General features: G+C 56.7%; 12 protein-coding genes across 16 annotated transcripts; 8 read left to right on the top strand and 4 right to left on the bottom strand.

Annotated features, from left to right (window-relative positions):
• Window positions 1-22,154: 22,154 nt before the first annotated feature.
• On the top strand, window positions 22,155-30,834 carry FLYWCH2 (FLYWCH family member 2). 2 transcript variants are annotated; one of them, XM_045784510.2, is made up of 4 exons: window positions 22,166-22,289; window positions 26,709-26,807; window positions 27,603-28,040; window positions 29,662-30,834. In XM_045784510.2, exons 3-4 carry the CDS (start codon window positions 27,710-27,712, stop codon window positions 29,763-29,765), a joined length of 435 nt encoding a protein of 144 aa, XP_045640466.1. In that variant the 5' UTR covers window positions 22,166-22,289; window positions 26,709-26,807; window positions 27,603-27,709; the 3' UTR covers window positions 29,766-30,834. The 2 variants fall into 2 exon arrangements, with proteins under 2 accessions (XP_045640467.1, XP_045640466.1); XM_045784511.2 differs by lacking the exon at window positions 26,709-26,807 and having other exon boundaries at window positions 22,155-22,289.
• A 5,748-nt stretch (window positions 30,835-36,582) lies between these two features.
• On the top strand, window positions 36,583-58,579 carry FLYWCH1 (FLYWCH-type zinc finger 1). The gene is made up of 11 exons (XM_087865781.1): window positions 36,583-36,797; window positions 38,873-38,986; window positions 47,988-48,086; window positions 48,882-49,322; window positions 49,592-50,050; window positions 51,074-51,523; window positions 51,660-51,923; window positions 52,270-52,533; window positions 53,393-53,665; window positions 55,073-55,137; window positions 57,451-58,579. The coding sequence occupies exons 4-11, from the start codon at window positions 48,989-48,991 to the stop codon at window positions 57,484-57,486; spliced, it is 2,145 nt and encodes a 714-aa protein (XP_087721907.1). The 5' UTR covers window positions 36,583-36,797; window positions 38,873-38,986; window positions 47,988-48,086; window positions 48,882-48,988; the 3' UTR covers window positions 57,487-58,579.
• Window positions 58,580-64,240: 5,661 nt separating this feature from the next.
• Window positions 64,241-68,051, top strand: KREMEN2 (kringle containing transmembrane protein 2). The gene is made up of 9 exons (XM_045784010.2): window positions 64,241-64,382; window positions 64,626-64,800; window positions 65,586-65,677; window positions 65,778-65,902; window positions 66,106-66,259; window positions 66,557-66,889; window positions 66,956-67,078; window positions 67,161-67,239; window positions 67,475-68,051. The coding sequence occupies exons 1-9, from the start codon at window positions 64,241-64,243 to the stop codon at window positions 67,683-67,685; spliced, it is 1,434 nt and encodes a 477-aa protein (XP_045639966.1). The 3' UTR covers window positions 67,686-68,051.
• A 966-nt stretch (window positions 68,052-69,017) lies between these two features.
• PAQR4 (progestin and adipoQ receptor family member 4) lies at window positions 69,018-72,539 on the top strand. The gene is made up of 3 exons (XM_045784410.2): window positions 69,018-69,531; window positions 70,879-71,100; window positions 71,253-72,539. Exons 1-3 carry the CDS (start codon window positions 69,366-69,368, stop codon window positions 71,684-71,686), a joined length of 822 nt encoding a protein of 273 aa, XP_045640366.1. The 5' UTR covers window positions 69,018-69,365; the 3' UTR covers window positions 71,687-72,539.
• A 123-nt stretch (window positions 72,540-72,662) lies between these two features.
• On the bottom strand, window positions 72,663-76,798 carry PKMYT1 (protein kinase, membrane associated tyrosine/threonine 1). 2 transcript variants are annotated; one of them, XM_045784408.2, is made up of 7 exons: window positions 76,448-76,798; window positions 75,130-75,623; window positions 74,338-74,444; window positions 74,027-74,199; window positions 73,784-73,941; window positions 72,884-72,982; window positions 72,663-72,798 (listed from the first exon to the last, which is right to left on the bottom strand). In XM_045784408.2, exons 1-7 carry the CDS (start codon window positions 76,796-76,798, stop codon window positions 72,687-72,689), a joined length of 1,494 nt encoding a protein of 497 aa, XP_045640364.1. In that variant the 3' UTR covers window positions 72,663-72,686. The 2 variants fall into 2 exon arrangements, with proteins under 2 accessions (XP_045640364.1, XP_045640365.1); XM_045784409.2 differs by having other exon boundaries at window positions 72,669-72,798; window positions 72,896-72,982.
• Window positions 76,799-87,260: 10,462 nt separating this feature from the next.
• GREP1 (glycine rich extracellular protein 1) lies at window positions 87,261-101,761 on the top strand. Its single transcript, XM_087865775.1, has 33 exons — window positions 87,261-87,342; window positions 87,522-87,554; window positions 88,563-88,592; window positions 89,149-89,196; window positions 89,525-89,557; window positions 89,656-89,715; window positions 89,992-90,024; window positions 90,125-90,178; window positions 90,449-90,604; window positions 90,684-90,725; window positions 91,560-91,592; window positions 91,687-91,746; window positions 92,499-92,528; window positions 92,603-92,635; window positions 92,966-92,995; window positions 93,078-93,110; window positions 93,632-93,667; window positions 94,027-94,056; window positions 95,263-95,316; window positions 95,587-95,622; window positions 95,713-95,745; window positions 95,850-95,885; window positions 96,588-96,632; window positions 96,917-96,958; window positions 97,073-97,105; window positions 97,542-97,603; window positions 97,684-97,711; window positions 98,021-98,080; window positions 98,232-98,345; window positions 98,597-98,641; window positions 98,738-98,791; window positions 99,092-99,095; window positions 100,981-101,761. The coding sequence occupies exons 1-33, from the start codon at window positions 87,276-87,278 to the stop codon at window positions 101,759-101,761; spliced, it is 2,268 nt and encodes a 755-aa protein (XP_087721901.1). The 5' UTR covers window positions 87,261-87,275.
• A 5,655-nt stretch (window positions 101,762-107,416) lies between these two features.
• CLDN9 (claudin 9) lies at window positions 107,417-108,905 on the top strand. Its single transcript, XM_045784513.2, has one exon. It carries the CDS (start codon window positions 107,767-107,769, stop codon window positions 108,418-108,420), a length of 654 nt encoding a protein of 217 aa, XP_045640469.1. The 5' UTR covers window positions 107,417-107,766; the 3' UTR covers window positions 108,421-108,905.
• Window positions 108,906-109,687: 782 nt separating this feature from the next.
• Window positions 109,688-111,440, bottom strand: CLDN6 (claudin 6). The gene is made up of 2 exons (XM_045784648.2): window positions 111,417-111,440; window positions 109,688-110,392 (listed from the first exon to the last, which is right to left on the bottom strand). Exons 1-2 carry the CDS (start codon window positions 111,417-111,419, stop codon window positions 109,688-109,690), a joined length of 708 nt encoding a protein of 235 aa, XP_045640604.2. The 5' UTR covers window positions 111,420-111,440.
• Window positions 111,441-113,097: 1,657 nt separating this feature from the next.
• TNFRSF12A (TNF receptor superfamily member 12A) lies at window positions 113,098-115,185 on the top strand. The gene is made up of 4 exons (XM_045784323.2): window positions 113,098-113,254; window positions 113,982-114,086; window positions 114,328-114,462; window positions 114,548-115,185. Exons 1-4 carry the CDS (start codon window positions 113,161-113,163, stop codon window positions 114,601-114,603), a joined length of 390 nt encoding a protein of 129 aa, XP_045640279.1. The 5' UTR covers window positions 113,098-113,160; the 3' UTR covers window positions 114,604-115,185.
• Window positions 115,186-115,420: 235 nt separating this feature from the next.
• Window positions 115,421-116,725, bottom strand: HCFC1R1 (host cell factor C1 regulator 1). 2 transcript variants are annotated; one of them, XM_045784320.2, is made up of 4 exons: window positions 116,623-116,725; window positions 116,271-116,327; window positions 116,032-116,160; window positions 115,421-115,801 (listed from the first exon to the last, which is right to left on the bottom strand). In XM_045784320.2, the coding sequence occupies exons 1-4, from the start codon at window positions 116,715-116,717 to the stop codon at window positions 115,666-115,668; spliced, it is 417 nt and encodes a 138-aa protein (XP_045640276.1). In that variant the 5' UTR covers window positions 116,718-116,725; the 3' UTR covers window positions 115,421-115,665. The 2 variants fall into 2 exon arrangements, with proteins under 2 accessions (XP_045640276.1, XP_045640277.1); XM_045784321.2 differs by lacking the exon at window positions 116,271-116,327.
• A 296-nt stretch (window positions 116,726-117,021) lies between these two features.
• Window positions 117,022-119,743, top strand: THOC6 (THO complex subunit 6). 2 transcript variants are annotated; one of them, XM_045784317.2, is made up of 13 exons: window positions 117,022-117,160; window positions 117,660-117,775; window positions 117,882-117,946; window positions 118,036-118,139; window positions 118,224-118,261; window positions 118,345-118,393; window positions 118,517-118,588; window positions 118,683-118,785; window positions 118,871-118,920; window positions 119,011-119,073; window positions 119,172-119,282; window positions 119,369-119,503; window positions 119,580-119,743. In XM_045784317.2, exons 1-13 carry the CDS (start codon window positions 117,122-117,124, stop codon window positions 119,658-119,660), a joined length of 1,026 nt encoding a protein of 341 aa, XP_045640273.1. In that variant the 5' UTR covers window positions 117,022-117,121; the 3' UTR covers window positions 119,661-119,743. The 2 variants fall into 2 exon arrangements, with proteins under 2 accessions (XP_045640273.1, XP_045640272.1); XM_045784316.2 differs by having other exon boundaries at window positions 117,036-117,160; window positions 117,633-117,775.
• Window positions 119,744-119,781: 38 nt separating this feature from the next.
• BICDL2 (BICD family like cargo adaptor 2) lies at window positions 119,782-128,638 on the bottom strand. The gene is made up of 11 exons (XM_045784315.2): window positions 128,578-128,638; window positions 127,177-128,202; window positions 125,600-125,895; window positions 123,066-123,281; window positions 122,819-122,935; window positions 122,597-122,743; window positions 121,516-121,707; window positions 121,267-121,413; window positions 120,697-120,827; window positions 120,354-120,474; window positions 119,782-120,268 (listed from the first exon to the last, which is right to left on the bottom strand). Exons 2-11 carry the CDS (start codon window positions 127,376-127,378, stop codon window positions 120,107-120,109), a joined length of 1,731 nt encoding a protein of 576 aa, XP_045640271.2. The 5' UTR covers window positions 127,379-128,202; window positions 128,578-128,638; the 3' UTR covers window positions 119,782-120,106.
• Between the last annotated feature and the right edge of the window lie 248 nt (window positions 128,639-128,886).

The raw sequence follows: 128,886 nt of genomic DNA, 5'->3' as shown, positions 1-128,886 counted from the left end.
GGTTCAGGCCCAGGGCCTGAGGCGAAGGCCACACCAGCTGGCCGAGGTGCTGGCAGCTTCCACGCTACAGGCGGTGCTGAACCGTGTTGGCTGCCCTTGGGGATGATTTGCGTACTAGTACCTCCGGGTAAGGCGGCCGGGCAGCGATGCCATGTTCTCCTGCAGAACCCGGGACGGGCTCTACGTGGCAGGGCAGAAACGTCACAAACACCCTTAATTTCTCACCCCATGCAGAATGTCTCCTGTGACCATTTTAAAGACCGTTTTTTTTTTTTTTTTTTTTTTAGATTGAGAACTAGCTGTGTTTTCTCAAAACAGAGCTGAAAGCAGCCGTGCTCACACCCCGCCGCCTGCCAGGCAACCTTGGGCTCGCCTTTGGAGGTGCCGGTCATCTCGGGGGTCTGGCTCCCTCACCGGGACCCAGTGGGCGGCAGTCCCCGAATCCAGCTTCCGTCCAGGGCTCACCAAATTTCCTTTTTACCCTGCCCACTCTCGGGAGCTGGAACAGGAAGGCCCGCCGGGTCGCGCCCGGGCTGTTGTTGGATTCCTGCCTGCTGGAAACCTGGGCACCTGCGGATCCCGCTTCTGTGAGCGGAACCCCTCCGAGTGACCCAGGGGACCCTGGCGAAGCCTAGTCGTTCGGCACCGGAGCCGGTGGTTTCTTAAAACCCACCTTGTCCCGAGAGATCCTCTTCCCAATGATGATCTTCCTCTGTATTTAGCCAGTGTTTTGTGCTATGTGAATCAGCACATTTGCTTTGGTAAATGCTCGTGACAACCCCATGGATAAGTGTTCACTCCTTTTTGTGGGGGAGAACAGTGAATTCCCTTACATATCCACAGTCCAGTTTTCAGTATCAGGAAAATAAGACTGAAGCAATACTTAATCTGCAGACCTTATTGAAGTGTCGTCAGTTGTTCCAATAAATCCCTTATAGTAAGAATTCAAAATCGTGCGACCGTTGCATTCAGTTGTCATGTCTTTTTTAGACTTCTTTAATCTGAAACAATTCATAATTCTTTGTAATTCACAACTGCCATTTTTGAAGAATATGAGCCATTTATTTTGTAGAATGTCCCTCAAGTTGGGTCTGTCTGATGTTTCATCCTGTTTAGACTCAGGTTCCGCACTCTGGGCAGGAGAGACCACGGAAGTGACGCTGTGTTCTCTGCATAACATGAAGAGGTACATACTTTCCAGGGTTCACGTGTTTACAAAGGGTGGTCAATGTGGTTTCTCTGCTGTACAATTAGAATTACTGTGGCATCATTACTTCTTGGAGAACAGAGCTGGGAAACGGATGGGATGTGTACATCCATGAGTTTACACTGTCTCTAATTCCAACCCAGACCTGCAGGGTTCATTCTTTCTTCTCCCATTCAGTATTTGTAACTCTGTTTTCCAACCCCAAGGGACCGCTTTCCTTTATGTGCTCAATTTGCTAGAATTTCAAAAAGTAGCTTCAGAATTTTTCATCTATATTTCATCTATATTTGGGGAAAGCCTACCAAATCCAATTAGAACCAAATATTTGTTTAGAGTTCTTTTTGTCTTTAGCCTGGGGGCATATGCTCTAAGTACTATATTCAAAAGTTACTTGAGTTACTGGTTGTATTTTTTCTCACCCTTGAGTGTGTTTATGTTATTCATTTGAAAGAATGCTTTTGTTCATTTGTTTCTGTTTGTATTAAATTTGGGGATTTTTTTCTCGCATCCTTGAAGATTTTATTTTATTTTTTTCAAATATGTAAAACGATAACATAGTTCCAAAAGTCAGGTCTGCACAAAAAGTTCTATTCAGAGAAATGGCTTCTCCCTCATTCCCTCTCTCGGTTCATTTCCTGCCAACTACCTCCTGAAATCAATCTCAGTCCTCTCTGGCTTTTCTTGCCTGGGTTTCTCTATACTCAAGTGAGGAGGCAAATGTTTATTTTCTTAATTCCCCTTCTTTTGTACAGAAAGGTAGCTTGTTATAGATACTCCTTTACACTTCCCTTTTTTCACTTAGCAACCAGAGCCTAAAAATCATTCCACATCAGTTCACAGAGATGTGTGGATGGACTTTTCATTCAACCACTCTTCTATGTGTGAACATCTAAATTGTTTCCAATATTTTATAATCACCAAGCAAGCTGACATGAGTAACCAGGTCAGAGGTATTTTCATACTGAGGGTGTACCTTCAAGGTAAATTCCTAGAATTAGCATTGCTAAGGCAAATGGTAAAGACACGTGGGGTGCCTGGGTGGCTCAGTGGGTTGGGTATGTGGCTCTTGATTTTTGGCTCAGTTCCGGATCTCAGGTTCCTGCCCCAGGGTAGGCTCCACCCGGAACCAGCAGGGAGTCCACCTCTCTTCCTGTCCCTCTGCCCCCTCCCGCCCACACACGCAGTGTCCCTCTCTCTCTCTCTCTCTCTCTCTCTCTGCCAGTGCCAGGAATGGCAGGTGAGTGGACCTGAGTGGTAAAATAAATAAGTATATCTTAGGGGAAAAAAAGAAAGTAAAGACACGTAGTTTTGTTGGTAATGACACATTCCTTCCGGAAGCAAAATATGAGAAGGCCTGCTCTCCCACAGCCTCTCCAAAAAATTGGGTTGCTGTACTTTCAATTTCTGCTAACCTGATGTGAGAAACGGTATTTCAGTGTAGTGGTAAAATGTACATAACATAAAATATACCATTTTAACCTTTTGTGTCCAGTTCAGTAGCTTTAAGTCTATTCACACTGTTTTGCAGCCATCACCACCACCTGTTTCCAAAACTTTTTCATCATTCGAACTGAAACACTGTCCCCGTTAACAATAACACCTTTCTTGGGGCGCCTGGGTGGTGCAGTCGTTAAGCGTCTGCCTTCGGCTCAGGGCGTGATCCCAGCGTTGTGGGATTGAGCCCCACATCAGGCTCCTCTGCTGGGAGCCTGCTTCTTCCTCTCCCACTCCCCCTGCTTGTGTTCCCTCTCTCGCTGGCTGTTTCTATCTCTGTCAAATAAATTAATTTAAAAACAAAAACACAATAACACCTTTCTTCTTCCTTCCCCTAGTCCCAGTGACCTCTATTCTATTTTCTGTCCCTATAAATGTGCCTGTTCTAGGTACCCCACGCATGGAGTCACACAGTATTTCTCCTTTTGTGTCTGGCTCATTGCCCTGAGCATCATGTTTTCAAGGTTTATCCACCTTGTAGCAGGTGTCAGAATCATTCTTTTTCATGGCCAAATGTATTCCATTGCGTGGGTAGACCACATTGTGTTTATCCATTCATTCACTGATGGACATTTGGGTTTCCACACTTTGGCTATTGTGAATATGCTGCTATGAGTGTTGGTATACAACTTTTTGTGTGGACATGGCTTTATTTCTCAGGTGTGCGCCTAGGATTACATTACCCAGCAATACGGAACTCTACATTTAAGCTTTTTGAGGAACTACCACACTGTTTTCCACTGGGGCTGCCCCATTTCACGTCCCCGTCAGCGGTGGACAAGGGTTCCAGTGCTGCACGTCCTCGCCAACACTTGTTTTTGATTCCACCCATGCTAGTGGGTGTGAAGTGCTATGTCATTGTAGCTTTGATTTGCATTTCTCTGAAGACTCAGAGCCTCATTTCATGTGCTTTTTATTCATTTCAATATCTTCCTTGGAAAAATGTCTATTCAGGTCCTACCTATTTTTTTAAATTGGCTTTTTGTTTTTTGTTTGCTATTGAGTTATGAGAGTTCTTTATATATTATGGGTATTAATTCCTTATCAGATTTCTGATTTGTGACTATTTCCTCCCGTTCTATGGGTCGTTTCTCCTGTTTTGATAGTATCCTTTCATGCACAAAGGTTTTATATTGTAATGGAGCCCGACAAGGGAAGGCCTGCCACAGGCCCCAGGGACAGTCCCAGTCTGCAGCATTTGAGGCACGGCCTCCTTTGCCACCGAGGCAGCCTTTGTGCGGCACACCCTGGCCTGGGTCAGTTACGGCCCCCCTGCCTCTCCTTCCTTCTTGGAATAGACGCTAAGATTTGGGAGTTCCTACAGCTTTAAAAGCAGTAACTTGGGGCACCTGGGCGGCTCAGTAGATTGAGCGTCTGGCTCTTGGTTTCCGTTCAGGTCATGATCTCGGGGTCCTGGGGTTGAGCCCTGCATGGGTGTCCATGCTGAGCTGGGAGTCTGCTGGAGGATTCTCTCTCTTCCTCTCCCTCTGCCCCGCCCCCTGCTCAAGAGTGCACATGCCCTCGCTCTCTCGCTCTCTCTCAGATCTTTTAAAAAATTAAAAATAAAATCAAAGCAATAACTTTAGGGCTCAGTTGGAAGAGCATGCACCTCTTGATTTCCACGTGGTGAGTTTGAGTCCCATGTTGGGTAGAGAGATTACTAAAAAAATAAACTTAAAAAATAAAATGAAATAAAAGCAGTAACTTTATTTTCTTAGGATTGTTTTATGAAAATTCAGGTGAATTATGACTACTAGGCTTGGCACTTTTTAAAAATACTGGGGAAAAAAAAAAACAAAAAACGCTGAAAGGTAAAAGATCAGCCAAATCCCATCACTTAAAAATTAGAAAATTAGAAAATACAAAGTGGCCTCCCCCCACCTGGCAACACCTTAGCCCCGCACTGCAGAGCCCCCAGAACCAGCTGCTTGCTGGAGGGGCCGCAGAGTCGGCAGTGGGCTGAAGGTCCAGCTGAGATAGGCTTGCAGGTATATGTATAGTGTCGGCACAATTTCTAATACAAGAAGATGGGGAAAACCTAAATGCTTCTGTAGTGTCAGCCCTGACAGCTCGGTTCAGCTGGGTTGGGTAATGCAGCTGCCTGACTTAAGCTGTGATTGCCAAAGCATCCATTTCAGAGTGGCATTCCTTTGGAGGGCAAAAAAAAAGCTGGTCATCTCAAACACATTTCCAGTTGCACTAATGAGCCAGGCCACCTCCCCCAACTGAGGCTCCTTTATCCTAGAGAGTTTGATTGATCTCAATAACTTACCACTTGGGCCACTTGTCCATCCTCCCTGCTCCCCAGTTTAAATTCCTGCTCTTAAGTTTTAAATTCAGCAATAGTGAGCTCAAAAAACCCTAGGCCCGCACCTTGGACCCAACAAAAGCAAACCCCCGCCTGTGAGCTACTTTTTCAAGCTCGGGCTCTCCCTCCCTCCCAGAGACCTCGCTGCATGGCCCCAGGTGTGTTATATAACTTCCTGCTCCTGAAGTAATAAGCCTTTCCCCCCCCAGTTTCCTGATGGTTATTGCTGAAGGGCATCTTGCAATCATAATAAGAACCACGAGGGCTGATCCAGCCACAACACTGGTTATTGATAAACTCTGACCCGCGCACAAAACGACCAGCGACCAGCGAAGCCGGCAGGATTGCATGATTATCCTTGCGATTAACCGATTAACCATTGTCCTTGCGATTAACCGAGGGGAATGTCTCTACCTGCGGCTTTCTTCCTAACCGCCTAGCTCACTCAGGTCGGTAGCACCATCTGGAAAACTAGCACCACTTGCAGGCCGTTGTTCATGCTGTTTTGTGCTTTTGCAAATTGTCTCCGTATTGGGTTGCCTGCCGTACCCAACCCCAAAAGGTCACGCTGCTGTAATTATCCAATGATCTCCCTAGAGCAGCGTGAACGAGGCCATGTGGGCTACCGAGATGATTAGACCTCTAATTATAAAGGCTTAAATTGACTATTGTGTGTGAGGCTGTTCCACAGCTTGAGGCCGAGGAGAGCTAAGGAGGGTGGGTTGGATTGCAAGGCTAGTGGCCCTGCCCAAGGGGAGGCTAGGGCTGAAGGAGCGAGGAAAAGATTCCGATTGCGAGCAGGACACGGACATGCCAGCGACCACAGAGTCAGTGGGCCGTGCCCCGAATGCATGTTGTCACGCGGTAAGAGTTACGTAGCCTTGCAACGGGAAACCAACGGTGGAACCGGAGGGAAGATACGACAAAGGCCATGGTCTCTGGGCCACCACCTCACTCACTGCTGTCGTTCTTCATTCCCTGATATGGGTCCTATTCCTGGTGTGGTACTGCTGAAAAACCGACGGACAAATGCAAATGTCCTGAACACCTGGTGCCCGCACTGCCTAAGTAACCTGAGGACGTACCAGCTCCCTGATAAATGCAGACCCCGTAGATGCTTCTGGACATTGCTCAGGGCCATGCATACCAACACGCTGAGACTCATACACCCTTCCAAAGGCCCTGCAAATAGCGTGCCAGTGGAGGCATACCCTAATTCCAGGGAGGTCTCTTGGAACACCCTGGAAAGGAAAGCGGCCACCTATAAAGAGCGCTCACAGGGACATCATCAAAAATTTCTGGTGTCCCTGCCACCACGGGGAAAGCTGACGGGGTTGTCAAGGTCTCTAGTGAGAGGGCGGAGGGAAAAGGGAAAGCAAAGGCCCTCAGAGCCACAAATACTCATACCCTCTCTTCACTTGGATATTTATTGCCTGGCGCCGTGCCCATACCGTGAGCACTGCCAAGGCTCACAGGGAACAGCAAACATTAAGAGGAGGCCCATCTCCTGTGCAAATTTGGCATGGTCCAGCGGGCTGACCTTGTCTGTGATCGTAGTGACCCAAATGATCCTCTATTTCCAACCCTCAAGAGGCCCCATTTTACCCTGAGGCCAGAGAACTATTCTTCACAGAGCATTCCCCTTAACTACAGGGTGACACTGCTCCATTTGAATTGGGGAAAACTGCACTATGAGGAAACGTTATGTTTCTAGGAGTTAAGAGATGTGTTCATAAGTGTGACAATGTGTAAGGTACTGTGTAGCCGTTCACAAGCACATACTTCTCAGTTTGCACTAGAAATTAAATTTCCTAAGGATTAAGAATTTAATGAATATATGTCATTTAAACTACTAGAAATAATAAGGAAAAAGAAAGTAATTTCGTCCTATTTTTAAGCAATCTCTACAACCAACGTGGGGCCGGAACTCACAGCCCCGAAATCCAGAGTCGAAGGCTCCACTACCCAAGCCCGCCAGGTGGCCCAAAAGTAGTTTTGTCCTAAAGTAAAGCCGATTATTTCAGAATGAGAAAGGGGAAAATAAAGAACAAACTATGCACAAAGAAAGTTGAGAAGAGAATGAGAAATTGGGGGGGGCAGGGGATCTTGCATGGTCAAGTTGGTTAAAAATGGAATGGCTATTATAACGGTTTTAAAAATAGGCTTGGGGCACCTGGCTGGCTCAGTCCCCGGAGACTACCACTCTTGCTCTCCAGGTTGGGTGTAGAGATTACTTCAAAAAAAAAAAAAATTAAGATTTTATGTATTTATTTGAGAGAGAGGATGAGCAGAGAGAGGGAGAAGCAGGCTCCCTGCTGAGCAGAGAGCCCAATGCGGGGCTCGATCCCAGGACCCTGAGAGCATGACCTGAGCCGAAGGCAGACGCTCAACCAACTGAATGACCCAGGCGCCCCCCCCCAATTTTTTTAATCTTTAAAAATAGGCTTTAGTACTGATAGTATACTAACCTAAAACTAAAACTTAGGGGCACCTGGGTGGCTCAGTTGATTAACCATCTGCCTTGGGCTCAGATCCTGACCCCAGGGTCTTGAGATCAAGCCCCATAGGAGGCTCCCTGCTCCGTGGGGAGTCTGCTTCTGCCCCTCCCCTTCCCCCCTTCCCTCCTGCTCATGATCTCTTGCTTGCACTCTCTCTCGAATAAATAAGTAAATAAAATTGTACAATAAGAAAATTAAACTAAAACTTAATTCTTTCATCTGCTCAAAGGACAAAATTCTTGTGTACTACTGATCTGCTCCTGAGCAGAGATTACCAGGGTTTCCTTTACCTTTTAAGTAATCTGCCTAGAAAACCAGACCCTGTATCTTATCAAAATAATTTCCTTTGCTTCCTGGTATCTGTATCATCAAGTCTTTGATTACTTGAGTAAACTGAGTCTTCTCCGTATTAAGAGAGCTAAGTTTTGCGCAGATCTATGTCACCTCCTATATTTGCCTTTGAAATCTTTTTGTCACTTTGGTTAAAGGGTAAGGATTGTTCATAATTATTTGTGATGCTCTTTAGTCAAGTGCCCAAAATCTTTTGATATTTTTGACAAACTTCCCAAAATCAAATTCTTTTTTTTTAAAGATTTTATTTAGAGAAAGAGAGCGCACACGAGTGGGAGGGGCAGAGGGAGACAGAGAGAGAGAATCTTTTTTTTTTTTAAGATTTTATTTATTTATGTGACAGAGAGACAGCCAGCGAGAGAGGGAACACAGCAGGCGAGTGAGAGAGGAAGAAGCAGGCTCTCAGCGGAGGAGCCCGATGTGGGACTCGATCCCGGAATGCCGGGATCACGCCCTGAGCCGAAGGCAGACGCTTTCACTACTGCGCCACCCAGGCGCCCCCAGAGAGAGAGAATCTTAAGCAGACCCCACACTGAGTGTGGAACTCAATGCAGGGGTCCATCTCAGGTCTCTGAGACCAAGATCAGAGCTGAAACCAAGAGTCAGATGCTTAACCAACTGCACCCAGGCACCCCCGGAAATAAAAATCTAAATGAAGTCTTTTGACCTGGAAATAATTCTGGGATTTTCCAGAATGCTTATGGAACATCTCGAAAGATTTGTTCTCTGTCCTTGTAAAAAGAGAGACATTAAACTAATTAGTCTTATTTGAAATGTGACATTACACGGAAGCATTTTCAAATAAGAAATAATGCTATAAGTTCTTTATTAATATCCTTATATGGATATGTTATTGATATAAGTGTTTCAGAAATTATATGAAACTCCTAAAAATCTGATATATAATATTATCAGTCATTATTACAGTTATCATCTTAAAATGTTGTGTGTCACAAAAACAACCAAATTTCCTTCTCAGTTGCCTTGTAACGAATTCTCATCAGAGCTTTAACCATGGCCATTTTTAAGTCTTTTGTCATGTACGGGCAGTTATTGTTGTACTCTGATGCTTTTGCAAAACTGTTTCATCTTCAGAAAAATTTCTGGAAAGGACTGACAGGCACTGTAGAATACAGGTTTCTGATAATTCAGATCATATCACTCAACTGCGAAAGAATTTACACAACTCAAAAGAAACCCTGGATTCATAAAACCGTCAACAAAAGATCGAGACCAACAAGAGTTAATTTCAGGGACTGACAGAACTGATGGGGAGGATTATAAATTATTATGACTTTTGTTTGAAACATTGCTGGTTCTTTAATCTTCTGTTTTCCAGATTTAAGGAAACCTTCTCTTAAACTAGCATGACCTACAGCAATTTGTAAAGTCTACCTTTGGAAACAAAGATGAAACTATTGCTTTTTCTCCCTACCCGACCCCTCCAGAATTTGGAAACTCCAAGTATTCTTATACTTTCATTGCAACATATTTATTCGTATAAGTCCAATAAGAACCTGTTCCCCTTATAACAGGACACTACTGGGAACACTGGTCGTGTTACCGAGGCTTTGACCGGAATGTCGTATTTGAGAAAGACGTGCATAGACTCAGATATGACCAGACAGCTTTAAGGAACTAAGGTTGACTTTATGGAGCCAATAAAGCCCCTTGGAAAAATCAGCCTGATAACCTTGCTGATGGGGTTCCCAGCGGCCTTATCATGTGACTAAGGAAGGTCGCCTCCTAACAGGCGCGGGAACCTCAAGAAGAGAGGAATTCACCCAAATCTATAGGTATTCCAGATGAAGTCTGACAGGAAGTTCTTGGCTTCTTAGCCTGGAAAGGCTTTTCCAAGTTTAATCTGAGATTCTGTATGAAAGGTTCTAGCAAAGACGACTTAAAAGAGCCTCTGGTCAGTCACTCTTCTTGCTGCGTGTAGGTAAGTCATCAAGCCAAGTTTACTGAAACTAGACTGAATTTGAAAACAAAACAGTCTTGCTGTGGTTATCTTTGATAAAAATCGGGGTGATTGCAGAGGGAACAATTATGTTTCAGTAATACATCTTTACGGATATATTCTAATGCTGGTGATTATCTTCGGGGTTTTGTCTTCTCCTATACTAGATCCTCAATTCTTCTAGTTTCCTCTGATATTTGGCTACCCTCCAAACTTTTAGCATTTCCAGTTTTTCTCCCACCCTCTGACTTGGAATCCTTGAGAACTAAACCTGCCTTTTTCCCCCAGCCACGCCAGCTAACGTGGGACGGCTTGATCCAAACTTCGGAGAACCCACCACAACAGCTCACGTAGGGACAGTCTTCATGCCTGTTGCCTGTGGGCCCCTCAGAAGGATCACCAGAGGCTTTCAAACTCCAAACCAGGCAAACCTGCCAGATTGCCACTGCCTGCCCTCCCTCCTTATGAAGACATTTCGAGCCCTAGTTGTGAAGACCTAGAAATCTCCTCCACCGGCTGCCCTTGGAGCTCAGGCTCCGGCTTTAGCGGCTTAGAGTCCGCTCCCGTCATTCATCTTTATTGTACCGCGTCACATCATTGCAAGAAGTAGGCCAAGTATAGTACAATGAGGTATTCTAAGAGAGAGGCCACATTTGCATAACTTTTTTTTGAATATTTTGTTTATTCATTTGAGAGAGAGTACACAAGCACGAGCGCGGGAGGGGCAGAGGCTGCGGGAGAAGCAGGCTCCCGCTGAGCAGGGAGGCGGTTGTGGGGCTCCATTCCAGGACCCCGGGATCCCGACCTGAGCCAAAGGCAGACACTTCACCGCTGAGCCACCCAGGTACCCCTCCCATAAATTTTATTATGGTTTATTATTACTACATTACATATAATTTATATATTATATTGTAATACAGTATATTATTACTATTGCTATAATTGTTCTATTTTACTATTAGTTCTTGTTAATCTCTTTGCCTGATTTATAGATTAAATCTTTTTTTTTTAAGATTTTATTTATTTATTTGACAGAGAGAGAGAAACAGCCAGAGAGGGAACACAAGCGGGGGAGTGGGAGAGGGAGAAGCAGGCTTCTCACTGAGCTGGTAGCCTGATGCGGGGCTCAATCCCAGGAGCCTGGCATCATGACCTGAGCTGAAGGCAGATGCTTAGGGACTGAGCCACCCAGGGGCCCCTATAGGTTAAATCTTATCCGAGGTATGTACGTATAGGAAAAGCACAGTATCTGTAGGGCTCAGTATTATCTCCACTTTCAGACATCCACTAGGGGTCTTGGAGTGTGTCCCCTGTGGATAAGTGGGAGTGGGGGGGACTACTGTAGGCCTAGCTTTGGGTGTCCACCTACATTACCACCTCCTGAAATGAGACACAATCTTTTACTGAACTGACCTATTCTCAGGACTCAGACTGGTTCGATGAGATATGCAGCAATCTACCAGCTCAGGATGGGTTCAAACCTGCTCACGCCATGTAGAGGCTGTGTGGAGGCTGCTTTCAGGCCACCAGCTTGAGCAATGGAGACCTGAATAAGGTAGAAGGGCCCACAGTGACCCCTACTCCCCTGGCTGACTGCAAACAGGCTCATTAGGCAGAAACTTCAAAATGCCCATAAGCCCTAGCTGACCAATGGGCTGCTTACTCCCAGACACAGTTACCCCAAAAGGAAAATTGCATACGTTCCCATACCCCCTCACCTTCCCCTTTATCTACAGCCCCCACCGCCCCCTCCTCGAAGACAGCCTCTCCCCTGCTGTCCTGTCTGCTGCTCCCTGCCATGTATTCTATCAACTTCTATCTCCTTGTTCAGCCTCCAGTGAATCCTTTCACCGCCCACAGGGCTGCTCCCGCCTGGGTCACCCCACACATTAAATGGCCCAAGGTGTTAAAATATTGGGTAGTATTACCCAAATCCCTGAACGGATCCCCTGAGCTGCACCCCCCCCCCCCCCCCCCCGCCGCAGGACCGACCTCTTTTCATAGCTGGGCCCTTCAAGTTTGGGACGATGGCTACGGACTACATTCCAGACTGCTGCCCGTGTAATCTGTATAGGATTTGCTACCCCGATCCTATGTGGAAATGCACTGTCTGGGTTACAACGCGCCCGACCCTGCTTGCAGCATGTTAGCTACCCCGGGAGCGGCCTGGCAGAGTCCGGCGATGGGAACGTGGGTCCGAGTGTGAGCCTTGACTGGCTTTTTCCTCTGTTGTGATGCAAGTGCCCAACTTAAACCTCGATTGCTGAGGCTTCCCTTTCAAAGAGGCACCGACTTCAAGGGCCATTTCAAATACACGTGTTGCCGGCCACCCTAGAACCTGCCTGGCCGGGCCCTGCACTCTGGCTTCTGTTTCAGAGAGTTTGGCTTCAGTAGCCCACCATGTGGGCCGCCTGTCTTTAAATTCCTGCTCTTACGTTTTAAATTCAGCGATAGGGTGAGCCTGCAAAATCCTCTGCCCCGCACTCCTGAGCCCAATAAAAGAGAACCCCAGGCCTATGAGTGCTGGCACTCTCCCCCACCCTGTATGCCTCTCTCACTCTCCCCAGCTACCTCACTGGTGGCCCCAGCTGTGCTGTGGAAACTCCAGGTCCAGTAAGTAAGAAACCTTTTTCTCCCATAAAATTTCCTGATGACCATTGCTAAAGGTCATTTCAGTCACTGCCCTCCCAGGCCCAGAGTCACCTCCTCCAGGAAGTTTCCCAGGACTGAAGGCTCCTGGCTGCAATCTCCCAGGGGAAGGGTCTTTAGCCTAAAACATTGGCTCCAGGGATTATAACGAGTCCTGGGCCGGGGCTGCAGACTGTGGGACAGGGATTGGACCCAGGGGCCAGACCCGAAGCTGGGTTTACGTACATGCTCAGAGAACTCTTCAAATGGCCAGTATTACACCATCTCCAGCACTGGCCCTGCTGTCCCGGGCTTCACCAGGCTCCTCTTCCAGCCATGCTGCTTAGCCTGCCTAGGAGCTAGCTCTCTGGCTTTCTCCCTCGCTCGCACATGGAGTTCTTCATTGTCTTGCATAGTAGGAACATTCCAGCTGCTTCTACTTCAGAGCACGTGGAAGAGAAATGAAATCAAATGAAACCAGGACCGTCTGGACCTCAGAAAACAGTCCCGTGTGTTCAGCAAAACCCCTGCTTCTCTAAGAAGCTGCGGGAGGGAGGAGCCAGGAAATTCCAGTCTCAAGTCCATTTCCGGGTCTGGCCCAGCCAGAGTCCGAGGGAGCCTGTGGGGAGAGAGCTTGGCCCTCTTCTCAATGTGAGGGCAGGAGGCCTGGCAGGGGACCGAGGAGGAGAGCTGCTCCAGCAAGATGCGGGGTCCCACGGAGTCTGTTGTCAGGCTGGGACAGACAGCTGCGCACAGGGAGTGAACAGGGTCTCTGCAGGGAGGGAGGTGGGGTCTCCAGAGGGGTGCTCAGCCAAGGGAGGCCTAGGTGCAATAGGGATCAGACTTTCCTTCTGAAGGGGCAAGGGGACACCAGGGTGAGGATCGGGTCAGCTGGGACATCCCGGCCTTGGATTGAGTGCCTTTGAATTGGCTGGTGGGCAGGGGGAGCTGGGCAGGGAATGTTAGCAGGTTGAGGGCCCGAGCTGCTCCTTTCTGCACCAGCCCCCCACGCCACCACACACTGTCACCTGCTAGCAGACTGATGTCGTTTTGGAATATAGGTGAGGTTGGTGGGATGAGATCCGGAGCCGACAGCCAAGAAAGAATTCTTGAGACATCTTTGGTGCAAAAAGGTGGTTTTATTAAAGCACCAGGGACAGGACACGTGGGCAAAAAGAGCTGCTGTCCCGCGGTGGTGAGGGGTGACTGATTTTATACTTGGGAGTTGGGGGAAGTAAGGAAAAGGGAGGTCTTCAAAAGAACTTTTGTGCGCCAGAGAGAACCTACAAGATCCTGGAGGCCTGGCCTTTGTCGGGTTAAGGTGGTGTTCCCTCTAGTAGGGCGTATTAACATTAGGACAGTTGGGCATTTCCTTCTGGAAGTCAGGTTATTGATAAGAATGCTTTCTTCTTGACAATAAGACGTGTAAACCGAGGGACACTCCTGTCTTGGCTGGACTGTGATCTCTGTAGGTTAACCATTGCTTTTTCCTTCCCTTAGCTTTAGGGCAGCCGGGAGGGCCTGAGGAATGTCACACATCTCGCATCTGGGAGTCTGGGGCGGAGTTTGCAGGGTATCGGCTTCCACGTAGTCCTCAGCTTGTCCTCTCCCTCAAGACCACCCCCTCAGGCTGCCTCCCCTGAGTCCTGGGGGGAGCGGTAAAATGGGAGAGGGGTGTCAGGATTATGAGCAGCTAGATGAAACTGCCCTAGTGCACAGGGGAGAGGGGGCAGGGGCCACTGGTGGGTGTCCCCAGATGACCCAGGGAGCGGAGGAGAGGGGCCGTGGGCCAAGCCTCGGGCTGCAAGCTGTGGGGGGCAGTGGGAGGGGGCTGGGAGGATGGGCAGGAGGAGGGGGCGGAAGGGAGGGGGCCAGGCTGGCAGCCACTGGAGTTTCTCAAAGGACAGTTTCCCCGGATTGGTCAGGGGACAGGAAGCTGACTCCAGGAGAAGTGATCACCATCCCTAGGCAGCACAGGCTGACCTCCCTTCTCCTCTTGGCTCCTGCCTCTGCCACCACCGTCCCCCCACACCCCCTGGCCTGCACCAGGGGCCCCAGAACAGGATGTCGGTGGGTAGAGAGCAGCCTGTGGTGGTTCCTCGTGTGGGGGCAGTGAGGGGGCCCCCCGTGGCTGGGAAGCCTAGGAGGCAGTAGGTCCCCCAGCAAATTGTCCTGAGGGGGATGTGAACACGAACACCCCCAGGCCTGCAGAGGTGACTCCTAAGCCAGAGACCAAGCAGGTCATGGGACCTCCACAGACCCCCAGAGAGAATGGTCCTGGGGCAGCCGCTCGGGCTCCAGGACCGTCCGCACCCCGGGCTCTTGTCCAGGTGAGCCCTTCAGACTGTAAGGCTGACACCTGGCCCTGGCCTTTGGGGAACACCCCAGGGTCTGGAAGATTTGGAGTATGTAGGAAGGAAGACAGTGTGGGGTGTCCTCCCCACAGGGCTGAGCTCTGACACCTTGGGATGATGGTAGGAGTGTCCAAGGTGGCTGTCACCATGGTGAGAGCCAAGAGTTCCCTCTCACACTCAGCCAGGCCTGGCTGCCAGCTGGACACGGACACGGGTCCCTTTGGGCAGGGTGGGGGCAGGGGGAGGGACAGGAGCGGGAGGCAGAGGCTGGACTGAGGGCAAGAGCAGACCCAGGCCCTTGAGGTCAAGGCTGGGTGTACCGAGGAGACAGCTGTGGGCCATCTGGCTATCTCTGTAGTGTGGGTGTCCTTGAACTTGTCTTTCCGGGATTGTTCGGTGGAGATGCTTCTTCACAGCCCGAATCCCTCTGGGGACCCAAGGAGGCTGAGGGGCCTGTGCTGACTTTGGGCCTGGGTAACATCACTCCGGCGTGCCCAGGTCCGCTACCTCTCACCACCCACCCTAGGCACTGCCCTGCCATCCCACCCCCCGTGGCCCTCTGCACTCCCCAGAGGTGCACCCACACTGAATGATCAGCTATGGTGACTCCGAGGCTGCCGGGCACCCCAAGGGCCATAGAGGAGTCTACACAAGCAGCCATGGGACCAAAGGGCATGCTCAGGCCTCCACGGGAGCCTGGCGGCGGCACCGGGCTGTCCACTGCCCCATCTAGGTGGAAACAAGCAGGCAGGTGCCTGACAGCTCTAGGGAAGCATTACAGCACTGGTTCACATCCCAGTTCTGTGCCTCACTGTGTAACCTTGGGCAAGTTACTTAACCTCTCTGGGCCTATCCACGCAATGGGAATCACAACACGGCTCCCTCAAGGACTGGTGGTACTAGCAAGAAATCAGCAGAAAGTATGCGGTGCCTTGCGCCTTCCCCGTCTCCTCTGACGACTTGATCCCCCACCCCATCACCGGGGAACTACAGCGCCACCATCTTCTTCCAGCCCAGAACCTGTGCTCTGGGAGGACAGAGATCTGCTACTGTCTGGTTCCCTTTCCTTTCCTCCCGTGCCTGGCCCAAGGCAGGTGCTCCATGAACAGAATGAATGAATGAATGAATGAGTGAATGAGTGAATGAGGTTAGATTAATTACCTATTGCTGCCGTTAGCAAACTGCCACAGAATTAGCAGCTTAACACACAAATGTACTATCTTGCAGTTCTATGGCTGGGGGAGGGGGCTGGGGAACAGTTTGCAAATAGATCCACGGCGCTGGTTGAACCACCTTGTGGCTGTATTAGCGCCCCTGAATTGTACACTCGAATACGGTTAAAACGGCAAAAGGACTGTGCTTTGTGTGTGTCGGTCTTAGCAGTTTAACAAACAGATGAAGTCATCATCTAGTACACATTTCACGTAGAAGAGATAGTTACAAAGTGAGCTGTTAGGTAAAGCCAGTTTCCCATCCCATCGGCCCCAATTATAGACCTCATGTGGGGCGATCGCACCTTGTTCCTCCACTGTTCGAGGTGCAGACAAATGGAAGTAGGTGTATTAGTCCCCTGGGGCTGCCACAAATTACCACAAAGTGTGTGGCTTAAACGACATTTTTTTTTTAAGATTCTATTTATTTATTTGACAGAAACAGCCAGCGAGAGAGGGAACACAAGCAAGGGGAGTGGGAGAGGAAGAAGCAGGCTCCCAGCAGAGGAGCCTGATGTGGGGCTCGATCCCATAACGCCAGGATCACGCCCTGAGCCGAAGGCAGACGCTTAACGACTGCGCCACCCAGGCGCCCCTTAAACGACATTTTATTCTCACTCAGTTCTAGGGTTCAGAGTCTGAAATCTAGGCATCCCTCTGAAGGCTCTGGGGGAGGCTCCATCCCCGCCCCTTCCAGATGCTGGCGGCTCCGGCGTCCCTGGCGTCCCTCGGCTTGCAGGCGCACCACACCATCTCCCCTGCATCACCAAGCGGCCCCCATCTTCCTTCCTTTCCTCTCTAAAGACATCGTTCGTTGGGTTTATGGCCGCCATAAATCTGTGATGAGTTCATCCTGAAGTCCTTAACTATTTACATATGCAAGGACTCTATTTCCAAATACCGTCACGTTCACAGCTCCTCGGGCGGGGTGGGGGTGGGGGCTGAGACTTGAATGTATCTTTTTGGGGGATATAATTGTACACTTTTTTACACACAAGGGAGATCAAACTATAAATGTATATATTTCTATGATAAAGTATAGAAAATAAATATCTTCTTAACCATGAAGTACACATTTTCAAACTTTTTATTTTGAAATAATTTTAGACTTATCGAAAAGTTGCAAAAAAGATTTCCCATATATCCTTCATCCAGTTTTCCCTAATATTATGGTCTGACATAGCCAATATAATAAACCATAGGAATGAACATTGATATAATCCCTTTAACTAAACTTTTTAAAAAAGATTTTATTTATTTGAGAGAGAGCTTGCGCAAGCGAGCAGGGGAGGAGCAGAGGGGGAGGGAGAAGCAGACTCCCCCCTCAGTGGGGAGCCCAACATGGGGCTTGACCCCAGGACCCCAAGATCATGGCCCAAGCCCAAGTCAGACGCTAAATCGACTGAGCCACCCAGACACTTTAAATTTCTAAACTCTCAAACTTACTGAAATTTCGCCAGGTTTTCCACTAATGTCCTTCTCTGGTCTGGGATCTAACCTATGTTCACAAGGCATTTATTTGACCTGTCTCCTTAGCCTCCACTAATCAATGACAACAACTAGAATATGTTTACAAACATTAGTAATTTAAATCATATGTGTATTAAATCACATGACCCAAATTTTCATCAGTCCTACTTTATTTGAAAAACATGAACCAGGGAATTGAATGATGTGTGGCCTCATCTGCTAGCTTGCACATCAACAATAGCTTGGCTTAAATTTCAAGCTATTAAAAGAAAAAAAAAAAAAGATTCGAGCTATATTTATCCCCAGATTGAAACTGAACACTTGAGGAATGAGAACCGTCTCGTGTGGATATGTGTGCCTGAATTAAGGCACATCGGTAATTTGATTCTGTCAGCGCACCGGCTGGAGTACATGGCCCTTCTCTGCCTATGTAAAGAGCATGACTTTTTCAACACATGCAACATCGGATTGAAAACTGTACACACAGTGGAGCCAGTACCCCCGAGTCCAGAGTCCGGTGAGGTCAGGATCAATACAAAATAAATCAGCGAGCTTTGTTAAGTATTCTTTAAACAAATAGCGATTTTAGTGTGAAATGGATAATGAAAATATGCAGAAAATGCATGTGTAAAATCAAGGAACAAAAGGTATTTTAGTTTCACTGTTTAATAGTTAAAATGTAGGGGCGCCTGGGTGGCGCAGTCGTTAAGCATCTGCCTTCAGCTCAGGGCATGATCCCAGTGTTCTGGGATCAAGCCCCACATCAGGCTCCTCCGCTATGAGCCTGCTTCTTCCTCTCCCACTCCCCCTGCTTGTGTTCCCTCTCTCGCTGGCTGTCTCTGTCAAATAAATAAATAAAATCTTAAAAAAAATAGTTAAAATGTAATTATGTAAAATAATTGAGGGGCGCTGGCTGGCTCAGTCTGTGGAGAGATCAAGAGCAACTCTTGATCTCCAGGTTGTGGGTTCGAGCCCCACATTGGGCACACAGATAACTTAAAGATAAAATCTAAAAAAAAAAAAATCTTAAAAAAATAATATATAAATGAAATTGTGGATGTGCAAAACATTTTTTTAGCCAGATAAACCTAGGTGTGTTTCCCTAGGTTTATTTCCTGACTCTGCCTATCATTAGCTCTCTTACCATGATCAGCTTAATTCAAATTCTCTTAGACTCCATCTGCTCACACACAAAATGGGCCAATAATAACAACCTCATAGAATACTCACGGGATGAGAACGAGATGTATTTACATAAGGCATATTCAATGTTAACATGTATTATGCACTGTTTTGTGCCAGACACGTGCTAAACAATTTATATGCATCTTATTGAACCCTCACGACATCCCCTCTGAAGTAAAAAGAATTCCAATTTCTTTTAAAGAAATTAAGGCTCATAAAGTTTAGCTGTTTGCCCGAGGCCCTACGACTACTAAGCAGTGTGCTTGGCATCCCAAATCTACCTTATTTACCCTACATCCTGTGTTCTTTTTCTTTAATCGAAATATAATTAACACACAATGCTGTATCAGTTGAGGTGTCCGCCATATTGGTTCAATGATCCCTTCCATTAGTCTTCACCGAGAAACCTGTGTCACCAAACAACGTTCTTACGACACAATCGACTGTATTCCTCGTGCTGTACTTCTCATCCTCAACACTTACAACCACAAGTTTGTACGTCTGAACCTCCTTCATTTCTTTCGCCCATTCTCCCATCCACCTCCCCAGTATAAACCATTTTTGAGGGAGCAATTTTAACGAAGCTGCCACTTTGATTGTTCATTTCTTCTGTTTAAATTGAGATTTAACCTCAAAAAGTTGAAAATGGACCCAGCAATTACACTATTACGTATTTACCCCAAAGATATGAAAGTAGTGATCCAAAGGGCACCTGACCTGTACCCCAATGTTTACAGCAGCAATGTCCACAATAACCAAACTATGAATAGAGCCCTGGTGTCCATCGACAGATGAATGATAAAAAAGACGTGCTGTGTATCTACAATGGACTATTACTCAACCATCAAAAAAGAAAAATCTTGCCATTTGCAATGATGTGGATGGATCTAGAGGGCATCATGCTAAGTGAAATAAGTCAGTCAGAGAAAGACAAATACCATATGATTTCACTCGTATGTGGAATTTAAGAAACGAAACAGGATTATAGGGGAAGGGAGGGAAAAATAAACAAGTCGAAATCAGAGAGGTAGAAAAACTGTTAAAGACTCTTAACTCTAGGAAACAAACAGGGTTGCTGGAGGCGAGGGGAGAGGGCGGATGGGGTAAATGGGTGTTGGAATGAGCTCTGGGTGTTATACGCAACTGATGAATTACTAAACTCTTCTTCTGAAACTAATAATCTACTATATGTTAATTAATTGAATTTAAATAAAAAAATAAATTGAGATTTAAATCACATGCCATAAAAGTCACCATTTTAGAGTGTGCAATTCAGTGGGGTTTTCTTCTACTATTAAAGATTTTATTTATTTATATATATATATATATATTATTTATTTATTTATTTGACAGAGAGAGAAGGAGCAGGGGGAGCAGTGGGCAGAGGGAGGGGGAGAAGCAGGCTCCCTGCTGAGCAGGGAGCCCTATGTGGGGCTCCATCCCAGGACCCCAAGAGATCATGACCTGAGCTGAAGGCAGACGCTTACCCGACTGAGCCACCCAGGTGACCCAAGGTTTTTTGGTGTATTTTTTTTAAGTTTATTCAAGTAATCTTACTACCCCAACAGTGCAGCTCTAACTCAGGACCCTGACATCCAGTGGCAGGTTACTCCACTTAGCCAGATGCCCCCAGTCAGTGGTTTTCAGTGTATCCTCAAGGCTGTGCAACCATCACCATGATTTAATTCCAGAACGTTTTCCTCACACCAGAATGCAAGTCCACACCCACTACTAGTCCGCCTTTCCCTTCGAACCTCCCCTAGCCCGGGGCAACCACTAATACACTTTCTGTCTAGATGGATTTTTCGACTGTGGACATTTCATGTCAATGGACTCAGGCAATATTTTTGCTCCGGCTGAATGACACCGCATTGTGGGCACAGACATCTGTTTCTCCATTCATCACTTGATGAACGCTTGAGTCACTTCACATTTGTTTCACTGTTATTTATAAATATTTCGAAAAAGCCTTGTGGCTAAATCCGTGTCACTCCGGGGTAGGCCAAGGAGCCACACTGCGATGAAACAAAGTCGGACGCCTAAACAGGAGGTCTTCTAATAATTCAGAAACGGGGTGCGGGTGACAGCCAGACAAACAGAACAGCCCCGCTCCCTTGTGCACGCTGCCTCTGACAACCCGGGCCGAGGCGGCCGGCGGCAGGCAGGGGGCGCGCGCGGCTCGCCGGCAGCCGTCCCGGCGCCACCCCAGCAGGAGGACCGCGCAGCGGCTCCAGCCTGCCTGCAGCAGGAGTGGGCGTAGGCGATGGGCCGCCAGGGTTCCTCCGTAACCACCTGCAGCGCCCGCCGCCCGTCGCATTTCCCCATCGCACGCACCACCTGTAACAGCCCACGCAACTCAATGTTTGTACCCACTGCTTCTCGCCCGGTCCCCGCTACAGAAGCTGTAGCACCCCGGGGCAGGGGGCTTTGTGGATTTGGGTCCGAGACGTCCCTGTGGATCTGGGGCTGGTGGAGAACAGAGAGGGGGGCGGCCGAGAGGTGCGGGGAGTCGGAGGACCGGCTGGCCCCACGGCACCTGCAGCTGCCCGGAACCGGGGGTGGGGGGGCACCTCCAGCAGCAGCTTTAGGGCAACAGGAGGGAGGCGCAGGGGCGGGGGTGTCAGGGCAGCGGCGTCAGTCTTCACTCTGCAAAGGCTGAGGACGCGCAGCCGGATGACGGGGGGTTCCGGCCGGGCGAAGGGGAGGAGGCGGATCGAGGGGTCTTCGCGGGCCTGGGGAGGGTTGCGGTGAGCCGAGGTCCGGGGCGCCTTGCGGAGTGGAGGCGGGGGCGTCCCCGCACCTGGGGCCGGTGAGGGGCCCCCGGGCGGCAGCTTGGCTAATGCTGGGGCCTCCGAGGCCGCCGCCCGCCAAGTGTGCGGGAAAGCAGCGCCAAGCCCGCAGCTCCAAGGCCCGCAGCTCCCCGCTGTGGTCCGGGTCCCCACCGCACTAGCTGGTCGGAGAACGACAGGCGTCCAGCGGCTGTGGCTTTGGGTGGGGCTGGACCAAAGGGCGAGGGAGGGACTGGTGGGCAAGGGAGGAAGGACGGATGGGCGACGGAGGGACCGGTGGTGAGGATGCTGCGTCTTCAAGGATGTTGGGTTGAGCGGAGCCAGTGGTTTCAGTGAGCATAACAGCCTCCGCTCGCTCAGGCAAGTGACAGGCGCGATCGAGGCCTTTAAACGAAAGCTCTAGTTTCTTTCGCCGCTAGCAGGCGTCAAACCCGGGGGGACGTCCGGGGGTCTCAGTTAAACCCACCCTCTGATACAGGGAGAGCCCCGCCCAGAGCTGGATTCCAGGCCTCGGGATCGCTGGCGCTCCGCCCCCGGGCGCTGCCGTCCAATCCCGGGCTGGTCCCGCCCCCTTCGCGAGCCGTGACCCCGCCCCTGCACGCGGATTGGTCAGGCCGCCAGTTCGGCTCCGCGCGGCGAAGACCCGGAGCAGCGAAATTCGCCCAAGGAATGCCCCCTCCCGGCCCTGCTGCGCATGCTCGCTCCGTGACCTCGGCTTAAGGTGACGGCTCGAAACGAGGCGGGGCCCCAGGCAGGAGGCTGCAGGACCTGCCGCGGTTCTGTCGCCGGAGAGGGAGAGGTCCGCTGCCGCTGCCGCCGCCCGGCCGGTGCCCGGTGAGCACGGGCCCCAGCGGGCCGGGGAGGGTCCCGGGTCCCACGGAGTGGCCCGGCCCTCCCGGGGGTCCCGAGGGCTGCTGATGCTGGGAGGGGGGGTCACCCTGCTCTGCGTCTGGGCGCTCAGGCCGCCTCCTTCCTCCTGGCTCCTCCTTCCCCCCATCCCACCCCACTCGGGACTGAGCACCGACACTCCCGGTCAAGGATCCCCACATTGGTCTGCCTTTCCTTGACCACACCCAGTACTGCCCCCCTCCCTGCGGCCATCCTCAGCCTCGTCCCACTCTGGCAGTTGGAGCTGTGAGATGTTGAGGCGGGGGGCGGACACCCTGGAGGCTTGCTGGCGAGGTGGTTGTACTAACCGGAGGGGAGAGGAGCTGGGAGGAGGGGCCATTTGGGTGCAGCGCAGACGGGTCTGATGACAAATTACCGTGTGTGAAGAGGAGTACAGGTACCTAAGAGCCAGGGCGCTGAAGGGAAGGAGGTGTCATTACCTGAAATTCCCACTGTGGGCAGGCTCTCCCCTGCGTACTACCGAGCAGCAGTCCTTGACCTTTTTTGGATCACTGCCGCCTTGAAACTCTCCCTGTAAGGATGTGTACCTGTACACCTGAGTGGGCCCATCGTCCCACCGGCGGCCCATTCACAGTCCTCCGTGAGCCGCGTGGGACAGTGATGATCTGGGGCGCAGCTGCCGGTACCCCCAGGACTTTTGGAAACAGTGCACTCTTGCCTACCTGCTATTAAGAACCTCTGCCAGATTCGCCACTATTGCCATCATAAGGTGGAGCCTGCCCGAGAGGGTAAGGGGTTTGTCCTCGTGGCTGAGGACACAGGTGCTGGTGGATGTTGGTGGCATTTTTCTCCTGTACGTGTGGACGTAATTTTCTTGAGCCCTCGTCAGTGGCCAGGCGTGGTTCATGTCTTCAGAGCCTCAGGAACAAGGGATCGGACCTTGGATTAGTTACCTGTTGCTGCCGTAACAGATTACCACAAGTTTCGTGGCTTTAAACAGCACAGCTTCCTAACAGTCTTGTAGTTCTGGAGGCCAGAAGTCCAACGTGGGTCTCATGGAATTAAAGCCAGGTGCAGGCAGAACTGTGTCCCTTCCTGGAGGTTCCCGGAGAGACAGTCTGTTTCTTTGTCTTCTCCAGCTCCTGGAGCCGCAGGCATTGCTTGGCTCCCTGCCACTCCCTCCTTCTTCAAAGCCAGCACCATCCAGTCTCTCTGACCCTGCTTCTGTCCTGCTTTCTCCTTCTCTCTTCCACCTCCCTCTTGTACTTTTTAGGACCCTTGTGATTGGACCCACCCGGTCATCCAAGCTGCTCTCCTACTTCAGGAACTTTCATGCCATCTGCAGACTTTCCCTGTAGGTTCCAGGGATTAGGGCCATTAGGCCATGATTCTGCTTCCCAGAGTGTCCGAGGGGCTCCTGCCAGTTCCTAATGTTGTATGAATTGGGTTTTACACTGAGACATCTTCACACTTCTGAGTTGGCTTTCTGCAGACCCATGTCCTGACCGCGGGCTAGGATGAGTGGGTGACTGGAGGTCAATGGCGATATCAAACCACCAGATTTCAGAGTTAGAGGGAGGGTGCCAAGTGAGGGAAGTAAACTATTAAGCCCTTTGCTCTTTTTAATGCATTTCTGCTTCGCTTTTAAAAATTCTGTTCATTCGTCGGTCAACTCTTGATCTTAGTTCACTTCTTGATCTCAGGGTCATGAGCCCTGTGTTTTATTTTATTTTATTTTTTTGTTATTAAAAATAAAATAATTCTGTTCATTCAATGAACTTTCACTGAGTGAAATTTAACTTTCAAAAAAATATATATTAGGCTTAAAATAGCTGCCTCTCAGGTCTTCCCTCCACACCCAGAAAATTGCTGGAAGGATGACTCCAGAAAAGAGGCTGATCCAGCCCGAAGGACATGACCATTCCTGTTCATGGAGAGATTGACAAACAGTTCAACCCATGAACTAGCAATTACACACTTCCTGCGTGAAAGGCCCCTGGTATCATCCATGTCAAGGTATCAGAATCAGATGTGGTACTAGTAAAAAATGTAGGTTCTCGGGCCCCTCTCCAGACCCCTTGAGTGGGGTTGGGGATGGCGTAGTCCAGGACTGTGCGTTTGTCGCAAGAACTCTGGTGATTCTTAGGAATGCTGAAGTTGGGGGACCACTGGTTGTAGACTTCATTTCCCTTTCTCCTAATAGCCAACAGTTTTATGGAGCTGATTCCTGTACTGTGCAGCTCACTCTCTCACAAGGTACAATTGAATGGCTTCCGATGTATTCATGAAGTTGCACAGCCGTTGCCATGGTCAGTTTTAGAAGCCGCCATCCCCACTGGCAGCCACTCCTCATCCTCCCGCCCTCCCCCCACCCCTAGCCCACCGCACATCTGTCTCCAAGGATGGACATTTCTACCCTCAGCTGTCTGGTCTCTAGGTCATTTTGTGTAAATTGAATCATATGATACGTGGTCTTTTATGACTGGCTTCTTTCACTCCGCGTAATCTTTTAAAGGTTCATCCATGTTGTAGCATAATTTTTTTAAATTGCCAAACAATATTCGATTGTATGGATATGCCATCTTTTATTCACTCATTTGTTGATGGGTGTTTGACTTGTTCCCACTTTTTGGTGACAGTGAATAATACTGCCGTGAGCATTCATGTACAGAATTTTTTTCAAGATTTTATTGATTTCAGAGAGAGTGCAAGGGGGGAGGGGCAGAAGGAGAGGGAGAGAGAATCCCAAGCAGACTCTGCACTGAGCGCAGAGCCCGATGTAGGCGTTGATCTCAGGATCCTGAGACCATGACCCCAGCCAAAACCAAGAATCAGGCGCTTGACGGACTGTGCCATCCAGACGCTCCTCGTGTTCAAGGGTTTATGTGGACACTTGTCTCCAGTTCTCTTGCGCATGTGCTTGGAGCGGAATTGATGGGTCCCATGGTAACTCTGTGCTTAACGTTCTGAGGAGCTGCCAGACATGGCTGTGCTGTTGACAAGTCCGTCAGCAGTGTAAGAGGCTTCCAGGTCCTCCTCATCCAAACCAACACTTGCTTTGTCTGTTTCGTGTGCGTGTGCTCCTTTTATTATTTGCATCCCGGTGGCGTGAAGCAGTATCTCGTGGTGGTTTTATTCTGTTTCTCTCATGACTAATGACGTTGAGCATTGCCTATGCTCACCAGCCATCTGTATCTTTTCTTTGGAGAAAAGCTTATTCAGAGCCGTTGCCCATTTTTAAATTGGGTTACTGGTCTTTTTGTTACTGATTTGTAAGAGTTCTTTATAAATTCCAGGTATAATTCCCTCATCAGGGATATGATTTCCAAAAATTCTTTCCCACTCTGCGGGCTGTCTTTTAACTTTTTTGATGGTATCCTCTGATGCACAAAAGTTTTAAATTTTGATGGAGTCACCTGTACTTTTCATGTCATATTGAAGAAAGCTTTGGCTGATATAAGGTTATGAAGATTTACTCCTACCTTTTTCTTTTTTGAAGAGTATTTTAAAGTTAATATTTGTATACGGTGTAAGGAAGGGGCCCAACGCTGCGGGATTGCATCCCCAGACCAGGAGGAGCCTGCAAGCCAGAAAGGCGGGCTAGCCCTGGAAGATGTGCACTGAAGCCAATCCCTGTGTGGATTGGGCAGGACGGCCTGTACTGGGGCTTCCCACATAACCTTTTTCTGCCCAGAGTGGCTCTACCAGGGGAGGCTTTGGTGGTGTCCTTTCTGAAGCTGGTCCCTGGGTTCCTCCAGGACTGCTCTGTCATCCTGTGGGACAGGATGGGCAGGGCAGGGAAGGACTGCGCTGGGGGAGCAGAGGTTTGCTTGTCCCAGGGCTGAACTGGGGGGCCATGGGCAGGAGGGATACAGAGACACTGATCCCAGGGGTGCCTTGGTCAGGTGACCTGTTACCAGGCAGATTTCCTTGAGCGCTCACACCCTGGAAGTGGGGGCTCCATGTCTGTCGCTCCAAGAGGTCTCTGCTTTTATGTCTTGTGGCCAAGGGACTGGGGTGGAGGGTTTGCAAGGGATTAGGCACCCCAAACCCTCTTTGGCATTGCACCCCTGACTCCTCTCATGGATGGAGTTTTGGAAAACTTTGGAAATCTGGGCATGGACCCCTCAAGCCATATGCTTTGGGAGGGGTCCCAGGAAACAGTGAGAACTGCAAACTGGGTTAGATAATCAGGGTTGGGGGGCAGGTAGGTGTCTGTGAGCCTTGCCGTTGCCTGGGTCCTGAGATGGGCAGGGGAGATGTCTCCTAAGGATGAGGTCTCGTTCCTGTAAGCTGAGAAAGACCCTGCCATCTGCCTACCACTCATTCGCCCCCAACAGACCAAAGGCCACTCCACACTGCCCTGCCGTCGGCCTCCGTAATACATCCTTTCTGCTTCTCCAGGCCAGAAGCCAGGGAGCCCGGAGTGACTGGATTCTCCAGACCCCTGTCCAGCCCCATCCCCTCCCAGCTGAGGCAGCACCAGCACTGCTCAGGCACAAGGTCACTGCCCTCCTGGGGCCCCGGCATCTCCCGAGCTCTGTGTGGTCCAGGGCCTCTGGCCTGGGGTGGGGGACACATCTAGGTCTGAGTCCAGAGAGTCCTGCCTCCCAGAGCCAGGCGTCCCCTCTGCAGAGCACCAGCGGGTGCCCGGCTCGGTCTCCCTGTGACACAGTGTCAGCAGGAAGGCCACCGGGCATTGTGGGAGGGTCCATGACCTGAGCCCATGTCCCAAGTGCTGGTCTCTGAGGCTTGGTGCTCAGGACGGCCGGTTACCGTCATCCCGGGCGAGGCACAGCAGGTACCGTGGGGGGACGGGCTCCGGATCCCCCTCAGCCGGACTCCCAGCTCTGCACTTCATGGCCGTGTCGGCCGTCCTGGCACGCCTCAGTGTCCTCCTCTGTACCCTGGGTCAGCAAGAATGACCCATTTTCATACATGGGCCAAGTGAGATGGGAAACCCCGTGAAGACACGGCCCACCGTGCTCGGCACCTACGGGCCTGTCTTTGCAGAAGCTCGCGGTTCTCAGTGCCTCGGTCACCCCAGCAGCCCCTGGAGAGCCCTGCCTGCGGCACATTTTACAGACAGGAGGGTGGCGTTTGGGGAGGGGAGGTGACAGACCCCAGCTGCCTGCGAGGACGCGGCTGAGCGGAGGCAGCGACCCGGGGTGCTCCAGCTCTGTGCGGGGCCCTCCCCGGCCTTTCAGCCCCATCTGCCTCCACCTCCACCCCATGTCCATTTTCCTGAGCCCCAGGCCCAAGGGGGCCTCCCCTGATGGATTTTGCCTCCTTCCTTAGGACGGAGCCCCTGGACTGCCAGGTTCCCGACCAGGGAGGAGGAGGAGGAAGAGAACTCCATCTGCTGGGTCCTGAGTGTGGCCTGGGGGACGGGCCGTTGTCCCAGAATGCCCCTGCCGGAGCCCAGCGAGCAGGAGGGCGAGAGTGTGAAGGCTGGCCAGGAGCCGTCCCCGGAGTCCCCTGTGCCAGGCACAGATGTCGTCCCTGCAGCCCCCAGGAAGCCCAGGAAGTTCTCCAAACTGGTCCTGCTGACGGCCTCTAAAGACAGTGCCAAGGTGGCAGGGGCCAAGCGCAAAGGCGTGCATTGCATCATGTCCCTGGGGGTGCCTGGCCCCGCCACCCTCGCCAAAGCCCTCCTCAAGATCCATCCTGAGGCCCAGAGGGCCATCGAGGCGCCCCCCCAGGAGCCTGAGCAGAAACGCAGCAAGCCGGACACAGGTGAGGCCCCCAGGTGGTTGCAGCGAGCACAGTGTGAGCAAGACCTTCCCGGGGCTGGAAGTCCCCTGACACCCGGGAACCTGGGGGCTGGAGGCTGGGCTGGCTGTGGACGGTGTGCACGTGCTGTCCACGTCACACCTCAGTGTAGGGCCTGCATGTCGGTCGGCCCCCACGCACATGTGTCTATGTGGGGATCGGCCTGGGAGGGTGAGTTTGTATTTCCCTCTGGGTACATTTTTGCAGGTCCTGGGCCCATTTCTGTCCATATCTGCTCTTATGTGTCTATGTGTTAATGTGTTTGGGGGTCTAGGGGTATATGTTTCTGAGGTCCCAGGCAGGCTCCCCAGCCCCCACCCGGCTTGCTGCAGGCGACACTGGAACATGGATGCCTTCTTTGAGCGTGGAATCCTGAGGGGCGCTCAAGGGAAGGGATGCCCAGTGCCTGGGGAAGAGATGAGCTGGGTTTCTTCCCAACTGGAAGTGGGGTCTGCTGTGCCCTGAGAAGATGGGGACAATAAAAGCCACAACAGTTGGCCTCCATTTGCTGCCTATAAACAGGTGGCCCCCTTGAAGCCAGCCAGGGCACTCGGGCTGGGCAGTGCAGGGGACCCCACTCACTGCTGGAAGTGTAGGAGTGAGTGGTCTGAAGTCCTGGGGGGTAACACCACCGCTTCCCCTGGAGCCCAGATACCACGGCACTGGAGATGGGGACATCCCCAGTCACAGGCCTGGAGTTTCAGGGCACACAAGAGTGCGCTCAGCTTCCTTCAACTGCCGGACAGGAGCTGCACTCGAGGAGTCGGGGAAGCCCATCGCCCCAGAGCTTGAAGGCCCCTCTGCAGCATGTCCAGCTCACCCCTGTTTCTACCGGCCAGTCCTGCCTGAAGTGCACCCTCACATTTACTTACTGCCTCCCCCAGTCCAAGGGGTGGAGAGTGCAGTCCCTATGACCTGTGAAGAAGCAGGGTCAAGGAGCTAAGTCACCGCTCTGAGGCCACCAGCTGGTCACTGCAGAGGGTGGAGTGGGGAGTATCTGGTCAGAGCCTGCTCTTCTCATGGAGCTGGGTGAGATGGGCCATCTCCTGGTCCCTTCCACCCCGGCTGAGACCTCTGGGCCCTTCTCAGATCTGCCTGGGCTCTGGCACCATGTGGGCCCCACCGACCCCACACAGCCCCTTGGCAAGAATTAAAACGAAGCCACCCATCCTCAGATGGAGGGCTGGAGGGCAGAGCAAGGGCTACATTTCAGCCCTACAGCCTCCCCTAGGCAGGTGCTCTTGTACAGTGAACTACGCCCTCCACTGGCCACCCTGTGTTTACCTCTGTGCCTACTCCACAGACTTTCCCACCTCCCCCATCCCAGGCCAGGTGGTGGGGATAGCAGTGGCTCCCTGGTGCTCAGCCCAGATTTGGTCCAAAGTTCCCTGGGAATGACTTTAACAGCCTCTTTGTCCCTGGGCTGGTGGCCTTGGGGAGCATGTCTCTGAAATCAGCAAGTATTTCTGTAAGTCAGGCAATGGCATCGCAGAAAATCCCCTGGCTGGGCTGAGAGCTTCAGGCTTTGGGTTGCCCCCCTCCCTTTTCCTCTGACACCAGCCTGACCCACTCCCTTCTCTTCCAGACGGAAAAGAAGATGGAAGGTTGGCAGGGCAGTCTGCCCCCAGTACCGAGGTGGTGGGGGAGGAGCCCACCGCAGATGCCGTCATGCCCAACACGCTCCTGTAACTCTGACAAGCTCGGGTATGCCCCTACTGGGTCAGTGAACTTGGCTGTGACTTCTGCTGGGGACCCAGTTGCAACTGATTTTTATTCTCAAACATTGTGTAATTTTTTCCAAATGAAGCATAAATTACTTTTATAAACAGAAAAAAACTCAAAAAGCATAAAAGAAGCTGTATGCTAGGTCCCATTATGGACAGGTTTTAAAACCTTCTGTGGTCCTTTGAGACCTCGATGCAACCCCACCAGCCCTCCCTGGGCCCTTTCCCAGGGCTGCCTGGCCTAGGCCAACGCTCAGACCCCTGGCCCCTCAGCCTGGAGAGCCATCACTGGCCTGGACTGAGCTTTCTCCTTCCTGCTGCTCTTGGCCTGAGAGGGGGGCAGTGGGACCCCCCAGGCCTGAGCCCCTGCAAACCCGATCTAGCCCCTCCCTGACCATCCCTCCTTCAGCCTGCTCCTGCTGGACCCCCAGGAGGCTCGCATCCTCCAGGCAGCCCACCAAACTGACAGCTTCCCCCCACCCCTGTGTTCATGGCTGCCCAGATTCTGCTGCGGAGGGGGTGGGCCTGCAGTAGGGCAGGTGGACCGCAACGGTGTATGATGCCCCTATCATGTTCCTTCTGGGTGTTTTGGGGGCTGAGATTCCTGGGCACCTGAGCCCCTCCCCAGGCACCTTGGGTGCCGCCCCTGCTAGAGGAGGAAGTGAACAGAACTCTTCTGTTACCCCCCTGCAAACGGACATCAGGGTTCCCTGGAGGCCCCCCGACAGGAAAGGCTTTGGCCTCCTTCACCTCGCGTGGTCCTCCTGGTTTTGTGAAAACTGCCATCGGGCAATGGAAACAGATTATTTCTAAAAAGTTGCGACTAGAGGCCTTATGTTTTTGAACATCATTTTCCCGAATTGAACCTGTATCTATGGACCCCTCTAAGGAAAAGCGAGTTCCTCAGCAACCCCCCAGCCCGGCTCCATCTCACTCTGTTACCCTCCAGCGTGATGTGACATTTATGTTCTGTAACCAGCATTTGAAACGTTCCTTTGTCTTAACTCTATATTTAAATAGATACCCGGTCCTCACCACATTTCTCCTTTCCTGCGGCTCTGCGTCATCCCCTTGGTGGGCTGGTGTGGTCAGACGACAAGAATGTCTGAGGAGTTGGTGGTGGGGTGACCCCCGGGAAGCAGAGTAAAGAAGGGGCATGAGGAGGGCAGGGGGCAGCAAGGGGTGACTTGATGCGGCTTGGCCTACTGTCCTGGCAGTCCTGGCCCCTGGCAGGACATGGTGGATAGTGGCTCAGGGTCTGGGGGCCTGGAGCCCACAGGGAGGATTCCAGGCTCATGATGGGGAGTGGGAGGCCGGGGAAGGATTTATGCAGAGGGGGCACACGGTCGGCATTGTTTTACAAAGCCCACAGGCACCATGAGAGGAACCGACTGGAAATGTCCAAAGTGGGCTCTAAAAGGCTGGTGAGGAGGCCACCACAGCCTTGGGGGAGAGGAGACAGAGGGGAGGTGGGTGGGAGGTTTCCCATCTGGGAGGGACGGGGCCACCGACCAGGAGGACAATCGACGTGTTCTTGTGAAAAGAGTAGTTCCCTCGGATGTTAGAGCAGAAATTCCTCAGAGGTCACAGATTGGTGCCAGCGCTGGGTCTCTGCGCTCTGTGTGCGGGTGGGTGGGGGTCTTCATTATAGAATGAAGGGGGCTCTTCCTCAAGAGTCAGGGCACCTGCATGGTTCAGCTGGTTAAGCCTCGGACTCTTGATTTCAGCTCAGGTCATGATCTCAGGGTGGTGAGATGGAGCCCGGCGTCTGGCAGGGTACTGGTCATGGAGTCTGCTTAAGAGTCTCTCTCTCCGGGGCGCCTGTGTGGCACAACGGTTAAGCGTCTGTCTTTGGCTCAGGGCGTGATCCTGGCGTTATGGGATCGAGCCCCACATCAGGCTCCTCCGCTATGAACCTGCTTCTTCCTCTCACACTCCCCCTGCTTGTGTTCCCTCTCTTGCTGGCTGTCTCTATCTCTGTCGAATAAATAAATAAAATCTTAAAAAAAAAAAAAAGAGTCTCCCTCTCCCTCTGCCCCTCCCACCCCTTAAAAAAAAGAAAGTAAATAGGAATACTATACACTTCCTTCAAAACATAACTTATTGGTCTTCAAGCTAAAAAAAAAAAAAGATAACTCATGGTCATTGAAATATACATACAGCTTATGAAAAATATTATAAATATCTCCAGTAATTCTGTCATCTAGAGATAAGTCTGTAATATTTTTCGTATTCAGAAAATTGGGGATGATACAGCTAATTTTCTCTTCCTCCATTATGGATGACTTTCCGACACGGTTTGACGGACTGCAGGATGCCACCCCCGGCCAGGAGCCCGCGCATCCCGCAGTCCTGACACCGGCTGCACCCCGGTCCTTTCCAGCTGGTCCACAATCCTTTACGGAGCCCTGGGTGTTCCTGGGACGAAGCTCGAGAAGGCGGACCGCTGCTCCCGGGGAGGACCAGCAACTCCCGTGAGGGCCTGCCCCCAGGCATCCTTGTCCACAGGCACCGGCACTGTCACCGACAGGATGGTAGTCATAGTAGCGACAGCGGCGGCGGCAGCAGCACGCTCCAATTCTTTTCGGTGAGCACCGCCTCCGCGCACGGGCTCCGGGGTTCTCACCGCCTGCACCGGGGCCGAGGAGGCCAGCGGCCGGCAGGGGGCGCGCGCGGCTCGCCGGCAGCAGTCCCGGCGCCACCCCAGCAGGAGGACCGCGCAGCGGCTCCAGCCCGCCTGCCGCAGGAGTGGGCATAGGCGATGGGCCGCCAGGGTTCCTCCGTAACCACCTGCAGCGCCCGCCGCCCGTCGCATTTCCCCATCGCACGCACCACCTGTAACAGCCCACGCAACTCAATGTTTGTACCCACTGCTTCTCGCCCGGTCCCTGTTACAGAAGCTGTAGCACCCCGGGGCAGGGGGCTTTGTGGATTTGGGTCCGAGACGTCCCTGTGGATCTCGGGCTGGTGGAGAACAGGGGGGGGGGGGGCGGCCGAGAGGTGCGGGGAGTCGGAGGACCGGCTGGCCCCACGGCACCTGCACCTGCCCGGAGCCGGGGGTGGGGGGGCACCTCCAGCAGCAGCTTTAGGGCAACAGGAGGGAGGCGCAGGGGCGGGAGTGTCAGGGCAGCGTGGGGGTCTCTGGAGAGGAGCAGCGTCTTCACTCTGCAAAGGCTGAGGACGCGCAGCCGGAAGACTGGGGGGTTCCGGCCGGGCGAGGGGGAGGCGGCGGATCGAGGGGTCCTCGCGGGCCTGGGAGGGTCGCGGTGAGCCGAGGTCCCGGGCGCCTTGCGGAGTGGAGGCGGGGGCGTCCCCGCACCTGGGGCCGGTGAGGGGCCCCCGGGCGGCAGCTTGGCTAATGCTGGGGCCTCCGAGGCCGCCGCCCGCCAAGTGTGCGGGAAAGCAGCGCCAAGCCCGCAGCTCCGCGCTGTGGTCCGGGTCCCCACCGCACTAGGTGGTCGGGGAACGACATGTGTCCAGCGGCTGTGGCTGTGGGTGGGGCTGGACCAAAGGGCGAGGGAGGGACTGGTGGGCGAGGGAGGAGGGGCCGGGTCTCATGGGACCCTGAGATCACCACCTGAACCAAAATCAAGAGTCAGCCCCTAACGACTGAGTTTACCCAGGCGCCCCTGTTTGTCTGCCCTTTCATGTTGGCATAATTTCACACCTATAGGAAAGTTGCAGCAAGTGTAAAAGCATTCCTATATGCTCTTCACCCAGATTTCCCAAATGTTAGGAATGAAGCCAGCCATACAGCAGTATTTACAATAGAGGGATTTAGAACTGCAGTGTCCACCAAGAAAAGACCTAAATTGTGCAGCTAATCGTGTGTAAAATAAGCCTATAACACAGGAGACGTTTACAATGTAGAGTTCAGGGAAAAGGCAGAGACTCACGAAAATAATTGCTGTGCAGTGTTTCTCAATGATGTAAAATTCATTTTTTTTTTAAGATTTTTATTTATTCGACAGAGAGAGACAGCCAGTGAGAGAGGGAACACAAGCAGGGGGAGTGGGAGAGGAAGAAGCAGGCCTATAGCAGAAGAGCCTGATGTGGGACTTGATCCCAGAACGCCGGGATGACGCCCTGAGCCGAAGGCAGACGCCCAAGGACTGAGCCACCCAGGCGCCCCTCAATGATGTAAAATTTAAAATAGAGATTTGTTTTCAAAAGGATTGGAAAGAGGGGCGCCTGGGTGGCTCAGTCTGTTAAGCATCTGCCTTCAGCTTAGGTCATGATCTTGGGGACCTGGGTTCAGCCCCGAGTAGGGCTCCCTGCTCAGTGGGAGTCTATTTCTCCCTCTACCTCTCTCCCTCCCCCCATGCATGCTCTCTCTCTCTCAAATAAATAAATAAAATCTTATTTAAAAAAAACCGTCTGGCTTTAAATTTTAAAAAAGTGTAAAACAAGCAGTTAAACAGTAAATATGCAAAAGCTGGGCACCTGGGTGGCTCCGTCTGTTAAGGGTCTGCCTTCCACTCAGGTCATGATCCCAGGGTCCTGAGATTGAGGCCCACATCGGACTCCCTGCTCAGCAGGGAGCCTGCTTTTCTGTGCCTCTGCCCCTCCCCATGCTCATGCTCTCTCTCACTTTCTCTCTCAAAGAAATGAAATAAAATCTTTTTTAAAAAATGCAAAAGCCTGGGGCTCCTAGGTGGCTCAGTGGGTTAAGCGTCTCTCTCTCCCTCTGCCCCTCCCCCCACTTGTGCTCCCTCTCTCTCTCTCTCTCTCTCTCTCTCTCTCTCTCTCTCAAATAAATAAATAAATAAATAAAATCTTAAAAAAAAAAAACACAATGAAATACCATTTCATATCTACCAGCATGGCTATACTCAGATAATAACAAGTGTTGACAAGGACGTGGAGAAATCGAAACCCTAATAAACTGCTCGTAGGAATGTTAAAATGTGAGGACCCTGCGGAGAACAGCCTAGCACTTCCTCAAATGGTCAAACATAGGGGTTACCATATGACCAAGAAATTCTACTCCTAGGTGCACACCCCAAAGAATTGAAAACATATGTACACACAGAAATCTGGACATGAATGCTCATAGCAGCATGAGTCATAACAGCCAAAACCTGGAAACAACCCAAATGCCCATCGACAGATTAATGGATATACAAATTGTAGTCTCTATATACAATGCAGTATTATTTGGCCATTACAAAAATGAAGTGCCCCTACAGGCTGCAGCATGGATGAACTTTGAAAACACCAGGCAATGGGCACCTGGGTGGCTCAGTTGGTTAAGCGTTTGCCTTCAGCTGGCGTCATGATCTCGGGGTCCTGGAATTGAGCCCCACATTGGGCTCTCCATTCAGCTGTGAGTCTGCTTCTCCCTCTTCCTCTCCTTCTGTGATTTCTTTCACTGTCTCTCAAATAAATAAATAAATAAAATCTTGAAAAAAAGAAAACATTAGGCTAAGTGAAATAAGCCAGACATAAAACACTGCATCTATACAGACAGAAAGGTGAATAGTTCCCTAGGGTTGGGGGGTGAGGGATTTCACAGCAATGTCTACAGGTTTCTTTCTGGAGTAAAGACAATGTTCTAAAATGGATTGTGGTGGTGTTTGCACATCTTTATGAATATACGAAAAGACACTGAATTGTACACTTTATTATTTTTTTTATTTCTGCAAATCTCCTTAATGTAGGCCTAAAGAAATACTAAAGGTTTTCATATGTGCTTTGGCAATCAGCCTATTACAAAATCCTGTCATGTTGCCTTTGCAATATTCCACAGGGACCTCTAGGAACCCCCAGACTACACTTTGAGAACCATTCCTCTAGTATAAAATTCCTATTTCCCCCTTTGTAATTAATAAGTATCTTTGGGATTCTGTAAATACCATTTCCTTGTTAAGCTTTCACCCTCTAACTTTTGTGGCTATTGATGATTTTTGCCCAAATCAGCTATTAATTAGGGTGGTTGACAAATCGTGATTTTCTGCATCATTCTACTGTAAGAGTGTTCCCTTCTCCCCATTTCCTTTTTTTTTTTTTTTTAAGAAAAAGAGAGCCTGCAAGCTGGGGTTGGGGTGGGGGTGGGGGGGTGAACGGGTGGGGTGGGGAGAGGGCATAGGGAGAGGAAGACTCTCAGACTCCACGCCCAGCAGAGAGCCCAGTTAGGGACTAGTCTCACCACCCTGAGATCAGGAGCTCGTCCAAAAGCAAGAGTCAGACGCTTAGCCAACTGAGCCATCCATACTAATATAAATACTTATTTATATTAGTATCAACTCATAGGTTCTTATTTTATTCGAAGTTATAATCCATTATTACCAGTATTCACTGTGTTTTGCATCTCAAATTGGCCCAGCTTTGGGGCGGGGTCATTTGAAGGTTTTCACAAGGTGTTTAAGAAATTTCCTTCTCCTGGCTAAAGAAAGTGACAGGTCTATCACGATATTTAAACAAAAGTTCCCGCTTAGTGAGCACCGAGACAAATGCTGGCGGAGGCCGGGGCGTGATCTCAATTAAGCCTCCCACTCACGCGTCTCAGAGCCCCCGCCCAGCATCCCCAGTCCTAGCCGCCTGCGCGGCCAGCGCCCCGCCCCCGGACACCGTCGCCCAGTTCTGGGTTTGCTCCGCCCCTTTCGCAAGCCCTTGCCGTAGATCCCTGCGCCGATTGGTCCGGCCGCCAGCTCGGCGCCGCTCTCGGAAGAGCCGGAGAAACGGAGTTTGCAGGAGGAATGGGGCCCCCACGGCCCTGCTGCGCATGCTCGCTGGGAGCCCGCTTGGGCGTTCCAAGAGGTCGGCTCCCCCGCGGGGTGGCGCGCGCTCCCGGCCGGCGGGGCGGGGCGCGGGCACGGGGCTCGCTCCCGAGAGGGCAGGTGGGGGCGGGGAGCGGCTGCTAGGGTTGTGGTGGCCCGAGGCGCCTGGGCCGCGAGGTCGACGCTTGTGGCTGCGGCGGCCGAGGCCAAAGGACCCGCCGCGGCTCGGTCTCCGGAGAGTGAGGGCTCCGCTGCCGCCGCCGCCCGGCCGGTGCCCGGTGAGCACGGGCCCCAGCGGGCCGGGGAGGGTCCCGGGTCCCACGGCGTGGCCGCGCCCCCGGCCAGGCCTCCCCGGGGGTCCCGAGGGTTGCTGAGGCTGGAAGGGGGGGTGTCACCCGTCTCTGTGTCCCGGCGCTCAGGCTGCCTCCTTGCCCTTCACCTGAGACTCGCCTCCTTTCTCCTGGCTCCTCCTTCGCCCCAACCCAGCCGACCCCGGACTGAGCCTTGACGTCCCCAGAAAGGGAGCCCCACGTTCGCCCCCACCCCGCGCCCGGCCGTGTCCGTCCCACCGGAGCTGACCCGCGCTGGCACCCACCCCAGCCCCGTCCCATCTGCGCGGTTCTGTAGGTCCCAGTGACCTTGCACTTTTGCTATTAAACCCCTCCTTCCACTTCTGATTACGCAGATTGCCTGTTGTGACTTTCAAACTTTTTTGACTCAAGAAATATGTTCTACATGCATAACTTGTGCCTGTGGGTGTAGATTACTGAAGGATAAGTTCAAAGGGAGAAATGGCCCTAACCTCTGTCCTAACAGCCAGATCTCCTCCACCTTTGTTCTGATTCTGTTCTGATCTCTGCATTCCAAATGACTATTGCTAACCCATGGAATTGATGTCAGGACCTAATGCTTCTGACTACAGTTTGAAACCCTTGCTTTAACAAACATTCGTCTTTCTCTGCCTTTACTTCTTGCCTTTGGGGGATGCTGAGTTCCAATAATCAGATAATCATGGGTAATCTTCATTCCAGAGAAAAGGTAATTTTTGATATTTTGACATTTCTGCTTCTCAGGACCAAAATCTCTTTGAGGACTTGATTTGAATGTTCTGGTTTGATGCCATCAGGTTTATCTTGTTCCTCTTCCAAAAGCTCCTAGTCGGACTTGGAGAAGAGATAGTGTGTGAGGTTGGGGCTGGAGTGTGGAGTGTTTATAACGGAAAGGGAGACGATTTTTACTGGAGAGAGAAATAATTAAAGTTCAGCTTTAGGAAGATTTACTGGTTGGCACTGCGTAGGGAGAATTGGCCAAGCTGGATGCTGGATGGGAAGATCACTGAGGAGTGGGTGAGGATCAAAGCCCTGGAGTGATGTTCAGTGGGAAGGAATGGGAAGTGGTGTGACCAGGTGTGCAGAGAATGAGATTTGAGGACACATGAGGCCTGGTGAGGAAGTAAAAAAATAGCTAAGATTCTGGGGCACTGGCTGGCTCAGTGGATAAAGCATGCGACCCTTGATCTCCAGGTTGTGCGTTTGAGCCCCACGTTAGGCAAAGAGATTACCTAAAAAAAAAAAAAAAAGCTAGGGTTCTGATCTGCTGACTGAAGGACTTGGGGCTGGGAGGACCTGGAGCTAGAATCTTCCTTTCCATGCCCTGTGCCTTCTCTCAGGTGCTCAGGAGCAGGGGTTCCCAAGGGGCATACAGCAGTGTGGATGGTTGGGCTGTGCTGTGCTACTGGCATCCAGCAGGCAGAGGCCAGGGATGCTGCTGAACACCCTTCATTGCACAGGATAGCCCCTCCCCCCCAGTGCCAGTGGTGCTGAGATTGAGAAATCCTATTTAGAGCAGTGACTCTTTTTTTTTTTTTTTAAGATTTTATTTATTTATTTGACAGCACACAAGCAGGAGGAGAGGCAGACAGAGGGAGAAGCAGGCTCCCCGCTGAGCAGGGAGCCTGCCATGGGGCTCGATCTCAGGATCCTGGGATCACGATCTGAACTGAAGACTGACGCTTCACCGCCTGACCCACTCAGGGACCCCTAGAACAGTGATTCTTAATCACTGGGGGAGGGGGTCACTGCCACCCTCAACACCCCCAGGAATGATACGCGTATGCACAAACAGCATGCATATTTTGTAGGAGGGTTCAAGAGTCAGTCAGTGCACACGTCTACCCCTCATGGCTCGTTAGCGTGTGTGGGAGGGGGACAGCCATTGGAGTCACCCAGGAGCTTTTTCAAAACATCAGGACCCCTGGGCCCGACAAAGAACTCTTTGGCCTTGCGTGATGATTTACAGTTTATTGAAGAATTTCATATACAGTATCTCATTTGCCACTTTTCCTGTGTCACAGGTAAAATCAGTCCAGAGAATTGATGGAATTTGCCCAGCTGTCGCACCCAGCAACCCAGTAAGGACCCGGGTACCAGCAGATGGGGATGGCGGTGCTTGCTCTCTGTGCGTGAAGGTAATTCTGTTGATCCACCATCAGCTGCCGAGCGAGGCTCAGGCTTTCAGGACCTTACCTATTAGATCTTGCCTGAGAGGCAGCGAGCAGTTTGTAATACTGTGTGTCTCTTGGGCGTTAGGTTGACACCGAGCCCTTTGTGACCACCAGCATGACACCAGTATCAGGGCAGGCAGCTTGAGTATTGTGCTTAAATTGCTCTGTGCCTCAATTCTGGGGGAGAGGGGAGGGTAAGAGAGTGACGAAGCATAAACCGTGAGGCTTTTGAACTTTCCATTTACATCTGCCTGATTTAAAAATACTCCAGTCACTCAATAAATCTTTAGTGAGGAAAAATTGAACATTACAAAATAAACACGAGGACCCAAGTATTGACCTCAAAGCAGTGACCATCCAAAGTAAAAAAATACATTTAAGTCCACTTACAATAAATAGACATGTGTATAACAAGTGAAACTTTCATAAAATAACACCCGCTTTTATTGCGTCCAATGTAGATTGAGATTTCATATGTAATTTTAAAAATTGTTGACTGGAACCAGAGATTATAGGACCAGTGACCCAGGCAATTAGAAAAGCAGAACCCTAGACCAAACCAAAGGAAATAAAACTGTTTCATACAGATGTAGAATGAACATGTATGGAAGCTTTTACTTAACTCATTAACCAAGGAGCCAGAAATATCTAATAGCCAGTTGGCAAGAGAATCCAAAGAAGATTCTAGAAGACTACAGATATAGAAATAAATGTGCACATGGAGGCAAAACTGGCTTCTTCTGCAGGGGGAAGAATTATTTACATGTACTTACTTACATGGCGACAGCGTTTATTGCCTACAGACTAGTACAGTTATGCATTGCTCTCGGTCGTCTGCACTGGGCAGAGTTGTTGACATAGCTCAAAGGCTAGAATCCTGTAACCTGGAAGGATGTGTTCCAGACAATGCATAGTTTCCACTGAGCCACAAAGGTTTTTTACAGTCTCATAGCCTCAGTGAAAGATACTTCCAATCGTGAAATAAGGTTGGTCTCGTTAGATTTGGCCTGATTGTTTGCATAGGTAAGAGCGTGTTCCTTCACCGTAAGGGCCTTCTTGAGTTTGCTTTGCTGGAAGCCTTCATAAGGAGTCTCCGGTGGGATTTTTAGAAGTCCAGTATTTGCTATCCCAGGCTATGGAAGCCATGCTCCAGGAGCTCTCTCCACCAGATTTCACTTACCGTACTTATGAGTTTGAGCAAATCCCTGTCTGTATTTTTGAGCCCCCACCCCCCACCCCAATAGCCCAAGGTATGTGAAACGTGTTAAATTGTTACAGGATCATCTCAGAAAAGATCATGACCCTCCTACTGACATGAAGTAAATAGATGTTAATGATTTTATTTAACGCGTTAATGAGGGAACATGTACAATGTGACAGATTAAATGAGACCATGTGTATAAAGTACTTCATGTGGGGTCCGGCACACACAAAGAAGAAAACTCTTCAAATCCTTCTTAGGCTCATTACTTAGTGCCGCCGACCACCTGTTTCTCAAGGGCGTCTATTCAGGTGTTTCTCAAAGCACCGTCCATGGTCCATGAGAGCCAGAGCCCCGTGGGGTACTTGCTAAAAATCCAGATTCTTGAATCCCTCTCCAGACCGTCTGTCAGAATTTTAGATGGAAATCCAAGCATTTGCATTTTTATCAAGGGCCCCAGGGGAATTCTTATGAAGACGAGAATTACACAAACAACTAATTATAATAAAACTTGCATGAAAACTATACTTAATGTCATTATATGGATTCACTCTTTCTATTCTATTTCATTTTTTAAATTCTGTTTCATTTTTTTAAACACCGATCTCAAGTAGGGTTTGTCAGTCTTGGCTCTGTTGGCGTTTGAGACCAGATGCTTCTCTGGGGGGTGCTGGAGAAGCCACCCTGGGCTGTGTACATTGCTGAGCGGCATCCTTGGCCCCTTCCCACTGGATGCTAGTAGCATGACCTGCCCCCCGGTGGTGACAACCAAAAATGTCCCTGGACATTGCCAGGTATTGCCTGGGAAGCAAGTCACCTTGACCGGCAACCACCAGTCTTAACCTACTACGTTGATACCCGTGGTCAGAATCCTCAATGTGCAAAGAAACATTTTTACTGATTTTAAGAGGTGAGGCCCTGAAGACAGACACAGGCGTTTTGACTGCGGACTCTGTCTTTATCGGCCTGCTCTTGGTCACAGGAACCTAAGATTTAGCCTTGGTTCCTCCTCTGTGATGTGAAAGAACAGTGGACTCTGACGGGGTTATTTGGAAGATAAACAGGAACAGTGCGTGCAGAGCCCTTGGGGGTTAGTGCCAGGTGCATCGTTGTATTTGGTAAATATTAAATATTATAATCACGGTCCTTCAGACTCTTAAAGGATGTGCCAGTCAGAATCCAGCCAGGAAAACAGAAACTACTGTAAGATTTCAGCTGGGAATTTCCTTGCGGTCCCTGTTGGTGGAGGAGCTCAGGGGCCACACAGGAAATGGTGAGCGACAGGGGCTAGATGCTGCCCGCACAGCCCAGCTTCCAGGGCGGCGTGGGGGGTCCTGCAAAGCTGGACCAGAGCGCGCTGGTGGGCCCACCCAGGCAGGTGGCTTCAGGAGCACCCGCCTTACTCCACCCTCCAGCGCTCCCCCCGCCCCGGGCCTGCCGTTGGCCAGATGAGCCGGAAGCCACTCTGATAAACCACAAGATAGCTGATTTGTAGGGACACATCAGCGCCGCTGATGAGTTACTCTGAAGGCCTCATAGCAGCTCCGAGCATCAGCTTCCTCGGCAACAGGCGCTTTTGCGTCGAGCCTCAGCAGCTGCGGGCACAGGGAGGCACCCCGTTCGCTCCGCGCCAGCTGGGCCTGGGTTGGAGTCTTGGCTGTCACTAGCCGTGCGGTCCTGGGCCACTCACTTAAGGCCCTAGAAGTGGAGCGTGGATGTTGGTGACACTTGGCAAGGAGGTTGCTGGGTCACTGAACTGGAGGTGTGGGCTGATACCAGAGGAATTTTGTTCCTGGCTCAGGTCCCAGGTCCCAGGACGGACGACGAGGCTCTGGACAGGAGGGTGTCTCCCTTTTCCTCTCTCTCTCTCTTACCTTACACTCAGGAGGTCTCTGTCACTTACTTTCTCTGTCAACTCCCATTGTGTCTGTAAGTTTGAAACTTGGGTTTTCAAGAACCTTATATTCTGAGTTGATTTTAGATTTTAAAAACATTGCAAAGAGTACGAAGAATTCCCACATACCCATCACCCAGTCCCCCCGATTGTCAGCATCTTACCTGACGCTGCGTGGCGATCGAAGCCGGGAAATCAACGTGGGTACAGTTCATTTCGCCTACACTGTTGATCTCAGATTTCTCCAGCTTGTCCCCAGCATCCTTTTTCTGTCCTGTCATCCCACGTGGCATTTACCTGTTGTGTCTCCTCAGGCCCCCTCCAATCTGTGATGGGTCCTCAGCCTGCCCTTGTCCTCAATGACCTCAGCAGTTTTGAAGTGTTCTGGTCACTTGTGTTGTGGACCCCCGTCCACATGGCTTGTCTGGTTAAAAGGGGGGTGTGCGCCTGGGGCAGGAGAATCACAGAGACAGTGGGTGTCCTTCTCGGTGCATCTCTTCAAGGACGTCATGGTGTTGATGTGTCTTATGACCGGCGAAGTCAACCTCGACCACGTAGGGTGGTGTCCGTGGGATTTCCCCACTGTCAAGCTACTGTCTTTCCCTTTGTAGTTAATAAATATCTTGGAGAGAGTGTCTGAGGCTATGCAGGTCCCACAACGAGGATTTTTCATATCCTCAATTTTTGTTCATCGCTCTGTCGTTTATATTACCCTTTAATTTCTCATGTGACTTGTCACAGGAGAGTTACGGAGTTGAAGGACAGATGACCAAGCAAGGAGATGCACCTTGTCTTTACGGTGTCTCCTGTTTCCCTGCGGTACTGAGAGTTCATGCACATTGTCCACAATTTCAAGAAAACAAAAGAAATGGAAGGAGAAAATAAATGACTGTTCTTACTACTTTTAACATTTTGAGATATTTCTTCCTAGGTATTTAAGGTTTGGGGGTTTTAAAAAAATATTTGAGAGAGAAAGAGTGAAAGAGAGAGCATGAGCGGGGAGGAGAGGAAGAAGCAGACTCCCCGCTGAGGAAGGAGCCCGACACGGGGCTCGATTCCAGGACCCTGGGATCATGACCTGAGCTGAAGGCAGATGCTTAACCGATTGAGCCACCCAGGTGACTCAGTTTTTGGGGTTTTTTGTTTGTTTGTTTTTTTGTTTAGGCCATGAATACATAAAATGAAATCAGTCCGTAACTGCCGACCGTGAGCAGAGCCCACGGGAGGCCGAGTGAGAGGAGCGTGGGCTGAGGGCCAGAGGCCCCGCGGGGTCTGAGCCATACTTAGGTTTGCTTTTTGGGAAAACCTTAGCTTAGAAAAGACAGCCTTTGCAGACTTTGTTAACTGCATCTGCTTTCTAACTGTTAAGTTTTGTCAATACAAACATTTTGGGAAATCTTTAGTTATTTTTGCTACATGGAAGAACTCCCACATTCTTGTTTTGGAACCATTTGTGTCAGGCAGAGAATTTTTACCAAGGACGCAGTACGTTCATTCTAAGGGGCAACACCGCTATCTTGTGGCCTTCGGGGGCATTGCTGCCCAGGATTTCGATGGGTCGAGGCTGTTCTGGGCCTACCTTGCACGACGGTTTGCTCCTTTGCAAGGGCTCCAACTGGTCTGCAGGAGGGGGCCTCCCCCTGTAAAGTGGCGTGAAATAGCAAACAACATGTTGAATGCAGTGTGTGTGCCGCAGAAAACAACATGTCAGGCAAGAGCGCTAATCCGGGAAGGGAGAGAGCTGTGCGTCCGGGTGGCGGGATTATGGGCCGTGTACTAGGAATTAGGTTCTTAACAGTTTAAACATATTTTTATATAGTTTTTACAATATGATATTAGCAACTTACACAATATCCTAGTATGTCATCCATGCCAGCCCTCTTCTTTGATGAACAAACCAAGCCCAATAGTGAAAGACCTGCTTATGGTGTAGAAAACTGGTTTTTGGGGCGCCTGGTCGGCTCAGTCAGCGCTGTGTGACTCTTGATCTCAGGGTTGCAAGTTTGAGCCCCACGTTGGGTGTAGAGATGACTAAAAAAAAATAAAAAGTATTAAAAAAAAAAGAAAAGAAAACTATTTTTCATCCAACTGACCCTGAGGACCTGAGTCCCTATAAGGATTTTTCTTTAACAGTTTTACTGAGATATGATTTAATACATATAATTCCGCTATCAAAAGTGTATAACTCCGTGTTTTCCGTGTATTCAGAGTTCCACAACCATCACGACAGTCAGTGTTACATTTTCATTACCCAAAGGAATCCCCACACCCTTTAGCATCACTTCCTAACCTCCCCTCCCCCCCCAGTCCTGTGCAAGCACTCATCTACTTTCCATCTCAGTGGCTTTGCCCGTTCTGACCACGTCATATAAATGGAGTCATACAGTCTGCTATCTTTTGTGTCTGGCTGCTTCTACTTTTTTTTTTTTTTTTGAAGATTTTATTTATTCATTTGCGAGACAGAGAGAGGGAGAGACAGAGAGAGCACAACCAGGGGGGAGAGAGAGAAGCAGACTCCCCACTGAGCGAGGAGCCCAGCTTGGGGCTCAATCTCAGGACCTGGAGATCAGGACCTGAGCCAAAGGCAGATGCTTAACCGTCTGAGCCAGGTAGGCGCCCCTGTGCCTGGCTTCTTTCACTGAGCGTGATGTTCTCACGGTTCATCACACCGTAGCACGTGCCAGAACTTGATTCCTTGTTATGGCCGAAAAATAGTCCACTGTATGGATGGACCACACATAGGCCAGCGCGGGTGGTTCCGAGGGAGAAGGCGGTGTACAGACTGACCCAGCCGGGGCCGACCCTGCATGGTGGCCAAAGGAGAGAGTGGTTGGTGTCCGCAGGGCTGGCCGGCAGCCTCCTGACAGCGAGGCTGAGAAGGAAGGAGTGTGGGCTGTTCTTGCAAAGTCAAACTGTTGAGGGAAGGAGGGGCTTTTGTTAGGTCTTGTTTTAGGACACAGGAGATGAAGAGCCTTGGTGGTCCCAGTGCAAAGAACTGCAGGAGGCAGAGAGCTTTGGTGACCAGAGAGAGCAGGACACGAAGGCTGGAGAAAGGGCCCCAAGTGGGGAGGGGAGCTCTACCAAGGGAACTGCGTGGAGACACGTTTATTTCCAAATCAGGATAGATATGTATGCCCCCTTCATCCAGACAGTGGAGAGTGGTAAGAGCTTATGAAGAGATCCGTCCTTGGTGGGGAAACTGTGAAACAGGTAAAACGGTAGAAGTCCGCATCATGGAGACATAACTTTAGCTAGTAAATCTGCCTTTTTTGAAGAACCTCATTCACCAACGATGTTAGGTAAATGGACATTACTACATGTAGTTTGTTACAGATTGGTGTGTGTGTGTGTGAAAATATGTGTCACAAAAATTTACAACTCGAATCACTCTAAGTGCACAGCTTGGTGGCATGAAGCACCCTGACACTGGCGTGCCACCATCGCCACCAACCACTACCAGAACGTCGTCATCATCCCAAACTGAAACTCCACAACCACCGAACAACAGCTCCCCATTCCACCACCCCCCGCCCTACCCCGCCCCCCGACTCTGCCGCTGTGAATTTGACAAGTGTAGGGACATTGCATAAGTGGGTTCATACAACGTTTCTGTTTTCATGACTGGCTAATTTTGCATTACGGACTTTTTATTATTTTTGTAGAAGATTTTATTTGTTTATTTGAGAGAGAGAGAGTGAGAGCACAAGCAGGGGAGCAGTATAGGGAAACGGCAAAGTGGGCTCCCCACTGAGCAGAGAGCCCGATGCAGGACTCGACCCCAGGACCCTGGGATCATGACCTGAGCCGAAGGCAGACGCTTAACCGACTGAGCTACCCAGGCTTCCCTGTTATGACTTTTTAAGTACGTAATTCTCATTGCTATCCTTTATCCTCACTATTTTTGTTCTTCTCGCTGCATTACCAGCCCTTTGAACATGATCAGCTGAGGGATTTAACATCTGTGCTGCAGGGTACCTGAAGTTCAAGTGCCCTTTGATGTTGTGTATCTCACAACCTGTAGTGCTCCATCCATCAAAAAGCCAAAACCCACCAGGTTCAGTCACTTGCCGAGTATTAGTTACGGCTGAGTAGCAAATGACCCTGATCTCACTGGCCTGAAATAACAGTGTATTATTGACCAATGTCCCCATAAGGTGGGTGGGCCGTTCCTGTGGCCGCCATGCAGGATCGCACCCGTGGCTTGGGGTCCTCTGGCCCCTTCATGTGGCTACACACAGCTTGGGGGTCTGCTGGACCGGTCAGTGCAAGATGGTTTTCCTCCATGCCTGGCAGGCTCAGGGCTGCGTGTCCTGAGGGTGAGGACTTCCAACCCCCACAGCAGGCTTCTGCCACACTCAGCAAGTCACACAGCAAGGGACCCATCTGGGCTGGAGCCAGTCCAGATTCAAGGCACATTGCAAGGGGGCCTGCGTACCTTATGGGAGGATCTGTGGTCATTAGACAATCTACATTCCAAGGCCCCTTAACGGTTGAGAATGGTAACTGTCAATCCAATCCAAATTCTAGGTCATTGCTGACCCATGCTTTTCCGCAGAGGGGGATGGGGGGCGACCATAGTTCACCTTTTGTTGTGCTGTACCTTCTTCCATATCCTTTGAGGTCCGTGGATCTTGGAAGCCTTTTAAGCAAAACTTGTAGTTGAGGGGACCGCACTGTCTCCTGACTCCGGTTGCCCATGACTCCGGGTCCAGTTCCCGGGGAATGTGGGGGGTCTTAGTCATGCCAGCGCCCTCTGGTTCAGAGGAGGCCAGACTTCGGCGTCTGATGGTCTGAGGCTGAGGCCGATGGCCTGTCGGGGTCCTCACAGGGTCCTCACAGCGTCGCCTCTTGCCCCGCGTGTGGCGGTGACCGGGGCCCGGGCCTGTAGGAGTATGCGTGCTGTGTGGACAGCGACGGCAGCGATTCGCCTGGCCCGCGTTGTCTGAGGCCTTCTGCAGAAGGGAGGGTCGGCCCCTGCGCCCTTGGCCCGGCAGGCTGGAAGCCGCTGGGACGGCAGGAGCGCGCCAGGCGACTGGGGCGCGGGACCGGGGCGCGCGGAGACCCAGAGCTAGCCAGCTGGGGGCGGCTGCTGGCTGAGGGACGGGCGCTGGGGCCAATCGGCGAGTCGGCGAGGGGGGCGTGGTGGCGGGGTCGGGGTGGGGCAGGGCCTCCCGCTGTCACCCTTTTCTGCCCCGGGCAGCAGCGCGCAGAGGCGCGCACCAGGTCTCGCTGTGGCTGGTCCCCAGGGGCCCGCGCGTCCCTGAGCCGCCACGTCGCGGTGTGGGGCGGGATGGACAGGGAAGAGAAGGGCCGCACGGGAGTAGCGAGGGTTGGCTCATCCAGGGGCATGACGCGGAAGGGCAGGCCAGCCGGGACTCTCAATCAGGTGGCCCCTTACCTGGAAGATTTCCTGGAGTCTCGCCACCACCCTCCACTCCAAACCCCTCCACTGCTGCCCTGGGATGGGCAGGCGTGTACTGCGGGATGGGGCGAGGATGAGGCGTCCCTCTGTGCCTTCAGCCTTGGCTCTGTCTTAGTGGGGACACTGGGATCCTGCCCTTAGGCTGACCAGGCTTTGGGGAGCTGAATCTGGGCCCTAAACCAGGGAACTTCAGAGCAGGAATGGGAGACTGGGGGCACTGGAATGGCAGAATTTGGAAACGAGGGAGACAGCTCACCAATGGGGAGCTGAAATGTGCAGGGAAGGCTGCGGTCTTGCTTCTGGACTCTTAAGGAGAGGTGGGAGAGACCCAGCCACTCACCCACCACCCAGTCCCTCAAGAAAACAAAAGAGTCCACCGCACACTGATACCCCAGGGCTGGCTCCAGGCTGGCTCTACCCCCATAATACGTCCTTTCTGCTTCTCCAGGCCAGAAGCCAGGGAGCCCGGAGTGACTGGATTCTCCAGACCCCTGTCCAGCCCCGTCCCCTCCCAGCTGAGGCAGCACCAGCACCGCTCAGGCACAAGGTCACTGCCCTCCTGGGGCCCCGGCATCTCCCGAGCTCTGTGTGGTCCAGGGCCTCTGGCCTGGGGTGGGGGACACATCTAGGTCTGAGTCCAGAGAGTCCTGCCTCCCAGAGCCAGGCGTCCCCTCTGCAGAGCGCCAGCGCGTGCCCGGCTCGGTCTCCCTGTGACACAGTGTCAGCAGGAAGGCCACCGGGCATTGTGGGAGGGTCCATGACCTGAGCCCATGTCCCAAGTGCTGGTCTCTGAGGCTTGGTGCTCAGGACGGCCGGTTACCGTCATCCCGGGCGAGGCACAGCAGGTACCGTGGGGGGACGGGCTCCGGATCCCCCTCAGCCGGACTCCCAGCTCTGCACTTCATGGCCGTGTCGGCTGTCCTGGCACGCCTCAGTGTCCTCCTCTGTACCCTGGGTCAGCAAGAATGACCCATTTTCATACACGGGCCAAGTGAGATGGGAAACCCCGTGAAGACACGGCCCACCGTGCTCGGCACCTACGGGCCTGTCTTTGCAGAAGCTCGCGGTTCTCAGTGCCTCGGTCACCCCAGCAGCCCCTGGAGAGCCCTGCCTGCGGCACATTTTACAGACAGGAGGGTGGCGTTTGGGGAGGGGAGGTGACAGACCCCAGCTGCCTGCGAGGACGCGGCTGAGCGGAGGCAGCGACCCGGGGTGCTCCAGCTCTGTGCGGGGCCCTCCCCGGCCTTTCAGCCCCATCTGCCTCCACCTCCACCCCATGTCCATTTTCCTGAGCCCCAGGCCCAAGGGGGCCTCCCCTGATGGATTTTGCCTCCTTCCTTAGGACGGAGCCCCTGGACTGCCAGGTTCCCGACCAGGGAGGAGGAGGAGGAAGAGAACTCCATCTGCTGGGTCCTGAGTGTGGCCTGGGGGACGGGCCATTGTCCCAGAATGCCCCTGCCGGAGCCCAGCGAGCAGGAGGGCGAGAGTGTGAAGGCTGGCCAGGAGCCGTCCCCGGAGTCCCCTGAGCCAGGCACAGATGTTGTCCCCGCAGCCCCCACGAAGCCCAAAGAGTTCTCTAAACTGGTCCTGCTGACGGTCTCCACGGAGAACGTTGATGGGGTGGACTCCCAGCCCAAAGGAGGGCACTGTGTCGTGTCCCTGGAGATGTCTGGTCCTGACGCACTGGCCAGGACCCCCCAGATCCTGCCAGTGGAGGAGCAAGTGGGGGCAGTCCAGCCAACGCCCCAGGAGCCTGAGCAGAAACGCAACAAGCCAGACACAAGTGAGTTTCAGGCTTACTGCTCCTGGCCCAGCCCCCTTTGTGGCCCTGCATGCTCAGACATCGGCCCTGTGCACCCCCTTTCTGGGGGGTGACCTTGGGGTCCCACCTCTGCTTGGAGCTAAGCATCCTTGTCTCTAATCAGGACTGTGTCAGGCTGGTGTGATGATCTCACGGTGTCATCTCTGTGTATCTCCCATCCCTCCATCCATGTCCTTGGCCTCGAGCCCTGCTCTGTTCCAGCTAACCCAGTCATCTCTTTTCCCCAGCAGCCCCCAAGCCCCTGGAGTTCCTTAGGACCCCTTTTGGGGGCCGCCTCCTGGTTCTCGAGTGCTTCCTGTACAAGCAGGAGAAGGCCGTGGGGGACAAGGTCTACTGGAAGTGCCGTGAGCACTGTGAGCTGGGCTGCCGGGGCCGGGCCATCACCCGAGGCCCACGGGCCACAGTGATGCGGGGCCACTGCCACCCGCCCGACGAGGAGGGCCTGGAGGCACGGCGCCGGAGACAGAAGCTGCCCAGCCCAGCCCTGCCTGAAGGCTTGGGGGGTCCAGAGGGCCCTGGGGGCCGAGTGGAGGAGCCGCTGGAAGGGGTGGGCCCGTGGCTGTGCTCTGAGGAGCCGGAGCCCACCCCTGGGTTGGTGCTGAGCAAGCCTGCCGCAGAAGAGGATGAGGGACTGCGAGCCCTGTCGCTGCTGAGCTTGCCCCCCAAGAAACGCCCGACCCTGGGGATTGGTGAGTGCCCCACACCTGGGCTCCACTCTGGAGAAAGCGGGAACCCACGGGTCCTTACCTGTGCCCAGAGTGAAACGTGGGGTCCCACATGGCTTGTAATGCGCTCCAAGTCAACATGGCTAAAAGATAGAAACACGTTCTAGAAATCATCAAGCCCGGGGGATAGAACTAGTGCTCCAGAACCAGGGGGCCCAAGTCCTTCTGGAACTTTCTGATGCAGCAGGGTCTGATGTGAGGCCCAGAAACCTGAGTTTTAACAGGGCCAGGTGGTCCTGGTTTCCCGTGAGGTTAGGGGAGGTCGGCCTAGGGGAGAGCTTTGGACCAGGTTCAAATCACAGCTCCACCTGGTTTCAGCGCAGGTGCTGAACCTCTGGGGTTTCGGGAGCTTTGTCGGGGATGGGTGATCGCTCAGATGCCAGGGAGACCAGAAGCTTGATGTGTGGGAAGGACTCAGCGCCAGTCCCACGTGTGGTGGCACTGAGCGCCCAGTAGCTGAGGTCTTCTGGGTTTTTATTACCAGCCAGTGGGAGGTGGGCTTGGTCCCAAGGGTCGGGTCCCTCCTGACCCAGATTTGAGGGTGTAAGGATTTAGGGCAGCTGCTGTGCTGGGTACTGGAGTGGGGGGAGGCAGGGAACACTTGTTTTTTACTGTCTGTCTTTTGCCACCATTTGTATTTTATGGCGTGTGCATGTGTTATTCAAAAATTAAATAGAAGTTTCAAACAAACCCTAAAAAGAGTCTGGCCAGGATGACTGAACACATAGGCTATGACGTCAGAGCCAGCTCGGTCCTTCCTGGTGCTCGACCTTGAGTGGCCTCCCCGCTGACCTCCAGGAGAGGACGGGCACCATCTCCCTGGCTCACTGGGTGCGGGGTCGGTGGGAATGCACGCAGGGCCCACGCCCGCCCGGCTCGGGGAAGCTACAGTCAGTGTCCGCATAAAGGGAAAAGCCCTGGCCCCCACACCTCCCTGGCCTCCTCTCCTCGGCTGGCAGCCGTGACTGCCCTAGATTCCTCCTCCAGGAGAACCCCGGCCCCTGGAGTTCCTGAGGACGTGCTACGGGGGCAGCTTCCTGGTGCACCAGTCCTTCCTGTACAAACGGGAGAAGGCCGTGGGGGACAAGGTGTACTGGACGTGCCGGGACCATGCACTGCACGGCTGCCGCAGCAGGGCCATCACACAGGGCCAGCGGGTGACCGTGATGCGGGGCCACTGCCACCCGCCCGATGTGGAGGGCCTGGAAGCCCGGCGGCAGCAGGAGAAGGCCATGGAGACGCTGCAGGCCAGGCCTGGCGGGCCCAGGGGCCAAGCGGACAAGCTGCTCCAAGGCGTGGACAGTCTGCTCTACCGCAGGGGGCCTGGGACCCTGACTCTCACTAGAGCCCGGCCTAGAAAGCGCACAAAAGTCCTCCCGGCCCCGCCCCAAGCCCTGCAGGGATCCCCTGCTGAGGACCAGGATGAGGAGGACCCAGGTGAGTCCTTCAGTCTGCTGGCCCAGAGCCGGGACCCCTCAAGTCTTGCTTCCTCAGGTCCAGGGAGGTAGGAGGGGACCCCAAGACCTTGAATTCCCACTTCCCTCCCCCACCCACCTCTCCTGTTTCTCCCCAGGAGGCCCTGAGTTCCTGAGGACCCCTCTGGGGGGCAGCTTCCTGGTGTACGAGTCCTTCCTCTACAGGCGGGAGAAGGCGGCCGGGGAGAAGGTGTACTGGACGTGCCGGGACCAGGCCCGCATGGGCTGCCGCAGCCGGGCCATCACGCAGGGCCAGCGGGTGACCGTGATGCGTGGCCACTGCCACCCGCCTGACCTGGGGGGCCTGGAGGCCCTGAGGCAGCGGGAGAAACGCCCAGGTGCGGCTCAGCGGGGGAGCCCAGGTAGGACAGACTGCGGCCAGTGGGCCTTGGTGACAGGCAGGAGACCCGGACAGCCAGCCTTTCCCTCTGACCTCTCATGTCCCCCAGCAAGCATCCTCCCAATCTAAGGCGAGGCGAACACTCTGGAAGTGGTTACAGCCCTCTCCTGTTGCTCTCCCCTCCCCTCCTGCCCCTCCCCTCCTCACCTCAGTCCTGCCGTCTCAGGGTGGAGTCCTCCCGGGTCTGCTCCACCCAGGAGCTATGCTGCTCTTGCTTTGAGAACAGGGGCCCCCATCACCTCACCGCTGAACTCCAAGACCTAGCTCCCAGCTCTCCGCCCCCACCCACCTCTCCCGTTTCTCCCCAGGAGGCCCTGAGTTCCTGAGGACCCCTCTGGGGGGCAGCTTCCTGGTGTACGAGTCCTTCCTCTACAGGCGGGAGAAGGCGGCCGGGGAGAAGGTGTACTGGACGTGCCGGGACCAGGCCCGCATGGGCTGCCGCAGCCGGGCCATCACGCAGGGCCAGCGGGTGATGGTGATGCGCAGACACTGCCACCCGCCCGACCTGGGGGGCCTGGAGGCCCTGAGGCAGAGGGAGCAGATCCCCAGCCCAGCCCAGAGGGAAGGCTCAGGTGCGGGTGAGAGGGTATGGAGCGGGGCAGGTGCTCCTGTGGACCCTCTGTCCGCAGCCCTGTGCCTGGTGGGGTCTAGCCACCCGCAGCGTGAGCTCCCTAAGGCAGGGCTGCACGGGGGCTCCACACTCATGGCCGGTGCTAGTCTGGGATTGCCTGGCTGGAGAGAAACCCACGCAGACAGCTGGAGGGAAGGGGGTGGGGTGGCATGATCTCCCACAGGAAGTGCTCAGCACCCATTTATGGGGCGATGCTCTTGGACCTCAGGGATCCTCTGTCTCCCCTCTCTGGGTCTCTCATGCCTGTTTTCCTCCCTCACCCCCAGTTCCCTCTAGCCACCCAAACCCCAACAGCGCATGACATTTCAATTCAAGGTCTTAAAAGCCTCAAGAGAGAGTCGATTGTTTGCCAGCTGGCCAAGGGGAGGGTGGACACAGAGCCAGGAGGCTCCCTGTGCATGGCCCCAACCAGCCATGGGCTCCGCTGAATGTTCCAGCCCAGCCTCTGACTGGGGTGCTCGCCAGCAAGTGTGGAATCCAAGCCGGGTCAGGAGAGGCCTGCAGGAAAGCAGGGCCAGCCTCCCAGGCAGCACCAAAGCCCCGAGAAGGAGACAGCCTGTCTGTCCTCGAGGCTGTCAGGGCCACGGGCCCTGGGCTGGCAGCTGGAGCTGCAGCCCTCAGGGCCCCACAGCATAGGCTGGTGTGGAGGCAGAGAGCGGAGCGGGTTCGGGGGCGGGGGGGCGGGGATTGCGGTTTCCTGGGGCAGGCTGGTGGCGCAAAGGAAACGGCCTCTGTCCCTGGCGCCCAGGCTCTGCACCCTGCTTCTGAGCCGCCCCGTTCATGCTGCCACTTCCTTCCAGGAACCCTCCGGCCTCTGGAGTTCCTGAGGACGTCCCTCGGGGGCAGGTTCCTGGTGTACGAGTCCTTCCTCTACAGAAAGGAGAAGGCGGCCGGGGAGAAGGTGTACTGGATGTGCCGGGACCAGGCCCGGTTGGGCTGCCGCAGCCGGGCCATCACGCAGGGCCAGCGGGTGACGGTGATGCGTAGCCATTGCCACCTGCCTGACCTGGCAGGCCTGGAGGCCCTGAGGCAGCGGGAGCGGCTCCCCAGCGTGGTCCGGCAGGAGGACCCAGGTGCAGACAGGGATGGGGTCACAGGGGGGAGTATAAAAGAGCTGTAGGCGTCTCGACTCTCCCAGCCTGAGGTTCAGACACCTCAAGGGACACACACCATCTGAGGAGCTTGGTGCCCTGGCCTTCCTACCTTTCCAGAGTCTTCTATCTGTCCTGTGCGCTGGCGCCTTCTCTGGAACCTGGAAACACCCCAGATCCGTCCCATTCTCAAAGCGACTCCCCTTCTAATTCACTTCCTCTCCTTTCCTTTATCCTAAGAGGTCTTAACTGGTTACAGATCAGTCTCTTGAAAATCAGATGAAAAAACAGACTGCTCCAGAAGAGTGTGTTAATATTTGTGTGTACACACACACACACGCATGCACACACATGCACGTGGGCACACACGTGCACAATGCATGCACGCACACATGCATATATGCATGCACACGCACACGGGCACACACACATGTACACTCATAAGGTTTTGCCAAGACTTAATTTTATTGAACTGAAAATGGGTTCCCTTGACATAAACAGAATAGAAAACCAGTTATTAGGAAGCGTTTTTGTGTTTCATATTAGTTTCATATTAGCTCCCCCTGCTTGTGCTCTCTGTCAAATAAATAAATAATCTTTAAGATTATTGGAGAGAGAAAGAGCGAGAGAGAGAGAGAAGGAGCAGGGGGACGGGACAGAGGGAGAAGCAGGCTCCCTGCTGAGTGGGAAGCAAGATGCAGGGCTTGATCCCCTGACTCCAGGACCATAACCTGAGCCGAAGGCAGCTGCTTAACTGACTGAACCACCCAGGTGCCCGCAATAAATAATCTTTAAAAAAAAGAGAAGAAATAGAAGTTGTGGGACGCCTGTGGCACATTTGAGGGTAGTTTGGTTCGATGTGTCGTTCAGGTCTGCTCTGCTGAATGACAGGGGCTGAACGCTGACTCTCAGGGTCCCAGATAGCTTCTTTCACCAGGCACAGGTAGTTTGGGGTGTCAGAAAACCAGGATTCCCAGTGACTGCCCCAATCGGAGTCGTTCCACCCAGTTTTCTTTATCCTCAAGGCCTTAAGGTCATCATGACAAAGTGTGTACCTTTGGCTCTAGCAGCTTCAACAAGAAAATTAACGGGGCGCCTGCTCGGCTTGGTCAGTAGAACCTGTGACTCTTGATCTCCGGGTTGTGAGTTCAAGGCCCATGTTGGGTGTAGAGATGACTTAAAAATAGAAAAGGGGGGGCGCCTGGGTGGCTCAGTCTTGGTTAAGTGTCTGACTCTTCATCTCCGCTCAGGTCTGGATCTCAGGGTGTGAGTTCAGGCCCCGTGTTAGGCTCTATGCTGGGCGTGGAGCCTACTTTAAAAAATAATGAAAAAGAAAAGAAAATCTTACACAAGAATTATTAACCCGTGTTTTCAACGTTCTTTCCTCAGAAAAGATGAAACTTCCGCCGGAAGCGCAGCTGTGCGTCCAGCCCGAGTGGCCGGCCTGCCAGCAGGTGTGTCCCTAACAGCTGTCTCGCGCACTCAGGCGCCCGGCGCGCGGTTGGTGACGGCCACAAACGCTTACTGCGCCGCACAGTGTCTGTGGGCAAGGCGTCAGGAGTGGGTGGGCTGGGGGTCCTGGCACGGGGTCTCTGCCGAGCTTGGAGGAGACATGGGGCCCAGGGCTGCGGCCGCCGGAAGGCCTGTGGGGGCTGAGGAGCCCCTTCCAGGCGCCCCTCCATCACGACAGCTGTCTCCCCGCCGGACCAGGGTCCGAGGAGGGCAGCGGAGCGAGGCGAGCGGGGGGGGGGGGGGGGGGCGCTCGCCCGACAGACCGAACTGGGCCCCGAAACAGCAAGGACTGAAATCACGCGAAGGACGGCGTGTGTGCGCAGCGGGTGAAGCAGAGATCAGCCGCGCGAAGGACGCACAGCCGCACAGCCGACTGAGGCGGCCCCGGCGCCGGCGGAAATGGTCCCCAGTGAGCAAGATGGCGGCGCGGCGCGTGAGGAGGCGCGGGCAGCAGCGCCGAAGGGACGAAGGGACGTTTGTAGCTGCGAAGACTTCCGTTAAAGCAGAACAAGGTCTCAAGTCAGCGACCGACACCCCGTGTGACGACACTAGGGAGACGACTAGGGAGAGAATGACGGAGCCATCCGAGAGCAGAGGACATGAGGAAGAACAGACATGAGTGATGCAGAGAAGAGAGAATGAACGAGACCAGAAGTTGGTTCTTTGTAAGGGATCGACAAAATTAGCAAACCTTTAACTACATTGCCCCCAAAATTGGTTTTTATTTCTTTATTATTTTAATTTTTTTCAAAATTAGTTTGTAAAGATAGGGAACACTCAGGGGCCCCCTGGCCGGCTCAGAGGAGCGTGCAACTCTTAATCTCGGGGTCGTGAGTTCGAGCCCCACATTGGGTGTAGAGATGACTTAAAAAAATAATATCGTTATTTATATTTTTTAAAGATTTTATTTAGGGGCACCTGGGTGGCTCAGTCGGTGAAGTGTCTGCCTTCAACTCAGGTCATGACCCATGGTCCTGGGATTGAGCCCCACATCTTGGGCTCCCTGCTCAGCAGGGAACCTGCTTCTCGCTCTGCCTCCTGCTCCCCCTGCTTGTGCTCTCTGTCTCTCGTTTTCTGTCAAATAAATAAATAGAATATTTTAAAAAGACATGGGGCTCAATCCCAGGACCCTGGATCATGACCTCAGCCAAAGGCAGATGCTTCACTGACTGAGCCACCTAGCCACCCCCCCAAATAAAATCTTTAAATAAGATAAAGATAGGGAAGACTCAAATTATTAAAATAAAGAATCAAAAATAGGGCATTACTGCCTACCCCACAGGAAAAACCACACACGCACAGAAGGGTCGTCAGGGAACACTGAGCAGCAGCATGCCAGGAAATCGGGTAACCGAGCTGAAGTGAAAACGTTCCTGGAAAGGCGAGCTACCAAGACTGATTCAGGAAGAAATAAGAAAATCTGAATAGACCTGTAACAGGTACAGACACCGAATTAGTCATTTTAAAACTTCCCACCAAGAAAGGCCCCAGGCCTGGATGGCATCCCTGGTGCCCTATACCAAACACTTAGCCAAGAACTAACACCAGCCCTTCACAAACTCTCCACGAAAGTGGAAAAGGACAGAGAGGACTTTTGGGGAGCGTGGAAACGTCCTCGAAGTGGTTGTGGGGATGGGCGCATGGCTGCGCATACACTGACCCTGTCGAGTCCCACACTGACGTGGCGAGCTGGGTGGCGTGGGAATGATAGCTCAGTAAAGCTGTCTAAAAAAAACAGGAGGGAAGCGACAGTGACGTTCTGAACACGCTCACACCACCCTGCCACTCTTGCTTTACTCTTTTCCTTAGAAGCCGGTGAGCACACGTAGCCCACGCACAAGGGGAGGGGAATTAGGCTCCTTCCCTCTGTCCCTTCCCACACTCCCCGTGGGACACCAAAGAATTGTGGACATTTTCCAAACCCATCACAGTAATAAACGAGAACTTTCCATTTCGCGACAAAGAATCTTAAGGCCACATGCAGATCCCAGCAACTTCTGGAGTGGGAGACGGGACCTCTCAGGAGTGTGGATTTCCTCCCAGGATATGCTAGTGTAGAAAGCCAGGCACCCCCAAAGTGCGTGTTATGGGGCAACTTCCCCTTTTAATGGAAACGGTGTGATGTGTTTATGGGAACGTGTATGAAAACAGCCTAGCTGATGGTTATCTCTAAGGAAAGGGAAACCCTCTATATTGCCTACTTTTGCCATGTTTGGATTTTTATAACGAATATGTGTTTCTTTGTAATTAGGAAGGTGGAAGGTACAAAACAGGACAGTGAGTCCCAGTGAGGCCAACCTCCTCCCGACTCGAGCGGATGGACCCCGTGCGTTGCCAGCATCAAGGACACTCCAAGCGTACCCAGGCCCCTGGCCTATCCTACCCGGTTAGATCTTGCTTCACAAAAACTCTCTTCCACTCTTCCAAAGCACTGGTGGCCTTCACGTTTCCTCAAGGGTCCCCCAGGAGCCATACTTTGATGATGTCTCCGAGCGGGCAAACAAGAGTGCCAGGAGCTGGCGGCCTGCAGGTGTGTGTGACCTAGGGCAAGGTCCTGGCCCACGAAAGAGCTGAAGCAGCGTCTTTCCACAAAGATGCCTCTTCTCTGCTCTGCTGCTCCGAGCCACAAACACCCATCCATTTTCAGAGTACGTGACTTTGCCAAGGATGGTCCAGTCTGGCGTGGGCACATTTGGAGAAGTTTCTGCTGCTTCCTGCTGAGCTGCCCTGCAGAGCTCCAGCCTCCCCACAGGTTTTCCAGACAGGTGCCAGGTGGACCTTTGTGCTCCTTGGCCACGTGCGGCTGGGCTGCAGCCATCCCTCGTGGTGGCAGACAGGCCAAAGCAGAGGCCTCACTACACATTCTGTCGGAGTTTCTCTCTTTGCTGTCCTCTGACTTAAACCCAGGGTCTGCAGTCCCCACAGCAGTGTCGTTCCTGGCAGCGGGAGCCAACCCGGATGTCCACGGGAAGCCGGCCTCGGACAGACCCTACTGGCCCACGATGTCTGGGTCCTGGATCGCCCACATTTATCTGACACAGGAGGAGAGGCAGGCCCGGATGGCAGTGGAGGCCCATCCCCTTCTCCCATCTGGTAGCATAACAGACGGCTGGCCTAGCAGGTCCGAGGAGAAGCAGGCTGACCTCGGCCAGGAGCTCCAGAGGCAGCTGCTTGCTAACTGGGCCACAGCCTCGAGAGCGAGCTTCCTTGCGTTCATGCTGTAATCCGTGCTGTAATTGCAGAGGGAGCGCACGCCGCAGGCCCCCTCTCTCCTGCAAAGCTGGCCATGGAGCCTGCTGTCCGGCTATGGGACAGCGACAGCTTGGGACCCCACTGTCCCTCTGCTTATAGATTTCCCGCCAATAAACCCTGTTTTCTATCTCACCGTGTAGAACTGGTATGTGCGTCCACGTCCCCTGTGCAACAACGGTCGGCCACCACAAAGCCACTGCGCTGAGTCTCAGTGCCACGAGGTTGGGAACGATGGAGTTTGGTTGGGCACCCCCAGAAGAGACCCCCAGGCGGGAGGCAGTGCCCCTCACCTGGCCCCATGTCTGCTGGACCGCGAGCAGGTCGGGCTCCTCTGGAGCGGTTGCCGAGTGGTCTGCTCCCAGCCTGCAGGGGGCGCTGCGGCCCCTGCTCGCCACTGCCCTCATGTCGCTGAGAGGCCTTGATTCTCTGCTGCTGCCCCTCATTCTGAGCCCCCACTTTCTCATGAACTGGGGCAAGCTTAAAATGGAAATGGCTCCCCCAAGGACAGGGCAACCTAGACCCCCCAATGCAGACCCTGGCTCCCATCCCTGGCGAGCATGTGACCCATCATTTGACCCAGTTACCAGCTCTACGGGGCCGGAGCCTAGCAGCCTGGCCAGCTGTCACGAAGACGGCCCTACCTCCCAGGTAGCGGGCAGCTGTCCGGCAGAGAACCCTGTGCTGACGGCCGTCGGCAGTGGACACCCGACACGGGGGCTATGTCGTTGGCAGTGCTCTTGGCCATGAAGCACGCCACCCCGAGATGGGGAACTGCCCGCGGCCAAGGCCAAAGACACATCCCTGTGAACAGACAGGACACCCCAATCCCGCGTCCATCTTCGTGTCGCAAATACGCATGCCCACGGAAGGTGGCCGCTCCTAGAGGGAAGTCTGTGCCTCTACCCGCCGAGTCTCTGCGCAGCCCCATTGTGGAAGGGGCGCCTCGCACGGGCGTGGGTGCTCCAGAGAGAAGTGCTGAGTCCCGACAGCTGTTAGCAGAATCTGCTGGCTCTGCGGCCTCCCCAGCCGGCTCTCTGCAGGGACCGTGACTTCCTCAGTCCTACGTCCATGCCCCTCAGCGTGGCCGGGCTCCAGGATGCAGCACAAGGAGACTCACAGAGGGACGCAGGCTTCCCCTCCCTCCTGGACGTTCCTGCGGGCAAGCGCCGGTGTGCTCCTCATCTTCTCTGCTCCTGCTCTGACTTCAGAGGACAGACGGAGGGTCTGTGTTGCTTGGACCGAGGACGCCCACACGGACAGGAATTTTGACACCGCCGTCACCTTGGGTGGCCCCCTGGCTGCTCTGGCTCCAGAAGCTTCCTCCCATACATCCACTTCCTCCACCGTTGCAGGGCCACAGAGACATCCCCTGCCCTGTCCTGTCACAGAGCGAAGTGCACAGGGGCAGGTCCTCGGAAGCTGGCCCCTCCGTGGATGGAGACGGGTCAGCAGGGCAGGGCCCTCCTCCTTCCCTGCTCTGCTGCTAGTTTCCCCCAATAAACCCGATTTTATGATGTCTACACCACACGGAGCCTCTGCCCCTTCCTGTGACAGTGAGCAACAGTTACGAAATCAGGTTTCAATTAAGAAATTCTTTAAAAAGTTCACTAGGGTTAACAAAAATATCAAAAAGGAGCTCAACTTTCAAAAATGGGGATCGGTGGCTGGCTATGGGAGTCCCAGCCCCCAGTTCCTGCCCCAGGGGGTAAGGTGAGCATCATTACAATGCTTCTCATGGCTCCGCTCCCCCTTGGCCCCCGCCCAGCCTCCGGTCCCCACATCCTTCCTGCAGGAAGGCGGCACCAGGGACCTCCTTGTGCCTGAAGCTGGCAGATGCTTCTCAGAGCTTGCTCGCACTCGGCACTGACCACCGTCTGCTGACCCCTCCCAAGGAGGGCTCCTCTCAGTCCTTGGCCTACCTCGCTGCAGCCTGTTCCCGCCTTCCTGGAGGGCTCCTCTGTCCCCACCGGCCTAAAAGCTGCACGGTTGGTGTTGTGGGGACTGGACCCCAGCCCTTCTCTGCCCAGCCGCTTGGAGGGTTCCCTGTTTGTCAGTCTGCAGCATTACCTCCGTGGCCTTGGCCCTGGGTAACCTGTGGGCGGGGCACAGGCAGCAACGGGGGTCATCCACCCACTGTCCTCCTCATGATGGAAAAAAATCACCGAAAGGGGAAGTAGAAAGGTGGTTCTGGGGGGCCGGGAGAGGGGAAGAGAATTACTGTTTGATGGGATAGACATTCAGCGTTGCACAATGATGCGAATATACTTAACACTATTGAAATGTTCACTTAAAAACGGCTAAGATGATAAACTTCATGTTAGGTGTTTTTACCAGTGAAAAAAAGAAAAATGAGCAGATGCCAAGAGCCAGAGGTGCTTGCAATAAATCCCCCCCCCCCCAAAAAAAGACTCTGGCTTCTGGAGGGGTTGTAGAAGGTGAGAGTGGGGAGCTGGGCATGAGTTTGGAATGTGATTCGCCCAAGGAAGAGGTGGTAGTAGCCCAGACTAGGGAGGTGGCAGCAAGGATGGAAAAGGGACAAGAGATGAGATGGCACGAGCTGACATGTGTGTTCATGTGTAGAAGTCCTAACCCCCAGGACCAGAGTGTGATCCTGTTTGGAAATAGGTGATTGCAGATGTGATCAGTTAAATGAGGTCGTACTGACCTAGGGTGGGCACCTAAGCCAATATAACTGCTATCCTTATAGAAAAGGGAAATTTGGCCACAGACCCACACACACAGGGAGAATACCATGTGAAGTTGGAGCCAGACATCGAGGTGATGCTTCTACACCCGCGATGGCCAGCTAACCTCTGGAAGCTAGCGGAGAGGCACTGAACACATCCACGCTCACAGCTCTCAGAAGGAACACTCCCTGCTGACGGCTTCGTCTCGGGATTTCAGTCCCCCGTCTGTGGGACTCTGCTAGGACGTCCCAGGAAAGCAAAGGGGAGACAACGACTAGCCAGGCAGGAGGTGGGCCAGTTGGAGCTCAATTGTACCAGTTGTTGTAACAAGCAAGCCTCCAATCTCAGCAGCTTCGTAACACACGTTTATTTCGCACGCATCCCCACACTTCCAGTTGGTGGGCACCTTCTACCAGGTCACTCAGGAATCCAGCTCCTTCCACCCTTCCCAGGCCCTGGGCATCTTGCACATCTGTTTGGTGAAGGGAGGAGAGAGAGCCCTGGCAGGGACCTACCTGTGCGCTTTGCAAACCTGGAGACAGTATTAAATACAGGTTCCAATGAAGGTTCTGATGGAGGAGGTCTGGGGTGGAGCCTGAGAATCTGCACTTGTAACAAGCTCCTCGGTGATGCTGCTGCCGGTCTGGGCCCCCACTTTGAGTACCGAGAGGCATCACTCCTGCCCACACCCCACTGGCCTCAACTCGTGCCCACAGTCCTGCCCACACCCAACTGGCCTCAACTCGTGCCCACAGATAGATGCAAGGGGGGCAGGGAAATGAAGTTCAGCTATTTGCACAGGAGCTGGAGGAACCTGGATCAGTTAACACAGGGGAGGCCGGAGCAGGTAAGCGGGACCTAGCCCTCCCCCCACAGCAGTACTGTTTTTCTGGGGGGACCAAGAGGAAGTCCTGACTGAGACTGTGGGGCCCTTCAGCCTTCCTGAACTCCCTGTAAGTGACAGGGTGGGGGCCAAGGTCTTCTTTAGTTTGAGGCTCTGTGAGCCATCTGGGACCGGAGCTTGCCATGAAAACCCTGCCCCTCATCTCAGTGCCCCAGTCCTGGAACTAAGCATCCCTCCCCGTTATCCAATAGCTCCCCTGCAGGAGACTGAGCCCTTGGGGAAGGGGAGGCCGAAGTACAGCAGACTGGACGACAGCTCGGTCCACCCCTGCCAGGACAGGAGCCAGTCCCTACTCTGCTCTCCCTACTGACCCCTGTCCCTGTCCCCCACCTAGCCCTTCCCTGGGCAGTCTGTGTCCATGGAGGTGACGCTCCCCACCCACCACCATCACAGAGGCCATGGCCCAGGCCTGCAGTCCCCAGAGGCTCCCTGTGGACCAGAGACTTGGGAGGACACATACAAGCCCCAGCAGCAACTGCCTCTCCAGAACCCCCCTACATGGGAGAAGGGGGCCAGGCGAAGGGTGGCCACCGGTTGTTGCCTGGATAGGGGGGCCTTAGACAGGTTGTCTGTGCTGGGCTAGCATGCGCAGGGGAGACTCCCAGTCCAGTGCTCAGCGGGGCCAGGAAACTGGGAGGTGAGCCCCCGCCAGCCTGGCCGCTGAGAGGGTTGCCCCAGGAGGTGACCCTGGTGTCCAGTTCGAGTTTCAACAAGCCCATCTCCTTTGAATGTTCACCCTGTGGGCTGCTCACCTGACTAGGATCCGAGAGCTTCATTACGAGGTACTAACTGCTAGGTCTCCGGTCCCATTGTCGCCACGCACATCTTGGCCTTTCTAGAATCCTTCTTGTACGCCCCCTATCTTATGGGCAGGGACAGGTCCGTCAGGGCTGGACAGCTTGGTGAGGGCCTGGGGAGAGGTGGGGAGGCTGGATTGAGGGGCAAGGGATCTGGGCGGGGCGGGGCCGCTGCGGGCCCGGGCTACCACCCATCTCCTCCCTGGCGCCCGCCCCCGCCCTCCCACGCACCTGCGCTGGCCTCCCCCCAAGCCCTGGGGGCAGCCGGCGGGCGGCGCTGGGAGATCAGAGGATTCGGAGGAGTCGGGCCCGGGGGAGGGGGCGGGGAATTTCCCCCCACGCCTGCCTGGGCCTGCTCCCCTCCCCCTCCCCCGCCAGGTTGGGGGTGGGGGGGCTCTGCTGGGGGAATTCCACTGCGCTGCGAGGGCTCCAGGGAGCCTGGGCTGGGGGTCCTACGGAAAGAAGGGGGAGGAGAGGAAGGGACAGGCTGGGACCAGGGGCGCAGCTGCCTTCCTCCCCAGACACCAGCTGCCCCTGCCTGTCCCGGATTGAACGTCCACCATTCCCGCCTGTCTCGCGGGCGCAGGGGCAGGGAGTGGCACTTCCTCCGTCAAACCAGAGGCGTTCGGTACTTGGGGACAGGGGCGTGAGGATCCGAAAGAGGGTGTGCATTTGGGCTTCCGACAATGAATGGGTGACAGCCTGGGAGTGCATGCGTGCGTTTGACATAAGGGTGCCTGTGAAAAGGAGACTCTGCGGTATTCCGGGGCGTGTGGCCTCGGGAGAGGGTCGTGTATCACCCCCCCTTAGGGTCCTGTTGTCCGCCAGCCTGGACTGTCCTCCTCCACACACCCCCTAGAACCTGCACGGACCTTGAGGGGGGGAGGGGAGGGGTGAAGCGTGCCGGGACACCGAGGGTCCCGGGGCAGTGTGTTTGGGGGGGGTTGTTGGCGTGGGAGGCGTCTGGACCTGCTGCCTCCGCTCCAGTCTCGGGCGGGGCTTCCCGGCCTCGGGGGATGGGGTGGGGAGGGAGGGACTCAAGGGGGAGGGACCCACAGAGGGACGCGAGGGGGGCAGGAGCCACTGCGTTAGAGACCTGAGCGAAGGAGACTCAGAGAGCAAGGCGAAGCGGGAGGGGGCGGGCGTGGAAGCCAAGGCAAGACCCGGAGCACTGAGGGGCAGTGACGAACAACGCCCCTAGCCAGAGAACCCCGGGGATACCCCAGTGGGGACACAGGGGCAAAGAGACGCCTCCAGGGGTGAGAACCCTGGGAGGCAAATACCCGCGGGAGTGAGTTCACCGCCCCAGACGGAGAGCGCCGCCCAGAGTGGGACGAGAACAGACGGTCAGAGGACAACGCCCCCCAGGTCGCCTGGAAGACCCCGGAGCGACCCCGGGGGCGGCATGGACCGTGCGTGGGCCAGGGCAACCTCTCTTTGGTTGGGGGCGAAGGAGACACGGGCCCCGCAGGGCCTCCTCCTTCTCCTCCTCTTCCTCCCGCTGCTGCCGCCACGCGGGGCCTCCGCGGGGAGCCTGCACAGCCCAGGTGAGTCTTGGCCCAAGGACTGAGCCGCGGTCACCGCTCTCTCCTCTGCCTCCGCGCCTAGATCCCGGGTCCCGAGGCTGAGGAGGGGGCAGAGCAGGTGGCGGGAGCTGCTGAGCAGCCCCAGGGCCCCATAGGCGCCGGGGCCGCTGACTGGGGAGCCGGGTGGCAGTTGGAGGCGGGGGGTGGGGGGTGACGACGCGGGCGAAGGTCCGGACCTCCCCAGTCCCCGCGGTCTTCGTGCAGGCCTGTCCGAGTGCTTCCAGGTGAATGGCGCCGACTACCGCGGCCACCAGAACCGCACGGGGCCACGCGGAGCCGGCCGCCCGTGCCTCTTCTGGGACCAGACGCAGCAGCACAGCTACAGCAGCTCCAGCGACCCCCAGGGCCGCTGGGGGCTGGGCCCGCACAACTTCTGCCGGTGAGGGGCGGGGCCTGCGTTGGGGGCGGGGCTGTGCACGGCGCGGCCGGCGTTGGCCTGGGGCAGGGCCTCGTACTGGGTGGAACGGGGGTCGCGGCTGGGCAGATACAAAGTCCACCGGACGGTCTGGGTGCGGAGCCTAGGTGAGGGACGAGGCCTAGCCCGTCCTGGGGGCGGGGCTGGACGCTCAGAACATTGTCGGACATGGAACCCTCCTTAAGTGCCCAAACTCTGCAGTCTCAGGTCAGGCCTGGGCATTCTAGGAGCTCGCGCGAGCAAGACCCTATCAGGCGGCGAGCCCTGGAGTGAGGGTCCGGGCCCTTGCCGTACAACTGATTTGAGGACCTCTACTCGTTGTGGAGGGATTCGGGGTTCAGAGCCACAACTGGTGTCTGGAGCTTAGCGGGAGGACACCTCAAAACTCAGGGCTCACCACGTTTGTTCTAAAGCAGGGTCCCAAGGCAAGGGAGGTGGCTGAGGCCCAAAGCAGGGTTGGGGACACACTACTGTTGGCCTCAAAATCCTCACGTATAAGGTCACGTCCTAGCAACAGCTGAAGCCCAATATACGCCCTCAGGGCCCCTTTAAGGACTCCCCACCGACCCCTCTGAAGTCGACATCCAGAAGCACGTGGGACAAACCAGAATTTGTGCGACAACGGAGAGGAACACACAAATAAGTTCTAACACACAGGGTGGCCATTTTGCGAATAGGCTGTGGGGTGGGGCCTGGGATTTGCAGCATTTGGGGTGGCGAGATCCGGACCACTTCTCCCCCACCGGCAGGAACCCGGACGGCGACGTGCAGCCGTGGTGCTACGTAGCCGAGACAGAGGAGGGTATCTACTGGCGCTACTGCGACATTCCCACGTGCCACAGTGAGTGGGCCTGGCCGGACACGGGTTGGGGCGCTGGGCTGCCTGGGTACAGTGCCCTTTTGGAGGCACCTGACAAAGCCTGACTCTGCTGCCCGCTCAGTGCCCGGATACCTGGGCTGCTTCGTGGATTCGGGGGCACCCCCCGCCCTCAGCGGGCCCAGCGGCACCTCAACGAAGCTCACGGTCCAGGTGTGCGTTCGCTTCTGCCGCATGAAGGGCTACCAGGTACTGCTCCCCACCTCCGGCCCAGAACCGTGACCCCTGAACTTGATCTCGGGACCCAAATCAACTCCCAACTCTGACGTCAAACCCTGGCGCTGATTTTGGAACCTCCAGCCCGATTCCCACTTGCGACCCAGACCCTAGGCTCCCACTACCCCGCCCCTGCCCCAACCACTGCCTCTGGGTCACCCAGTCTGTGCTCCCAGCTGGCGGGCGTGGAGGCTGGCTACGCCTGCTTCTGTGGCTCTGAAAGCGACCTGGACCGGGGACGCCCGGCCCCAGCTACCGACTGTGACCAGATTTGCTTCGGCCACCCGGGCCAGCTGTGCGGCGGCGATGGGCGTCTGGGCATCTACGAAGGTGAGGAGTGAGTGGGGAAGAGAGGGCCTGGGGGAGCGGCGGAGTTTGAGTGAGACCCGGGAGCTTGAAGCCCTCATAGGGGGCGGGATCTGGGACGCGCAGAAGAGGGGACCCGGCAGATCTTGGGGGTCAAGGGCGGGGCCTGGGGTTGAAGGCGGGGCTTGAGGAGGGGACTCGCAGTCCTCGGAAGGAGTGGGACCCGGCTCAGGCGGCAGGGGGGCAGGTCTGAGGTCGGAGCCCCGCGGGGGAGGGGGTGGAGCCTGGCCGGGGTGTTCTGACAGCCGGCCCCGCCCACAGTGTCCGTGGGCTCCTGCCAGGGCAACTGGACCGCTCCTCAGGGCGTCGTCTACTCCCCGGACTTCCCGGACGAGTACGGGCCGGACCGGAACTGCAGCTGGGCGCTGAGCCCGCCGGGCGCCGCGCTGGAGCTCACCTTCCGCCTCTTCGAGCTGGCGGACCCGCGCGACCGGCTGGAGCTGCGCGACGCCGCCTCGGGCAGCCTGCTCAGCGTCTTCGACGGCGCCCGCCCGCCGCCGCCCGGGCCTCTGCGCTTGCGCGCCGCAGGGCTGCTGCTCACCTTCCGCAGCGACGCGCGCGGCCACGCGCAGGGGTTCGCGCTCACCTACCGCGGTGAGAGCCCGCCTGGTCGCCCCCCGCCCGCCGCCCCGCCGCTCTGCTTCACACTTCTCTCCGCAGGGCTGCAGGACGCCGCTGACGACCCGGCGCCCAAGGGCTCGGCCCAGACCCCCGCAGCGCCCCCCGACTGGGCCAACGTGAGCTGCAGCCCCCAGCCTGGGGCTCCGGAGGCCGCGATGCGGGGTGAGGCGGGCGTGCGAGGCGGGAGGGAGTCTGGGGAGCCTCCCCTTCCAGACCCCGTCCTTACAGCACCGTGCGCCCGCAGCCCGAGTCTTCTCGACGGTGACGGCCATCTCGGTGCTGCTGCTGCTGCTCCTGTCGCTGCTGCGTCTGCTTCGCCGACGGTGCGCCCCCTGGGGCAGGGCCTGAGGGCGGACGCCTCTGTGCCCCGGGCGGGTGTGGGGGGGAGCTGCTGGGAAGCTGGGGCCTCCAAGGGGAACGGGGCTAGGAGGAAATACTGGGTTCTTGAGGGCCGAGGCCTTGCGTCCACACAGGGAATCGTGCGTGGGATCGCAGGCGAAGCAGGATGCTGGAGGTAAGATCGGTTGGGGGTTCGGCTGACGTCTGCTCCCTCTCTAGGAGCTGTCTGCTGGCTCCGGGAAAAGGCCCCCCAGCGTTGGGGCCTTCCCAGGGCCCCGGGAGAAGCTGGGCTGTGTGGTACCGCCGGCCTCGAGGGGCGGCCCTGCCCTGCCCTCCCGGGGACCCTCAGGCTGAGGGTCTAGCCGCGAGTTACCGGCCCCTGAGCGCCTCCAGCCAGAGTTCCCTGCGCTCGCTCATCTCTGCTCTCTGACTCGGGACCCCCAGGGTCCACTGGACTCTCTGCCAGCGGGATGGACATCTGAGAGACTTCATGCCTCACTCCACATTGACCTTGTGCCCCTTTAAGGGCAACTCGGTCCCTGGTCATCCCGTGGAGGCCAGACATTGGACAGGAAGCATCTGATTCTATTATTGAGAACTTGGTCTGACCCTCAGGGTCCAGATGGTTGAGGCCAAAGAGCAAGAGGAATTCCAGCTTCCCTTCTTCATGAACCTTGATACGGGGTCTCTGATTTCAGGTTGCTTTGAGAGCCTCTTGGGGTGGTCCTGGACTGCTGCCCTAAGGGAAATGTGAAAGGTCAAGAAAAGTAGTCAAAAGACCAACCATAGACTTTGAATAAAGGACCTATTTTGGTACAGGGCGCTGCAAGTTCCTGCGTGATGAGAGGGTTTATGTTAATGAGGGTATCGGAGCCAAGCTTGGGTGTATCCATGCAAATTAAGGTCGGTCCCCGCAAGGAGTGATTTGGAGCCCCTTGGAATGCTGAAGACTGAGAAACTGCGGAAGCGAAAGGATGGGTGGGCGGGGTCCTGGAGAAGGGGAGGAGGAGGAAGCCGGTTGAGGGCGGGGTTAAGCCGGAGAAGGGAGGCATTCCTGGCCCCGCTTTAGGATGAACAAGGGCAGGGACCGATCTTTCCCCCTTGGCCTCCTGCCCTCTCTCTTCCTCTCCGTTTCCTGTCTTTTCTGGGCGGAATTGAAGGTGCCCCCAGTGGGCGATAACAGGGAGCGAGTTTGACCGAGCCCAGGCTATAAGGAGCCTGGCCTGAAGGGCATGGCATCGCCCGAGGGTGCTGGGCGCGTGACACACCTGTAGAGGCCTGAGCATCTCAGCGTGGCTTGCTGCGCTCCGGCTGAGTCGGGAGGGTGGAGAGATCACCCCTGGAGTAGGGAAGCGCCGGGTCTAGACCTTACGGTCCCAAGGTCCGGAGCCGGTAGCACCTTGGACAGAGCCCGGGTGAGGGGTGGGGCGGGGTGGCGAGAAGGGTGAGTGCCCAAGGGTGCATAGACCTGGGGGGTCGCGCGGAAAGCCCGGACGCGCAAGGCAGACTCAAGGCTCCGGGGCCTCTCCAGCAGAGCCACCGGGACCCAGAACTTTGGATCCCTCGCCCACAGCTACCCCATGCAAATGAGGCTGGGACCGCATCATTATGCTAATCAAGCCAAAGTCTGGGCGGACGTGGGCGGGGCCTCCCCAGCCTGCCGCGCCCATTGGCCCTCTCAAGGCCGACGTCACGAGCACCGCGCGCGAAACGTTGGCGGGATGGCGGGGGCGAGCAGCTGGGGCGGAGTCTGGCGTCCCCACCAGCGTCCGGCCGCACCCGTCCTCCGGGCCGAGAGGAGACGGCCTGCCGCCACCGCTGCCGCCGCCGCCGCCGCGAGCTCTCCCTGCGGCGTGCCTGCCCCGCCAGGGCCGGCCGCACTGCGCTCGGGCGCCCCGCGCGTCCCCAGCCTCCACCCCGGCGTGGGGGCGCCGGGCCCGCGCGTGCGCAGCGCAGGAGGGGGCGCGGGCCGGGACCCCCGGCCGGCGCGTGCGCGGACAGAGCACTGGGCGGCTGGCGGGCACCGGGATGAGTCTCCGCGCGCTGTGGCAGCACTGAGGAGGAGGCCGGGGCCCGAGGGGAGCGCGGACCGCCCGCGCCGGGCTGGGCCATGGCATTCCTGGCCGGGCCGCGCCTGCTGGACTGGGCCAGCTCGCCACCGCACCTGCAGTTCAACAAGTTCGTGCTGACGGGCTATCGGCCGGCCAGCAGCGGCTCGGGCTGTCTGCGCAGCCTCTTCTACCTGCACAACGAGCTGGGCAACATCTACACGCACGGTGAGCCGCGCCCCGCATCCCACACCCGCGGCAGCCCTGCCCGAGCCTGGCCGGGGGCCGGAAGGCCGGCGAGCACCCCAGTACTCTGGTCCTGGGTTGTTTGGGCCCTGGCACGGCTTGGAGCCGTGGTGACAAAGCTGCCATTGTCCCGGACGGAACTGTCCTTCCGCTCCCCGGGCGGGGCCCCAGGGCAGGCGAGGGAAGCAGAGTAGGGGACCAAGTCCGCTTAATCCCTCTGAGCCCCAGGGAGGAGTCTGGTGTCCGTCCCCCTTCATAATCCCTGCGTCTGGGGCACCCTCCCCTGCCAGCGCTCGTCCAGTAGATGGGTGCTGACTTCAACTACGAGGGGCCCCGGGAAAGAAGCCAGGCCCCAGCCCCTCCCCGTGCAGCTGTCCTGCCACCCTCGTCCGGAGCAACCCCGCCGCGAGGCTCCGCCTGGTGGCGGCTCCTTCCTCCCCCCAACGGGCGCTCGGCCCCTCCTCCGCGGCCCTGCTCTGCTGACACAGCCCTGCCCGTCCTTGGGCTGCCTGGGGCCAGGAGAGGGGACTGAGCAGGCAGGGCCCAACCTTGGTACCTGCCTCACTGGGGGACTATGGCCTGGCCAGACCTTGCCCAGTGTGCAGCCAGCAGCCTCAGTCTGCTGTGCCTGCCTTTGACCCTGTGAGGGCAGTGCCAGAGTGCCCAGGGGACAGGGGAGAAATCGCCCTGGTTGGGGCTGAGAGGAATGGAGCTCAGGAAAAGCTGCCTGGGGAGATGGAACAAGCTCCTTCAGCCCCTCTCCCCTGCCTGACTTTGCCCCTTTCTGGAAGTCAAAAAGACCCAAAGCCTCTTTGTGTCTGGTCACTTAAATAGAGAACACAGGGGTTGAGAGAAGCAAGCTAAGTGACCAGGGGATCTGGTATCATCGCCCACATAGCCTATTCAGAATTCAGCATGAGGTCACGCCTCCTTCTGGCTTCTGCTGACACACCAGGTTTGGGGGACTGGGGCCCCCTGCTTTCTGGGGAGGTAATGTGGCTGCGGGGATGAGAGCAGCATGAGAGTTAAGGCTGCTTCCATGGCCTACCTGCTGGTGTCACCTGGGGCACTCACTCGGTTTCTTTAACTGAAAGGGCAGATAACGGTCTCTACTTCCAGAAACTCTTTTGTGAGCTCTGCTGTCACTGAAGTCACTGAAGGCACAGGGCCTGCCTCTGTCAGAGGCCCGGCCGCTAGTGTGCTAAGAGCGTTGTCAAGACCTCTGTTGCCTCATCCCTCCTGTATTATCTCTAGACTGTGGACTCCCTGAGGACATGACTTGTCCTCTGCGCTCAAGCCGTGTGATGGGTAATTGTCTCCCTCCCCCAGGGCTGGCCTTGCTGGGCTTCCTGGTGCTGCTGCCGATGACCATGCCCTGGGGTCAGCTGGGCAAGGATCGCTGGCTGGGGGGTACGCACTGTGTGGCCTGCCTGGCGCCCCCCGCAGGCTCCGTGCTCTATCACCTCTTCATGTGCCACCAAGGGGGAAGCCCTGTGTATACTCGACTCCTTGCCCTGGATATGTGTGGGGTCTGCCTTGTCAACACCCTCGGTGAGCCAAGGGATGGGGTGGGTGGTCTTGAAGGATGGGAGCTGGGGGCACAACCAGGGAGGAGGCGGCAGGGGTCCCTCACACAAACCCTGGATATAAAGGGCAGGCAGTTCGCCAGACTGATGTGCCTTCTCCTGCCTCTCTCTGTGTAGGAGCTCTGCCCATCATCCACTGCACCCTGGCCTGTAGGCCCTGGCTGCGTCCGGCTGCCCTGGTGGGCTACACCGTGCTGTCAGGTGTGGCTGGCTGGAGGGCTCTCACTGCTCCCTCCACCAGCGCCCGGCTCCGTGCCTTCGGTTGGCAGGCCGCTGCCCGCCTCCTGGTGTTTGGGGCCCGAGGAGTGGGCCTGGGCTCCGGGGCTCCAGGCTCCCTGCCCTGCTACCTGCGCATGGATGCACTGGCACTGCTTGGGGGACTGGTGAACGTGGCCCGCCTGCCGGAGCGCTGGGGACCCGGCCGCTTTGACTACTGGGGCAACTCCCACCAGATCATGCATCTGCTCAGCGTGGGCTCCATCCTCCAGCTGCACGCTGGCGTCGTGCCAGACCTGCTCTGGGCCGCCCACCACGCCTGCCCCCCAGACTGAGCCATGCTGCCCGCCAGGCCAGCCTCTCTACAGGCTTCTAGGACCAACAATACCATGCTTCTCCTTCTGCTGGTCTTCAAGGGGCCGACTGCCTGGATGCTTCCAGCGAACGAGACTTCCCAGCTGGGAGCCCTCGTCTGTTCGTCCATTCTTCCCTGTGGACTAACCTCTTCTGCTCACACCTTGGAGCTCTGGCTGTCCCTCCCGGCCGCCTTCCTTCAGGGTACTGTCCACGTAGGCTAGAAGGAAACCTTTCCTTCTTAGGCCTCAGTTTATCCTCTGTGACCTATGAGGGTATGGCCAGAGGGACTCCAGGGTCATGTCTGGCTCTGGCAGTTGGAATCCCACCAGCCGAGAGCCATGAGCCCATCCTGCCCCAGGTACCTCATGGGTGCCTTGCCCAGCCTTTAGCCCGTATTTCCTGACCTCTTTCTGCTCTGCATGCCAGCCCTCCCTGCAGCCTGAGGCTCACCCACCCCTTCTCCCTTCTGTCCAGAGACTGTGGAGTGAGGGGTTTGGGCAACAGGACTAGTCTCTTATCCCAGGACCAAGGGGTAGGAGGGTGGCTGCAGCTGCTATTTCCAGACAGCTAGCACAGAGACATAAAGAGCTGAGTGGCCCGGGGCCCCTGGGCTGAGGGCCCCCTCCACTTTGAGTGCCATGCTCTGATGGCTCGACCTACACAGTGGGTACGCGCCTGCTCAGGAAATCTCTGCTCCACACAGCGCATGGCTCCTACCTCCAGTCAGCTGGCCTGGAGCCCTGCATCAGGGCTCAGCCTCAGCCCACCCCGGGGCCGCAGACCCTGGGCAACATCAATAAAAAGGGCAGGAAGCGCTGTGTTGCCACACAAGCAAGCTTGGGTGCTCCCAAGATTCAAATACCTTTTATTAGACATGGGTAGGCAGGAGGTACCCCTGGAGTTCCCAGAGGGACCCCAGCCTCCAGGAGGATTGGGGAGTGGCTAAAAGGTTAAAAGCACCAAGGCTGGCCTGTAGACTCAGGTTGGGCCCAGTGAGTCCTCAAACAGGCTGAGGAGGTTCCGAGGTTCAAAGGAGGGGAAGGAACCCCGAGGGGGCTCAGAGTCAATGTCACTGAGGTCCAGGGCATCCCTGGGGGGGGGGGGGGAGAGACAAATGACACTCAGGATCTGAAAGCCACTACCTCCCAACCCCCCTGGACTCTGGGCCTGCTCACCTCAGTGAGTACCTGTTCCGGGGGGCAGGGGAGCCATTGCGGGGGGTGGAGGTGTTCCCGGCAGCCCTGGCCAGGACGGCCTCCGGAGAGAGTGAGAGCCTGCGCAGGGTGGGCCAGACAAGTAAGGTGTCGAGGGGTGGGGAGTGCACTGGGAGGAGGCCACAGCTGGGTGGGAGCAGCCTGCGGGCTCTAGGCTCCAGCCTGACATGGGCATGGGCGGTGGCGGCGGGGGGGGGGGGGGCACAATGGGGAACAGCAAAATGCGGTGCCCTTTGAGAGAAGCACTTTCACAACTTTGAAAGGCCATCTGACCACACTCAAAGGCCACCTCCATTCTGTCTCAGAACACATGGGTTAGGACAGCTAGCTTTGTAGTGAACTTGTGGAAATGAAGCTTTTTTGGTACTTCCTGTCTATATGAAGTGTCCTGGTGGCAAGGGGTGACATTTCCGTAAGGAAGGGGTTAATGGTGTGATTCCTCCTGAGGCCTGTGCCCCAAGCATGTGGTTTTCTTTTGCAGCAGTTTCTTAATTACAGCCCCTCACTTGGCCACCAGGAGTTTCCCAGGGCCCAGCTCCCCGGTGCCTCATCTCTGGGCCCTGGCAGCCGCTGCTGTGTGGGGGCTATGGCCCTCACACTGCTCCCTCGGGTGGCAGTGCCCGAAGACTGAAGTTGCTGGTTCTGCTCTGCTCTGCTCGTTCCCTGCACCGAGCTTGGAAGAGACAGCTGCATTCAAGCTAGGCCAGGCTGCACCCCCACTGGCCTTGGTTCCCTTCCCAGGGCCTGATGGGGGCCAGGTTTGTGGGAGGGGTCCTGTTCAACTCTAATCCTCTTGGGTCTGGGCCTGGCTATCCTGACCACCCCTTTGCCCCTCCCCCAGCGCTCTCAGCTCTCACCCACCCTGTGCTGTCATCATCCCAGCTGCTGGAGAGGCTGCTGTCCAGGAGAAGGCTGCAGGGTGGGGAGCCAGGTGGGGTGGCTGGTGGGCTCGGGGGCTGCAGCCAGCTCGCAGGGTGAGCTAGTCCGTGCCAGAACCAGCACAGCAAGGAAAGCAGGGCCTGTGGGGACAGGGACAAGGGAGGCAGGTCAGACCATGGGGCTGGGGAGCAGGGCGGGGCACCCTGCCACCATCACCCAACTTACCTGCCACAGGGCCCACCCTCGACTGAGGACGTCGGCAGCCATATACCACAGAACGCTCCAGGGCCGAGGCTGCCTGAGCATGGGCAGGGCCAGCAGGGCCGAGGCTGTGGCCCGCAGCTTGGGGTCAGGTTCCAGCATCATGGTGAGAACAGAACGCAGCTCAGAAGACAGGCCTGTCCACAGGGCACGGCCATGTCAGGGGTGACTGTGGACTGTGAGCCCAGTGGTCCCCCACTGCCAGCCATTTCCTCCCACACAAGCCTGCCCTCCCTGAGGCAGCATGTTCCTGTCCATGCTTGCCCTCCACTTACCAGCAGTAAACTCAGGGGGCAGATAGCCTTGGCGAAGCTGCTGCCAGCCCTCCCCACCATGGGGTAGCTCCATGTTGCATGCCACTTCCAGGATGGTGAGACCCAGACTGGGAAGGATAGGGGTGGTGACAGAAGAGGGGCAAGGTTGGCCTTGGGACACAGACCCCAGAGCTCCAGACTGCCCAAGAGGGTGGGAAAGGGCTGCTGTCTTCTGCCACGAGCCAGACACGTGGGGTGGGGGGCTTGGGGTTCCTGAGGAGGCCCCAACAGGGCCAGTGATGGGACCGTGTCATGGAGCATGGACCCCAGGTACAGCACAGCCTATACAACCTAGTGAGTCCTGGCACCCCTCACTGGACAGGCACTATGGTTACTAACATTACTATCCTCGTTCTGTCGATAAGGCTGGATATGGCTGTTCAAGGCAGAACAGTGGTTACTAGCATGGACAATGGAACCCAGTGCCTGGTCCAGTCCCAGCCTCACCACTTGCTAACTGGACTTTGGGCAAGTCCCTTAACCCCACTGTGTCTATTGCCTGTAAATGGAGTCATCATCCCCCCTGTGGGGGTGTGGTGAGGAAACGGGTAACGTAGCTCTGGAGGGTTCACTGTTTAGACAGCCTGACTGCAAAACCCGCTTAACTACAGGGCAGGCCTCCGCCCCTTTAGGATAGGGCGTCCAGCCCAAGGCCAAGTCTTCCTGACTTTGGGCTAGGGTGGTGTTTCCCTCCCTCTGCTAACTGTACCCCGCCCCTGCCCGCCGAAGAGCCTCCCACATCCCAGCCCTCACCTGAACACGTCCGCCGCTGTCCCATAGGAGCCCTGCAGCAGCTCAGGGGCCATGTACCGGGGGTCTCCTTCCTGCGCCTCACCAGCTCCGGACGTACCCAGCTCAACCAGCAGCCCAAAGTCACCCAGCTTGCAACGGCCCCGGGGCCCCAGGAAGATGTTGGCAGGCTTGACGTCAAGGTGGACCAGGCCTTGGCCGTGGAGGTGAGCCAGGGCAAGCAGGGTATCCCGCAGGTAGCCCCAGACCTGGGCCTCGGGCAGGCCGGTGCCCCAGGCCTCACAGTGCTGCTGCAGGCTGGGCCCACACAGCTCTGTCTGCAGGTACAGGATGCCGCCCTCCTCCCAGGCTTGCTCCAGCCGCACACAGCGCGGGTGCTGCCCCACCTTCTCGTGGCCGCCGACCTCGGCCAGCTTGCGGGCCCGGTCCTTGGGGCCCCGGAATGGTGACATAGAGCGCTTTATTGCATATAGCCGGCCGTCTTCCTTAGAGCGCACCTGGAAGGGAGGTGGTGCCCGCAGGTGGGATGGGAGGTGGCACAACCACTTAGGAGGGCTGTCTGGCAGATTCTGTTACGACTGTACATGTGTGGAAGTTGTAGCACGGCATCTACCTTAGAGACACCTGCACATGTGCAATAGCAAAGTGGCTAAACCACTCTAAGAGCTCTGAGTCTTGACCAGAAGGGTCTCCGTGGCACGTTGTTCTATGAAGAAAGCTGGCTACAGAACCATGTGGGCAGAATGACCTGCTGTGTAGAATATAAAGTGAGTTTGTCTTTGTATGGTCAACTCGAGTTGTATAGAGAAAGGTCTGGAAGGAAGGACACCCACCTGAGAAACATAGTAGTTTCCTCCGGGAAGAACTGGTCTAGGGGCCAATGTTGTTTGTACTTTTTAACAACAAAATTGTCTCTGTGTAGTACTTGTATAAGGAGAATTACCATTTTAAAGGAAATATAAATGATTGGAAATATATTTTAAGAAAAAACAAAGTGGTATGGAGGGTGTAGCCTGAGTGCCTGCTAGCCTGAGGTGACAGGGGAGGGCGTGCACTGCACAGAGGGTGGGAGCTGGCTGCAGGGCAGGAGAAAAGGCATCTGGGAGTGACTGTACGGCGTGCCAGGCTCTGGACAAGGGGAGTGTGTGTACTGAGGGGCCTGAGTTGGGGGAAGGAGAAAGCAGTCAAATCAGGCACTGAGGAAGGGAGCCTGTCAAGCCATGGAAGCAGGCTGCCCAGGACACAGTCCCATCCAGGCAGGGGAGGGAGGCGGGGCAGGGGGGCTCCCCCAGCAGGCCCAGGGACTCGTCACCCCACTCACCTTGAAGACCTCTCCATAGGAGCCGTGGCCCAGGCGGCCAAGCCTCTGGAAACTCTGTTGGAAAAAGGACTCCGGCCGGCTGGGGTCATATGAGGGGCTCTGCAGGGTCTCAGAGGCTTTGCCTCGGAATGACACCCTCCGGGGCTGAGGCTGGTGCCAGCCCGGGGTCCGAGGAGGGAAGAGGCGGCTGATGGGAATGCTGCCCTTGGCAGGAGGCCGGGGTGGAAGGCTCCGACTGAGCCCCCCAGGCCTCTTGAGGGAGAAGCCAGGTTCTGCATGGCGGAAGTAGGCTGGGACTGGGACAGGGGTACCACTCAGAGGTGGAGGGGTGCCCTCCGTGGGCACAGGCATGGCCAGCACAGGAGGCCCTGAGGTGCACAGTACAGAGCAGTGTGTCCACTCAAACAGTGCCTGGTCCTGTGGCCCCAAACAGGCTTCGGAAGAGAGCCACGTCCACTCCGCACACACGTTCTACTTTAAACATGGAGGCCACAGGGACACCGAGCACCTGCTGGGAGAAGGCAGAGAACAAATACATATATGCCTGCACACAGTCGTGTGTACCCTGGAGGTCATAAAAACATAAACTGAAAAACCCACGGCCGTGTCCTAGAGACTTGCACAGTCCAGCAGAGGTTAGGCTGAGATGGGTTCTGGAGCCGGATTGCTGGCATGTATATCCCTGCCACATCACAACCAGCTGTTTGGCCTTAAAATATACACCTTCTTCCAAAAATGTAAGGTGGAATTATTAACACAGGCCCACCATCTCTTATCTCCAATTCAAAAGTAAAAACAAAGGTCTGAAGTCAAGTTTCTTTCCTGACTTCTCCTAGCTTCGGGGCTAAAACTCATTTCGTGGGCCCCCACTTCCAACTTTGTGTTGCAGAGGCTGAGTTCCAGGCAGGTGCAGCAGAGAGGCCAGGGGGTCCCTCTTCCATCGGCCCTGCTCACAGGACAAAAGCTCTACCTCAGGGCCAGGAGCTGGGAACAGGGAGGCCAGACCGCTCCAGGCCCAGCTCATGTGCGGGAAGGAAGCTCCCCCGTGGGAAAGGGGAGCAGAGAAGGCCAGAGGCTACTGTCCCCACCCTAAGGCACCAGGGTCACCCAGAGACGGGCACCACTGTCCCTGCCCTCAGCTCCAGAGCTGCGGCCCAGGGATTCTGCCTATGAGAAGCAGGCAATGAAACAGAAAGGTCTGAAGCTCTCCTTGCGGGGGGGGGGGGGGGGAGACTATTTGAAACAATGTGTGGGAAGTTCAAGCATAAAAGCGCTCTCAAAGTCAGTGGAGGTTTTGGTGGTAAGCAAACAGGAGGAAGCTGGGCCCTCCATCAGTGCAACACAGTACCCCATAGGGCAGCTAGTTTACCAGAGAGAACTGGGGAAGGAGAGTGCTAACAAGAGCCTTATTGGGGTCAGAACAAACCCCAGACACTGAATTCAAAAGCTGCCTTGTTAAAGGAGCCCCAAATTAATTAGATCAGTCTATGGAGCAATGGATGGCCTACGCATTGTCAAAAACAACAGAACAATCAGTCCACAATTGGTGGAGTAACAGCCAGTGAAGGGGACGGGTAGAGAATCTCTGTGAAATCACTGGCATTCCGAGGTGCCCGTGCACATGTGCACACGCCCGAGCTGGGCCCTCTGAGGCTCAGCACCAGAGGCTTCACCCTGCAGCGGAAATAGACGTCACTTCAGTGGGCCAGCCAGTCACTAAGCAAGTAAACAAGCAAACAACAGTCACAATCCCCAGAGGGGGGGTGAGAAACCAGTATCCACAGTTGCTATAGCATTGTCTAAAATGACCAGTTTTCCACAACAACAAAAAATTACAAGATATGCAAAGACAAAGGAAAGTGTGACCCATATGCAGGAACAAAGCAGACGACAAACTACCGGTAAGAGGGACCAAATGTCAGATATCACAGATAAATGTCAAAGTAGCCACCATAAATGTGTTCGAAGAACTAAAGGGAGCCATGCTTAAGAGAACTAGGATGACAACATCTCACCAAATAAAGAATACTGATAATGAGATAGAAATTATAAAAAGAACCAAGTGGAAATTATGGAAATGAAAGGTGTAAAACTGAAATGAAAATATTCCCTGAGGGGTTCAACAGTAAATTTGAACTGGCAGGATGGTTAGCAAACTTGAAGACAGATCGAGAAAGGTTATGCAGGCTGAAGAACAGAGGGAGCCAATAACGAAGAAGAGGGAACGGAGCCTCAGAGAAATGTAGGACACCATTAAATACGCAGAATGCCACATGGGAAGGAAAGAAGAGAAGCAGCAGGGAAAACATATAAGAAATAATGGAGGAAAACGTCCCAAATGTGATTCCCAGAAAAAGCTCCCCACCCCAAGAAAAACGCATTAACCTAGCCAACGAGCTCAATGAACTTCAGGTAGGATAAGTGAAGAGATCCACACACAAGGACACAATCTTGAGAGTGGCAAGAGGGAAAAGGACTCATCACTTACAACACCTTACACACTTACAACACCTTACAACACTTACAACAAGAAGAGTAACTGCTGACTTCTCACCAGCAACAGAGAAGGCCCAAGGCAGTGGAGTGGCATATTCAAAGTGTTGAGGTCGGGGGGAGGAGGGATTTGTCAACTAAGAATTCTATAGCCAACAAAACTATCTTTCAGAAATAAAGGCAAAATAGGGATGGCTGGGTGGCTGTCAGTTAAGTGTCTGCCTTCAGCTCAGGTCATGATCCCAGGGTCCTGGGATCTAGTCCCACATCAGGCTTCTTGTTCAGTGGGGAGTCTGCTTCTCCCTCTGCCTGCAGCTCCCCCTGCTTGTGCTCCCTCTCTCTCTCTGACAAACAAATAAATAAATCTACAAAAGAGGGGGGGTTAATTTAAAAATAAAATAGAGGCAAAATAGACATAAAAATATAAAAATAAAGAATTCATTGCTAACAGACCTGCTTTATAATAAAAACGAAAGGTAGTTCTCCAGGCTAAAAGCACGTGATCCCAAACAGTAATCGGAATCTATATGAACAAGCCAAGCACTGATAAAATTAATTATGTGATACAAAAGACAATGTAGGGGAGCCTGGGTGGCTCAGGTGGTTAAGCATCTGCCTTTGGCTCAGGTCATGATCTCTAGGTCCTGGAATCAAGCCCCATGTTGGGCTCCCAGCTCATCAGGGAGTCTGCTTCTCCCTCTCCCTCTCCCTCTGCCCCTGCTTGTGCTTTCTCTGTCGCTCGCTCTCTAAGGAATAAATAAAATCTTTAAAACAACAACAACAACAAAACCGCAATAGACAATGTAAACACATACTTCTTCTCTTAGCTGATTTAAAAAGCAATTCTACAAAACAACATGTATGTAATTGTATGCTGGGCATACAACGTATAGAAATGTAGCATACGGGGCGCCTGGGTAGCGCAGTCGTTCGTTTAAGCGTCTGCCTTCGGCTCAGGGCTTGATCCCGGCGTTCCGGGATCGAGTCCCACATCGGGCTCCTCTGCTGGGAGCCTGCTTCTTCCTCTCCCACTCCCTTGCTGTGTTCCCTCTCTCACTGGCTGTCTCTGTCACATAAATAAATAAAATCTTAAAAGAAGAAAAGAAAAGAAAAGAAAAGAAAAGAAAAGAAAAGAAAAGAAAAGAAAAGAAAAGTAGCATACATACTGTTAGCCCAAAAGAGGTGGGTAGGAACAGAGCTCTACTGAACTAGAAGATGATACCAGATGGAAACCTGCATCCACAGGAACAAATGAAGAGAATCAGAAGTGATAAGAAGGTCAATATAACAAATATTATACATGTATACTTGCTTTCTATTCTTCCCTCAGCTTCTCAAAGAAATTAAAGACGACCTAAATAAATGGAAAGACATTACACATTTGTAGATCCAAATACTTAATATAGATCAAATGGCAATACTCTCCAAATTGATCTACAGATTCAGTAAAATCAGAATCAGAATCCCAGCTGGCTTCTTTGCAGAAATTGAGAAACTGATCCTAAAATTCATATGGAATTTCACAGCACCCAGAATAGTCAAAACAAACTTGGAAGTCTTGCACTTCCCGATTTCAAAGCTACAGCGATCAGAAAACAGTGGTATTCTGGTCTGTCTGAAGGATATATATATAATCAATGACATGCAACTGAGAGTTTATGAAATAAACCCTGACATTCATGGTCAATTGATTTTGACAAGGGTGACAAAAAAATTCAGTAGGAAAGAAGTCTTCTCTATAAATGGTGCTGGAACAACTGTATTTCTACATGCAAAAATCATTGAGCAGAAAACTCTGACTTAACTTATTTTTCCCTCCAAGTGTGAATATTCATATATTTCTTGATGGAAATCTTAATGTGTTTGATTATGGGATAATGCCCTAGGCCCACAGGTGGTGTTACATATAAATGATATGTGTGCCCTATTAGCTTTCTAAAATCAGAGACATGTTGAATTCAGAAACACACCTAGCCACAGGGGTTTGTGGACCGGTAATACCTCAGGGAAGGCTCAGCCCAGTGTCTGGCATACAGATCCCCCAATAAACGCTGTTACAGAGCAAGTAATATATAACAGTGTTCTGAGCAGTAATTGAAAGAACACACAAAGTGCAGTGGTCTCAAGGGTGTGTGTGGGAAGAGAAAGGGCTGTTGTGTTGCTATAATGTTATAATAGAAACAAAAACAAGAACACAAAAGAGGAGTTCGATTTTGAGAGGAAGCCACAGTGTATCAAACGATACCATACCCAGCAGGGAGTGAATCAGTCGCAGAACCGTGAGGAAGCAGTCGTCTGAAGTGTGCCCTCCAGTCTCTGGGACAGTGAGGGGATGGGGGAGGGACCCCCGCGGGGACCTGCCTGGAAGACACCCTACATCCTGTGGGGGCCCTTCCTCTGAGGGTATTCACCTCAGGATGCCCATCTCAGGGTTTCCTAAAGCGCAGAACCAGGGTGTCAGCACCCCCTCCAGCGCCGGTAAGAGGCCCAGTCCTAGCATATTTGGAACACCAGGCACCTGCATCTTAAGCCAGTTCTCAGACCACCCCAAAGTCCCTCGCATTCCAGCACCACAGGCCTGGCCAAACAGCTCTGGGGAGGGGATGGGGACGGAGAAGCAACAGGGGCTCCCCGGTGAATCCAGGGTGGCCCGGAGCAGGCCAGGCCTGCGTGACCTCGGGAGCTTTCGGGGGCCTCACCCTCTCCCTGGGCCGGACGCATTGCTGACCACGGTCTACCGCGCTAGACTGTGAGCTCCTCCCGGGCAGGGCCACAGCTGGTTCACCTCCGTGGACGCGGGGAAGCCCTGGCGAACATTTGAAGAGACCGGCTGTCACGGGGGAGGGCCGGTAGAGGGGCTGCAGTCGCTGGGGAAAGGCGCTCCCAGAAAGCAGACAGGGAGGCCGGGGAAGGCCAGGAAGGCCGGGGCCCGCCCCGGGAGCCGCGGCAGGGGGAGAGGGCGGGGCGGCCGCGGGCAGGGCGCGACCCCGCGGGGCCGGAAGGGGGTGAGGCTCACCCCGGGAGGGGCTGTCAGGGGGCTTGTCCCGGACAATCACCTTCAGGACCCGGCCTGTGCTCACCTGGACGGGTGGGCGGGGCGCAGCTCAGCAAGGTCCCAGATTCCGGGTCCGCAGAGGCCGCGGAAGCCCCTGGGGCGGTCAGGCGGGCGGGGGTCTGCGGTCGACGGCTCTCTACCGGAGGACTCTCGGAGGAGGAACGGCCCGTGAACGCGCGCAGAGCCGGCTCGCGCCAAAAATTCCAAACCGGCCTCGAGGCCCCGCCCAGGAACGCCTCTTTCTCCGCCCCTTCCCCGATGCAGCCCATCAGAGGCGCCCAGGCCGCCGGGGCTCCGCCCCACACGTCCCTGCGTGCGCGTCACCGGGACCGCTCCGCCGGCTCCTCGGTCCGTGCCCTCTCATTGCGCAGGCGCCACGGCTCCTCGGCGCCAGCCGGGGTGGAAGGCACTACCGGCTGCGGTGTCCCGGCTGAGGGGTGTCGCGGGGTCCGAGCTTGCCGGTGGACCTCTCCCACTCGGTTCCCGGGATGCTGACAGACCTCCAGACCCCAGTCCCGCACGCACCACCCTCGCCTCGCTGGCTTAGTTTTTGAGACTATAAAAGGGGCGGTTTGCCTCAGAGGTGCCTCAGGAGGCGGTCCCGCGGGACGCGACGGGAAGTCCCTGCAGCCTCCGGGTCCCAGCGGGGTGGGGCGCCCTGGGCTCGCGGGCTCCCTCCTGCCCGCCTAGCATCGCACCGGGATGCCAGACATTCTCCCCACCCGCGGGAAGCCCTCCCAGGCCGCAGCCACCTCCGAGGCAGCCCTAACCATTCTTTGGATTTGAGATTTGAGCAGAGCTCAACCCTGCCTCAGCCACTTCGTGGCTGCACGACCTTCGGAACGCGCCGGGCCTTTCTGAGCTTCGGCTTAGTCTCTTCTCCGGCAAAAACCGAGCTGCTGCAGCTTCCCCCACGCAGCTAGAGGTTCAAATTGGATGATCCCCTTAAAGTTCTTAGCGTGGAGCCGGGGCGGAGCAAGCGCTGGTTCCTAACAATAGCGCGGCTGGAGTTTGCCCCTTCCTCCGCTAAGGGCACCTTTTATCCGTTTAACAGGGTGCTTCCAGGCCATCTTCTCTAGAACGCTCCCCATCTTATCGCATCTCGTTTCCCACCTTATTTTCGTATTGCGCTTATCTCTGTCTGAATTTCTGTCCTCTATTTACTGGTTTATTTGTTGACCACCCATCCCCCAAGTTCCCGACAGGTTAGGGTTCTCAGCCCATTGTGGTGCCTGCACCTTCGGCGAACATTCCAGGGCATGGACCAGCACGGGAGGGCCTGGCATACCAGGTTAGGCTCATAGACCTAGAGTTTCTTTGGGGGCTGCACCCCCCCACACACACAACACCCTTCCTTTGCATTTGCACCTGTGGCAGCCCCAGCCCCTGTGACTCAGGCTGGATCCTTGTGAAAGACCCCAAGCTTGTCCCCAGAAGGCCTGGGGAAGCAAGTGGCCCCCTCTCCAGCTGCCATCCCCTCTGCTAGCCCCATCTCCAGGAGTCCAGGACCTGGGGCTTCTTCCAGGTGCCCAGTCTTGAAAGCCTAATTGGCAATAATCGAAATATTTTTTTTAATTCAAAAATATACTTCCAATGGATATTTCAGTCTGTGGGAGGATTGTAATACGAAGTTAAGTACAGGGAGTAGATGAGAGCATGGGCTGTGGAGTAAGGAAAATTAAGGCTCTACCCTGCTTTGCCACACACATAAGCTGTGCTGCCCTGAGCAAATTGCTTTATGTTTCTGGGCCTGTTTCCATGTTTGTAAAATGGAGATGATCGTTCCTACCTCCTTGTACGGTAGGAGCACGAAATAAGAAAATGAATGCGAAGTACTGAGCTGAAGGCTGAGCAAGCACACAGTAGGAGCTTACTCACTGTTTAATAAAAACAGTAACATTCCGTCATTTGTATAGTGTTTTTCAGTTTTCAAAGCAGCTGTCGGGGGCCAAAAGGAAGTTCCTGGAGGAGAGGAACCAGCACCCGCACACCCGCCCCGGGACCACAGGGGCAGAGGCACGGGCCCGCAGGTTTCGAGACTAAAGAACTTGGCTGGGGCTCCGTCGGCGAGGAAGCACCCCCACCCCCGGCCCAGGCGCTGGATTGCCGGGGTCCCGCCCGCGCTCAGGTGAGAGCCGGCTCGAGCCCCGCGCGCCCCCGTGTGTCCTGTCGCCGCAACAGCACTGTGGCCGCACCCAGACTCTCCCAGGGAAGTCGGTCACCGCTCACCTGGGAAGCCGCTCAGGGATGGAGCCACGAAATGGGACTAAGGTGACTTAAGAAAAGCAGGGAAATGACGGCCCCAAGGGCGGACATGGCTACTGTAACGGAAGAGGAGATCGTGACGGGTGCGTCTGGGGAGCTGGTCTGGTGTTAGCGGCAGTGGGTGTCCCGTGGGTATGTTACAGTGCGCGTTTATCTTACGCACGCTCTGTACGTATGCCTTATTTCACGCTGGCATAGGTTTTAATAAGCCGGCAGGTGGATGGCGGGAGGGCGTTAACGGAGGTCAGGATTGCACCATGGGAGCGCCTGGAGGTGCCGGCAAAGGTGTCCAGAGGCAGCCGCTGGAGGGGTCTGGGCTAAAGAGCTGCCAGATAGAGGGCCAAGAGGGTGACCAGAGGGGACTTCGGCACAGTTGCAGGTTCACAAGGCGCCTGCCTCCCCTCCAGCTGTCCTCCCCAAATTCGCACCCTGGCAGGTGCTGCTCGGAGCAACTGGCTGGGAGTCTGTCAACAGGCTCTGCCATTTTAGGCGACACACTTCCTGGGCCTCTGCCTGGCACTTCCAACACCCAGCTGTCACCTTGCCCTGGGCTCTTAGCTCTGTCCCCTCAAAGTTCCTCCTCTCCCCGGAAGCTGGGCCACCATGTCCCCTCACGCCTAGGAGAAAAGGGTACCCTAGGCCAGGACTCCATCAGGGGCTGTCCTGGCCTCCACACAGTCCAGGTGCTCTTAGGCCAGGGCAGGGCTGGGGATAACCTGAAGGGACTGGACATGCTGGGGTGGGGGTGGCGCTGTTGAATGGGCCAAGGGTGCCCAACTGGGCTTGGCCCGGGGCAGCATCAAGCTGGCCCAAATGCCCAGGCTGGCTGGCATTTTCCACAGGCCCATGCCAGCACCCAGGCCGCCTGGCAGCGGTGGTGGGCACCAGCATTTCCTCAGCCTGTACCTCCTGCGTGGCCCCTCCTGGTCTGTGCCCACCCCCTCCTGGGCCAAGCTTCCCTGGCACCGTGGGACAAGCCTTGTGTCTGGGTCTGTAGAGGGGGCCCTTAGCTATCCTGCGTCTGAGGCAGACATCTGGGGCCCAGACCGACATAGGGCAGGCGGAGAGCAATGCAGTGTCTGGGGTAACTGGGCCTGCAGGCGCCTGTCTTCGAATCTCAGGCCCCCTGCTTAGGAGCTGTATAATCTGAGCCCTGTCCCTTTTCTGCTTGTTGCCCCATCTGTAAAACAGGGTAAGAAGCAGCTCCCCTGCAATGGCCCTGACGTGGCAGAACTGTTAGTGCCGTCATTTTACGGGAAAGAGAATGGGCTCAGGGAGGCTGGATTGCTGCTCCAGCATCCCGGCCAGATCGAGCGGGTATTTGAACCCAGTCGGAATCAAGTGGCTGGCCTGGTGACCACAAGACCACTAGAGGCCCTCGATGAGACCAGGGAGCCAGCACTTGCCTTTACGGGGTGGAGCAGGTGGCCTGGCAGGAAGCCCTCCCCGGGGAGTCTGCAGAGATCATCCCAGCTGTTCTGGGTGCTCTTGGGGTGGTTGGGGCCAGGGGCCACCCCAGAGCTCCTCCCAGCAGCCAGTAAAATGTCCAGCCCTAGGACTCTGGGTCATGGCTCTATGCCAGGCAGGGGAAGTGGTGGGCATGTGGGGGTGCCACACTGGGGCATTGAGCTGAGGGGACCCAGTGGGAGCAGAGGGGCCTTATGTGTGTGGTGGGGAAGGTGGGCACCATGGGCCCGGCCATGGGAGTATGGTCCCGGGGTGCAGCCCAGGATGTGGGTGGGAGAGGAGGCGAAGAGGGAGGGGAGGGACAGGCACATCTCCGTGCTGGGGGGTACCTGCTCAAAGCCCTGCCGTCCACTGTGGCTGGAGCTGGCCCCTGCATGCGCCGTGGTCACAGGAGCCTAGCAGCAGGCCGACTCCCCACTGTAACCCCTCTCTAGGCCCCCACCCTGTCAGGCAGCCTGACCTGGCAGGCCGCCCTCCTGAGCCAGAGGTGCCAGGAGGGGCTGGCTGGGCAGGGGCCAGTTCCTCAGACAGACAGGGTGTGGAGCCTTCTGGACTAGGGCCCGGGGGGCCTGAGTCACTGCTGTCCCCAGCCAGCTCGGTGGGGTTCACTCCTGGCACTTGCAGGCCTGCCTCTTCTGTCTTTGCGTACTTGGCTCCCCACCAAGTCCCCCTGCCTGGCCCGGGCTCCAGGCTCATCTGCCACCCCTAGAAACAGAGTGCTTACTCTCCCCATTGCACCTTAGGCAGTGCCCCCTGCTCCAGTCTCCCCGGCATTAGAGTCACTGCTGCTGGAGCTGAGCAGGAGATAGAGGTGACACTGAGAGAGCCCCTGCAGCGGGTGGACCCCCACCAAGCCTTCAGGCAACAGTGACCGTCCCTGGACAGGCTCCCTGTGTATCACCTCCGCTTATAGAAGGGATGCTGGGGCGCACTCGTGGACGTGCAGCCTCAGCGGGAGCCCAACGATCACCTCCTGGTGCGGTCCCGGAGTCTCCGGGGTGAGATAAGCTAATAGCCTGGCTCTTCCTGGACAGTCTAGTGGTCAGACCCAGTCTACTGCACCGTTGCCTCTCCACGTACCTCTGGAACACTGTGGCCTCTGCCCCGGGCTCTCTGTGTAACACAGTAACTCCTGAGTCTCCCCTGCCAGCCACCCTGCCATTTCTGTGCCTGGCTTTCCCTCCTCTCTCCAGCTGTGTTTGGGCTGGGCCTGGGGTGCCTGCCTGCCTTCCCCTTGCCAGCTGCTGGGAGGGAATCTGAGCCCCCGAGGCCTGAGGCCTGGCGCCAGGGCCCCAATCCTGACAGGGGTGGAGGAGCCTCGTGGGCCAGGTGGGGGCCTGTCGTGGCTGTCAGCACTCATGATGGATGAGGGGTGGGGCAGGGAGAAGGCCAGGCTTCCTGCCACAGACGGAGGTGGGGGGCTGGCCCCCTGGGGTCTGCCAACAGAGCCTCTGCCACTCACAGCTGGGGGGCCTCGGTGAGAGTCCCCACCCAGCAGGGGTGTTTAAAGGTCCAAGGGGTGTGTGCCCTTGCACTCCACTTGGCATCATGGGCACCTGGGCCTTCCCCACAGCCCTTTTCCTGCTCTGCTTGACTTCTGAAAGCCTACAAGGCGGTGAGGGCGGGAGGCAGGGAGCTGAGGTTGGGGCTGGGAGGTCTAGGCACAGCACCGGGCCAGTGCTGGGGCTCTGAGTGTGTGACGGTTTTGGGGAGGTTCAGGGATAGATGCCTGGGTCCTTCTCCCTGTCCATCTCTGAGGTCCGCACCCTGAGTCAGCACCTCCTTGCTCCCCAGGGCTACCTCCATTGTCTCCGGGCCTAGGGAAAGGTAAGTGGTCTTTGCTGGACTGGGGTCAAGGAAGAGGGACCAGTCTTTCCCCTAGGGGTCCGGGAGATCTCTGGGGAAGAGCTCCGGATGTTCCCTCCCTGGTTCTGGGATCCAGATGTGGGGCCCAGGAGAGCACAGGGTCCCTCACTGTCTTCATGGCAGACAGTCTTGTCCATAGTTAGCTCAAGTTTGGGGAGCAAAGACACCCCACACCTTTGGAACTGGGGTGAGATAGGGCAGAACGTCAACTCCAGGCGTGAGAACATCCCAGAGGAGGGGCTTGGAACTGGGTCTTCAAGGGGGCCAAGCTGTGACAGGGAGGGGTAAGGACATCCTGACAGTGAGAAGGGGCAAAGGCCTGGAGGTAAGGCAGGAGGGGAGAAAATAAGGTGAGGGGCCCAGAGGGTGGGGCAGGTAGGGTCAGAGTGTCACAGAAGGGTCTGAACTCCTGGGATCTGTGGGGTCCTCAGGATGGGAGAAAGGGCTCCCTCCTGAGACCTGATGCTGCATAAGAGAAAGATGGGGGTTGGGGCACCAGGGGGATGGGATTTCTAGGAAGGGAGGGGTCTGTAGACTCTCCAAAGATTGGAGGGGAGAGGTGGGAGAGGTGGTCGTGCCCCTGAGGAAGGCGCAGGGGATCTGCCCCCAGGGGTACGGCGTGAACACCTCCTGCTACGCGCCCCTTTCTCCAGGCTGCTCACCTGGCACTGTCCTTGCCCCTCCTCTGACCAGAGGGGAAACAGAGGCCCAGAGAGGGGGTTGCGCTCTTGCTTGCAAAGTGGGAGGGGTAGCATTCAGGTTGGGCTCTTTGCCCCTCCTAAGTTAACCCCCTTCTCTGCAACCCACAGGCTTAGGGAGCCCCAGTAGCTACAGATCAGGTGAAGCTGGCCGGGGGATAGGGTGGGCAGGGTGGGTGCCACTGTGTCCTCTGAACAAGGGGGAGGCACCCCAGCTCTTGGCCCCTCCTGGCCCTTCAGGCTCAACTTCTTGTCTTCACCCCCCCCCCAGGCTACGGCTCCCCCAGTGGCCTGGGAGCAGGTAAGAGATGGGCAAATGGGATTTTGGGGTTGGGAGAAGCAGCCACCTCAAAAATATGTGGGGACAGTTTTGACCCCACACCACCCCTCAGAGAAGTGAATTGTGACCCCTTCTGGCTGGTCTCCTTTTCCTCCTACACACACTCCCCTCCCACCTAGGAATCCATCAAGACTGTTCTGGTGTCCTCTCACCCATGTGCCCCGCCCCAGGCACCCCCAACTCTTTCCTGTCCCTGCTTGTTCTGTGCCACCCCCACTGAGCCCCGTTCAGGGTAGGCAAGTCTGGCTCACTGCATGCCCTCTGGGCCGGCTGGGAGTGGGCTCCAAGGCCCCCTTCCTGTTCACCAGCGGGGCTCTCCACCCTCTATGGGAATTCCCATAGGCCTGCCGCTCAGAATGGCTAGGGGGGAAGGGGTCCTGGGACCCTCACCTAGTCCCTGGATCTCCCCTGGCTTCAGAGGGGCTGTTAGACCTCGGAAGCCACGTGGGCACTGCCCAGCCCCAGCCCTGTCTCCCCTCCTTTCTCTCACACCCTTTATCTCCATATGTCCCCCCAGGATTTGGGAATGGGAACGGGAACGGGAATGGTCTGGGAGCCCAGCCAGGTGAGATTGGTGGGCTCTGGAAGTTGTTCTGTCTGCCTCCCTCCCAGGCCTTAGAGGGGAGGATCAGGATTTTTTAATGATTGAGGGGGCAGAGAGGGAGCCTTCCAGTTTGCTTTTTCTGGCGGGGTCCAAGGGTCCTGTACTCCCACCCCAGCTAGGACCCCAAACCTCCCCTGCTCATCCCTCCCTCTCTCTATGGGTCCTGCAGCTCAGAATGGCTACAGAACAGGTAGAGGTGGGCCCAGGGTGATTGGGAGCTGGGGTCAGGATTCTAGGTACTCCTGAAATGGGATCTGAGACCCTCACTTGATCCCCATCTCCCTCTCAGGCATTGGAGGGGTTGTGAAACCTCAGAAGCCAGGTGAGTCCCCCACCTCATCTCTCCCCATCTCTGCCTTGCCTCCCCCCCCCCCATTATTCCCTTATTCCTCCCTGACCCCCTCCTGCCCTATTCCCCAGGGTTTGGAAATGGAAATGGGCTGGCAGCAGGGGCCTTCCCAGGTGCTGTGGCCCAGCCAGGTAAGGTGGGAGAAGAGCATGGGGCTGATAAGGCTGGGTCAGCATTGAGAGGATCTTCTCCCAGGCTCCCCCAGGGCAGAATGGGTGACTCATTGGAGGTGGACGAGAAGGACCATTAAAGTTTCAGGGAGGAGAGAAGGGCACCCCTTTTTCACTCCCATCTCAGCTTGGACCCCAAAAGCCCTTTGCCTCACCCCTCAGCTCAGCATGGCCCTGGAGCCCCAGGAAGAGGCTGGGTCCCTGGGATCCCCTCATCTACCACATCTCTCTCCCCAGGTTTTGGAGGTGGTGTGAAACCCCAGAAGCCAGGTGAGACGCCCAGTCCATGCCCACTCCTCCCTCCACCCTGCCCTCTGTCTGGCTCCCTTTGACACCCTCTTCCTTATTCCCTCTGGCTCTCTCTCCCCAGTATATGGAAATGGACTGGGAGCTGGTGCCTTCCCAGGACTGGGAGTCCAGCCAGGTGAGGACACCTGGAGCCTGAGCCCAGGGAGGGAAAAGGGGGAGGAGAGGTAGTGTTGGAACAGGGAATAAATAAGGGAGAAAGTTGGGGCGGGGAAGCCTCTTTGTTTCTCCCCAGGCCTGGGAGGGGGAATGAATCTTCAGAAGCCAGGTGAGGGGAGAGCGTCCCCTCTCCATGTCCCCGGCTTGGGCATGTGTTACCCCGCCGAGGGGTACCCCCCAGAGCAGCCCCACTGGCCCAGATCCAGCCCTGCCCGCCCTCTCTCCACAGGCCCTGTGGCTCAGAATGGTGGCCAGGGACCAAGTACGGGGTGGGGACTGGGGGACATAGGCATGGATGTGGGGGTTCAAGGGAGCTCTGCGCTCCCTCACCTGGTCCCTGACCCTTTCTCTGGAGTTGGAGGGGGTGTGAAATCTCAGAAGCCAGGTGAGCCGCATGCTGTCCTGATGTCTCTGTCTTCCACCTGGTCTCCAGCCTCCCCCTACTCTCTTTTGCTGTCTTGCAGGATTTGGCAATGGGAATGGCATGGGAGTCAGAGCCCAGCCAGGTGAGGGCACCTGGGCCAAGCTGGGCTTCTGGGGAGGAGCTAGGGAGGTCAGGGACTGGAGGGCAGAAAACTGATTTCTGGGGGGAGAATAGGGTGGGATGAGGTCCACATGTGGCTCCGTGGCTCTGGGTGTTTCCCCAGGCCCTGCCTTCCATCCCCCAGTCCCTGACTCTCCTCCCCGAGGCCATGCCTCACACTGCTTTTCCTCTCTAGGCTGCAGCGCTGGCAATGGCTGGGGGCCCAGCCATGCTGGGGCAGCTGGGGCGGGGGCACGTGACTGGAGAGGTCAGGGTCCAGCCCATGCTGTTGTTCCTAGCAGAGGGGCTCTTAGGGGCTCATTAATTTTGCTGGCGTTCAAGTGCCTGTCCTGGGGCAGCCCATATGCCCAGTCCTGGGGGGCTTTAACCTTGCAGTGGGGCATACCCTTGGCGTTTTAAGCTAGAGCAAACCACTTTGGGTTCCAGGACCTGTTGGGAGGCCTTGAGGAGGCTGGGCTCTGCCCACATGGCATTAGGAAGTGTGGGTCAGAGGGACCCAGGACAGCTGTGGGGAGAGGTCTGGGGGGTGGGTCCCTTGCTGCCTGCCTCCCCAGCCTCTCTCCAGCCACAGGCTCATGACCCCTTCCCCCACTCTGGTAGCCAGGCTGAAAGGAAGGATGTGTGAGGGGACGTCAGGGATCCAGGCAGCAGGGTGGGGGAGTCTAGGGGCCTAATCAGGGCCACCCCGCTTTTCCATGCTCAGAATGGCTGTGGACCAGGGTAGCAAGGGCATGGGGTTGAAGCTGGGAGCCAGGGCTAGGCTTCTGGGTCCCTCACCTGCTAGTCTGTACCCCAGGCTTTGGAGGGGGTGGAAAACCACAGAAGCCAGGTGAGCCCCGCTGTTTGTCTCCCTGTCAGCTATCTCTTTGTTTCTGCTCCCAAGCCCGTGATCCCCCTTAAATCCTCTTGCTCTGTCTCCCCAGGATTCAGGAATGGGAATGGGCTGGAAGGTGGCGCCTTCCCAGGAGCAGGAGCCCAACCAGGTGAGGCTCTGGAGCCCTAGGAGCGTGGGGGTCACTGAGGCGGCCCAGGTCTAGTTAGGATCCAAGAGAGGAGGAGGGGCCGGGGGGACACAGCGACAGTCTCCTGGTCTTCCCCATGCCTGGGAGGGCTGAAGCCACAGAAGGCACGTGAGACCCGCTTGCCACGGCCACCTCCCCCACCTGGTATGAGCATCACTAGTTCACCGGACCACAAGGGATGGCCAGGTGGGAGACAGGCCCCTCCAGAATGGGGGTGGTGGTGCTGAGGTGGGTGCACAGGAAAGGAGCGTGAGTACACGTGGCCAGGGGGTGCACTGGTGGGGAGCCAGGAGCATTTGGGGAAGAGGAGGCGGAGGCCAGGGAGAGGACCGCTGGCTGGGGCCCCCTGAAAAATCTGTGGGTGCTTGAGCCGGGGCCTCCAAGAGAGCACCAGAGAGGGTCCAGGCTCTGGAAACAGCTCAGAGGCCAGCGGTGTGTGGGGGGAGCTAGTACGCACCCTGGGCTTGGTGGCGCAAAGCCGTGTCACAGAGTCGGCCTCCCTGGCTGGCTGATGCACATGGTGGCCGTGACGCCTGACCAGATGGGACCCAGGCAGCGGGGGTGACATTCAGGCTCCCCAGGGAGTCGGGCCCCAGGGGGAGGGCAGGGGCTCAACTGGGTGGGGGAGGCACTGGATTTGGAGACACAGGGGCCAGATCCCAGGGGAGCCTCCGAGAGAGGCTGGCCCCAGAGTCCCTCTTGCCTTCCATCAGGTCCTGCAACTCAAAATGGCTACGGACCAGGTAGGCACATTCTAGGGCTCTGGGGACACCCGGAGACGGGGACTGGGCCCTCATCTGCTCCCTGTCTCCACCAGGCTTTGGAGGGGGTATGAAGCCCCAGAAGCTAGGTGAGCCTCACCCCTGCCTATCTCTCTCCACCCCTAAACCCTAAGCTCCCCTCCCCCATTCACACAGCCCCCATCTGTCCCCCAGGATTCGGGAAGGCAATGGGTTGGGAGCCCAGCCAGGTGAGACTGCTGGGATTTGGAGGTCCGCATCTGGGCGTCCTCTCCCATCTCCCTCCAGGCCTTGTAGGGGCAGGATTGGTAAATAATTGAGGGAGCACTAAGAGAAAGCCTCCAGGATTCCAGCTTTCAGGCTTGGCTCTGAAGGGGGCACCTTCACCTCTCCCTCAGCTGGATCCCAAATCCCGCAACTCACCCTTCCTCTTCTCACAGGCCTAGTGATCCAGAACGGATATGGAGCAGGTAGGAGCAGAGTGGGGAGGACCCTGGGGAGGCCTTCAGACAGGGCTCCCGGGCCCCTCACCTGCTCCTGTGTCTTCTCCAGGCTTTGGCGGGGGCATGAAGCCCCAGAAGCCAGGTGAGTCTGCCCTGGTCTTGTCTGTATCCGTGAACCCCCTAAAGCCAGAGCAGCCCCTCCTCAGCCTCCCTGTCATTCTCTAGGATCGGGGAACCGCCAGAGGCATGGCCTTCCCAGGGGCCAGCCTAGGCTTCTAGCAGGGAGAGAGGAAGGCAGAGGGCTGGCTTCCACATAGTGGGGAGGTGGAGAGCTTAGCCTGTGGCCAGGGAGGCATGGGGAGGAGGAGACGACCTCGCACCCACTGCCTCACCTGCCCACCGCTGCCCTGCCCCAGGCTGCCCAGCTCTGTCCTAGCTCCTCTGGAACCCCTCCAAACCCTGCCCCTCACATCGCCCGGACCAGGAGCCCAGCCGCGGGAGGGCAGCCAGGTCTGGGTCCCAGGAGTTGGGAGAAAAGCAGGAACTGGGGGTGCAGGGGACCCTGAGGAGAGGTCTGGTGGGGTCGACATCAGCCTCCACCTCCCCCCAAACCCTGAGTGCTCCTGCCCCCACTCACACCCCCTGTCCTTCTGTCCCCACCAGGATTCCGGAATGGCAATGGGCTGGGAGCCCAGCCAGGTGAGACTGGTGGGGCTGGGGGGGGGGTGCAAGTGTGGGCGTCATCTCCCGCCTTCCTCCAGGCCTGGCAGGAGCAGCTGGCGGGGCCTCTAGGACCCCTGGTTCTGGCTGGGCGCCAGCCCCAACCCCTGCTCATCCCTCCTCCCCCCAGGGGCCCTCAAGCTCACAAAGGCTACAGAGGAGGTTCCGAGGGGAGAGGAGAGGCGGGCCTGGTGGGGAGCGCTGGTCCGCACCCGGCTGTGTTCTGGGGAGAGGGTGGGGCTGGTGCTGGAATAGCCCTGGCAGGAGGCCCAGGAGGCCCCGGGTTTCTGGTCCCCCTCCCCCTCGCCCTCCGTATCTGAGCCTCTCCGTCCCCACAGGCCCTGCGGTTCCCATGGGCTACGGACCAGGTAGGGGAGTGGGAGCTGGGGTGAGAGGCCCAGAGATGGGGAGTAGGTCGCTCACCTGCTCCCATCTCTTCTTCAGGCATCAGTGAGGGCGGGAAACCAAGGAAGCCAGGTAAAGCCTTCCTCCTCCTCATGGTACTGTGACTTCTAATAAGAAATAACTATTCGGGGGCGCCTGGGTGGCTCATTTGTTAAGCGTCTGCCTTCGGCCCAGGGCATGATCCCAGGGTCCTGGGATTGAACCCTGCATCGGGCTCCTCCGCTGGGAGCCTGCTTCTTCCTCTCCCGCTCCCCCTGCTTGTGTTCCCTCTCTCGTTGTCTGTCTCTCTCTCTGTCAAAATAAATAAATAAAATCTTAAAAAGAAAAGAAAAGAAAAGAAAAGAAAAGATAGATAAATAAATAAATAAATAAATAAATAAATAAATAAATAAATAAATATTCGGTCTCCAGTTCCCAGCACAGAGCCCCTCAAAGCCTCGGAATTTCCTAAGTGAGGAGAGCGGTAGAGGGGTCTTTTGTTATGTTAATGAGGTAACTTTTGGAGAGCCCCTAAGTCACCTGGGGTTGGGGGCTGGTTGCCAGGGGAACCCACCATGTGATGGGAGGGTTGGAACTTTTGGTGCCACCCTTTGACCTCTGGGGAGGGGGCCGGGCTGGAGATGGAAAGGGTCACCAGCCGTGCCAGTATAACGAGGCCTCCCTAAAAACCCGAAAGGGCCAGTCAGGAGAGCTTCTGGGTGGGTGACCCCGTGATAGTGCGGGGAGGGCGGAGGCCCCTCAGGCCTTGCCACGTGCCTGGGCTCTTCTTCTCTTGCATCAGCTGGTTCTGAGTTCTAACCTTTATCATAAGCCTGTATTCTAGTTAGGAAACGGTTTTTCTGAGTTCTCTGAGCTGCTCTAACAAACCAGTCACACCCAAGGGGTTGGGTTTATAGCCAGTGGCCACCTGGGCTGGGGTGGTGCCTGAAATGGGGGGTGGGGAACTGAGCCCTTAACCTGTGGGGTCTGAGGCTGTCCGCAGGGGGCCGGTGTCAGGACTGAGTTATGTTGTCAGACACCCAGCTGGTGTTGAGAGAACTGCTTGGTGCTGTGGGAAAATTCCAGAATTGGGATCAGTGTTAGAATCGGGCCCCTACTGCTCTCCACCCCCAGAAACTGTCTATTCCCCTCACTGCTTTCCCCCTTACAACCCACATCCTCTCTCCCAGTTTACAGGAATGGGCTGGGAGCTGGAGTCTTCCCAGGCCAGGGGGCCCCACCAGGTGAGGGAGGCAGGGGTAGGCCCTCCAGTGCTGGGAGGAGGGGGTCCAGGGGAGGAGGGGGGCACAGGGCCCCATGAAGCAGAGTTGGGTTCTGGGGAAGAGAAGGGGGCAGGGTGGGGTCCAGCTGTCACTCAGCCTGTTTCTATCTCTCCCCAGCCCTGGGAAGGGGCTTGAGCCCTCCAAAGCCAGGTGAGCCCATCCCTGCCCTTCTCCTCCCTTGCCTTGCAGTTGCCCCCCCAGCCCTAGCCCTCATGCCTGCTTCCCCCCCAGGATACATGCCAGGGCCTGGGCTGCTGCTCCCAGCAGGTGAGTGCAGTGGGGGCTTCAGGAGGGGAGACGGGGCTCTTTCTTAGGAGCTTGAGGTCTGAGGTCCGAGGGGACCTGTCTCTCCTGCAGCTCTGGGAGGGGGTGTGAAACCTCAAAAGCCAGGCAAGTGAGAGACTCCCCATCTCTATCCTGCACCTCCTCCTGCCTCCTTCCAGAACCCTCCCCACACAAATTACTACCCTCATATCCCTGCTTTTTCTCCCCAGGATATGGCAACGGAAATGGGGCGGGGGCCCAGCCAGGTGAGGCTCCTGGGGCAGGGCTGGGGGTGAAGGGAGGCGCACCAGGAGAGAGGCAGGAGGGATGCTGCCGGAAGGCAGAGGGTGTAGGTGCGTCAACAGCAGGAGCCATGTTAGGTGTGTGGGTCCCCTTGTCCCCCAAGCACCAAGGGAGTGCGGCTTTCTCTGGTCTAGCCAGTGGCCCCCCCTTGGAGGCTGTGTCTGCCCTGGGAGTCACTACAGGCTGAGGCTGGGAGAATGGCCTGGGGCAGACGCTAGCCTGGGTTCACTGCCCTCCCCCTCCCTCCCCCATCTAGGTCCCTGCAATGGGAGGGTCCCTACACTGCCTCTCCCCAGGCCTCCCACTTTGGGGGTCCCATCTGATAAAGGGGGCGGCTGGGGCCCCAAATCTCAGCCCTCTCCCCCAGGGCAGAACGGCAAGCTCCCAGGTCAGTATGGAGTAGGGGGCCTGCAGGGCACCAGGGGATACCTGGTCCCAGGAGGGGCTGGGTCTAGCTGGGCTGCTCAGAACCCCCCATGGCCATTGTCTAGCTGAGACTGAGGCTTGTCACAGAGCCAGCTGAGGGAAAGCCTAAACTCTGGCCCTGAGACTCCAGAGGACCCCCATTATGGCAGCTCTCCCCAGCCCCTTCCCCCAGGGCAGGCTGCAGCGTTCCCAACCCTCCTTGCCCTAAACTCACTCCTATCCCATGGCTTTCTCCCTAGCACCGACTCCAGCCATCCAGTGGGGGCTGAAACCTCAGAAAGCAGGTATGACTCTGTCTGCCCCATCCCCAGGCCAGATCAGGGTCACTCCACCATTATCCTTGGGCCCAGTCTGCCTCAGCTGTTCAGGTTCCTTAAGGCCAGGAAGTCCCTCCCCTAGTCTACCTGCAGTCTCTCTTGCTGCTTTCTAAGCCCATTTCTTCTGGTTCTTTTCCCTATCGATAGGGAGTATCCCTTCTTCCTCCTCAGAGCCCCTAAGGTCCATACTTGGCCCCCAAGGAGTTAGGGAAAGTCTGAGTGCTCTCCACTGATCTCCATTCTCCTCACAGGATACCAGCCCCTGAATGGCTATGGACTAGGAACAGAACTGGGTAAGGAGGCCCTTCCCCTGCCCTCCTCTCCTGTCCCCAAGCTCAGGAAGAGGGGAGGCAGAGACTTCGGCTATCTCTGACTTCTCCATGTCTGCCCCCCATTTCCTCTCTCAGGCTTTGGTGGTGGCCTCAAGCCTCAGAAAGTTGGTGAGCCCCCTGGACCCTTTGGGTGCAAGCTCGTATCTTCCCTGTGGCAATCCCTGCTTGTCCTTGTCCTTTTCTCTTGCCGTGGCTGGCTCTTTCCTTAGTGAACCAGCATGCATTCACTCTGCAGTAGGCCACAATGACGGCCAGAGACAGGTGCCACCATGTGTCAGGTGAGGGTCGAGTGGCACACTGAGGTCCAGTCCTGGGGTGGAAAGGGAAGCTGCCTAGAGGGAGGCCAGGAGAGGCTTCCAGAAGGTGGGGCCCCAGAGGCTGCACAGGGTTAGCTGGTTGAGCATGGGGGTATGCGTGTGAGGCCTTCTCTGGGTTGCCTCAGTCAGTCTGTCTGTCTGCCGCCTCCTGTCTCTCCATGAGCTGGTCACCCTGAGCCCCTCCCTCCCCCGACTCACCCAGCCTTTCTCCCACTGCTGTCTTGCAGGTTTTGCTTACGGGAACGGTCTGGGAGCTGGGGTCTTCCCTGAGGCCCACCTGCAGCCAGGTGCCTGGGAGTTTTGGGGTGGGGTGTGGGGCCCTGGACTCAGGGACTACTCGTCTCTGACCTTCTCCTCCCTCCTCCAGAGTTCCCCGGGGCCAATGGCTTTAGGAATGGTGAGTTGGGGGGCGCCTGGGTGGCGCAGTCATTAAGCATCTGCCTTCGGCTCAGGGAGTGATCCCAGTGTTATGGGATCGAGCCCCACATCAGGCTCCTCCACTATGAGCCTGCTTCTTCCTCTCCCACTCCCCCTGCTTGTGTTCCCTCTCTCGCTGGCTGTCTCTATCTCTGTCAAATAAATAAAATAAAAAATCTTAAAAAAAAAAAAAAAAAGGAATGGTGAGTCGGGGACAGAGGACAGAGTGCAGGGGCTAAGGGGGAGGGACATCCAGGGGCTGGGCAGGAATCACTTGGATCTCTTGCAGGGTATGGGGAGGAAGCACCAGTGTACCCCAAAGCAGCAGTTCCAGGCCCTGAAGGAAATGGTAGGAAATGAGTGTTTAAGGGGTGAACCCTGGCAAGGGACGTGGGGACCAAGCCAAGTCGGCAGGGCCCTCTGAGGGCCTGGGGGCTTGCAGCATCCTGGATGTCCCGCACTGATGGGCAGGGGTGCCCACAGTAGCTCTCCTTCTACAGGTCAGGCCGGGGCCCTAAGGGGCTCTTCTTGGCCCTCCCTGCAGCCCTGGGGGCTTGCCTTAAAGCCTAGATATGGGACTGGAGGTGCATATCCAGGGATCGGGAGCCAACCAGGTAAGGGGGTGTGTGGAAGAGCATCGTGGGCTTGTCAGGGGTGGCTGTAGGGAGCTGGGTCCTGGGCCTAGGCGCACCCACAGCCCTGTAGAGAAGACGTAGGACCCGGACAGGAGGGATTAGGCAGGAATGGCTAGGGTTTGAGGAGAGACAGGTGGAGCAGGAGACACGAGACCAAGATGGGGAAGTGACAGACCCGGAGTGAAGGCCACTGGGGACTCAATGCTCACACCTTCTGTCCCTCCCCCCAGCGACCTATAGACAGCTGAGGCCAGAGCTGGGCCCTGGACCCTTCGGTGAGTGGCAGTCTCCTGGGGCCTGGGGTGAAGCTGGGGAAGGCAGGACTCTGAAGTCCTCTAGTGAACTGTTGCCCTGGCTTGTCTGTGCCTTAGGCAGCCCTGAGGTGAAGAGAGGCAGCAGTGGCCCACTGGAAAATAGCTATGGAGGTAAGAGGGGTCACGGTGACCCTGTCCCCCACTTGCCCTGTGCCACCATCGTTGCCCTTCCAGGCTGCACTGGGCTGTCCCAGCCCTTGGGAGGGACAGGAGGCTCTCAGGTCACCTTAGGTTATCTGCTGAGTGACTGATCTGAGAGACCAGAGGAGGGACAGGGCTCAGGTCCCCTGGGAGATGAAGAGGGGTCCAGACCTCACCAGGGCCCTATCTTTTCCCAGGCCACTGCCCTCTTGGGAAATGCTGAGCACCAAGACCCTTCCACTGCCCATCCTGAGTGCCTCTGTACCACAGCCTGGTGTGTTGGGCGAGGACGGCCAGACCCTGGGGCTTGGCTTCTGGCCTGGGGTCTCCTGCGGGCTGAAAATATTAATAAAGGCGACATGCTTCCCTGTTTGCCTCTGTGTGCTGTGCTGGGGGTTATCACTGGCTGGGTGGAGGCAGCCCGGGCCACCACCTAATTCATCCGTTTCATAAACGGGACAGCACTCTGTCGCAGTCTAGCGGGGGAGCCACAACCAAGTTAGAGAAGGGATCTGTGCCTAATTTATGTCTACATTTATAAAGAACTTATTAGTTATTTAAAGTAAAAATATTGGGTCGCTAGGTGGCTCAGTGGGTTACGTGCCTTCAGGTCAGGTCATGATCCCAGGGTCCTGGGACTGAGCCCCATGTTGGGCTCCACGCTGAGTGAGGAGTCTGCTTCTCCCTCTCCCTCTGTGTGCACACTCGGTCTATCTCTCTTTCTCAAATAAATAAAATCTTCAAAAAAAAAAATAAATAAAGTAAAAATCTTTTTCTCTTAAGCCTCCCACTTGCTTCCCAATGTTATTGTACTGATTAATTTTATAATTTGGATATAAAACGCACTTTCACATCCTCTGATTAATGCTGTTAGATTATTAGTTTGACAGATCTGACTTCCCCCTGAATATTTAGCATGTCTTACAAACCTGATTAACTCAATTCCCTTACACACTTCAATTACACACAGAATCTCCTTGATCTACAAATCCAATCAGTCACTTCTTCCTAAGCACTTAAGGGGCTCTTGGAAATGAATAAATCAGATATTTAATATCTCAGATTACTGAACGCTTTCAAATGTTTTAAAAAGCCAGTTACTAATCCACTATCCATATTAGTGCTACTGGATTGCTGCTTTTTCTTATCCCGTGATTACAAATTTGCTTGCCCAGAAATGCGGAAGCAAAGTGCTCTTTTTACCTGGGCCAGAACGGAGGTTGCACAATTGGGGATTGACCTGCTGCTCTGAACTTTTAACTCAGAGACAGGCCAGTCCCATTCAACCACTCGCTCCCTTCTACTTGGTGGATCAGATGCCTCCCGAGTCTTGAATCGCTTAAAGCCGATTAAATCTGCAAATTTACTCAGTTGAATTTTTGTTAACACTGGAGAACTGGATTAGAACCCAATCTCTGAGCACAGGGGCCACCCAGCGGACTGTCTCAGTGAGGGCAATGTGTGATATCCTTCCTAACCCACCTAGAAATGTTCTAATATTATTCTAATAAAGGTTTCTATATTCCGATTTTATTTTATTTTATTTTATTTTTTAAAAGATTTTATTTATTTATTTGACAGAGATAGAGACAGCCAGCAAGGGAGGGAACACAAGCAGGGGGAGTGGGAGAGGAAGAAGCAGGCTCATAGCGGAGAAGCCTGAGGTGGGGCTCGATCCCATAACGCCAGGATCACGCCCTGAGCCGAAGGCAGACGCTTAACTGCTGTGCCACCCAGGCGCCCCTCTATATTCCGATTTTAAAGAGATTGACCATTCTGTCCTTTTTTATGATTGTCACCATTGGTCATTTATGCCGTTTGTTAACAATAACGTAAATACTCCATGTCATCAGATTCTGGTTTTGAATTATCTTTTCTTTAAGATTATTGAATGGGAATCTGCATAGGTCTTGACCCATGCCCAGAGTTCTCATTCCAGAGACACCAAGGGCAAACCTCGCTGGGCGCCGCGAGGGTGCAGCAGCTCAGTGGACCCTAAGGCCAGGTGGGGGCGCCAACTGCGCGTGTGCAGCGCCTGGTCGTGGGGCCGGTGGGGGGTGGGGCCTGCGGCACCGAGGGACGCCATGATTGGTTGGGACTGCTGGAGGGCGGGAAGAAGACCCTGATAGAGTGCGCTGCCGCCTCTGATTGGCCGCCAGGAGTAGCTCGTGTCAGCTGGCGGGACCCACGCGAAGGCAGCCGGCGCGCCGGCCCGTGATTGGCTGGGCGGGTCACTGCGCGGCGCGTGGCCACCCGTGGGAAGGACGCGGTCGAGGTGGGAGGCGGGCGCCGGGTTCTGGGGTGGCAGCGGCTGCCAAGCTGGAGGCGCGGCTCCCCCGCGCCCGCTCGAACCCGCGGCTAGCCCGCGTCCGCGCCCACTCGCGGCTGGGCAGGGCCCGCGCGTCGCTGTCGCTGACCGCGCCGCCCGCGCCGTCCCTGCCGCACCCGCCGCTGCCCGGCCTGCCGCCCAGCCTGAGCCCCGCGCCGCCGCCGCCGCCCTCGGCGCTCGCCCTGGCGGAGCTGCCGCCTCTGCCCGCGCTTCCACTGCGCCCCGAGCCCCTGGCGCCCTGGGGCCCCGACGCCCACCTGGTGCTGCCCGAGCTGCCGCCCGAGGCCTGCGTGCCCGCGCCGCCTGCCGCCGCGCTAGCGCTGCAGGACCTGCCGCGCCTGCCCGCGCCCGCGCCGCCGCCCGCGCACCTGCCGTTGCCGCCGCTGCCCGAAGCCGCGGTCGCCGCCACGCCGGGGCCCGTGGGCGCGCGTGGCCGCCCGCCGCTCATTGCCGAGTCGCCCCCCCAGCCGCTGCCGCCGCTGCCCGCGCGGCCCTCGCCCTCCAGCCTGCTGGCGCCACCCGCGCCCCGCGCCCCCTGGTTGCTGCCCGCCTTCCCGCCGCCGCCTCAGCCAATGCCGCCGCCGCACCTCTTCCTGTCGCCTCCCTGCTGAAGGCCCGGCCCTTCCGAGACCGTCGACCCCGAGGGGCTGCGGGCGGGTGAGTAGGCAGCCCCGCCTGGGACGCCCGGGCTGGGCGCCCTCATCGCCTTCCCCACTGGCGGATTCAGAAAGTGTGGGTCAGAGCCTGGACTGGGAAAGACGGAGGGAGTGTCAGAGGAGCGGCCCAGCTCAGGGGAAGGAGCAAGTCTAAAAATAAACTGGTTTTAAGAATAGGGTCTTTATTCCATTTTTCCCTACTGCCCTACAGCAAGCCTCTTGCCTAGTTATTTGAGAATGTAACTCATCCCCTGTGCCGATAAGTGGGCTGCTTATCAGACCCGTCGCGGCGGGGGCCCACCCCACTTGGCTCGAGGAAATGAAAACAAGAGTTTGAAATGCTCTGACTGGGCCCGCAAAATGTCTCATTTCCCCTATAAAGCTAAGGGTTTGGGTGCCATCACTAGGGCTCTGCCCCACCACGTGTGTGTGGCTTCTGGGAACCCGCACCGGCCTTACAAGTCTTGAGTCAGACTTTGAACTGAGATGGATCCAAGGAACCCTTGGGTGCCCCGGGAAAACAGTGGTGTGGACAGCCGATACTGGGCCCTGGAGCCGCAGCATCACAGGCAAGGGCTAGGTCGTCCCCCAGCTGGACGGTAAAGTTCCCAAGGTGAGTCATGAAAGGAAGCCCCTATTCTCGCCCCACCTTTGCTCGCCCTCTCCTCCACCCCCACCCTGCCAGGTTCTCCCCAGCGTGTACAACCCAGAATAAAAGTTCCCTTTGTTACTCAGGTGGCTTGGTCTCAGGTAACCAGGCAGATGTCCTATCTCAATGGGCTCCTCTGCAGCTCAGGAGTGGTATCAGGAAGCCAGCTTGACCGTGGGCAACCTCTGAGCGCCTGGGACCCACCAGCAAGAAAGGCAGTATGTGAATTTCCCGTGACTGTTGTAGCAGATCACCACAAACTGGGCAGCTGAAAATAAAAGGAATTTATTCTCTCAAGGTTCTGGAGACCAGAACTCCAAAATCAAGGCATTGCAGGGCTGTGCTCCTCCCAAAGCTCTTGCGGAGGATCCTCCCTTGCTTCTCGGAGCTCCTGGTGGCCCCTGGTGTTCTTTGGCTTGTGGCCTTGTCCCTCCAGCCTCAGCCTCCCGTCTTCACATAGCCTACCCTGTGTCTGTGTCTCAGATCTTCCTGTCTTACTTTTTTGACAACTGTCACTGGGTGTAGGGCCCACCCTGAATCCGGAATGATCTCATCTTGAGGTTTTTAATGTATCTTAATTAAAACTGCAAAGACCCTGTTTTCAAATAAGGCCACACTAACAGGTTCCAGGGCTTAATACCTGGCCATAGTGTTGGGGGCCACCATGCAATCCATAGAGGCAGTGTCCTCTCCCCAGGGGCCTGGCCCGCCCCCAGAGCTGCCTTCCCAGCTTCCCCAGCCACTGTTTTTGACACCCTATCTCTTGCTGACCTGGAGCCTTGGGTGCCCTTGCAGTCCTTCCAGCTGGAGCCAAAGGCACTAAGTACCTTGATGACTCCCTTTCCCCTTTTTTGAAATATGGCGGAGTTCCCATGCCTGCTGGCTTGCTTCCTCCACCCCCTTTACATCCCGCAGCTCTCCTCTTCTCTCTCCGCTAAGACTCAGACTCAACAGGAAGGACAAGACTGAATGTACTCTAATCTTAAAGATCACAGCACTGAGGTGAGCGGCGACCCCACCCTCTGAACCCCAGATGGATAACTGCTCCTAGGTGAAAGCTGACAGTTACCATGGAGTCTGACTAGGTTTACGAGTGAAACGGCCATGATGCTGTTAACAAAATGCTCTCTTGCCAAGTCAGTCCCTATAGTGATCCCCAATGTGCGTGGGGTGCTCCCTGCCTGGGCGAATTCTTGTAGTGACCCTGGGGGTAGGCAAGGCAGACTTCTCCCTTCATTTTACAGCCAGGAGGCAGCCAAGGTTACTGCACTTGTGACTTGCACAGCAAGGTCTGACCCAGAGTCCTTAGGCTGCCACAGCAGGGGGGCAGACTGTGAAGGTGCAGCAGAGGGGCTGGGGGGCTCCTGGTGTGCTCAGATCCAGATGCAGAGGCTTCCCGGTGTGGGGTGCAGGGGGCCTGGAGGAGTCAGGGGAAGGAGGGAAGGCTGGCTGGGGAGGAATGGAGCAGGATGTGGGTGGGGTGGTCTGTGGGGGAGGGGCTACTGGGCTGCCTTTGGGGAAAGAGGCACCAGGAGCCCCAGCTCACCCTCCAGCTCTGGGCTCTGGGCCTTGAAATCAGGGTCTGGGGTTCCTTCAGGCTTGCCCTGTTTCTCACAAGTACCTGTGGCCAAGTTCCCATTGCTCTCTGAGCTTGTTTCCTTGTCTGTAAAATGGTGGTAGAGAGCTGTCATGGGACCCCAGGGTTCCCTCTGCACCTTGCAGTTCAGGGGCCGGGGGGATCTGGCTTTTCTACCCATAGAGTCTGGGGCCTTGGGCACCTCCCCAAAGCGAGGCTGATGCTCCCTTGGTATTGTGCCATCCCCAAGCCCACCCCATACTCTTCTTGACACCATGGTGGCTCTCGGATCTTCAGTTCCCTCCTTTGTCTTTGGGCCACACTTTTCTCTAAAAGCGTGGTAGATGTTGGGATTGGAGATATCCACTTCCGCTCTTCCCCCATCTAAGCCCAGTCCTAACTTCTTCCGCCCTCCGGGGTGGCCCCACCCCACTGCCCTCCCAGAGAAAGATCAGGTCCAGTTCTGCCACCCCATGAAGCTGTGAGCGGGGCGACGCCGCCCCCTCCCCCTGTGCCTCAGTGTCCCTCCACAGTAGTGTCTTGGGGCAGGTTTCCCTCCCCCACCTCCTTCCTGGGCGGAGGTGGTCGGGGTGGGGATTCCAGCGGACGTGTTAAAGTGCCATTGAGGTGGTAACGGCGCCGAAGGAGTCCCCACCTCTCCATATCAATGACATTCCAGCCCCATTTACAGTCCCTGCTGGGCCCCAACTTTAACCCTTTGGTTCCCAGATCCCACTGAGTCCAGGTGGACCAGGGGATCCAAGAGAGGGCCTAAGGAGGGCTGAGGGTGGGAAGCCTGTCCTGCCTGGGTGCCGCGGGAACCCGGCCTCCGCCACTTACCCCTCCTGGGGGCGGTTCCTCTGACAACCTCTCAACCTTGTTCTCCCACAGCTCGTCCCAAGTTTACCCTCCCTGAAGGCCTTGGGTGGGGGGGTGCCCTCTTCCCAAGAGGGAAAAGAGTAGACAGGTGGGAGGAAGCCGAAGCTGCCCCCACACCAGACGACGGTTCTGGTAGGGATTGGTCTGGGGGTGAAAGGGTGGTGTCTTCAGATTCTGAGCACCACCTCCCACGTGGCCGGCCACCCCTGGCGTTGCGCAGGTCTTCCCTGATGGAGAGTTGACATGTTGAGCCCAAGAGGAATTGGGATCTAAAACAGTGAGGGTCCCCGGTGCTGCTTCCGGGCAGGACACTTACTCTGTGCGCGAGTGTGTGCGCGCGCGCGCGCGCGAGCGCGCAGGCGTCCCACGGGTCCTATCACAACGCTGGGGGTTTAGACCTGCCTGTGGAACTGAAGGGTCCTTGACTGCAGGCTGACCAGCTATCGGGGCAAATCAGGATGGGTTGGGTTCCTTAAGCCCAAGGCTTTCTCTGACCCTAGAGAGAGAGAAGACCCCTGGCTGGGCTGCCCAGGATGGCAGGCCCCGTGGGACTGTTGCTGGGCCCCTCGCAGACCTGGGCTTGCTGCTGCCTCCTGACAACTGCTTCAACCTGTGTGTCCGGATTTCTCCAGGCCCCGAGGCCAAGCCTCTATTTGCCGTTCTCCTCAGCCGCCCCTCCCCACAATGAAATCCAGGGCCCCAGGGGCTGGATGAGCGGGACAAACTGCCCTGAGATTCCCCAGGCCCATCAGAGCCAGCAGGCCCAGCCACTGCCGGCTCTGGCCCCTTTCCACTCCCTACCATGTCCACCAGGCCACTGCAGTCTACCCTACAGACCCACTCGTGGGTGCTGGCCTCAGTCTCCATTTTAGGGGGAGCAGTTCTGTCAAGCTTTTTTTTGGTCACTGACCCTTTTGCAAATCTGATGAAAGTATAAACCTGTCTTCCCCAAAGTGCTAAAACCCATTCCCAGAAGCAGTGCCCCCACTTGAAGTTAAAATCCTTTATAGTCTAAGCCCCACTGAACGGGTGAAGAGGCCCCCAGTGCTCACCACTCCCAGCGGCCTGGAGCGGTGGGTGCAGTGAGTGACCGTGCGTGCAGGGGGGTGGGGGTGGGGCGGCTCCCAGGCCCCCCCCCCCCCCCCCCGTTAGCTCCCAGGCTGTCAAGGGGTGTCTCCTCAGGGCAGACAGGCCTGGGGCCCTCCTCAGGAGGAGGTGTGGAAATGAGAGGCTCTTCCAGATGGGGGCCCAGCTCTGCCTTAGAGGGTCCGCCAGCCACCCATTAAAGTATGAAAGGAAGAAATTTTCATCAACGTCCCACATCCCCCTTTCCTTTTCCCTTAGTTCCTAGTACCCAGGAAGGGGCTTGAGGGAGTTCATGACCCCCCAAATGAGGGCCCCATGTTTGTGGGTCCCATAAGATTTCTCACAGGGGTCTTTGACTTAAGGAGGTTAAGGACCTTGACCTTCCATGATCTGTCCCTAGTTGGTGGCAGAATTTGAATTACAGTCTGTGAGTCCCAGGTTGCCTCCCACAAGGGGGAGTCACAGGCTCCGAGGAAGTCTTCAGGAGCAGGAGGGTGTTTCCTGAGGACTGTGAGGCAGGGTTCACCCGGGCTTCATGCCCTTGGCCTCCTCCATGGGGTCTCCTCCAGAGTGATCACTTACTCCTCAGGAAAAGCCTTGGGTCCTGTGGCTTCACCCCCATCCAGGGCTTCTGTCTGCTACTCTTCCCCCTTCACTCGCAGACCCCTGCCTGCCCCTCCCCTACTTCCACAACAGCCTCTTTATCCCTTGGCCGCTAGAGACCTTCGGCAGCTCAGCTTGGCCCTCAGTTTCAGTATGGGGGTGGGAAGGGCACACCTGAGCTGAGGAAGAAGTGGGGGGGGGGATTTTCTAGGCCGTTGCCTGGGTGATGCCACCTGAGCTGGGCGCCAGGCACCTGTCGCCCAGGGAACAGTGCGGGCGGAGCCCCTCCCTTGAGAGCAGCCAGGGCCACTGGGCTGAGACTGGAGACAGATCGGGTTCCTGGGGCGGGCAGGGGGACATGAGCAGGGTTGGGGGTGTGCGATACTGGGTAATCTGGGTGTGTTTGCCCATGAAATGAAAAGGCTACAGGGAGGAGTTGCTGGGGGAGGAGGCGGTGGCTCAGGGGGGCAGCGGAACCTACACTTCTCTTTGCCGAGCCTACCAGAGCTCCATCCTCCCCCCCTTCCTTGCTCCCCAGCTGGTCCTCTGTCTCCCTTCCTTTGTCCCTTCATTCCCACAGGCACGGAGTTTCTTTCCTTTCCCGTTCTGGTCGCGGTACCCCCTCCCAGGTTCCGCATCCCACTCCCAGCCCCGCCTTCTCCCTGTAGCTCTGGCTTCCCCAGTCTCGGCTTCGCTGCCCCTCCCCTGCCTCCGCCTCAAAACCCCGCCTACATCTGGGAGCGGGCTGAGTCCTCAGGTGGCACCCACAGACAGTGCACTGCCTGCGCCTGCCGGCGGGGAAGGCTCTTCTCAGCCTGAAGGTGGGTCAGGAGGGGCTTTGCAAGCCAGGTCAGAGGGGCAGCGGCCAGGACGTGACTGCAGCGTGGCGGGAGCGGCAGCCACTGGGCATCTGATAAGCAACGGAACCCTCGAGAGGACGCCTTCGAGCAGGGCTGTGAGATTGATTTGTGTGTGTCGGGGTCAGAGACATACCTGTGAGGGGCTCAAAGAGAGGTGCTTTGCAAGAGGCCCACAGATGTGAGGACGGTCCTGGCCGAGGACACTGACTTCCCCTCGTGCTGGGCACCGAGACCCCCACCCAGCAACATCGGACCCACCCCTGTAGTCAACCAGGCCGTCTAGGGTTAAGAAGACCTGAGAGGACAGATGGCTTCCACTGGCCTTGAGCTCCTGGGCATGACCCTGGCTGTGCTGGGCTGGCTAGGCACCCTGGTGTCCTGTGCCCTGCCCCTGTGGAAGGTGACCGCCTTCATCGGCAACAGCATCGTGGTGGCCCAGGTGGTGTGGGAGGGGCTGTGGATGTCCTGCGTGGTGCAGAGCACGGGCCAGATGCAGTGCAAGGTGTATGACTCCCTGCTGGCACTGCCCCAGGACCTGCAGGCTGCCCGCGCCCTCTGCGTCGTCGCCCTCCTGCTGGCCCTGCTCGGGCTGCTGGTGGCCATCACAGGGGCCCAGTGCACCACCTGCGTGGAGGACGAAGGTGCCAAGGCCCGCATCGTGCTCACCGCGGGGGTGCTCCTCCTCCTCTCCGGCATCCTGGTGCTCATCCCCGTCTGCTGGACAGCGCACGCCATCATCCAGGACTTCTACAACCCGCTGGTGGCCGAGGCCCTCAAGCGGGAGCTAGGGGCCTCCCTCTACCTGGGCTGGGCCGCTGCCGCTCTGCTCATGCTGGGAGGGGGCCTCCTCTGCTGCACGTGTCCTCCACCCCAGATCGAGCGGCCCCGAGGACCGAGGCTGGGTTACTCCATCCCCTCCCGCTCAGGTGCATCTGGGCTGGACAAGAGGGACTATGTATGAGGTGGAAATTGTCCCTGGAAGCCTGCAGCTCGGAGCCGGATGCCCTGCTCTGATTGTTGTCCCCTACTGCCAACCCCTCCCCCAGGGCGAAACCCATTTCCCAGAAGCTCCAATCAGGCCTGGCTACAGAGCTGGATATCAGCAGCCCTGGCTGAGTCCAAACCCTCTTAAATGGGGTCCCCACAAGTCCTTTCCCTACCTCCACCCAGGAAAAGCCGGAGCTGATGGGGTGTGCTGGCCTGCCCCTGCCTCCCCTGGAGTCCATCCTCTTCTGCAGTCCATCCTCTTCCTCTGGGGCCACCCCTTCCCCAGGAACCTGGGCTTCACCCAAACAGCAGCATGTCCTTGGCTCCAAAATAAGGAGGGGACCCTTGCCTGGGGTGGGTCCTCTCCAGCCTGGCCACCACCAGCATCCAGGGGTCCAGCCAATCACCCCGCCCTCTGTGCACACCTGCTAGCTAGGAATAAACAGAGTTTGTACCTTGGCTTTTCTGATCTGTGCTTGGGCAGGGAAGACCAGGTGGCCTTCTCTGGGGCTGTCCGTCCAAGGCCTGCTCCAGGACACTCACTTGCCATGTGAGGTACAAGGATAAGGAAGGTGAGCCCCTTGTGCTCCCCTCTTCCCCCTGCCAGGCTAGCACCCACCAGTCCCCCAGCAACACCCAAAGCAAGCAACAAAGTAAGACACGCTTTATTTAGCAAAAACTGGTGAGTGTGTGGGGAAGGCATGGCAGAAGTGTGCAGGGGCTGAAGGTGAGAGGATGCAGGGGAGGGGGGGTCTACAGCACAGCTGGGATGGGGCTCCAGTTAGAGGAGCCAGAGGTCAGAAGACTTGGAGGCGGGCAGTTCTTTGGTGACTTATCATCTGCTCTTCTAAAGGCCACGTGAGGCTCAAGAGCCCCCAGGGTTCCAGAGGCCTGACTAGTAGGGCGGGACTCAGGGACAGGCTGAAACAGCAGGCAGCCTTTATGTTGGCCCACAGCTCCAAGTTGGCCTCCAAGATAGGGATGTCCAGCGTGGAGAAAGATCCAGAAACCATGAAGCATCACCTCCTTGGCTTCTTCATCCAAAGGTGAGAAAGATCAACAGCACAGCCCAGGAAAGACTTGGGTTCCTTGGTTAGGTTATCAAATGAATTTTGAAAATACCCCTCCCACCAAAAGCAAAAAAGATAAAAACCCCCAAGCTGTCTGGATCACCATCTTGATGTCTCCAGTTCAGGGGGTTAGGCTCCACGGTCGAGGGAGTCTCCACTCCCTTACAAGAATTAGACATAATTCTTAGTGGGGTACTCAGGGGCACCCTGAGGGGTGGCATGTGCGGCCGACGCCGAGTATCGGGCCATATAATGGCTCGAGCCCCGGGAGCCCCCAGAGGGGCAGGTGCAGCACAGCAGCCCCCCGCCCAGCAACAAAAGGCCAGAGGCTGCCCAGCCCAAGTAGAGGGAGGCTCCCAGCTCCCGCTTTTGGGCGTCTGACACCAGGGGGTTGTAGAAGTCCCGGATGATGGCGTGAGCCGTCCAGCAGATGGGGATCAGGATCAGGACCCCTGAGATGACAAAGATGATCCCAGAGACTAGCACCAGACGGGCTTTGGAGTCCTTGTCCTCCACACAGGTGGTACACTTGGCTCCCGCAAGGTAGACCAGCAGCCCGAGCAGGGCCACTAGGAGGGCGACGACGCAGAGGGCGCGGGCAGCCTGCAGGTCCTGGGGCAGTGCCAGCAGGGAGTCATACACCTTGCACTGCATCTGGCCCGTGCTCTGCACCACGCAGGACATCCACAGCCCCTCCCACACCACCTGGGCCACCACGATGCTGTTGCCGATGAAGGCGGTCACCTTCCATAGGGGCAGGGCACAGGACACCAGAGCATTCACCCAGCCAAGCAGTGTCAGGATGACGCCCAGGATTTGCAGACCAGCAGAAGCCATGGCAAAGTTGAGGTTGAGAGGAGCTGCACTGGAGGGACAGAAGCAGACTAATGTTAAGACAGGCTGGTCCAGACCCCTTTGTTCCCGATGAGCGCTAACTCTCGTGCCACAGACTGTGGCCCCCACACAGGGCACCAAGAGTATAAACCCAGGGACTCAGTACACCATGGGCAGGGCACTCTCCCTGAGCCTCACTTTCTCGTGGGCAAAACGAACACTTGATGTTTTAGCATGTAATTTTTTTCCTTGGTTATGTGATTGTCATGACTTAAGAGTGAGTAAGCAACCCAGTCCTGGCTGCTTTGAGTGCAGATGAGACATAAAGCCTATACCAATGCTAGTCCACGGCCCCAGCCACTTTGCATACATTGTATCAGACAGCAAAGTAGCAAAAACAGGAAGAAACAACAGAGGGCAATTTCCAGATGTCCTCCTTGGGGCACAGAGAGGGTGGGTTGGCTCTAGCCATGAGTTTCAGGCTCAAAACCTGTCAGTTTCAACATCAAGCTTAGAAATCCAAGCTTCCTCCCACCATCCAATAGCAGTGTCCAAACCCCTCACCCCAACCTGGCTCCATACCCCCAGGCAGGCAGTGACATTTGTGTCTCAGGTGATCCCTCATCCCTGGCCTTGCCTGGCCCTACTTGGCCCAGCCCAGGCGCCGTCAAACTCCAGAAGGGCAGGAGAAATGAAGAAGGAAAAAGACCACCCTCTTACCCAAAAGCTCTTCTTCCCCATGGCTACCCGCTGCCCCCCTGGGTCTTGGTCTTTTGCCCTCCCTCAGGGTCACACTGAGCATACCTCCAAGGTTGGGGACATTTCTTTCTTCTTTCTTTCTTTCTTTCTTTCTTTCTTTCTTTCTTTCTTTCTTTCTTTCTTTCTTTCAGATTTTATTTATTTGAGAGAGAGAGAGAGAGAGAGCACGATCGGGGAGGAGAGGGAGAAGCAGGCTCCCCACTGAGCAGGGAGCCAGATGTGGGACTTGATCCCAAGACTCTGGGATCACGACCTGAGCCAAAGGCAGATGCTTAACAACCTGAGCCACCCAGGCATCCCGAGGGGACATTTTCTTGTGCCTTCTTGCCCAAAATGCCGTCCTCTCAGGACTCAATTCTCCTAAGAGGACCTAAACCCTTAGAGTGTGTCCAGCGGAAGGGCTCCTCTGCAGCAGCCCGCGCCCCCCTCACTTGCCCACCTCACATCGCACTTCGTGTTGTGGCTCGCTTCCGCGGTCAGTTCTGTTCGGGGTCCTGTTGTGGCTCTCCATTACCTAAAGTTCCCGCACACGATTCGGACCTTAGCTTAGCACCGGCCGCAGCAGTGTGGCCAGAGGACAGACCATGCACTCCTCATCTGCATCCCGCCCATACCTGGAGGAGCTCATGACCTCGGGGGAGATCGGACGGGGCGCCCCAGCTCGCGCTCATCCCAACCCCGGTGTTAGCCCTCCACGCCTCTGGCCGGCTTAGCGCCGGCCCAGGGACCCAGCACCTCTCTCCTCCTAGATCCTACCCCTGCGCTCGACCCCTTCTCTTTCCGCACACCACGGGGTCGGCTTGGCCCGAGGGCGCCCCCTCCTGCTTTCGATCCCTATTTCCCTTCTGAGTCCCGCCGGAAGAAGGGTCCGTGGGCTCCCAACCTGGGAGCCGCACCGAGGGAAGGGCTTAATGGCGGCGGTATCTGCAGGGTCCGCTCCGGTAGGTGAGGGGGAGGGGAGCTCTGCCCCAGAGAGCAGCGCAGGTGGGGGAGGGGCGCCCGGGTTTCGGTGCCTTTGTCCCGGGAGAGGGGGAGGGGCGTTTAACCCTTCCGTGGCTGCAGGAGATCATGATCAGTTCTACGGCTTTGGTGCAGACCCCAGCCCAGGGGCTATGCCCCGATAGCCGCCCCCAGATAAGTCCAGGTTCTCTACACGCACCCCCACCCACGCCGCTACGCCCCCTGCACCCCACTCCTCGAGGAGTCCGCCTCTTCCCCTCCAACACTGGCACTTCCCCCAGGCTCACCTGCGAAGAAACCCACAGGGATTCGTAGGAGCCGCAGAGTGTGCGGACGGGGAGGAGGCGGGGGTCTTAAAGAGGCAGTGACGTCACTGGACCACCGCCCCGGGGAGGGGCAGAGACCCCATTCCTGACCTCCGGCGCGCGAATCCCAACCTCGTCAGGTGGGGTCGCTCAAGCCTGGGGCCGCTGCGCCGGCATGTGGCCGGGGCGCTGGGACCTCAACTGGCTAACGCCGGCCCGCAGTGGGTCAGGGCACAGGGCATGGAGCCAGAGTTTGGCTCTTGACTCCGCTGCTTACTAGCGCTGTGACCCTGGGAACTCACCTAACCTTCCCAAGCTTCAGTTTCATACTCGGAAAAATTGGAGACAACAACCCACATTTTACTGTGTAGCTATGTCCTAAGATAGAAATTAAAGACATTATTATTATTATCATCATCATCATCATCATCATCATGTTACGTCGTTATCATTATACCCCGGGGCCCTTAAGAAAGCTGCAGTTATCTTTGAGATGGGTTGTTCGTGTCTGATTCCCACCCCCAACTTCCCGGCCTTCAGCATCCACAGGACAGAGACAGGTCTGCGTCCACGCGGGGTCTCAGCCGCTGGCGCACGGAGTTCGTGCCTGTTGAGCTAATGACTGAACAGAGCGGGCCAGGCGGGGCGGGGCGTCTAGGAGCCCGCCGCGGGGCGGGCCGAGCCGAGGGAGCCGCCCCGGAAGGCGGGGGCGGAGGCGGGGCCGCCGCTGTCCGCCCCGGCCCGCGCGCGGCGGGCTCAGACGGCCGCGGCCGCCGGACGCGCACCATGGTTCCCGCACTGCTGCGTGCGCTGCCACGGCTCCTCGTGCTGGGGCTCGGGCTGGCGCTGCTGGGCGCGACGGCCGGGGAGCGAGTGCCAGGTACTCAGGGCGCGGGGGCCCAGGGAGTCTCTCTCCGGTGATCGGGGAGCCGGCATTGGGGACCCAGAGAACGGGGCCGAACTGGGGGGAACTAGGCGGACATGGGGATTCGGGGTTAGGTGGTCTCCAGACTCCGCGCTCCCTGGCCAGGAGAGGTTCATCCCGCTCCGAACTTCATCCGCAGTCCCAGCCTCAGTTTCCCCCCTGTTCAAATAGGGGGAGGCGACTTCTGTTCTAGTAAGTCCAGACTCGGAAGTGGAGGGAGAAAGTTTGAGGGCGGGATGTCTCGTTCGGTGAGAAGGCACGTCCCCATCCTGTTAAGTACCTGGTCTGTCTGGCCCCAGTGACCTTAGAGTCTCGGGGGGGGTATCGAGAGCACGGGGGTCTGTACCCCCTATACCATGTGGGGTGCCCCCTTCCATCCGGTGACTTCAGTGCCCAGCTATGCGGGGGGAGGGACCGGGGTCGGGCCCGGTGCCCAGGAGTGAGTCACCCGCCGGCTGCGGGGGGGGGGTTGTGGGGACCTGACACCCCCCCCCACAGCGTCCCGCACTAGGCCCCCCCTTTCCCCCACGCCGCCGAGTCCCGGTCGGGCCGTGCGGTCACCTGTGAGGAATGCGGGGGGAGGGCGCGAGTGACTCACGTTATTCGAGCCGGCCGACCCTGACCTCAGCCCCCAGAATAGCCGTGCCCCGCCCCAGCCTCTGACCCGCGGCCCCCTCCCCAGGCACCACCCCCTGCTCTCGCGGCAGCTCCTGGAGCGCGGACCTCGACAAGTGCATGGACTGCGCGTCGTGCCCGGCACGACCGAACAGCGACTTCTGCCTGGGCTGTGAGTCTGGGGAGAGACCAGGGGCGAGCGGACCCCAGAGTAGGAGAGAGTTGCCAGGGCGGAGAGGGGAGCAGTGGGCTTAAGATCTGGGGAATTAATCAGTACGGGGGGATGGGAGGTGGGGTGGGGAAGGGATAGGATCAGGGCAGGGGCCAAGATGCGGGGAAGGCTTGGGGCTCAGATCTAGGGGGCGGAGCTAGTACCGAGAAGGGCGAGGTCTAACTTGGAGTCCCGCCCCCAGGCGCTGCAGCCCCTCCAGCCTCCTTCCCACTGCTGTGGCCCATCTTGGGGGGTGCTCTGAGCCTAGCCCTCGTGCTGGGACTGCTTTCTGGCTTCTTGGTCTGGAGACGGTGCCGCAGGAGAGAGAAGTTTACTAGTAAGTGAGCCAGGCCTGCCCGGCCACCCCCCATCATTCCTCAACATCTCCCTTGCTCCTGACCACCCCTCTTCTTATCTTGCAGCCCCCATCGAGGAGACCGGCGGGGAGGGCTGTCCTGGTGTGGCACTGATCCAGTGACAGTGAGAGACCTTGCCCGCAGGAGGCCCCACCCAGTCATCATCCATTCATCCATTCATTCATTCATTCATTCTGGAGCCAACCCCCTCACCAGAGACACAGCCAGAGCCAGACTCTTCCAACCACAAGGGTGTGGAGGGATGGGGGACTGGTGAATCAGCTCTCCGAGGCCTGGGCCCAGGCTTCAGAGGAGCCTTCCTAGGTGTCTGACTGCCCTGTCTCTGGCTCCAGGACAGGAAAGGAGACCCACGCTGGCTCACACCAGACAGCTGACACTAAGGAACCGCAGCATTTGCACAAACGGTCCCTCCCTCCGCCCCCATGGCCTAAGGGCCAGGCTGACGTGAGGGCCAGACAACACCAGGCCCCACCCACTCAGATGTACTGAAATTCCACCATGGGGTCTCTGTCTGGGGGGTTAGGGATCTGTTGCTAACACTAGGGGGCTGGCCCTCTAGGGGGGCTGGCCCTAAGACACTGTCCCCCCCAACCCCCAAAGGGGGGGAAATATTTATTTTGGGGAGAGAGTTTGGAAGGGAGGGAGAATTTATTAATAAAAGAATCTTTAACTTTAAATGGTTCGGAGAGTGGCATGATCCCCAGCCCGACTTCCCAGAGCTGGAGGGAGGAGTGAGTCAGCCGCGGGGGCGGGGGTGAGGCTCTGACTCACACATTCTCAATGCCTGAGCCCAGCCTGCCAGGACCTGGCCCGGCCCTGACCGTTTTTTCCAGGGAAGATTTTGAGAAACCCCAAGCATCCAGCGCCCCAGCCTTCCCACCTTCCTTCCCAAAGGCCCCAGGGTTCCAGACTGAAGCCTTCATTTGCTCAGCAATCTTTATTCAGTTTTGGGGGGAATGCCTCCCTTCCCATGCTCCTGTCCCTCCTGCCCCTCCTACCCCAGGGCTCTGTGGGATTCAGTGTCCTCCTCTGTTGAGGGTAGGTCCTGGGGCCCAGAGGCCTGGTCTGGAGAATATTCAGGACAGCTGGTCCCTTAGTGGGGATGCTGGTCTTCTCTGTTGTGGAGAAGAAGGAAGGTGGGCAGAAATACTGCCCATCAGAACTCAGAAATCCATTATCTCCCCAGCTTGCATTGCAGGGTAGTGGGGGGTGGGGGAGTCCCCTAGCCTCAGCAGCCGGAGGGCCTCAGGGATCAGGTTCCCAGGGTAGCGCCAGAGAAGCAGCTCAGAGCAAGGGCTCCTGGAAAAGGAAATAACAGCATGGGGCTGAGGCTGGCCTGGAAGAGCCACCTCCCACCAAGTCCAGGTCCCCAAGAGCTCTTGGGCTGCCAGCACCTTCCAAGGAGCCAAGATGGGAAACAACAGAGGTTGGCTAGAAGCTAAAAATAGCAGGATGAGGCAGGGCCTAGAGACTGGCTCCAAAGATCGGGTGTGATCCTCCAGAAGGCCCGGACGGTGGGTGGTGCCTACCTGAGTGGGGGCAGAGATGGGGGGAAAGCCATGGGGGGGCTGCAGTAAGGGTGGTCATTGTGCAGGCTGAGTCGAGAGAAGTGGGTGGCCATGTTCTCTTCAGAAAGGAACTGTTTTCGCAAGGGCTCCCTGGGGAGAAACAGGAAGACAGGCAGGCTGGGATATTCACATGGGTAGCAGTCTGACAGGGACCTAAGGTGACAGAGGCCTTGGGAGTCCCTCCCTGCCCCCAAACTCACTGCTCCTCCTCCAGGCGCCGCTTGGTGCTCATGGGCACAGCTCCTCGGAGAGGGGAGCTGGGAAGAAAAGAAAGCCAGGTGCACCCCACCCTCTTGGCCCCATCCCCAGGATCTGCTCTCCGGTGCCTGCAGTGTAAGCCAGGAAGCCCCCAGACTACCCGTCTCACCTAAGTCACCCCATCTCCCAGGCCACCAGCAAGCAGCCTGCCTCAGAACTCTCAGCTCAGTCTCAGCTTATGCCCAAGCCCTGCCAACTCACTCCACCGTTATGTCATCTTGCAGACCAACCCTGAGCCCCCAGCCAAAGCTCCTGGGCCGCTGGGCCAGGCCCACCCAGTGCCCTTAGACACACCTCACGTCCTGGGCTCGGGGCGTGCCCGAGGCGGCCCGTGGGTCGCGCTGGGCCCGACCTGGGGAGCCTCGTTCCAGGGGCTGCTGCAGGATCATTTGGGTTCGGGGTCCTGCGGGCAGAGGGTGGGATCCGGGCTACAGGGCGGAGCCTCAGGGGGCGTGGTCCAGCGCGAGGGGCGTGGCTTTAGGCGCGCGCAGCGCCGAGGTTCTGCGCAGGCGCGGAAGACCAAAGACGCGCGGCTAGAAGGCGGGTGGGCTCAGTGAGGTGGGGGAGGGGATCTGGCGTAGCTGGGGTGCTGTGGGCGCTGCTTCGTGTTGGCGATCTTCGCGGCAGTCACCTGGGATCCTGAGGCTCTGGGTAATAGTCGGCGGCTGCCTTCGCGCCGGGCCGGCCGGCGGTGTTGGAGCCGTGCGGCGCCCCGAAAGGGAACCACTCGCGGGCACGTCCAGACTCGTGAAGTTGCGTCGCGCTGAGCACCCTGGGATTTGTAGTTCTCGACATGGAGCGAGCTGTGCCACACGCCGTACCTCTGGGTCAGGTGAGGCGGGCGTGGTGCGCGGTGCCTTCTGGGGTTTGTAGTGTATGCCCGGCTCGGAAGGGGCAGGAGGGAGGGTAACCCAGCAAGACCTTAGGAGCCTAACGGGAAAGTTGGAGGGTAGGGATTAGAAGTCAGTATGTTTTTCTGTATTGGGGTAATGGAGCCACTTTTTAAGTGCTTTTAAGAGGCAGCTGTATGCGAAGCTCTAGATACAGGAGCTCGGACACCTGTGACAAAGTCTCCCATGAGCTCCATTTGACACCTGAGGAACCTTGGAGGCCAGGCTGGGTGCTTGCTCAAGGTCCTGGTAGACGTCACGCCTCAACTTGCCCGCTTCCTCACCCTGTGCTTGGAGCAACCCCTGGGACAGTGTGGGCAGGCACCCCCTTGGTGGGCCACCTCAAAGAATGACTACGCGTTCTGGGCAGGGGAGGCAGGAAGGAGTCTGACTCTCAGGTCCTGCATGTCCCAGGTAGCTTCATGCAGCCTCTCCCCACAGATGGAAGTGTTTCAGGCCCTACAGCGGCTCCACATGACCATTTTCTCCCAGAGTGTGTCACCCTGTGGGAAGTTCCTGGCAGCTGGGAACAATTACGGGCAGATAGCCATCTTCAGGTACCCCCACCCCTGCTCCCACCACTGGGTAGCTCTAGCACTTGTACCCCCTGGGACTGATGTCCCCTGCTTCTGACTCTCAGGCTGCCCTCCCCTCTCCCTTCAGCTTGTCTGCTGCTTTGAGCTCTGAGGCCAAAGAAGAAAGTAAGAATCCTGTGGTCACATTCCAAGGTGCGTGCAGCCATTGAGTCTGGCTTATAGAACCCCGGGTAGGGGAGGGGGACAGGACAGGGTCACTCAAGTTCTGCACTTCCATCTAGCCCATGATGGGCCCGTCTACAGCATGGTCTCCACTGATCGACATCTGCTCAGTGCTGGGGATGGGGAGGTGAAGGCCTGGCTTTGGGCAGAGATCCTCAAGAAGGTAAGGAGTGTGGAGCTGGGGGATGGGCTGGGGTGCCTGGTCCCAGAGAGCCTCTGACATCATCCAGTGTTTCCCTCCATGAAGGGCTGTAAGGAGCTGTGGCGGCGTCAGCCCCCATACAGGTGAGCTAGGGCTGTGTGGGCAGAAGGTACTTGGGGGTGAAGGTACTGCCTCACCAGAGCTGACCTCGCTTTCTCTCTCCCAGGACCAGCCTAGAAGTGCCTGAGATCAATGCTTTGCTTCTCGTCCCTAAGGTCTGAGCCCTTTGTGACTGGGGCTCTACTCTGCCCTGTTCTTGGTCCAAACTTCAAAGCCTTTCCCCTCTCCCTGTCCTGATTCGACATTGACTTGCGATTCCACCCTGCCTTCTTCTGTAGGAGAATTCTCTCATCCTGGCAGGGGGAGACTGTCAGTTGCATACGATGGACCTCGAGACTGGGGCCTTCACAGTGAGCAGGCCATGGAGCTGGGGTGGTCAGGGCTGGATGGGAGTAGGGGCATTCTTCCTGGATCTTCTCTGTGACACTGGCCCTCCTTCTGCAGCGGGCCCTCCGGGGCCACACAGACTATATCCACTGCCTGGCATTGAGGGAGCGGAGCCCCGAGGTGCTGTCGGGTGGGGAGGACGGAGCTGTGCGACTTTGGGGTAAGTTAGTGTCCGGTTGGAGGGAGGGACAGTGGTGAGGGAGACTGCGGCCAGCAGGGCGCTTCTCATGGTTCTTCCCCCACAGACCTCCGGACAGCCAAGGAAGTCCAGACCATCGAGGTGTATAAGCATGAGGTGAGGGCACACTCCATGCCCTATCCTCCCATCCCCCTCCCTGGGCATCCCCTGTGTCTTCATCTCCTCTCTTCCCCTCCTTCCCCCTAGGAGTGCTCAAGACCCCACAATGGGCGTTGGATCGGATGTTTAGCAACTGACTCGGACTGGATGGTGAGCAGGGCGAGGTGCAGAATGGGGTGACTGCTCCGGGCCCTGCCAGCTGAGGGCCTGTGCTCACAGTGGCTGGGGACCCCCACCTTTCTGCCCAGGTCTGTGGAGGCGGCCCAGCACTCACCCTCTGGCACCTCCGATCCTCCACACCCACCACCATTTTCCCCATGCGGGCGCCACAGAAACACGTCACCTTCTACCAGGACCTGGTGAGGCCCTCTGTCTTGCTTGTACCACCTTTGCCCGGTTCCCCTCTCCAGTCCTGACCCTCAACTCCCCTCCCTGCCCTCCACAGATTCTGTCCGCTGGCCAGGGCCGCTGTGTCAACCAGTGGCAGCTGAGTGGGGAGCTCAAGGCCCAGGTGCCTGGCTCCTCCCCAGGGCTGCTTAGCCTCAGTCTCAACCAGCAGCCGGCAGCACCTGAGTGCAAGGTGGGTTCTGCAACGGGCTGCGGGGATCCTGGGGGCCACATGTGTGAACAGGCCAGTCACCCCCTCTTGCCTCCAGGTCCTGACAGCCGCAGGTAACAGCTGCCGGGTAGATGTCTTCACCAATCTGGGCTACCGTGCCTTCTCCCTGTCCTTCTGACCTCTGGCAACACCTCTTCCATCCCAGGGATTTGGAATGCTTTTTTATTTCTTTTTTTTTTTAATAAACAAATTTTCAGGCTATTTTTCCGTTCATGTTCTTCCCAAGAATGGAGACCAAGTCGGTGTAATGATTTTTATATATTACTCTGATCTTGATACATAAATACCCACCCCCCATCTCTGCCCTGGAGCATGCCAGGCCCAGGGTGCTTAGAAAATATAGACCTATATAGATTCAAAACTCAGCTCTGCCTCACCTGCCCCGCCACCCACCTGGGGCCCCTGGCCCCCAAAGCTGGCCCCTGTTCCCATTGAGCCTTTGCCCAGCTTCCAGGGGTGGGGAGGGCACCAGCCCCCCATGGAAGACAATCAGGACCCTGGTGCTACATTGGTCAGAAGAGGAAAGTGAGCCAGAGGGCACAGGCGGCCCCCATCCCTCGGCCTTCAGGTCCTTCGGAAGAGATTGCTCAGGAAGCCGCCAGCGGGCCCAGGGCCCAGGCGCAGGGAGAAGCGCGGTGCAGCGCGACGCGGGGCTGATCCAGCCGCACTCAGCTCCTTCTGGCGTTGTGAGCGCAGCTGTTGGCCGATCACCACCTGCATGTCGTCCTGCGGGCCCGGCAGCCGGCGGGAGGAGCGGGTTAGCGTGCTGGCCCCGCCCCCTTCCCAGGCCCCGCCCCGCCCCGCCCCTCACCTGCCAGGCCTCCAGCTCTTGCGTCAGCGCCACCTTCTGGCGAATAGTGCGAAGCAGCTCCCGTGAGAGCGAGTCCCGCTCCAGAGAGACGCGGCTGAGCTCCAGGGACAGTTCCAGTGCCCTGCAGGCAAGAGGGGCAGAGAGTGGGTCCGAGGGCGCTCGGGCCTCAGCGAGCAGAGGTGACGGGACGCTGCTGGACCCGGACGGGAGTGGTGCCGCTAACACCAAAAGCAAGGTTGGAGGGCTTCTGGTGGGTGTGGAGTTAACTATCACGTGTGGGGGAATCGAAGGCCCAGGGGCTGCAGTCCCACTGGGGCTGTGGTGGATGGTGGCAGAGGCTCACTTGTTCACAGCTTCATCCCGATCCGAGAGGGCGCCGCTAAGGGCCTCCTCGGGGTCCTCCTGCGTCCGCAGCTCCTTCTGCCTTTGCAGCTCCTCCCGCAGGGACTGTAACTCTGCCCGCTGCAGATTGATCTGTGGGCAGGGGATGGTGAAGAGGGGCAGGGAGGCTCCTGGATCTACCAGCAGCCAGGGCTTCAGGTCGTTAGGCCCTCCCCTGCCTGCTCCACAAACACTCGGGGCAGCTGCGGCCTGTGCTGGAGATGAATCTTCGAGTCCCCAGGCTGGTGCAGGATGGGGTGGGGGCAGGGCCAGTTGGATGGTATAAGCCTGCAGAAAGGATGCTGGGAGAAGCACTGGGAGGTGGGACTAAGAGGGGAGTGCGGTCCAGGAAGTCTTCCTGGAAGAGGTGGCATACAGACTGGCTCTTGAAGCATGACTACAAGTTTGTTGGGATGAAAACAGATCCAGGTAGAGGGGGAATTAGTGGGCAAAAACTCAGAGGTGTAGATGGACAAGAGAAACTGGCTTTGGGAGGGGCTCTACATCCAGCGCCATGCTCCCACTCCCACACCTCATCCTGCAGCCGGGCCACTTCGGCCTCCTCCTCTAGTAACTCCCCTGGCCTCAGGGATGCTCGCTTCTTGGGAGGCTCCAGGCTCTCCTCTTGGGGTGAAGGCTGGTGGCTTAACGACTCTTGGATCTCGGGGGACAGAGTGTTCTGTTCGCGAAAGGAATCGGTCAGTGAGGTGTCGGACCTCCTGGGAAAAGGAGGAGGGGCGGAATCTGCGTGGTACGTGGGGGCTAGGGGCCGCGAGCTCACCGGGGCATCTCTGCGTCCATCTGCTTTCTGGTCTTGGTCGCCGTCGAGGCTATGAGCAAGCTCTGACTGCAGTGAGGCTACCGACACGTCGGCGTCCTGAAGGCGCGACTCCTCCTCCAGCTCCGAGACGCGCCTCTGCAGCCTTCGCAGAGCGCTCAATGCCTCGCCGGCCTCGGAGCGCGCGCGTTCCAGCTGCGGAGGGACAGACAGAAGGACAAGCGTGGGGAGTCAGCCAGGTGCGCCATGCGCCCTCATCCCGCCACCGGCCTACAGGGGGCGCGGGCGCGCCACCCAGAGCCACGCAGTCCTGCGCGTCGGAGCACCCCAGGGATCCTGCTCCCACCCCCAGATCGCTGGGCGGCCTTGGGCCGCGCAGTTCCCCCCGGCAGATACCAGTTTCCTTGTCTATAAAGCAGGGTGCGGACAGGTGCACTGGCTTTAAAGTTTCCCATCACCCTCCCTCCGGCCCCACCCCATCAAGTCACCTGGCGGAGCCCCGCCCACTTCCCCGACCGGTTGGCCAGCTCACGCGTTAATGCCATAAATGCCTAAATGCCGTCATGCCACGTTTATTGATCCTTTGAAGCTCGCGCTGTGCTGAGTGCCTCACCCTCACCACGGCTCTTTATCATTCCCATCCCATCTCCCAGACAAGGAAACTGAGGCCGGGCGTCCCACAATAGTAAGAAGGGGTGTTGGGACAAGAGCCCGCGGTCTTCGACCACAAAGTGCAAGCTCCTGAGATCTCACACATCAGGCCATGCTGCCTCTTGTCGTTTGCTTTTGTCCATGTCCACTGCCCCAGACCTGGTCCAAGTTCCCGCTATCTCTGGCCTCAGCGTCCCTCCCCCATGGCCTCCCAACTGCCAGGCTCTGATGCCTTCTAAAGGCAGACCAGGATAGACCTGGCTCTATCTCCTTCCAAGGCTCCCACTTGCCCTTGGGCTAATGCCCAAGCTCTCTTGGCCCAACTTCTGGGGCTCCCCGTGATCGATCCACCTCTGGCCTTATCTCCCAGGAAGCCCAGAGGCAGTGGCCCATGCCCTGGCCAGATGCACCCCCCCAGCCCCCCACAGGTCACCTCCAGGCTGTGCTCCCGCTTCTCTCGCCTCAGTAGCAGCAGCTCCTCGTGGGTGGCCTGTAGCCTGCCCTGGCCCTTCTCCACCTCCTCACGCAGGCCTCGGATCTGGGCCTCCAGGTCCTGCCGGCGGCCCTGCAGCATCTGGTTCTGGGGAGAGACTCAGAGCTGGAGGGGCGGTGCTGGGCCAACCCCAGATAGCCCCCAGCCCCAGCTGGCACTCACCTCCCCCTGCAGACTCTCCAGCCGCGTCCTCAGCTCTGCTCCTGCCAGGACCTGAGCCTGGCACTGCCCCCGAAGGCCATCCAGTTCCCTCTGAAGCTCCTGCTCCGTCTGGGAGGCCTGTGGGGGGCAGGCAGTGGAGCCCTCGGCTGGCCCTAAGCCTTGACCCCAAGCCCAGGGTACCCACCCCTACACTGGGACACAGGCATCTGCCCTCATCCTGTCGGGGATGTGGGGTCGGTTCTCCCACCTGGGCCAGCTGCTGGCTGAGCCGGAGGTTCTGCTCGCTGAGCTCGCTGAGGGCCCGCGCCCGCTCACGCCCACTGTCCTGCTGCTCGGAGCGCTGCTCTCCCAGCTGGGCCCGCAGGGCCTCCACGTCCCCTTCCAGCTCCACAGCTCTGGCTTCCCATTCGGCGCCCCGCGCTGCCAGGCCCCGGCGGAGCTCATGGTTCTCCTGCTGCAGCCGCTGTGGGGGCCGGGACAGAGGGAAGTGAGGCTGGACCGAACACAGACCCAAAGGGGGTCCGGGCAGGTCTGAGGCAGGTGTGGAAGCAAGAGGGAGAAGCAGGCAGAGAGTGAAAACCAGAGCCTTGCAGGAGGAGTGGAGAGGTTTCCAGGTCAGGCAGGAGGAGCTGACCTGGGACTGGAGGAGAGTGGGGCTCCCTGATGCCCACTCACCTCTGGCTGCTGCTTGGGCTTCTGGACCCGAGGTTGCAGGCGCCGTTTTTGGCGCCTGAGTCTGGCAGAATTTAAGCCCCGGCCCATGGCCTCGCCAACCAATGTTCCAGGGGCTCTGAAGTTTCAGCCTGTGCTCAGCCCCTCTCCCCCAGCTCCTCTTGGCCAGCTCCCTCTAATTAACCCTGGCCAGCCCTGCCTGGGCCCCGCGCCTCTGCGTGCCCTCCCCAAAACCTGTCCAACCAGCAGGGGGACGCTCTTGACACACCCAGGTGCCCGACCTGGGGAGGCAGGCAAGTCGGGGGCCAGAGGCCCCCACTCTCTATAAACTCTCAGAGCAGGAAGGCGGTGCTAACTGTATTACCACTCCAGTTATTAGCAGGTACTCCTGCCAGGCCCCGCACTAGGCCTTCCTGGTACCATTTCATTTAATCAACCACACTTAGAATTGTTAATGTACTTATTTTATATATGAGGAACCTGGGGCTCAGAGAGGTTAAATGCCTTGCCCAAGGACACACAGTAAATCAGTGAGGCAGGGATTCCAACCCAGGTGGCCAAACTCTTAACCAAATATCGTGGGGACAACGCAGCTCTAGGATTAAATCCCCAGGTTCAGGGTCCAACTGTCCTGGGTGGTGCCCTGCTCTGCTGCTGCTTTGTGATGAGACAAGTCCCTTAATATCTCCAGGTTCCAGCCACCCAGCCATCTGTCCGGTACTTCCTGAGCTCCTCCCATCGTGGGGTCTGGCTATCTGCAGTCCACGAGACCACCAAGTTCCCTGCCTCCAGCCCCTAGAGTCTAGAGAGTGAGAGGCAAACAGACACATGCTTGGACTTGGTCATTTCAGAGGGAATGTAAGGGCTGTAAAGAAACCCTGATGAAGAAGAGTGGGGTAGGTCGGCAGGGGTCCTCTAAAGAACAAGTGATGTTTGAACTCACATCTAAAGTGTAGGAAGGAAGAGGCTACACCAAGGAATGGCAAGTGCAAAGGTCCTGAGGGAACACACGTGGGTTTCTCAAGGAACTGAAAAGAGGTCGGTCCTAGGGGAGGATGGCAGCGAGGCTGGCCAAGGCCCTCGTGCGGGGACTTTCAGGCCCTGGTGAAGAGCCTCCCGTGTTATTCTAAGTGTGATGGGGAGCTGCTGGGGGATTTTACGCAAGGACTGAAATGATCTGATTTGCCATCTTTGAACATCCCTCTGGCTGCCCCAGAATGGAGGCTGGAGAATGGGCTCCAGGGGGCGGGAGCGGAAGCTGGGGATGAGTGAGGAGGCGGCTGCCGGGATGAGGCAGAGGTGATGCTGGCTGTGGCCAGCGTGGAGGCTGCAGAGACCATGGGAAGCAGGCAGATTCGGAATCTAGTTTAGAGGCAAAATCCACAGGGCTTGCACGTGTGGGAGAAGAGAGGTCATGAGAAGCTTGGGGACTGGTCCTGAGATGGGAAGCCAGGATGAGGACCACAGGTCATGGGGTCAGACAGTCAAGAGCGCCCCTTATGCTGAGATGCCCATGAGGTGGCCCGGGGAGGAGGTGAAGGTCATAAGCTCCCCAGGTCCATCTCGGGGCAGCGGTTGGGGCTACATGGATGTTGGAGTCAGTGGTGTCCGGGGTGTTTAGGGGGCCAGATATGACCCTCAGAATGACTGTGTGGCTGAGGACAGCCTGGGCAGAGGGGGGACTTCTTCTCCCTCACAGGATTAGGTGAGAATTGACCGAGACAATGCACGGAAAAGGCTTTGCCCAGGGCCAGGCAGGGAGGGGGTGCCCAGTAACTGCGCACTGGGGATGTGCCAGCCTGCTGAGGAGCCAGACCCAAGACTCAGAGAAGGCCAGTGGCTGTCCCAGGGTCACACAACCAGGCAGAGGTCTGAACCCAGATCGGGACTTGTCCTCAGAGCCCATGTTCTTAAGCACTGGAGAATAGCGCCCGGAAGACTGGACCCAGTCCTGAACTGTGGTTCCAGAGGCATCCCAGTGCCTGGCTCTCCTCCCCCTGCCCACCTGTCTCCTGCCTGCCCACCCACCTGGACCCTCCTACCTGTCCTCCATCTGCTCATCCTGTTCCCCACCACGACACCCCCCTCTGCCCCCTGCCGCCAGCTCACTTCCTCACGCTCAGAGTGCTGGGCGCTCAGCGTCTCCAGCTGCCGCTGTAGCTCCTCATTGCGCTCCAGAAGCATCTTGCCAAGCTCCGCGGCCAACAGCAGGTCCTTCTCCTTCTGCTGCAGCTGTAGGGCCAGGTCCTCAGGCTCCTCGGGGCCCGGGCCCCCTCCCAGGAATGAGTCCCGCCTTTCCAGCACAAAGGGGAAGAAGCCCTCGTTGCCACTGGGGGAAGCACCTCCAGAGAGCAGCCCTGACAGGAAGCTTGGTCCTTGTGGGGAGCTCATGGCACCTGCAGCATCTGTGGGCACAGGCGGGTCATTGGGGACAGGCAGCTGCTGCACACTCTATTCTGCAGCCCGTTGGGACTTGCCCCCTGCTGGTCAAGGTCAGGCCCTCTCAGTCCTGCAGCCAGGGACTCCCTGGGCCATGAAGGGTTAATGATCTGTGTCTTGGCCACCCAGCTCCGTTAATGTCCCCAGGGTAAACTGAGGCAGGGAGCACAAGGAAATGAGCTGCATTGGCAGACATCCTCTGCCCCCAGGTAACTGCACCAGTGCTCCAGGACCACAGGCCCCCCCACCACTGACAGTGCCCCCCACTCCCCACCCCCCCACCTTAGCTGTTGGGGTTCCCAGCCCCTCACCAGCAGAGACACTCTTCCTAGAAACCAAGTTCTCAGAGACTCAGGACTCGAGATGAGCTCAGCCTCTTCCCCTCCCAAGAATACAGGCCTTGGGAATTTAAGTGTGCTGACCCCTCCTCTTCTAGAAGCCCAGGTCCCCAGCCCCCTGTCCTCCCAGGTATCCTGGGCCTTGTTTTCCTATATACTCAAGATCCAGGTGTTTCGGTCCCCACGCCTTGGAACTCAGATGCCCAGACCCAGTCCTCCCATTCTGGAGTGTTGGCCCCAGTTTCCCAGGGGCCCCGGGGCAGCCCCAGAGCAGGGCCAGGTAACAGGTTGTGCCAGCAGACTGCCGGCCACTCCAGGTTTCTGTTTACTTCCCGGCCCGCCCCTGGGGACGGGAGCCTGGCGGCGCTCTCCTAGGGCTGCTTAGGGCCCTGCAGTTCAGGGGCTCAGAAGGAGACACACCAGACTCCGCCGGCACCGACCCCACCTCCAGCCCTCTGGAGGTCTCCCCAGCCCTTACACACACACACACACGCACACACGCACACCTGCCCCTTCCTCCCCAGGTGTCCAAGCCCAGCCCTATCCGCAGGACCTAGTTGTCGCGGTTGTCCCAGACCAGCGTGGACCCGGAGTCTCCCTGACGTGGCCCCTGTGGGCCCGACCCCGCTCTGGAGACCCGGGTGCGTCCCTCCTCCTCCCACCTCCTCGCACCTCCTCGCACCGAGCTGCTGTTTAGCACCTCGACGCAGGCGTCTGGGCCCCCAGCTCCTCGATCCCCCGGCCCGAAGCGCAGCGACCACCTACCTTCGGGCCCGCGCCCCCCCCCCCCGCTTGCCCGACCCAGCCGTCAGACCTGACCACCCCCCACCCCCCGGCGCCTGCTCGCCCCGACCCTGTCCTGTCCGAAGCTCCAACGGCCCCTGTCCTCGGAGCCCCCCAGGCTCTCACCCGCCGACGCCGGGCTCCCTCCAATGTCCCCGCGGTCCCCGCTCCCCTCTTCCGGAGGCGGCGCCAGGTGCAGGCAGGCGCAGGTGAGGGGGCGGTGCCGCGGGCGGGACTGGGGCGCCCCCTGGTGACCGGAATGGCCCGGTGGGGCTAAAGGAAAGTCGCCTCCACCCAGCTCTGAGGCCCCAATCCGTCTCGCTGCCATCAGAAACCATGGGCCCCAATAATTGAGCACCTGCTGGGTGCAGATCCCACGCTGAGCGCAGATGTCAGCTCCTTTCCCCCCACAACTGCCCTGTGGGATAGGACATTACTGAGAATGACAACAAGGACAAATGTAACATATTAAGCACTCTGCTAAGTAAGCTCTTTTTATGGGCACAACTAGTTTACTTTCATGACATCCTAACGAAGCAGGAACTGCTATTATCCTTATTTTACAAATGAGGGAGCTGAGGCTGAGGGGGGACCCCTAACTTGCTTGGGCTCACACCCACAGAACTTGAATGTGAATATCGGAAGTGTGACTTTGGGGTGTGTGCTGATTCCCATGCTGAGACCTTAGCGTGTGTGGCCCTTAACTTGGGGCTCTCAGTTTCAAGGTGGCACAAGTCTGGACCCCACACTCCAGTCCAAGGACAGAGGACTTGGTGTGGAGACCAGGAGGATTCAGGGCTGGGTCCAGCCCAAGACAGCTCCAGACTCCCAGAGCTCCCTGGCCGGGGGCTGGGGCCTCCTGGCCTGGTGGGCAGGGACAAAGGGAGGGCTGGAGCAGTGGTGTGCTGGTAACTGTTTAACAACAGGCTTTCTGGGGAGAAAGAAAGCCCCTATTTGTTGACTTGGCAATTTCCGAGGCATAGTGTTCCCTGCACAGCTGATTTCAAGCTGTCCACACGGCATTACTGAATGTGAAGCTGGGCAGAGACGTGCGCGGTTGGCTTTTGTCGGCTGGTAGCGGCTGGCTCCCCGGCCCCTCTGGCTGGCGGTCTGGACTCCTGAGTCTGGGACTGGGGCCTAACTGCCTGGGTCCTAGAGAAATAAGGAAGATGGGAGCTGGAACTCCTGACTTGTGGGAAAACGGGTGCAAGGACTCTTTGAAGGGGTGGCTTAGGGGCTGGAACTGCTGGGTCCCAGGAGGGCTGGGACAAGGTTTCCTGCCAACCCAGAGGAGGGGTGCTCATTTCCTTTGCAAAGAGGTCTGAGGGCTGCATGGCCTAGTGAGGCCACTATGTCTTCCCATAGCACTTGTGACGACAGCCTGGTGGACTTGGGAGATGCCTCAGTCTCTCCTTGGTGCCACCACCTGACCCCTCCAAACACCAGGGTCACCCTGAGCCCACCCACATCCATACTTAGCACACATTCCCTGAACCCTCCCTCTGCCAGGCAGGGAGCTGGACTCACCTGCTGATGAAGTGGTCAAGGCCTTCCTCCCAGGAGATTCCAAGCTCCACCCAGGAGCTGGGAGTGGGCAGAGACGGATAAACCAGAAACAAACCAATAAAGCAATACAGCAAAGGAGCTTGGCTCGTGGACACTGGCATCAGTGGCTTCAGGCCAAATCACAGTTTGGCCATGTGTTAGCTCTGCATGCCTGGGTCATTTAGCTGGTTAACCTCTGTAGCCCTCACTTTCTCTGTCTGTAAAATGGGGGTGATAACAACTGCTAGCTTATAGGGTTGTGGGGCTTTAGTAAGGCTCAAGTCCTGCTGG

The sequence above is a fragment of the Ursus americanus genome, chromosome 2 (genome assembly GCF_024610735.1).
Source record: "Ursus americanus isolate L20-20 chromosome 2, mUrsAme1.1.p, whole genome shotgun sequence".
Classification (NCBI taxonomy): Eukaryota; Metazoa; Chordata; class Mammalia; order Carnivora; family Ursidae; genus Ursus; species Ursus americanus.
The sequence above is the reverse complement of the archived record's forward strand: the minus strand, read 5'-3'. Positions and strand labels throughout refer to the sequence as shown.

Excerpts from the sequence above, each read along its gene's own strand:
- GREP1 (XM_087865775.1), top strand. The coding sequence starts at position 87,276 with ATGGGCACCTGGGCCTTCCCCACAGCCCTTTTCCTGCTCTGCTTGACT. Across the intron at positions 90,726-91,559 it reads GGGAGTCAGAGCCCAGCCAG|GCTTTGGAGGGGGTGGAAAA; the intron begins GTGAGGGCACCT and ends TCTGTACCCCAG. Across the intron at positions 91,593-91,686 it reads TGGAAAACCACAGAAGCCAG|GATTCAGGAATGGGAATGGG; the intron begins GTGAGCCCCGCT and ends CTGTCTCCCCAG.
- PKMYT1 (XM_045784408.2), bottom strand. The coding sequence starts at position 76,798 with ATGCCTGTGCCCACGGAGGGCACCCCTCCACCTCTGAGTGGTACCCCT. Across the intron at positions 75,624-76,447 it reads CCTATGGAGAGGTCTTCAAG|GTGCGCTCTAAGGAAGACGG; the intron begins GTGAGTGGGGTG and ends CCTCCCTTCCAG. Across the intron at positions 72,799-72,883 it reads CGGAACAGGTACTCACTGAG|GGATGCCCTGGACCTCAGTG; the intron begins GTGAGCAGGCCC and ends CCCCCCCCCCAG.
- PAQR4 (XM_045784410.2), top strand. The coding sequence starts at position 69,366 with ATGGCATTCCTGGCCGGGCCGCGCCTGCTGGACTGGGCCAGCTCGCCA. Across the intron at positions 69,532-70,878 it reads GGGCAACATCTACACGCACG|GGCTGGCCTTGCTGGGCTTC; the intron begins GTGAGCCGCGCC and ends TCCCTCCCCCAG. Across the intron at positions 71,101-71,252 it reads CTGCCTTGTCAACACCCTCG|GAGCTCTGCCCATCATCCAC; the intron begins GTGAGCCAAGGG and ends CTCTCTGTGTAG.
- FLYWCH1 (XM_087865781.1), top strand. The coding sequence starts at position 48,989 with ATGCCCCTGCCGGAGCCCAGCGAGCAGGAGGGCGAGAGTGTGAAGGCT. Across the intron at positions 51,924-52,269 it reads GGCTCAGCGGGGGAGCCCAG|GAGGCCCTGAGTTCCTGAGG; the intron begins GTAGGACAGACT and ends GTTTCTCCCCAG. Across the intron at positions 55,138-57,450 it reads AGTGGCCGGCCTGCCAGCAG|GTGGAAGGTACAAAACAGGA; the intron begins GTGTGTCCCTAA and ends GTAATTAGGAAG.
- TNFRSF12A (XM_045784323.2), top strand. The coding sequence starts at position 113,161 with ATGGTTCCCGCACTGCTGCGTGCGCTGCCACGGCTCCTCGTGCTGGGG. Across the intron at positions 113,255-113,981 it reads GGCCGGGGAGCGAGTGCCAG|GCACCACCCCCTGCTCTCGC; the intron begins GTACTCAGGGCG and ends CCCCCTCCCCAG. Across the intron at positions 114,463-114,547 it reads CAGGAGAGAGAAGTTTACTA|CCCCCATCGAGGAGACCGGC; the intron begins GTAAGTGAGCCA and ends CTTATCTTGCAG.
- BICDL2 (XM_045784315.2), bottom strand. The coding sequence starts at position 127,378 with ATGGCAGCGAGACGGATTGGGGCCTCAGAGCTGGGTGGAGGCGACTTT. Across the intron at positions 122,936-123,065 it reads TCAGCCAGCAGCTGGCCCAG|GCCTCCCAGACGGAGCAGGA; the intron begins GTGGGAGAACCG and ends TGCCCCCCACAG. Across the intron at positions 121,708-122,596 it reads AGCGGGAGCACAGCCTGGAG|CTGGAACGCGCGCGCTCCGA; the intron begins GTGACCTGTGGG and ends GTCCCTCCGCAG.
- FLYWCH2 (XM_045784511.2), top strand. The coding sequence starts at position 27,710 with ATGCCCCTGCCGGAGCCCAGCGAGCAGGAGGGCGAGAGTGTGAAGGCT. Across the intron at positions 28,041-29,661 it reads ACGCAGCAAGCCGGACACAG|ACGGAAAAGAAGATGGAAGG; the intron begins GTGAGGCCCCCA and ends CTTCTCTTCCAG.
- CLDN9 (XM_045784513.2), top strand. The coding sequence starts at position 107,767 with ATGGCTTCCACTGGCCTTGAGCTCCTGGGCATGACCCTGGCTGTGCTG.
- THOC6 (XM_045784316.2), top strand. The coding sequence starts at position 117,122 with ATGGAGCGAGCTGTGCCACACGCCGTACCTCTGGGTCAG. Across the intron at positions 118,589-118,682 it reads TCGAGACTGGGGCCTTCACA|CGGGCCCTCCGGGGCCACAC; the intron begins GTGAGCAGGCCA and ends CTCCTTCTGCAG. Across the intron at positions 119,283-119,368 it reads TCACCTTCTACCAGGACCTG|ATTCTGTCCGCTGGCCAGGG; the intron begins GTGAGGCCCTCT and ends TGCCCTCCACAG.
- HCFC1R1 (XM_045784320.2), bottom strand. The coding sequence starts at position 116,717 with ATGATCCTGCAGCAGCCCCTGGAACGAGGCTCCCCAGGTCGGGCCCAG. Across the intron at positions 116,328-116,622 it reads CCCCGAGCCCAGGACGTGAG|CTCCCCTCTCCGAGGAGCTG; the intron begins GTGTGTCTAAGG and ends TTTTCTTCCCAG. Across the intron at positions 115,802-116,031 it reads CCATCTCTGCCCCCACTCAG|GAGCCCTTGCTCTGAGCTGC; the intron begins GTAGGCACCACC and ends TTCCTTTTCCAG.
- KREMEN2 (XM_045784010.2), top strand. The coding sequence starts at position 64,241 with ATGGACCGTGCGTGGGCCAGGGCAACCTCTCTTTGGTTGGGGGCGAAG. Across the intron at positions 64,801-65,585 it reads GGCCCGCACAACTTCTGCCG|GAACCCGGACGGCGACGTGC; the intron begins GTGAGGGGCGGG and ends CCCCACCGGCAG. Across the intron at positions 66,260-66,556 it reads GCGTCTGGGCATCTACGAAG|TGTCCGTGGGCTCCTGCCAG; the intron begins GTGAGGAGTGAG and ends CCCCGCCCACAG.